This window comes from Barbus barbus (assembly GCF_936440315.1).
Source record: "Barbus barbus genome assembly, chromosome: 6".
Lineage (NCBI taxonomy): Eukaryota > Metazoa > Chordata > Actinopteri > Cypriniformes > Cyprinidae > Barbus > Barbus barbus.
In genome coordinates this window covers 4,169,487-4,290,630 of record NC_136734.1, presented here as the reverse complement: position 1 = coordinate 4,290,630, position 121,144 = coordinate 4,169,487, and the positions used below count along the sequence as shown (strand labels likewise).

Here is a 121,144-nt window from a genome sequence, read left to right as displayed (position 1 = left end):
TTAGTCAGTCCACCAAGTGATTTGGGGGATTGGTTAGTGTGCTTGACTGGAATGCTGTCTCCTTGGGTTCGAATCCTAGGTGAAGTCTTCACAACATTATAATAAACAATTAAAATGTGTGTTTTTATTGTTCTGTTCTTGTAAAGTGTTGAAACATCGGTCTGACATCTGAATAAACTCTTTGTGAATAAATAAGTGTTATTTCGGTAATGAAAAATAGACAATAAAATACATCAAGCCACAATGTCTTACTTTTTTTTTTACATATAAATTTTTTTATTTAAAGATATTTTGTTCTGCTGTTGATGGACTTAGCCTACTTCTTTTTTTACATAGAATTTCTCCAGCCTTTGAAAAAAATCCTCTCACAAAACCCCACGAAGTGAAGATGCGCTAACTCCACTTTTATACTTTGTGGGAGTTAGGTTGAGACAGATGTGCAATTGTGTGATTTGTTCCCGACCCTGTCAATCAAACGCAGAATCGGCAGGTATGCCACGTCTCGAAACACTTGTGACACGCCCTGATGCTTCGAATCGCCTTAGTCACGTGACATGGGTGTTTCGAATCACGCTTCGGAGCAGTGTTTCGAAACAACTGCGCTTCGGGATCTCGACACCGTGTCGAAACGTCAGTTTCACGTCAGCCATCCCTACCTTTCAGCATTCATAGTGCCTTGCAAAACATGCAAGCTGCACCGTATGCACTTATACACCCCCATACCATCAGAGATGCTGGCTTTTGCATGTGAATGCTAATAACACGCTGGAAGGTCTCCCTCCTCTTTATCCCGGAGGAAACGGTGTCCATGATTTCCAACAAGAATGTCAAATTTGGACTCGTCTGACCATAGAACACATATGCCTAAGTTTACATAAGTTTTTACTATACTTTACTGTACTTATATCTCAAATAAATAAGGAAATATACATTTTAACATTTTAATGTTAAATCCATTATTGTTTTTTTCACTATTGTTACTTCAAGGGAATAGTTATTCAATTATATTTAATTATTTTTTAAACATATATTATATATATATACACTCACCTAAAGGATTATTAGGAACACCATACTAATACTGTATTTGACCCCCTTTCGCCTTCAGAACTGCCTTAATTCTACGTGGCATTGATTCAACAAGGTGCTGAAAGCATTCTTTAGAAATGTTGGCCCATATTGATAGGATAGCATCTTGCAGTTGATGGAGATTTGTGGGATGCACATCCAGGGCACGAAGCTCCCGTTCCACCACATCCCAAAGATGCTCTATTGGGTTGAGATCTGGTGACTGTGGGGGCCATTTTAGTACAGTGAACTCATTGTCATGTTCAAGAAACCAATTTGAAATGATTCGAGCTTTGTGACATGGTGCATTATCCTGCTGGAAGTAGCCATCAGAGGATGGGTACATGGTGGTCATAAAGGGATGGATATGGTCAGAAACAATGCTCAGGTAGGCCGTGGCATTTAAACGATGCCCAATTGGCACTAAGGGGCCTAAAGTGTGCCAAGAAAACATCCCCCACACCATTACACCACCACCAGCAGCCTGCACAGTGGTAACAAGGGATGATGGATCCATGTTCTCATTCTGTTTACGCCAAATTCTGACTCTACCATCTGAATGTCTCAACAGAAATCGAGACTCATCAGACCAGGCAACATTTTTCCAGTCTTCAACCGTCCAATTTTGGTGAGCTCGTGCAAATTGTAGCCTCTTTTTCCTATTTGTAGTGGAGATGAGTGGTACCCGGTGGGGTCTTCTGCTGTTGTAGCCCATCCGCCTCAAGGTTGTGCGTGTTGTGGCTTCACAAATGTTTTGCTGCATACCTCGGTTGTAACGAGTGGTTATTTCAGTCAAAGTTGCTCTTCTATCAGCTTGAATCAGTCGGCCCATTCTCCTCTGACCTCTAGCATCAACAAGGCATTTTCGCCCACAGGACTGCCGCATACTGGATGTTTTTCCCTTTTCACACCATTCTTTGTAAACCCTAGAAATGGTTGTGCGTGAAAATCCCAGTAACTGAGCAGATTGTGAAATACTCAGACCGGCCCGTCTGGCACCAACAACCATGCCACGCTCAAAATTGCTTAAATCACCTTTCTTTCCCATTCTGACATTCAGTTTGGAGTTCAGGAGATTGTCTTGACCAGGACCACACCCCTAAATGCATTGAAGCAACTGCCATGTGATTGGTTGATTAGATAATTGCATTAATGAGACATTTAACAGGTGTTCCTAATAATCCTTTAGGTGAGTGTATATATGTATTATATATACAGTATATTGCCATAACACCCTGCTCTAATTCTGCATAGTTACATTCATTTCTTTTTCACTGCACACTTTTCTTATTGTAATTAAAGCACATGCTATGGAGAGGTTAAATAACCTCAGTATGAATGTTGAGACATGCAAAATCTTGACAGCAGCATTTACAGTCATTTCAATTATGTGCTTTGAACTTTCTGGTAAATCAGTGTGGTTCAAAATAGTTACAATGGTGGAAAAGGCCAATGGAGTTGCTGGAGGGGTCAAATTTTCATGTCTCACACAATCTGACAGTACAGCAAAAAGTACAGCAGCACCACAACAGATTTAGAGATTGCAAAGAAGCATCCTGTGTGTCATATGGCAACATAAGAGAAAACTGAAAGGTAACAGGTCATGCGTGAAAGTTTGATCCTGATCTCTAGATTGCGTGCTGCTATTGTGAACAAAGCGTTAATATCTGAGGGAAGGTGGAGTCGAGGGCCAGTACATTCCTCCGTTTTGTGGTTCAGCCCAACACCAGACTAACTTTGTATAGCTGCCAGCAATTTTACTGCAACATGATCTTTCAGGGCTCCAGAACTTTCCACTGCTGCATTATTGTACATTATACAAAAGATTTACTGTATTATTACATTTATTTTAAAAATCAAGTGTTAATGGTTGCAGACTGCAGTGCAGACTGCAACCTGGATAAAAACTTGCAAAATATCCTATTAAATCAGGAACTGAAAACACACTGCACTAAAAAAAAAGAAGAAAGGAAATCGGACTCCTGCTTTTGCAGAGCCGTAGTTTCACCCAGAGTGACGCAAATCACAGGCCTATTAACATCAATTTTACCACCTGTGTGGAAATGATATCAGTTTCCTGGCATACACGTACTGCAGAATGAACTCTATCATTTTACTAAGTCAAGCATCACTATTATTATTGCTTACGGTAAGTGATTTAAACAAACTCTTTGGCATTTGTCCTGCACCATATATGCCACACTCTTAGAAAAAAGGTACAAAAGTTGTCACTGGGGTGATACAAATTTCAAAAGGTACACCTTTTATCCATAAATTTTCATTTGGGGTACTAATATGCACTTTTAGGGATAAATAAGGTAATAATAAAATAATAAGGTAAAAGGCACATTCAAAAGGTACATCTCTGTACCTTATAATTCTCCCTAAAAGGTGCAAATTAGTACCTCAGATGTATATTTTAATGCTAAAATGGTGCAATTTAGTAACTTTTGACATTGACAGCGTTTATACCTTTTTTCTGACAGTGTGCAGACGTGAATGATTTGTGAATAGGATTTGATTTTGATCTGCCACACTACAAAAGGTGAAAAAATACCACATACAAGCACAGAAAGAGGCCCTCAAGCCATGTTTAGGGACCAGAATATCATATAGAGACTAGGGTTGGGCTCTTTTAACTTAGGCCAGGAAGAAACCACCTAGCAACCACCGAGAACCACATAGCAACACACTAAAAAGACTACCTTAGCTATTGTAAAGCAATGTCTTGACGACGACAAACAGCTCCATAACAGTGGGTAAGAACCACTCAGTTGTTAAAGATCTAGTTTATTTTGTGATTGATCACCTTGACACAAACTCATTCTGTTTATATTCAGCAGGCTGTTTATATGACTATAGGCCCTTTCGCACTGCAGGAACCTTTTCATAGTACCCACGTTTTGGCGTGTTCAGCGGGAACTAGGAACTGTTTTAGTTCCCGGAACTCCGTTTGGAGGAACTAAATTAGCTCCTACTTCAGAGGAACTACTAAAATGTAAAATGGTGCACTTTATTTTACAGTCCTATTTCCATATACTTGTGTACATCTACCATCAATTCCTCAATAAGTACCTTGGTCCATGTTTATACCCCCAACTTGAGTACCGCATAACTTATATTTACCATGTACATATCATTAGTATATTCAGTAATGTGTCTTATTAGTTACCATATATGGATACTGTAAGGACATGCTTATTTATACCCACTTGTCTGTACTACATATTTACCATGTATATACTTTAGTAAGTACAGTAAAGTATCTAATTAGTTACCATGTACGGGCACTATCTGTAAGTGACCGTTCTTACCCACACTTGTCTGTATGTACAAACTAATTACCATGCATGTGCAACTGTTAAGTACAGCCGTGTTTCTTATTTGTTACCATGTACATACACTTAAGTACCTTGTGTTACCACTCATTTGCCTGTAGGTACAATATATTTACCATGTATGTACCAGGGAAGTACACGTACTGTAAAATAAAGTGCTATCAAATGTTCTTTACCATATGAAGGATGATTTTATGTAGAAAACAGTAAATCACAAAAAAAAAAAAAGACTTCAGCTGTGTTTTCACAGAGAGGGTCACATATATTGATTTAATATGCTGTGCAGTCATAGGTCTTAGAATCTGATTATGAATTTTATCATCTTTATTTTAGCTATAAAAGCAATATCAAGGGTTGTAACTACACTATTTGGCCTGACATTGGGCAGTTTACTGAGGAGATCCTAAATGTTTTAACAACTTAAGAGTTTGTACATGACCTGCGTGAAAGTTCATTTGTGAGTGATGTAGCAGCTACTATATAAACACGCCTCCACAAACAGCCGGTCACGAAGTGGAAATCATTCACAACGACGGCATCATCTAAAAGGTAACGTGACCCCATCACTCACCCAAAAACTACATCCGGGTAAACACTAATTGCACATTTTGGATGTTTGTGTGGGTGGTGATTATAAGCACTGTTATAAAGTTCAAAGAGTCTGTAATCTCGGACTCTATGCGCATCAGTCATCAGTTCCATCTGCACGATTTTGTGTAGGAGCCTGGCTTTTCTTCTAGCTGTGTTTAATATTAGTAACCATAAGCACTCATAGATTCTTCAGGTGAGTGGATTGTCAGTTTCTTTGGCAACAGAGGAACAAATGAGCATCTATGAGGAGTTCTTTAAGGGCCAGTGCCTATAATAATCCTGTGGAATGTAAAAACTAAACATTCTTCTTCAGGTGTTCCCTGAGATCTCAGAAACGCCCAGGATGTTCTGTCTGCTTTCGTTGTGCCTCAGGCCTCTCACTACCATTTAGAAGCCTGTAACATTATCACTGGAGAATTTAAGTAACATTTTCTGAGAACTGTCTTCAAACTACTCAAAATAGCACCAACAGCAGATGTGGAAACACTTCACTTCATGTATCACTCTTTGACGTCTCCAGAATTGATTAAAATACCATGAGGTAAAAGTCTGTTGAACAGAATTATTGCAAATATGCACTACAGTTTGGGATCAGCAAGATTTTTTTTTTTTTAAGAGGAAATTATTACTATTATTATTTAGGATAAATGAAATGGATCAAAGGTGACAGTAAAGACTTTTACATTGCTACAAAATATTTTTATTTCACATAAATGTTGTGCTTTTGAACTTTCTTTTCATTAAATAATTCTAAAAACACAATTTCCCTAAAAATATTTATAGAATATATATATTAATTAGCACAACTGTTTTCAACATTGATAATAATAAGAAATACTACTTGAGCAGCAAATCAGCATATTATAATGATTTCTGAAGGATCATATTACACTGAAGACTGGCCAATTCATCTGTTTGTTTACTTATAATATATGTCTGTCTATCTATCTATCTATCTATCTATCTATCTATCTATCTATCTATCTATCTATCTATCTATCTATCTATCTTGTTTTTGTTTCTCTCACATTTTGCATCATGTAGCAATTTTGTAGTTAATTATTAAGTGTTTACATATTCTTTGAGCATCACATTACTATTACATAAAATTGTCAACTTTTATAATTTTATATATACATTTTTTATATTTGATATATTTATACACATGCAAACACAGAGATATACAGTATATATGTATGTGTGTGTGTGTATATGTTTTCATACATATTGTTAGTATATATAAATAAAATATATATTATTAGTAGACTATTATTATTATTATTATTGATGAAGTAGGTTATAGCATTGGTCACATTGAAATTTAATTCTTGAAGAAGTTGTCACGTTGTCAAATATTACATAACCCAAACCCATTTGTGAAAACCTAAATGTGATGTTCTGGGCCTGAGACCCTCTGGTCTCGCAGTTGCACTTTAAAAAAAAAAAACAGTACATAAAGTAAGCAATGTGTTTTGCAACGAGATGCCAGCAACGAGAAACACCCAATTTCTTACATTTTGTTTCAACACAGTGCTCAACTTGCATCATGATCGTGCAAAAAGTGGATGCACAGCCTCTAACTTTTACTGAAAGCTTGAGAATTGTTGAGTGTGTATAGACCGTGTTTGCTCCCTCAGGGTAGCAAACCAAGGCGTTCCTGAAAACACACTAATTTGAAAAGCCACAAAAATGTTGCAGTATTGTGATATTAATCAGCATCTGAAGCGACATGCTTAAACAGTTAACAGTTGCAACAAATAAAACAGAAAATTACTAAGCAAATATGTGAGGCATGTCACAGAGCATCAGGGCTTTCCTTCTCAAAGGTGGAGGGGAGGTCGCAAAGGTAAACAGGCATGTGCATCTCTAAAAATAACCCAAGGAACCAATCAACCGCACACAAGGCGGGCTCAGAAACCTCAGGTGTGCAGGTTACACCCATCCCAAGTGCATCTATAAAAAGCTGAAATGAAATAAGCTGAGAAGAAAGAATAGACGGCAAAAATTGAGACTAAGCTGAGACTTTTGGAAAAAAAGAGCCAGAAGCTTTTCAAGAAAATCAAGAACAGAACACCAAAAAAGATGTGCTCTGCATGCTCAAAACATCCTCATTCTGGTCTGGAAAGGTTCGGAGATGGAGAACAGCCACCACTGATGTCGCCTTCCATCTGCCCAAAACCCACCAGACCCCAAAGACCTCGGGCTCGACGGGTCCTTTACCCTCCTGGCCTGAGGAAGATCATGCCAAAAGAGGAGTCAGATCCTGCCAGACGCTGGCTGCTTTTGCTTTCCGCTCTGCTTTTTCTCCAAATCTACATGGAGGAAGGGCTCTGTGACACTCAGGGCATCCCAGACCAACCGCAGACCCAGGACGATCAAAGCTCGCCGCTTGAGGAGAATCCCTTCAGCCAGCCGCCTTCAGAGACAGACGTGGCTCAATGCTGGGGAATCGAACAGTCATGCAACTTGTACTGGGAAATGAGGAGCTGTTTCTGAGACCGGTGCCAATTGCAACAACAGTATGTGAATGCAAACACGCATGCTGAGCTGTACAGGACGCTCGGACGGCGGGCTGCAGGGGTTAGTCTATTCGCTGAGTGAGCTTTTCCAGCCGTACTTGGCCACAAGAGTGTGTGCAGACGCTCACACACACAAGGGGGAAAAAAAGAAGGGGCCCTTCTGCAGAAAGGAGTGGAGCAACTGAATGAACTCGTCTGAGCTGGACTGGATTTGCTGCATTCATTGAAATGCCGCGCTGGGGTCGAAGCTCTGACTGTATCCTGATATGCACGTACGTCACTTCAGCGTAGGGGAAAGTGATGAATCACAGAGTGAAAAACAATCTCACACACTGCGCTAAACGCTCTACAGCATTGAGACTGAGCCGTGTGTGTGTGTGTCTGGGAATGATTCTGTCATTGACTGTAAAATATGTGTAATACTATGTGTGCGATTGAACGTGTTTCCTGGGGATATTCATAATGGGTAAAAAAATGATTGTGTGATGATGTAAAATGTCTGCTCCGTCTGGATGTGTCGAGTCCTCCTTTCTCTGCTTGAAAATCACTGTGTAATCGTTACAAAGACAACATAATCAAATAAATGTGTAATTACATCTTTCTTTGTGAATGTTTTCTTTGTGAGTGCTCAATTAATCTTCAAATTCCATGAAAAGGAGCAAAAGTAAACATGAAAACACAGTATACATACAGTATACAAACACACACATCTATACACACACACAATAAAGTTTATCTAATGAAAAGTATGCATGTATGGAAAATTCTAAAATGTATATAAAACAAATTTAAACTTTTAAAACTTTTTTGTGTCAATTTTAATGGATTTATATATATATATATATATATATACAGTATATCTATCTATTGTGTCAGTTTTGGGGGAATCAATAATGTTAATCTAATGTAATTAATGAATTTGTGTTGAAGCTATTATAACTGCAGAACATTTTTATTTTAAGCATTTTAATTCAGTTTCAATGTAGTCTATAATTGCATGTAACATCTTTCATCTTCCTTTCAGGAAAATGAATCCACTCTATCATAATTTTACAAACCTACAATGCCATCTGTAAATAAATGAAAGTCTAAAAGTAAATCTTAACATCTAATAAAATAACATGTATATAACGACAGGTCAGAATAACACTTTACCAGTATTTTTTGTTGTTTACAGACATTTTTATGCAAATCAACTCACTGAAATCAAGGTGCACATATTTCTTTTTTTTTTAGCTTTAAAAGTAGCTTTGCTACTAATGCAGTGTTATATGCTCTACCGGCTAGCAGGGGAATGTGACGTTGATGGCTGACTGCACTATGACAGATAGTTTAATACATTTGTCTCACATAAACATCAGTCTCATCACGTACACACACAAACTTTATCTTTCTATCTTCTGTAAACACACATTATCTGACCTCCCTGAGGTATCTGTGATGAAAGATATGCTTGTATTCTAACAATACGATTCCCATTAAATCTATCTGCCCCTCCTATATGTGAACTAATGCAATATGACTTCTCTGCTAATTATGACTGTCACTGTCATTATGATGAGACTAGTGTCTGCATGTATGAATCCAGCTGCTAGTCATAAACGTAACTCTAAAACCAAATTGACTGAATTCTACATCAAATCCTGTACTTCTATACGCAATAAGCATAACAATAAAACAAACAAAAAAGTCAAAAATATACGTAAATTAGTAAATTGTTGTGAAAAATATTTAAATATATTTACATTTTATATATATATAGCATTTTTTATGAACTATGAACTCGAAATATTGAACAATTTTGTCAAATGAAGCTGAAATAAAATTTAAATATTAAATATTAAAAAATTAACTAAAAGAAAATGATACATTTTGTCATAGCAACTAACTGAAATAAATTTAAGTTAAAGCACTAGATCTAACTGGAAATAAGTAAAAACTACAATTTTCAAACTTAATCCAAATATTATTGTTTAAAAAAATTGAAAAACTAATAAAGAAAATAACAAAAACACACATTTACTAAAAATCTAACTAAAATTTAAAAGAAACATAATTTTTTTTATTAATTTCTTAAATTATTAAGTTAAATTCTTAAATTGTGAATTCTTAATTACATTAAATTAAGTGTAATTGTGAAATTCATTCAATTCAAATTTAAATGCATTTTAAATTCAATTAAATTCAATTAAATAAGACCTCACTAGTCACTCACATTACACTGCCTGAAACCCACCAGTCATCATTACATCATTGTGAAAACAAAACGAGCCAAACACCCGGCTAAAATTAATGACAAAGTGTAACACCTGCTGAGGCTAACAGAAAACCCCTTTAGCTCTTTCAAATTGTGTACGTGTGTTTTAGCATACGTTACAGCTAAGAGGAAGTCTTGAACAGCAATGACTTCATGCGTTCCCTTGAAGTTTTCTCATCTCTCATACAGAGCGGGTGTGATGCATTACATCCGCTTATGCTATATACCTGCTTCGCATTCATTGATTTCATGATGAGTCTTTCAACAAACTCTCACTGCAGTGATTTCATCGCGATCATTAATCATTTGGTCCATACCTAATTATAGTGATCGCTTCAGAATGCATCAGTCTGGTTCCCGAAAGATTCATTCATTTCCTTACAGAGAATTTTATCTCAATTTAAACCGTATGAAGCTTTCAAGACAGACCAACCGTGACCTCTGAGGTTAAGCAATAGCACTTCTGAAGAAGTCAGTATGACTTAAAGCCAAGTGATTGGTCAGTTGATTTGAAAGTGACCCTGTAACTCAGCTGGTAGAGTACTGCATTATAAACGTCACAGTCACAGGTTTAATTCTCAAACAATACACACAAATAAATTGTTAGTCCCTGTAGATAAAGCTTTCTGCCAAATGCGTAAATGCATGATCCACCCTTGTCTAAAGTTGCAGACTTGCTTATGGTTAATCGGGGGTCAAATATTTTGATGTCTTGAATCCTTCAGATACATGAGATGCCTTAATCCATATGACGCCACGTTTGTCAGACACACAGAGTTCTCAAACATTCTTTGACAACCGAATTGTTTAGATAAGGTCAGACATTGTCATTCCTACACAATGAGGAAGCATTCCAACCTATAAATAGACACACGTCTATAATAAATAGATCTATTTTAAGACTTTAGAAACATTTCATTGTGTGCTCCTCAGTCATCTTCACGCTCCTTAGCACTTTTATGCTAAAATAATATTTTATATTGAATATCATGAAACCTGTTGAGATGTCTGTCATCTTAAAAATGAAAAAAATGTAAAGAAATAAATAAGAAAATAGCATTTGAGGACATTTAAGAAAATTCTATTTGGCAAATTTATATTTATACCATATTATTTTTCTATTTTGCAAATTTAAGCCAATGTAAGACTTAAGGCAGACATTTATTTTAATCATCATGCATCAAAAAATTAATGGTGTTAACTGATTTTAATATACTAGAATAAGCTTAATTTTCTTTTGCAAAACATAATCTTTTCTTTTTTTGGATTTTGGCGTGAAAACGAACATGTTTTTTGTGAGATCCAACTTTAATCGACTCTAATCAAGCTATATGCAACACACTAAAATGAGTTTGAATGAAACTGAATGAAGTAATTAAGGCCCACTGTATGTGAAGGTGAAACAGTCCGCCCCCTGTCTTTAATGAGAGGCATTGCTGATGAATGACATTCAACTGTCATGATAATCAGCACGTAGACACTTGGCATGAAGGACACACTGTAATGAGAATTAAAAGCGAACAATGACCCACATCTCGCTAACAAACCAAGAACTCAGATGCTCACTGTTCTGCCTGTCATGTTGCATCTGTTGCCTTCGGAAAAACACAAGCTCAGTCAAACATGCTCATGAGAACTGTTCCCTTCTGTTACTGAGAATCTACACTACAGTCACACCAGATTAAACTCAGAGCTCCAGATGAGTCTGCATTAGTTCACACTGACTGCCGTAATGCTGTTTAGTATGGAAGCCCATTTCCATGAATGAATGAGTTTCCATCTCACAATTAAGACTTATTTCCCTGAGTTCTGAGCTACCAGCTGACCAAATAACCTATGTTCTAAGTATGTTTTGCTAATGTTCCTATTAGGTTGTGAGAACGTTACTTATGTTACGTATGTTCTCTGACCATTCAAAACGTCCAGTTTTTAAAATGTTTTTGGGTTATGGGAACATTAAAGGAAACGTTCCATTTTAGAACTTTGCCAATCTTACTGGGACGTTCTGAAACATGTAGGCTAGTAGCATTTAAAAAGCATTAGATTAACATCCAACTAAAAGGTTTCGGGTCCAACAATGTATAAATAATGTTTTTGTGCTAATGTTTTGATAACTTTATTAAAGACCAGATAACACTGAACAAATGTTCGACTGGAAGAACATTTTTTTTCTGTCTCGCAGTTATGAGATTATATCTCACGGTTCTTTTGTTCTCAGAATTGCAAGAAGCAAAGTCTGATATAGTTGTGAGAAAAAAGCCAAAATTATAAGATAAAGAGATTTTTTTTCTTCCATGGAGGAAACGCGTGCTTCCATAGTTTAGCAAAATTGTTTAATGCATGATTAAGCTCAGATACTTGAAAGAGCACAATGTTAAAGTCACCGCATGCCGAGCTACATTGCTTCACACCACTGAAACCATAAGTCATACAAGCTCGACACCCACACCCACGAGCATATTCTCTCTCATACCTTTTACCATTAATTTTAGTAAGGTGACGCAAAGCCTGTGAGGCCCTTCCTAAAGTAAACATGCCAGGCCTGAGGTTTCACCCGGAGCAAACATTTCCCACAGACCACAGAGGGTGAGACATGAAGGTGCTGCCGTCTGATTGGACTGAATAGGTACATTAATATCATGAAGCTAATGACAGGTACACAGGGGAATTAGTCCATATGAGGCCACAACGGTTTGCACAAGGAATCCTCATAAAAGTTCACAGCATTTGATGGTGCGGTGCAGTGCATCTCAAATGACCCACATAGGCTACTAACCAACTAGCCGTCTGCTGCAAGTTCTGAAAAATAACTGTGTCTGGACTAGTTACACTATTAGAAAAACCCGTGGGAAACAATGCAAGATATAAACTCAGAATTCTAGATAAAGTTCACAATTCTGACTCACAATTTCAGAATTTATCTAGAATTCTGAGCTTATATCTCGCATTTTTTGAGATATAAACAAAATTTCTGTCAATTCTGGCTTTTTAGAATTCTGTGTTTACATCCCACAATTTTTACTTTTTTCTCTCTCAGTTCTGAGATTACATCCCCGCAATTCTGTTTTCCCCCTCAAACATCACACTCAATATCTCACAGTTCAGACGTTTCTTCTCTGAAGTGTATTGTGTAGTGTGAAGCCTACTAAACTACACTGTGGGTGCTTGACCGAAAACATTTTCTCTCTCTCTCTCTCTCTCTCTCAAGATAAGGCTTGGGAAATCTCATGCTGTTGCGTGTTACGACTGTAATCAGTAGCTATGTGGGAAATGAGAGAGCAAATTAGGTGATGCAAGTTTAATGAAAAAGGCATTTTGCCAAACTCTTAGTTTTATGTTCAGTTTAATTTATTGCCCCATAATCACATTGAAAATGTTACAGTAAAAGTATGCCTCTATTTCAAGTTCTGGTGAAAATTCCTAGGAACACAGCAAATATACTACCTATTCAGGCACATTGAGTATAGCTTGAGTCACTGATTCTACACTGAAGAAAAATGATGTACTTTCAAACAATTTTCACTCAGAAATTGCTAGTAAATTTCATAAATTATTACAAGAAACAACAGGTAACAAATTAAATCATTATACATAACTGTTACTAGACTAATTACTCAATTTAATAATTAAATAAAATTGCATTTAATTTATGTGGAAGTACACACACTAATGCAACATAAAAAATAAAATATTAATCTGTGTGCATTCGGGTCAATGATGTGATGCTCTATTAAGTTATTCAAAAAATACATTTAAAATGCTGTTTCAAAGATGAATTGAATACACCTTTTGAATTGAATAAATTCAAATGAGGCCTAAAAGACAGAAAAGCGTAGGTGTAATTTTCCAAAAATGAAAGAAAAGGAAGTTATCTCCAAAAATATTTTTTTGCCCTTGTACTGTATTGCTAAAGAATTTTCTCTTTTTTTATGCATGTATGTATGTAGCCTATGTATTTATTTATTTGAAATATATTTAGTTTTTGCAAAACTTTTATCCTCCAAAATCAATGGGGGATGACATTATGTCATGTCATATATAATTATACAATTATTCAGACATATGATATATTTAATTATAATTATTATGTAATATACCATTATTGATTAATATATAGTTTTCGACAGGGTTTTAGAATATTTTAATAACCGAAGATTGATTTGATGTTAGAGTGAGATTTTTACTTCTCGAATATGCAAGTTATGCGAGGAAGACATTATAAAACTTTTTCCCCCCAATATTTAAATTTAGATATTAGCCTATTTAAAAAAATGTTCAGCTAGTCTAAGTGTGGTGTCAAATAAGAAATTGCCTATGCAGGTCAATTCTCAAAAAAAAAAAAAAAAAAAAAAAAACAGACAAAAAAGTAGGCCTAACTCTACTTTTGCATACATAATTTAACAGACGTTTATAAAAAAAAAAAAAAAAAAAAAAAAATATATATATATATATATATATATATATATATATAAATAAATAAATAAAGGTAAGCGAACTTAAACTCATTATGTAGGGCCTATATAATGAGTTTAATTTAGATTACCTTTATTTATTTAATTATATAAATTATACTATAAATATATATAGGCTAATTCATGCATGAAAAATAATAAAATAAAAATACATGGGAGATTTTTTTTTTTTAAATCAATCAAACAATAAGTAGCCTAAGTAAGTAAGCCTAAGTAGGCTAAGTATGTAAATACAAAAATAAATAAAAGTACTTAAAATCTAACGCAGTGTGATCCTATGATTTTTGGTTTTAAAATGAATATATCATTTGCCAAATGTATCTTTTTGCTTTTATATAGCCTTTTTTTATTTTCTACTGAACTATCTGAAGTCAAGCATACTTAGCTATTGACGTTTGTTGAGCTCATATATTAATGTAAAGCGTTGGAATTTTTGGCTAAAACCATGTATTTTCCGTCTCTCCCGAAGGTGTGGCTTTTCTTATGGGCGTCTCTTAAAAGCAAAATATATAAACCTCACGCTGAAGTTCGAGAAGTCACTTTTGAGAAGGAGAGACACAGAGCAACTAACGCATAGGCTACTGGAACTGACCTGAACTAACAATGTACACCAGATCAGACAGCCTGGGCTTCTCTCTGCCGACAAACGCGTTCTTCCAGCCGCAGACGCAGTTTGATTTCAGACCGATGATGCCGCGCAACACCGAGCCGGAGATCTTCACCTTCGAGCGGATCCCGGAGCCGCAGCAGCCGGCGTTCCCTCCCCGCGGAGCCGCGCACCGCCCGCGCAAGAGGAACACCCGCGTCATGTACCCCTCCAAAGTGCGCAAATATCTGCCGCCGGCCGAGAAGAGCCCTGCCAAGCGCTGGCTGCTCGTCCTGTGCCTGGTGGTCTTCATGCAGATCTACACGGAGGAGGGATCCGTCGAGACCACGCAGAGTGAAGGACCGACCTTCACCGATGCAACTTCGTGCAGTGTTCTCCCCTTCCAGTCTGCTGAGGAGCAAGCCAGAGAAATGATGGGCAGCTGTTCTGAGGACTTCAGCCTTATGTCTCATCAGCAGCTCCAGTCTAGCAGCGAGGAGAAGGAGAGCTCCTGGTTTCTGAACACTACATGCCCGAGCTTAAGCTGGGAGGAGGACATCAACACGTTCTACCAGCAGAGCAGGAGGAATGGATACGTGGTGGCCCTTCTCTACCCAGTGTACCATAGACTTGGCACAGAGAACTGAATGAACTCAGAATCAAGTTTGTGAACTAATCAAGTTCACTGAACCTTCTTGGAGAAGAAAAACAGCCCTCTGTGGCACCCAAGTCGTGCCTGGAGAACCCAGCTTGACTCCACAGAGCGGGATGAAGTGATGGAAAACACAAGCTGAGGAGACATCCGATGGACTTGAATGACGAAGAAACTTTATAATGGAATGAAACTTGAACGGCTCATTTAGATTTACTTGAAAATGTTTCACTTGAAGTGTAGCCTCACAAGTACACCTTGCCGCTTGCAGCATTACTTGAATCTCACATTGAAGATTTTTATGTATGAAGAAATATTTGTTGTAGCTATTTATTTAATGTTATTTATTTATTGTTATTTGCTTATTTATGTTCTATTGTCTTGTGAAAATAAACTGACATTTGCATCTACAATTCTTATTTACTTTTTCATTGTCTTGTAATATTATTAGAATGAGCTGCGGTCTCACAAACTTGGTTCAAAATACTGTGATTTCTCAGTGCCACGTCTAAAAGTACAATACTCAAACAAGAAATATGAAAAAAATATGATTTATTACATGTGTTGTGCATGCATGAACACTTACAATAATATGACTCTTTAAAAAAACTGTATTTGTGGATTTGATTTAAATATTAGAGCAGAAATACTTTGCTAATTACTTTTACTTTTCTAATTTACTGTTAGAGTTTAAGAGATAATCATCATATTAACACTAGTAATAATTATTATGAGCATTATGAAGGTGAAAATGTGTGAGGTACAATAATGTTCATATAATGAATAAAGCTGCAATGATCATAATAATGTTTTGTGTCATTCTTCAAATGTTTTGCATGAAGGTCACTTTAAAATGTGGCGAACTCTAAAAACACAGTTCTAATTATTATTATTTCATTTGACTGAATCACTCTGGCTTCTTTCGGTTACACTAATGAATGTTAATTTATAAGATCATGCCTAAATAACTCATTGAAGTAACAACTTGATATGTTACTTTTTTAGAACGTATCATTAACCAAACATCACTGACACATTCCTAAAAAAAGACATAATGAGTGGTTTTAAGGGAAAATACAGTGCTTTGTCAATCTAATGCATCATACCTTAATTTGGAGATGGATATTACAGAAAAATAAATTAGGGGAAAGACCAGATCATCAAAAGTAATTGAAAATCAAGTCAACCGATCATAGATGATGCATTGTTTTATTCTCCATAATCAATCTTTACTGCTTAGGAAAAAAATCTGTATTACTACATGGGACAGTAATGTGGTAAACTGTAAAAATCAAAAAGTGGCATTATTGCATTGTTTCAGTCATAACAGGATGTCATGGCTGTGCAAGTTTTTATGTTGAGTCCCAGAGATATTCACCATCATTTTAACACCAGTAATGAATATTATGAGCAATATAAAGATAAAAATGTGTGAGGTACAATAGAGCAGCTGCCTGGAATATTAGATTTTTATATTGTTTTAAAGTTGCTTAAAAAGGTCTTTGTGTGCTTTAAAGACTAAATTATGTTTTTGGTGTGATTGTTTAAAAGGTTTCTTACACATCCTGGGCCTTATACATGACTATTGATGTCAATTCTCTGAAATTTCCTCTAGAATATTATTAGACACAAACACATATCCCAACTCTGTCATATTTGTGTTTACAAGTGTATGACCCTGGCGGAAACTGTGGCCAGCAGCCCACAAGGAAGCCTTGTGGGAGATTCCCCGATGCACTTCCTCAATGGGCATAAAAAAATCCATTTACTTTCACAGATTTAAATAGATGATATGGTTTACATTTGAACTCCCACAAACCAAACACACGCTCTCCCCGTGCACGCAAACCTCTTGGTTTTCCTTGTTTTGTCCTTTCATCCCTGCCGTCTCTGTCTGTTTGTGTCTGTGAGCTGGCATTCCAGAGCCGTGAGTCAAATGGCACCACTTGCTCTGAATGAATCCCGCCTACTGCCTTGAAACCCAAGAGCTACAACATGAAAAAAGATACCGTGCTAAGAAAAGAAGAGAAAAGGAGAATTCCTCCTGTGGCCAAGGTGTGTCCGGCCTGCTGGGGCTTGATCAAAGACCGACAAAAAGTCCAAACCGTACCTTGACACATACCTGTATACTCACAAAGACACACTGCAGAAAGGCCACGGGTGATCTTCTAGAGCTCTAGCTCTAACCTGCACGTGTTTAGCCTCAACTCCATGCCAAATTGTCATTTCCGGTTAGTCCGAATGTGTAGAGATAACTTGGAGCACATAAACAAAATCTGGCAACATCCAATATAAATCATGTTTCTGAATGTGAATGGTTAAGCATTTTTAGCAAAATACAATCTCATAAATCTTGTGTGCAAAAGTTCATCCTTTTTTAATGAAAACGCTGTAATCATATTAAATGTTTGGCACAATCAGTAATATTTTTGCAGACTTTTAAGTCAAAATGGTTTATCATGAGGTTTCTGCAGTTGCACTTATTAGGTTTTTTATTGACATCTATGGTTGCATGAAGAACCTCTTTCCGTTCCACAAAAGGTTATTTTTAGTGTAAAAAGGTTATTTAGATTTTATTCTTCAGGTTCTTTTAAAAATTGTTAACTAAAAGGTTCTTTGGAGAACCAAAAATGTTTCTTCCATGGCATCTCTGTAAAACTTTTTGAACCTTAATTTTTGAAAAGTGTACTGCACTTAATTTTCACTAGATATTTTTCTTAAGAAGCACAGTTTTGAATGAATGAATGATGCATTTATATAGCGCTTTATTGTGTATTGCTGTACACCCAAAGCGCTTTACAATCATGTGGGGGGGGTCTCTCCTCAACCACCACCAGTGTGCAGCATCCACTTGGATGATGCGACGGCAGCCACAGGACAACGGCGCCAGTGCGCTCACCACACACCAGATACAGGTGCAGAGGAGAGAGAGTGATAGAGCCAATCAAGTGTATAGGGATTATTAGGAGGCCATGATAGACAAGGGCCAGTAGAGGGAATTTGGCCAGGACACCGGGGTTACACCCCTACTCTTTACGAGAAGTGCCATGGGATTTTTAATGACCACAGAGAGTCAGGACCTCGGTTTAACGTCTCATCCGAAAGACGGTGCTTTTTGACAGTATAGTGTCCCCATCACTATACCGGGGCGTTAGGACCCACACAGACCGCAGGGTGAGCACCCCCTGCTGGCCTCACTAACACCTCTTCCAACAGCAACCCAGTTTTCACCGGAGGTCTCCCATCCAGGTACTGACCAGGCTCAACCCTGCTTAGCTTCAGTGGGCAACCGGTCTTGGGCTGCAGGGTGATATGGCTGAGTTATTCTCTGACTATGAACAGTGGAATTGGTTAGATAACTTGATCATTCACATTCATAAATCCATTATTTCAGAGTGAACAATTCTCTCAGACAGCCTTAGCTCAGATAAGTCACTGATAGTTCCTATAGAACTGATTTAGACCCTACTCCAGTGGTCTCAAACTCAATTCCTGGAGGGCCACAGCTCTGCAGAGTTTAGCTCCAACCAGCCACAACTCACACCTGCTTGGAAGTTTCTAGTAATCCTGAAAAGCTTGATTAGCTGGATCAGGTGTGTTTGATTAGGGTTGGAGCAAAACTGTACAGAGCTGTGGCCCTCCAGGAACTGAGTTTGAGACCAATGCCCTACTCTGAAGTAGGAGCTAAAAAAGTTCCCCAAAATGGATTTCCTGGAACTAAGCATTCCTTGTTCCTGTGGTGCGAACATGGAAAAAGCAGGTACTTCCACCAGTAGTTGTAGGAAATATGAAAAGGTTAATCTGGTGCGAAAGCCCCCATAAGGCGCTTTCGCTCCGCATAGTTCTAGGAACTTAGTTCTGGAAACTAGCCAGCATTACCCCCTCATGCCGTTTTCCTGGTAACAGGAACTCTGAATTGGCCAGCAACAATGTCATTATTAGCGGCATTTCCAAAATCAGAATGCTGTGATCGGAGCTGTTTTTGTTGCATGTCGTGGGTTTCGTGATGACGGAGATGGAATGTAAACGAATTATTAGAATGAACGAAAGAGCATGAAAATCTGACTGAATCTCCGGTGATAACTTGCAGTGTTACATATGATCGATGCTGAGAAAAGAACACAACGCTGCAGACAACAGGTAGCTAAATGCTGTTATGCAGTATGCAGTATGTAATGATGCTGAAAATTCAGCTTTGTGTCACAGGAATAAATAATATTTAAAAATGTATGAAATTAGTAAACTGTTATTTAAAAAGGAATAATATTTCACAATATTGTGGTTTTTACAGTATTTGTGATATGCATCCTCTGTAAATGCATCCTCTGTGAGCATAAGAGACTTCTTTTAAAAAATCATTCCTGAAGCTTTTGACTATAATTTCTTAGCAATCCTATTACTCAGCATCAGCAATATTCTATTGCTTGTGCTGAAACCACTGCTGTGTGAATTGTGCTGTTAATGCATCATTTGGTGTTGTAATATGTACATGTATGCACTCGTGCTGTTTTCAATGGCATGCATGGCATTATTGAAATTACTCTGAGGTCTGAAGATGGCTAATAGGAGAAGAATGAGAATATTGCTTCATGCTGATGGAATGGTCAAAATGCAGAGTAATGTTAATGTAATTCTGGAGTAACGTGTGTGAACTGATATAACACTCACATCAGGTGTTATGAATGTAACTGTTGTTCTAGACATGTAAAGAATGAGAAAACTTAAGGAAATGATAAGGTTTAAAAAGGAAGGTGATAGGAATCTGAGTAAGCTATAAACTGAATGAGTGAAATCATTCCGGATGAATGCCTATGACAAAGCAAACGTAGAATGGGGTGAGTCCCAAAATTGCATGTGAATAAGTCATTTAAATCAGTTTAGGCAAAGGAGCACACAGGAAGGAAACTGACGTAATCATGATTTTTCAGAGCTGCGCTGTGTTGCGTAAGGTTTCTTAATTCTTTGTGTCATCATTTTTTACAGTTGCATTAAAACCACTGAGACTAAAGATACAACCACAACCTGAGTTTCAGGTGTAGCATAAAGACTGAAATCATCTGTGAAAGGTGTGTGTGAGAATTTCTGTCATGCTTTCATTCACCACTGTCTCTTTCTTCCTCTCCCACACACACACAGAACAAGATTTTCGTGTAATTTTACAGGTTTTTTGGGGGGTGGGGGGGTAGTAATTTTTTAATTTGCAATGAAAAACTGCAAATTGATATTCCGTCTATGACACTTCATATTTGAAGTTTTCTTGTTTTTTTTGTTTTTTTTTTACCAGTTATGTGTATTAGGGTTTTACAGTATGTTGCATCTTACATTGTTAAAGTAATGTTTTATTGCATTTTATTTTAGTGTCATGCATGTTATCATGTTAAACCTGATCCTCTAACACTAACACTCTCTATTCTAGCTACTTGTTTTCTTTTACTTATAATGTATATATATATATATATATATACATACATACATACACACACACACACAAAATCTTGACCCTCTAGCACTAGCAGTCTCCATTCTATATATTCTTTCTACACGGTTTATTTTTTTTATTATAAAAACCTTGACACTCTAACACTAGTGTTCTCAATTCCTCTTCCATTCTATCTACTCATTTTCTTTCATTTGTTATAAAAAAACATGACCCTCTGACACTAGCACTCCCTATTCTATTTCTATTCTATATTGTTTTCTAATTATTTATTTTAAAAAACCTTGACTCTCCAACACAAATCTCTTAGAAGAAAAGGTTCTATCAGACGCTTCATATATGGAACCCCTAAAAGGTACCATATAGAACCCTTTAGGGGTTCCCATCATGGGATCATTCTTTAGATTTCATTTTTGTTTTATTTTAATTAAATTTTAAGACTTAAACTGCTCATATAGCTAATTTATCACTAGAAAAACTGAAATATCCATAAGCATAACAATTTACTGTTGGTATGATGTTCTTTTTCTGAAACGCTGTGTTACTTTTACGCCAGATGTAATGGGACACACACCTTCCAAAAAGTTCAACTTGTGTCTCATCAGTTACATTTTAGTGACGATGCAACAATGACCCGATCAAGCAAGTGACAATTTTGTCAACTGTCCTGAAATGCAAGCGAAAGTCTTGGATTGGTGTGCAGCAGCTCGTTGCAGACGAGATGCGCTGATGTGAAGCTGCTTTGATAGAGTGAAAGAGAGAAGACGCGGTCCAGCTGAATCACTCATGCTGTTTTCAAATGACTGATTTAATCTGCTACTTTGTGTGGATTTATTTACTCATATAACCTACTTGCTATCTTGAATAAGTGTTTGCAGGAATTTCCCTCATTATAAACATGAAAGCTGCGGAGATTAGTAAAACTATGTAATATACACACAATCCCCCACGAAATTCTGGACATGATTCATTAAGACTCTATTACAGAGATTTGTGAAATAAAATTTTTTCCCCCAGGCCTAGAAATTGCTGTTTCAAAATGTAATGGCTATTTCAGGTTTTTCATGTACGAACCCTAATAAAAGCAACTGATGCACTTTGTTAATCACTTCAACTGGCCCATCAATGTGATCAGCTGAATGCTCCCTAACCTCTCCCTCCTCTAACCACGTGCCGGATCCATCACTCCGGAATGTCATTGCCTGTGTGAACAGCGCATTTTTGAATTTACCGTTAAAGTCGTTCCGGAAATTTTACTGAAATTTACTGGTATTACTGTGTGAAAGGGATATTTGTTTCATCTTTTCCTATAACGTTACGTATAGGTCCAATACAATCTACAGGGCAAAACAAAATATTACGTTAAGCTATAACATGAACTCTCGCCAGCATTATTAATCAATTCACAACAGTTTTTATCAATATATTTTAGGGATTCATGTTAAAAATGCAGCCCGATCTCACGGCAGTTCGTACATATTTTACGAGGTGGCTAAGTCGTACAAATTCGTACGACCTCACTCATACAAATTCATACGATTTTTGCTTAATCATACGTATTTTACGAGTTGCCAATTCGTATGAATTTCAATGACCTACACCTAACCCCACCACTAAACGTACCCGTCACTGGGTTTTAGACAAATTGTACTAAATCATACGAGTGAGATCGTATGAATTCGTACGAATTAGCCACCTCGTAAAATACGTATGAATTGCCGTGAGATACACCTTGATTGACAGATGTCTCGTCCAATCAAAAGGGTTCTTTCTCCGTATATAGAACCTTTTTGGCATAAAGGGTTCTTTGGAGTTGAGTAAAGAACCCTAGGGTTCTATATAGAACCCCGTAGAACCTTTTTTTCTAAGAGTATTTTTTTCAAGTGACATACGGCCAAGTATGTTGACCCATACTCGGAATTCTTGCTCTGCATTTAACCCATCCAACGTGCACACACACAGCAGTGAACACACACACACACACAGCAGCGAACACACACACACCGTGAACACACACCCGGAGCAGTGGGCAGCCATTTATGCTGCGGTGCCCAGGGAGCAGTTGGGGGTTCGGTGCCTTGCTCAAGGGCACCTCAGTCGTGGTATTGAGGGTGGAGAGAGCACTGGACATTCACTCCCCCCACCTACAATCCCTGCCGGCCCGAGACTCGAACCCACAACCTTTGGATTACGAGTCCAACTCTCTAACCATTAGGCCACGAGGTTTGGGATCTTTTTAGGAATGTGAGAGAACAAGAAAGACATTTAAACAGAAAAAGAAGCACATGAAAAGAGATACGTTATAAGACAGATCCACAAGCTTAGATTTTCTGAAGAAAATATTGCTTGACTGCAAGCGCAGAATTCACTGCCACGATATACGGTTTCCAGGCTATTCTGGGATAGTTGCTAAGATGCTCTAGGTGGTTCCTAGACTGTTCATGGACGGTTGATAGGTGGCAGCTTATATTTTCTGGGTTCATTCAGAACTTTCATGTCTGCTCTTGTGAAGAATGATTTCTTCTCTAATTATACACTTATAACATCTCACCATCATCTGGAGGTAGGGCAGGAATAAACCGGTTTGGCAGATGTCTATCCTGCTGGGCTGTTTCCCTGGGCTGGTTTGAACCAGCAGGAATTATATAAGGGTGAATGTGTCTGCATGGGCATGCCTGAACCCCTACCAATCTGAGCCTGTGTGCTGAAGAGATAGCTATAGAAAGACAGAATGTCATCTACGAGTGGGTGGCAAAGAGGAAACCTTTCACCCATGTCATCGATTACAGATTGTACACCTGATAATCATGGATCTGTCATGACTGTTGCTATGGGACTCTAACACAACAACACAACAAAGATCATAATATAATTGTGTCACAATAATCACTTTGATGAGTTAAAAAGATTTTTATTCGCCATACTCATCAGATGGAACAAAAAAAAAAAAAAAAGAAAAACAAGGTGAATTACAAAAAACTATAAAAGAGCCACAGAAAAACTATATAGTGATGTTATGTGATGTCATTTCCTGTATGATATAATGGTCTTGTTGTCACAAGATTTCCAATGGGTCTCTTCACGTTACATCACATTGACCATGACAATTTAATATATTATATTTAATATGTCTTGTTTTAATCATAATAATGATTATTGTTATTATTATTCTTGTTGTTGTTTTTATTATCATTGTTATCATTATTATTATAGTCTTCACCAACTAGGCAATTTTGACTTTACGTCCCATATCATAAAATCAAATGATACATTTTAATTTTCAAATAAATATATTAAAGTCATTGTCTGTCTAAATTGCATGAAAACATTAATAGATCCATACAATTAAATATCATCAATCATCAATCCATAAATAATCAGCAGTCCTTTTCACGTTTCAGAATGGGTCCTTTTTTGTGTAAAAATGATATACAGAGTTTTTGACTGTTTAATAATAAAAAAGAAGAAGAACCCAGAACCTGATCTACACAAGTGTTTCTTAACCTTCTGTTTTCAAAACAGTAGAAACGGATCATGTGAGAAAATCACTGAAAACTGTTTTTCAAATAAGACTTTACCTTGAGCTTGTTGAACATTTACACAGTCTCTAAAATCATACCTATCATCTCTCGTCTTGATCCTAAAAAACAAACAGTCTGGTACCTAGAAGAGAGTAAAGACCACACTCCACGAGCTGTAGATCACCGTAACAATGTATTCCAGATGTCTGGTGGCGGAGTGAAAATGTCACGCTAAATATAGGGCGATTGTGATCTTGTTTTATATGTTTCTTCAGAAGAATGAATCATAGCGAGTTTAGTCAAGTCAAGTCAAGTCAAGTTGAGCTTTATTGTCATTACGCTACATGTGAGGACATACAGTGGAACGAAATGTCGTGCCTCGCAGGACCACGGTGCTACATAAATAGAGCTATACAACAATGAAGTAAAAAACACTATAAACCTACACACAACTAACCTACTGACAGATTTTAACTATAAGTATACTATATATTAAATAAGTATTTACCCTATACAAACTAAAAAAAAATAAAAGATAAAAAATACAAACTATACGAATTCTTCACATAAATATTTACCCAATGCAAACTAAAAATGGTCCATGTTTCAGGAGGTAGGGGTGATTTGAGTTCAGGGCTCTCACAGCCTGGGGGAAAAAGCTGTTGAGCATTCTGGCGGAGCGGGCTCTGATGCTCCGGTACCATCTTCCTGATGGTAGGAGCTGGAAGAGACTGTGGAAGGGATGGGTGGAGTCCTTCATGATGCTGTTGGTTTTGCTGGAGCATCGTGTAAGGAAAATGTCCAGGATGATCTTTGCAGCTGTGTTCACTGTCCGCGGGAGGGTCTTGCGGTCAGCAGCACTGCAGTTCCCATACCAGACAGTGATGCAGCTGGTCAGCACACTCTCAATGGTGCCTCTGTAGAATGTGGTGAGGATGGGTGGAGGGAGACTTGCTCTTTTCAGCCGGCGGAGAAAGTGTAGGTGCTGTTGTGCCTTTTTGGAGAGTGGCATGGTGTTGGTAGTCCAGGTGAGATCCTCTGTGATGTGCACCCCCAGGAATTTAGTGCTGCTGACTCTCTCCACAGTCGAGCTGTCGATGGTCAGTGGGGGGTGGTCAATGGAGTTTCTCCTGAAGTCCATCAGAACCTCCTTTGTCTTCTCCACATTGAGGGACAGCTGTGCCACTCAGCCAGCTGTGCCACTTCCTCTCTGTAGTGCGTTTCATCATTGTTGCTGATGAGACCTACCACTGTTGTGTCATCAGCAAACTTAATGATGTGGTTGGAGCTGAACTTGGCAGTGCAGTCGTGGGTCAGCAGTGTGAAGAGCAGCGGGCTGAACACACACCCTGGTGGGGCACCTGTGCTCAGTGCTCGAGGTGTTATGGCCGACACGGACTGACTGTGGTCTTCCGGTTAGAAAGTCCAGGATCCAATTACACAGGGAATCTTTAAGGCCCAGCAGGTTTAGTTTATTTATGAGCTGTTGTGGGATTATTGTGTTGAATGCCGAGCTGAAGTCAATGAACAGCATTCTAACATAGGAGTCTTTATTTTCTAGGTGGGTAAGAGCCAGATGGAGGGTGGAGGAAATTGCATCGTCCGTAGAGCAGTTTGGACGGTATGCAAACTAGTGTGTTGGGGAGGCTGGTTTTGATGTTGTGCATGACTAGCCTCTCAAAGCACTTCATCATGATTGGAGTCAGTGCTATGGGACGGTAGTCATTGAGACAGGACACAGGTGATTCCTTTGGTACCGGTATGATTGTCGTGGATTTGAGACATGTGGGGACGACTGCCTGGCTCAGCGAAGTGTTGAAGATATCTGTTAGGACATCTGTCAGCTGTGCAGCACAGTCTCTCAGAACACGGCCAGATATGTTGTCAGGACCCGCAGCCTTGCGTGGGTTAATCCTAGATAGGGTCTTCCTTACGTCGGCTGGAGACAGACAGAGCGCCCAGTCGTTGGGAGGTGTGGGCAGTTTTTGTGCAGGTGTGTCATTCTGCATTTCAGACTGGGAATAAAAATGGTTGAGTGCATCGGGGAGGGGTGTATCCTCATCACAGGCCTGTGGTGGGGGCTTGTAGTCAGTGTTGGTCTGAATGGCTCCGTGTGTGTCTGCTGTCTGTGAAGTGATTGTTGATTTTTTTCAGCATATGACCGTTTTGCATTTTTGATGCCACAGGACAGATTGGCTCTTGCTGTTTTGAGGGCTGCTTTATCTCCTGATCTGAATGCTTCATCTCTGGTCTTTAGCAGCCCATGAACCTCTGCTGTCATCCATGGCTTCTGGTTTGCACGTGTGGTGATGGTCTTGGTGACTGTCACATCATCAGCGCACTTTTTGATGTAAGCAGTCACAGTTTCAGTGTACTCATGCAGGTCTATGTGGTTGTTGTAGCTGGCTGCATCTTTAAACATGTTTCAGTCTGTGCACTGAAATCAGTCCTGTAGTGCTGAGGTGGCATTGTCTGGCCATACTGTGATCTGCTTTTGAACCGGTTTGGCGAGTTTAAGAAGTGGTCTATATGCTGGGATTAGCATGATGTGGTCCGAGTACCCGAGGTGGGGGCGGGGTACAGCCTTGTACGCGACATGTGAACGGACCCTCTGCTATCACAAAACCGAATGCGATGCATGCGTTTTCTTTCTGTCAACTGTCCCGAGATGCGAGCGAAAGTCTTGGGTCAGCGTGCTGTAGCTCTTGTAGTGCAGACGAGATGCGCCGATATGAAGCCGCTTTGAGACCACAACGAGAGTGAAAGAGAGAAGACGCGGTCCATCTGAATCACTCACGCTGTTTTCAAATGACTGATTTAATCTGATATTTTGTGTGGATTTATTTACTCATCTAACCTACATGCTATATTTAATAAATGTTTGCAAGAATTTCCCTCATTATAAACTCAAAAGCTGCGGGAATGAGTAAAACTATGCGATATAGGCCTACACACAAATGCAGGACCTGATTAAATATAATTCTATTATACAGAGATTTGTCAAATAAAATTCCACTACTTTTACTAAACTTTTCCAGGCCTAGAAATGGCTGGTTCGCTTCTGGCTCGCTCTGTTAGTTTATTAAATGTTTATTAATTATGAACGTGTCGCATGTCCATATTGCACCAAAATGCAACACTGCACTCCCTTGGGTCCGCAGCAACACACCTGCCACGCGTGAATTCATTGGATGAACGTTTCTCGACACAATAAAAATGCAAACAGGCAGACAGATGCACAGAGATTCCTGCCTTTATTAGAGAGAAGAATATGTTCAGCCCCTCCCTCCGAAGCTTCGAATATTCTGTGTTGATTCCTATCGAAGCTTCGAAGCTCAAAAAATGGTATTCGGACCAGCCCTAGTTATTTGTTTGTTGTTCACTGATGGCGCTATACAGTTCACGAAGCGCGTCCTAAGGGTTTACACACAGGGGGATGTAAACCGCGACGATAACAATGACCGCGAACTCCCGCGGCAGATAGAACGGTCGACACTTCACAAACATAAACTCCACCAGCGATGAACAGTGTTTTGATAATAACATTGCATTGTTACACCAGTCTTTGTTGATATACACACACAAGCCACCTCCGTGGGTCTTACCAGATAGTGATGAATCTCTATCCGCTCGGTAGCTGGTTAGCCCGTGCTGCTGAATGGCGGAGTCTGGGATGTTGTCGTTTGAGAGCATGAGTGTTGGAGAGCCGGTCTTGTGGGGTTAGCTCTTAGTCTAGCTCGTATACCTCCGCGCTTACCGCGCTTCCGTCCTCTCTCACATCGCTTGCGACGCTGCCCTGTGCGGGGTAGCGTCAGTAGGCGAGGCTGCGGTATCGAGGTCCGGCTTCAGCAGTAAACAAAGGCCTCGTAGCTTCTCAGTAGCTGCCGGCAAGAGTTGTTGTTTGTATGCGTTGCTGATATCCAAAAGACTTTGGCGATCATAGATGACTTTTGGGGTGATTTCCTTATGAGTTAGCAGTAAACTGACACTATTTGGAGACGAACAGATGACATTAAAAGACATAAAAGCACCGTCTTTGGGACCCGGAGCAGCCGCTACGTCTGATCGCGCCGCAATCTTGGATAGTTATACAGGTTTACAGGTAAATGTTGCAAACTGAACTGTCATGAAACTTTGTTGCTCATACCTGCAAGGAATTTTACCAGCATCTTCTCCCCTTTGTTGAAAAAGTGCTCTTACAAAATCATAACTATCATAGCTTTCTATTATATCTGGGCCATGGCGGTAAATATGATCATATAAACTATTATACTGCCGCGCAGTATCACCAGCATAGCCCTATATGTACTCCCCAATCCAACTAGCCTCTTCTCATGGGGCTTGAAAGACACCCCTGCATGTCTCCTGTGCCAAAAAAGAGGATCCCTGGAGCACATACTAAGCTGCTGCCCTAAGGTGCTGGGAGAGGGATGTTATCGGTGGCGCCATGACCAGGTGCTAAGGGTAATTGCTGGAACTATCAGCACCGGAATCTCTCTCAGCGAGCACCAGCAGCCAGCACAGCATATAATCACATTTGTTAAGGCGGGAGAGCAACCACAAAGGAGCAGGAACTCAGCAGGGGGACTTCTAGCAACAGCACGTGACTGGCAGCTAAAGGTCGACCTGGGAAGGCAGCTCAGATTCCCAGAAACCATCGCCACGACCACACTTAGGCCTGATATGGTCCTATTTTCAGAATCATCAAGGCAGGTGGTTTTAATGGAATTGACTGTGCCCTGGGAAGACCGGATGGAAGAGGCATTTGAATGAAAGAGGACCAAGTATGAGGAGTTGGCAGGTGAATGCCTGGAAGGTGTATGTCAAATTAAAAAAATTATAGAAAGAGTTGTTATGAACAAACTTATTCTATTGTGATCAGTGAAGTGTTAGATTTATTAGATCATTAAAAATAAATCAAGGAGATGCATTTACTGCAGTAAACTGGTCTGTTAACCCTCTGGGTCCTGAGGGTGTTTTGGGGACCTGGAGAACTTTCGACATCCATCTCGATATACAAATTAAAAAAGATGGATAAGATAAAATGTTTTCCATTGACACTTGATCCATCAAATTAAATAAAAAAAGAAAATGTTTAATTAAACAGGATTTTTATATATCATGTCCATAAAATTGTAAACGTTTATTATTATTATTAATTTAGATTAAGAAAGGCACTGCAAGGCAAGTTTATTTTTCTAGCACATATCATACACAGAGATTCAAAGTACTGATACAGATAGATAGATAGATTAAAATGAAAGAAAATAATAGATCAGTTAAAATGAAATAAGGTTATACATTAAAACAAATATGAGGGACATGAAAGGAAAATAAAATAAAAAAGTATTTAAAGAAGAAACCACAGTGCAATCTATGTGTAATTTTTCGTAAAAAAAAACAACTTACAAACAAATAAACAAAGTAAATAAATAAAAGTAAAAACAAAAAAAAATAAAAGTAAGTAAAAAGAAAAAAATAGATGAGTTAAAATGAAATAATCTTATACATCAAAACAAATATGAGGGGTATAAAAGGAAAGTAAAATAAAAAAGAACAAGTATTTAAAAAAGAAACCACAATACAATTTATTTGTAAATTATTGTAAAATAAATAACTAACAAATAAATAAACAAACAAATAAATACTTCAGTTTGGTCATAAATTGTTTTGGGTTCCAAAATTGTTTTACTGTTTAGCTTATAATAACAAGTGCTATTTAATACCAGTTACTATTACAATAATTTAGCCCATTTAATGTGACAACATACCCAACAAGTGGCTTGTTTTCCTGGCCAATATGGTTAAAATATTTACAACTTTTTGTGATCAAATCTCAGGTTATATGTGTCAAGGCAAACGTTTACTTTAAAAAATCACCTATTCAAATGCAAAAGCCCTTCATTTCATAGAAAAACTCACAAATCATTTTATATAGTGATGTTACAGAAAAGTGAAGAATCCCTGCGCAATCCTCAATGTGTTTTCCAAACTCTCCCTCCAAGATCAACACTCTTAGTATTTCCTGTGTTGTCACAGCTCTGCCCGAGTGCTCACTTCCTCTGCCTCTCTCTCCTTCACGCTGGCCAACAGAGGAGAGGAAATCATGTTACATCACTCCAGCGTTGTTTAAGAGAGGCCTTTCCCAAATACTTCGTCACTTTCACATGTCACGGTAATGGTCATTCAGCCAAAACCGGTTTGTTTTGAGGATGAAGAGGTCAGGAGGCCACAGTGACAAAGCACTTCCTGTCAGTTACGATGTTTTTAAGTGTGATAGATTTTGTGTGAAAATATGACAGCTCAATGAATATCTGGGCATTTCTGTTTTGGGGGTGTGAGCACTAATTCGGTCTACAGAATATGCATTCAACAAACTTTTTGTTTTGTATCATTCTGTTATTTTTACCATAATGACTGACTTTATCATATAAATTTGAAACATGCAAAACATATATTCCAGATATTCCCTATTATCTGATTAATTGACTGAACCATTAGAACTGTTATTTAAGTGGAAATTAACTTAAAGAAATTAAACCAGGTTATTCAGACCTAAAGTTTGAATTAAATTGGTGTTTTATAAGCGTGTGAAAACATGACAACTCAATGAATGTCTGGAAATTTATGTTCAGTTTTTTTTTTTGGGGGGGGGGGGGGGGGGGGGGGCTGAGCACTATAATTCAGTTTATAACATATGCATACATACAACATATGTTGTCTTGTATCATACTGTTTTGTTTTTTTGGTTGGTTGTTTTGCTTCTTTTTTTTTTTTTTTTGGCGTAATGACCAGCTGAATTTGTTGTCTTTTAAATATGAAACATGCAACACTTATGTTCCATATATCTCATGTTATCTGACTTAACCATTAGAACTGTTATTTATGTGGAAATTAATAATAATAAAAAAAGATAAATGAGGTTGTTCTAACCTAAATAATACTGCATGGATGAAAAACTAATGTTTTAATAATAATAATAATAAAAATAAATAGTCTTGTTGACATTTGAGTCTTGTTGAGACTTCCCAAGCAATCCTGTGTGCTTCCACAGACTACCAATAAGCCCTGTTAGGTCTTGCATCCCCCCTGACTAAATGCAAAAATTCTGGAGCTGTCTGTTCAGGAATGTGCCGAAACAGCTGCTGCCCCGAAGAGGCATTACAGATGTCAGAGAGACAGAAGCATGAGTCTGTGCTGCCCTCTGATGCACGACATGAGCAACTACAGCGGAGCTGCCTGGAGTAAAAGATTTTTAGTTATTTAAAATAAAATAATAAATATTAATACTATAAACTTACAATAAAAAAACGAAATAAAATAATATACAATTGAAATAAATAAATAAATGTAATGTTTGAGAAATCAGACATTTATGTAATTGGACTCTGCACTCAAAACTTGCTCCAGTCTCCCCTTTATAGCTTGTTTTACTGCAGATTTTTACTACAAGTTACTAGTGGACTAGTTACTGAAGGAGTAGTGTTTGAACAGTTGTTGCATACACTAGAGTCCTTATAAAATTATGATTTGACATTGCTGGCCTGAGGAGGGATACGAGACAATATACATGCACTCATGCAAATCTATGCATGCCATAAAATAATATGGCTATTTGTACTCAGCACTACAGTCTTGTTCACAGTAATGCACACACACACACACACACACACATATATACATATACAACCCAAATTCCCAAAAGGGGGACATTTATTAAATTTGAATAAAATGAAATCTAAAAGACTTTCAAATCACATGAGCCAATATTGTATTCCCAATGGAACATAGAGAACATAACTAATGTTTAGACGGAGAAATTATATAAGCTCAATAAATGAGCTCATTTCAAATTTGGTCTCAAAATAGTTGGCACGGGGGCAACAAAGGGCTGAAAAAAGCAAGATTTTTTTTTTTTAATTTCAGGTGGGAGAACATCTAGCAACTAATTAAGTTAACTGACATCAGGTCTGTAACAAGATTAGCTATAAAAGGGATGTCTTAGACAGGCAGAGTCTCTCAAAAGTAAAGATGGGCAGAGGATCCCCAATCTGTGAAAGAGTGCGTAAAAACAATGTTCCTCAATGTCAAAGGCTTTGCAAATCTCATCATCTACAGTTCATAACATCATCACAAGATTCAGAGAAACTGGAGAAATCTCTGTGCGTAAGGGACAAGGCTGAAGATCTTTGTTGGATGCCCGTGGTCTTCGGCCCCTCAGACGACACTGCATCACTCATCTGCATGATTCTGCCATTGACATTACTAAATGGGCCCAGGAATACTTCCAGAAACCACTGTCAGTAAACACAATCCGCCGTGCCATCAGCAGATGCCCACTAAAGCTCTTTCATGCAAAAAGGAAGCCATATGTGAACATGGTACAGAAGTGTCGTTGTGTCCTGTGGGCCAAGGCTCATTTAAAATGGACTGTTTCAAAGTGGAAAAGTGTTTTATAGTCAGACGAGTCCAAACTTAACATTCTTGTTGGAAGTCATGGACGCCGTATCCTCCGGGCTAAAGAGGAGGGAGACCTTCCAGAGTGTTATCAGCGTTCAGTTCAAAAGCCAGCATCTCTGATGGTATGGGGGTGCATAAGGTATGGGCAGCTTGCATGTTTTGGAAGGCACTATGAATGCTGAAATGTATATAAAGCTTTTAGAGCAACATATGCTCCCCTCCAGACGACGTGTATTTCAGCAGGACAATGCAAAACCACATACTGCAGCTATTACAACAGCATGGCTTCGTAGTAGAAGAGTCCGGGTAGAGAACATTTGGCATATCATTAAAGAAAAATACGTCAAATATGACCACAAACTCTTAAGCAGCTGGAAACCTGTATCAGGCAAGAATGGGACCAAATTCCAACACGAAAACTCCAGAAACTCATAACCTTGATGCACAGACATCTTCAAATTGTTGTGAAAAGAAGAGGAGATGCTACACCATGGTAAACATGCCCCCGTCCCAACTATTTTGAGACCTGTAGCAGGCATCAAATTTGAAATGAGCTCATTTTGGGCATAAAATTGTTAAATTTCTCAGTTTAAACATTTGTTATGTTATCTATGTTCTATTGTGAACAAAATATTGGCTCATGTGATTTGAAATTCTTTTAGTTTTCATTTTATTCAAATTTAAAAAAACATCCCAACATTTCCGGAATTTGGGTTGCATATATATATATATATATATATATATATATATATATATATGTATGTATGTATGTATGTATGTATGTGTGTGTGTGTGTGTGTGTTTGTGTGACCGCGGAGCACAAAACCAGTCATAAGTAGCACATGTATATTTGTAGCAACAGCTAACAATACATTGTATGGGTCAAAATTATAGATTTTTCTTTTATGCCAAAAATAATTACGATATTAAGTAAATATCGTATGTTCCATGAAGATATTTTTTAAATTTCCTACCATAAATATACCAAAACTTATACCCCTAACATTTTTGTAAATATTTTATTATAGCTTTTTATATGACAACACTGAAGAAATGACACTTTGCTACAATGTAAAGTAGTGAGAGTATAGCTTGTATAATGTAGTGTTTGTATACCGGTACAGGGAATTAAAACCCGCGAATCATATCCATGTTTCTCATAATAGGTTCATAATAGACCATTCTATACTCACCTCTCCGTTGAATGGATATTAGATGTAGCTTCAACCCTCTGTTCCCGGTGTCCGTGCTAATTCAGTCAAGTTCTGACCACTTGAAACTTGAAGTAAGGATTTATTTAGGTTATGATAACTAGTTATTTAAGAATTAATTACTCAGAGACTGATTTAAAAGTTTAACAAATCACCAATACAATGGTTTCGTTTTATTCAAAAAATACAGTAACTCATAAGCAAATAACAAAAATAACAAACAAGAAGTCTTCACCACGCAATTAGCTGGCCCAGTCCATCTCTGTCTTCAGCCCTTTATAGTCTTCCATCCACCTGCGTTATTCCTGCACGTGACGTCTGTCTGCCCCCGCTGTCTGGGTTGGTTTCAGTTCCTCAGTTTCAACACCTCATTTCACACATATATATTCATAAATATAGGTGTCAAAACCATACACTTCATATATAGCAAATATGAATAACACCTCATGACTTTGTTTTGATTAGAAGGTCCATTCTGCAAATGTATTTAACAAGTGAAAAATGCATCTCCTTGACATCAACCATTTCTTTGCAATGCAAGCTTCATAAACATATTATTAATAACTTCACAGCAATTCATATTCGTGCTCTCCATATACAGCACATACTGGAAACATAACATCTTAACATTTATATTCCTGTAACAAGAGTTTGAAGTTCCATTACCTCTAAACCATTTGTTAACATTTGCAATTCAGTAGAAAACCCACTCAAATTAATCATCTCTCTCATATTCTTTTGTTTAAAGATTCCTGTTTTCTCATCAACTTCAGAACCTCTTTTAGCTTAACACAGATCTTTTGATTTTCCAGCTCTGCCTTTGGCCCTCTTGCGTCGTTCCTCTTTTTGTCTCTTCTTATCCTCCTTACTCTGGTAACGTCGCAGCCCCTGGTCTAAAAGATCGTGAAAATCAATTTCTATTTTTTCTGATTGTCTTGTTTGATTAGTTGGGGATTGATTAGGAAATGTCATACTATTATAACCAATTGCATTGATAATATGATAATAACAGTGTAAATTTGCTGTCCCCTCAAAATAACTCAACACACAGCCATTAATGTCTAAACCGCTGGCCACAAAAGTGAGTACACCCCTAAGTGAAAATGCCCAAATTGGGCCTAATTAACCATTTTCTCTCCCCGGTGTCATGTGACTTGTTAGTGTTACAAGGTCTCAGATGTGAATGGGGAGCAGGTGTGTTAAATTTGGTGCTATCACTCTCACTCTAATACTGGTCACTGGAAGTTCAACATGGCACCTCATGGCAAACAACTCTTTGAGGATCTGAAAAAAAAGAATTGTTGCTCTTCAGAAAGATGGCATAGGCTATAAGAAGATTACCAAGACCCTGAAACTGAGCTGCAGCACGGTGGCCAAGACCATACAGCGGTTTAACAGGACAGGTTCCACTCAGAACAGGCCTCGCCATGGTCGACCAAAGAAGTTGAGTGCACGTTCTCAGCGTCATATCCAGAGGTTTTGTTTGGGAAATAGATGTATGAGTGCTGCCAGCACTGCTGCAGAGGTTGAAGGGGTGGGGGTGGGGGGGGGGGGGTCAGCCTGTCAGAGCTCAGACCATACGCCGCACACTCCATCAAATTGGTCTGCATGACTGTCGTCCCAAAAGGAAGCCTCTTCTAAAGATGATGCACAAGAAAGCCCGCAAACAGTTTGCTGAAGACAAGCAGACTAAGGACATGGATTACTGGAACCATGTCCTGTGGTCTGATGAGACCAAGATAAACTTATTTGGTTCAGATGGTGTCAAGCGTGTGTGGCGGCAACCAGGTGAGGAGTACAAAGACAAGTGTGTCTTGCCTACAGTCATGCATGGTGGTGGGAGTGTCATGGTCTGGGGCTGCAGTTCATTGAGGGAACCATGAATGCCAAAATGTACTGTGACATACTGAAGCAGAGACTGGGCCGCAGGGCAGTATTCCAACATGATAACGACCCCAAACACACCTCCAAGACGACCATTGCCTTGCTAAAGAAGCTGAAGGTAAAGGTGATGGACTGGCCAAGCATGTCTCCAGACCTAAATCCTATTGAGCATCTGTGGGGCATCCTCAAACGGAAGGTGGAGGAGCATAAGGTCTCTAACATCCAGCAGCTCCGTGATGTCGTCATGGAGGAGTGGAAGAGGACTCCAGTGGCAACCTGTGAAGCTCTGGTGAACTCAATACCCAAGAGGGTTAAGGCAGTGCTGGAAAATAATGGTGGCCATACAAAGTATTGACACTTTGGGCCCAATTTGGACATTTTCACTTAGGGGTGTACTCACTTTTGTGGCCAGTGGTTTAGACATTAATGGCTGTGTGTTGAGTTATTTTGAGGGGACAGCAAATTTACACTGTTATACAAGCTGTACACTCACTACTTTATATTGTAGCAAAGTGTCATTTCTTCAGTGTTGTCACATGAAAAGACATAATAAAATATTTATTAAAATGTGAGGGGTGTACTCACTTCTGTGATATACTGTATATATTTCATAATGCTTAATTCATGCCACAAATTGATGTTACTAGTTTATCTTTAAAGAGAACATCTTTGGCTTGTCAGTTTATTCATAATATAATATAATACATTTATATAAATATATTTATATTTTTAAATGTGTTTAAAATCAATTTTATTTATTTTATTTGTTAAATAAATCTTATTTATTTATAAATAATATAAATGCAATAATATATTTCATATTTTCAAATATATATTTCTATTCTAAGTGTAGCTGTTCCTTGAGTTACATCCATTGCTCTCAAGCGACCGGAAGAGGGATGTGATGTAAAAAATAACACTGGACCGTTTTTTTTCTTCTTCTTCTTCTTCTTTTGCAGCAGATCTTCCGATGCATTGTAACAGTGTTGAACATAGACTCTTGAACACATCTGTAATGGCGCGTTGACTCTCGGATGTGACTTCGGTGGGATAAACGATCGAACAGGTATTTAATCAGTTTGAAGCGAAAGATAGTGAAGTTTCTGAAGACAAACTGAAGTTGTTGAAGTCTTTGTTGCGATTGAGAAACACTCTTGCGTTTCGACAGATCAGATGTGTGCTGCTGTTGAGCTCGAGGTGATTCACAGATGTTTGAAACTTTGTTTTGTCAACTTTGGACGCTTTAGTTAGACATCACAGGTTTATTAACTTATTTACAGGCGATTGTTTGAAAAAGTTTGAATAGGCTACGCTGACAATATAATTTAAATAGTGCTTTTTTTGTTTGATGGGGATATATCGATAGAATGGTGTCTGTAATTTCACTTTATTGTCTTGAGGAGTTTGTTTCTTTCTGTCTGTTAAAGATGCTGCTTTGTGATTTTATTTCTCTCTTGTCATCAGCTTTATAAATCAGGCCGCAGTGCGCATGTCCTACTTTTACCTACAAGAACTGATTAATGTTACCTTTACTACCGCTAAAAAAATGCTAAATGTTTTATATTATGAATTCTGCACGAATGATGTCCGATTCAATGAATCTTTTTCTGAGTCACTAACCGGTCTGAACGATTCGTTCGCGACTCTGAATCAATCTGAGCGTTTATCCAGTCAGCAATTCTCATGGCCTGCATACTATCCATACTATCTGCCCTAAATAGTATTGAAAATGACTACTATCACATATAATTTAGGATAGATAGTATGCACATTGACAATTTAATGACTAAATTGGGAAACCGTCTATTTCGAATCTGTTAATTCGGATCATTGTGAGTCGGATAACTAATTGAACTGAGAATCGAATCTTTCGGACATGATTCATAATTCCTAATTTCTGATAGATTGAGTTTGAGTTTGATTTGAGTGTGCTATTTTACTGATGGGGTGAAGATGAGTTATACAGTTTTACGCCTTGCATACTAAGAATTGGTTTTAATAGATTTTTCTCAAAACATAATGAAAATATGGAAAGTAGAGAAATTAATTTTAGTAGTCAGACCACTTGATGATAGGTCATGTCGCATTCAGGCAAGAGACAACTATTTAAGAATGAAGTTAGATTTCAACTAGAAGGCTGAACTGTGTTCTCAGGACTAAGGCTTTTTTTCTTAAAGGAACACTCCACTTTTTTTGGAAATAGGCTCATTTTACACCTCCCCTAGAGATAAACAGTTGAGTTTTACTGTTTTTGAATCCATTCAGCCGATCTCTGGGTCTGGCGGTAGCACTTTTAGCTTAGCCTAGCATAGATCATTGAATCAGATTAGATCATTAGCATTTGGTCATCAAAAATGACTAAAGAGTTTAGATAATTTTCCTATTTAAAACGTGAATCTTCTGTGGTTACATCGTGCACTAAGACCGACGGAAAATGAAAAGTTGCGATTTTCTAGGCGGATATGGCTAGGAACTATACTCTCATTCCAGCGTAATAATCAAGGAAATGTGCTGCCGTACCGTGGGTGCAACAGGCCCAGTGATATTACGCAGCGCCTGAAAGTAGTCCCCAGCTAGGTAACTAGTTATGATATAGCCGGGGACTACTTTCAGGCACTGCGTAATATCATTGCGCCTGCTGCACCCACGATACGGCAGCAAATTTCCTTTTGAATCAATCAAACGGAATCAAAATTTTAGTATGCTATGGAGCAAAGATTCATAAAAGCCCTTATACTCACTTCTTCTGTAGATAAAGCTGGATCACGAATGATTTGCGTGAACATAGATGCATTTATGTAGATCGGGGATCAGCGCATTCACTTCAGAGCGAAAGTAACGTTAATCCTCTGCATCTTCAGCGGCTCAGATGTCAGGAGTAACTGATGACTGCTATATTCATTATTACATCCAACAACTAAACACTTCAGTTGCTTAATCGGAGACATCTTGTCCTCCCCTGCACCGGAGGCGGACAGCTCTCATTTCACTCAGGGCGGGTCTAAGGTAAGACGGCCTTGTCAATCAACTCTCGTGGGAGCGGTCTGTGCAGAACTACGTCATTCTGACAGGACTCTCAGAACAGCCTGATTTGAGAAAAGGGGATTTTAAAACAGGGATTTAAAAAAAACACTGGGTGGATTTTTATCAATATAGGATGGATGTGTACACACACTTCCAACACACATTTATGTTCAAACAACTTGTAAAGGGAATTTTGCATCCGATGACCCCTTTAAGAATTAAAGAAAGTTCACCCAAAAATGTAAATTTGCTGAAAATGTACTCGCCCTCAAGCCATTCAATATCTAGATGAGCTTGTTTCTTTATTGGAACAGATTTGGAGAAATTTAGCATTACATCACTTTGAACTCTCATTCTGACGGCACCCATTCATTGTAGAGGATCCACTGGTGAGCATGTGATAATGCTAAATGTCTCCAAATCTGTTCTGATGACGAAACAAACGTACCTACATCTTGGATGGCCTGGGGATGAATAAATTTTCAGCAAGTTATATTTAGGGTAAACTTTAAATGGAGTGTATTAGAAGTAATCACCAAAGACTTGCAAAATCTTCTTGAATCATTATTGATTATTAAGAATTGGTGAAAAATGAAAGATCTTTGAAATTCATCAAATTCACCTGTTTCATGTGAGATGACAGGTTAGTGATATTTAATAAATCATAAAGCATTTGTAGATGAGAATCTGAGGCATTTGAGTTTAATCTTCATAAAGCCAGTTATAACAGCGATTTCCTCTGTGCTTTTTATTAAGTGTGCTGTTTTTCTTTCTCCTGTGATGCAAGAAAGTATCGTATGCCAGAGCAGAGGTCAGATGTTGCCTAACAAATGAAAAATGCCTTGAGTGTAAATTCTCATAAATTTTCTCAGCTCTCGTTTCTGTCTGTGTCTGATTATCAGGCTCTCTGTTCAACATTTATCTCTGAAAGTTACTGCAGACCGTAAACGCTTGACAGAATCGGCAACAGTCCGATTGCCGAAGCCATTTTGAGGTCAATGAAGAAATGTTTTCGGGTTAAGTCATAACGGGAATGAAAGAGGTGATGTGTTTGTTATAGAGGCAATATGAATTTAAAGAAAGAGGTTGAGTGATATTTACTGTAAGTATCACAGATGATGAACAAAAAATGTTTCTTGAGCAGCAAATCAGCATATTAAAATGATTTCTGAAGGATCATGTGACACTGACTGGAGTAATGATGCTGCAAATTCAGCTTTGCTATCTCAAGAAGAAATTGCATTTTGACATTCAAATAGAAAACAGTAATTTTAAATTGCAATTAGGGGTGTGCGATATGACGATTTTTGATCGTGGACGATAAAAATGTCTCCACGATCTGCTTTTTAATAAATATCGTAGTATCGCGCACATTGTCAAATACAGTTCTGGCGCCGCCGTCTCTATATACTGTACAACACGACATTCAGCAGTAGAGTTACTCTGACAGGACACTGCACTTATTCGCGATCGCAAAAGTACATTATTTGCATACAAGCATTGCTGGTTAAATGTTTAATTCGCGCGCTGGTCTGACGTGCGCTTGTTCTGAGCGCATACACCTGAAGCACGCGCACTAAAACGCCTGTCTAACAGCGCCTGATTACTCAACTAAGTTATATTTTGCGCTAATACTGTCAAAACACACAAGGTTTACATACAGACTGAGTTGGTTATCTCTAAAATGAAAGTAAATAGTTAAGAGAGAAACGGATGCCTGCCTGTACTGTATATTAGATGCGTGCAGCTCTTAAAGGGACAGGACACTAAACATGCTGTCGACTGTCATTAAAGGGATAGTTCACCCTAAAATTTAATTTCTGTCATTATTTACTCAGTGGAAAACCAAACAGTTGCTGGTCCACATTGACTTTGATAGTAGGAAAGAAAAATCCTATGGAAGTCACTGAGGACCAGCAGCTGTTTGGTTTTCCACCTTCTTCAAAATAGCATTTATGTTCAGCACAAGAAAGAAACTCATTCCGGTTTAAAACAACTTTTGAGTAAATGATGATATAAAAATACAACATTATGACAGAATTGACAGACAGATGACAGAATATTAATTTGTGGGGGAACTATTCATTTAACGTTAACAAAACAACAAAACGCAAAAGAGAAAAATCACTCACTATTCTTGACTGAAAATCTTTAATACAGTTGCTTTAGGAATCAGTCTATGTAGTGTTTTATTTTTATATTTGTTCATTCAATTTCATTGAATGCTCTGCTAAATACACCTTTTGTACCTGGAAATAAAGCACTGTTTGTTTTATTTGTATATTATGTGTATTTGTAATGTGTATCTTTGTTCTTTTTTTTTTAATAAGAAAAATAAAATAATGACAAAGATTTTTTATCTTCGCCCACTTTGGCCTAAATATCTGCCATGCATCTTTGTCTTTCTAGTTTGGCTGTAATGCTCAGACAACTTGTAAAACCAAAATAGTAAAACTAAATTAAAAAAATAGTAAAACTAAATTAAAAAAAACTAAATAACAAAGAATCGTGATAAAAATCGTGAATCGTGATATTTCTATAAAAAATCGTGATATGATATTTTTCCCATATCGCCCACCCCTAATTGCAATAATATTTTACATTATTACTGTATTTATTTTATCAAATAAATGGTGCAATGTTAACTTTTGAGTGGTAGTGTACATAGCACACTAGCTAGTCTAAGTTACTCATTTACAAGCATTAATAGTAGTGATACAATGGAAAAACACTAGTTCTGTATGTAAAAAGTGGGTCACTTCACTCTTTCACATTTAAAGGATTAGTTCACTTTTAAAAAAACTTTTGCTGATAATTTACTCACCCCCATGTCATCCAAGATCTCCATGTCTTTCTTTCTTCAGTCGAAAAGAAATTAAGGTTTTTGATGAAAACATTTCTCCATATAATGGACTTCAATGGGACCCAAACGGTTCAAGGTCAAAATGACAGTTTCAGTGCAGCTTCAAAGGGCTTTAAACGATACCAGACGATGAATAAGGGTCTTATCTAGCGAAACGATCGGTCATTTCAAAAATAAATAAAAAAGTACCGGCGGAAGTACCGAGTCAGTAGGCTTTTTAATATTAAAACACCCAGGATACGCACACGAAATGGACATTTTAAACGATAAACTGACACAAAGACATTTGAATATGTGTATATGGTCCTCCTTTCGCACATTTGTAAACACTGACTCGGTACTTCCGCCTAAGTCAACCGTGACCTTTTCAACGTCATTGCGTATTACGTGACGTCACGAACGTGCATCACAGAACAGAGCAAGGCGAGCATTTGTGCTTATAAAACTTAAACTTTTTTATTTATTTTTGAAATGACCGATCGTTTCGCTAGATAAGACCCTTATTCATCGTCTGGTATCGTTTAAAGCCCTTTGAAGCTGCACTGAAACTGTCATTTGGACCTTGAACCGTTTGGGTCCCATTGAAGTCCATTATATGGAGAAATGTTTTCATCAAAAACCTTAATTTCTTTTCGACTGAAGAAAGAAAGACATGGAGATCTTGGATGACATGGGGGTGAGTAAATTATCAGCAAAAGTTGTTTTAAAAGTGAACTAATAATCCTTTAAATGTGAGAAACTGTGCTGCTGATTCTTTGCTATTGTTGCAAGTTACTTTCATATAACAAAAGAACATAAATGCAAGGCAGCTATTGTATTTTATATTTTATTTAATTTAATTTTTTTAGAAAATTTTATTCAAACAATTTGAGATTTCTGATTTTTAATTGCAGACTTGTATTTACTTTACAGACTGTTTTTTTTTTTTTTTTTTTGTGCATTTGACCGACAGTTTTATCCAAAACAACTTGCATTGCATTCATATTATACATTTATCAGTTCATACATTCAGAAAGAAACACATAAACAGGAAACTATACAGTCTATATATGCTTGTTTTCTTCTTTCCTATGGTTTCTTTCCATGCTCAAAAATAAAGATCTCTGCATGAACCCTTGAATAGATTAAAGGCTTTAAGTTTTCTTCAACTGGAGTTGTGGCCACAGTAAGTTTGTCCTTGAGGCAACAAAGCATTTGGTTTTGGATACATTGAGACTTCTCAGTTTTTACTATCCTGTTTTATTCCCCCTGTGTGATGTGTTTGAAGTACACTTGAGGTCTATCTAACCTGACTAACTGGCTGTTGAATGAGATTATTAACAACATTAATGTCGGTTCTGGCTATGGTCTTGTGCAGTCTCTCGCTCTATCTCTCTGGTGAGCTGCCAGCGACTCGCTCTTAGTTTTGCTCTGCACATTGTTTATTGTGTTGCATAATTTGAGATGTTTGGCAGTAAGACTCGGCAGAGGCCATTGTACTACAGTTAACATCAGGATGTAGGAATGTGAGTGTGATGCATGCGTTTGTGTGCGAAACATGTCGTGCAGATGAGAGTGAACAGAACGGATTCACATTTCTCTCAGTCCTTCAATTCTAGCTCAGTAGGGCAAACACGTTCCTGCATGCTTGCAGAGGTTTGCATGTTTTGTTAGTATGCATGCATGCGTGTACTTGCTGGTTGTAAGAGCCTGGAATTTGGGTAGGTTAAGCGATGTGACTTTCTTTCATGAAACAGATTGTTCATTGTTTGTAGCACAAAGGAACAGCATAAGCGCAACATAATGCACTGTAAAAAAAATATGCTTAAAAGTTGTAAATATAACAAAGATTATTGTTTTTTATTTGTCATTGGTCTTTTTACTTCTAAATTTCATATTTATTTAACTTACACTGCTTTTTTTGTTATCTGTGAAATATATTAGCAATGCGTTCATTTTGTCAGTGTAGTATGATTTACTGTATATACACTGAAATAAAAATTGGTGTAGAATTTACTTTGAAACTATTTTCTCTCAGAAACTGTAAGTAAATTTCACAAATACTTGCAAAGAAATGGCAAGTAACACACTGATTTGAAATTTCGAAGTAGAATGACAATAAAATTTTACTGTAAAATGTACTCTAATAATGCAATCATTTGCAGCTTTGAAAAATTATAGTTTTTTTCAGTCAGCTTTAGCCTAATACCGTGTCCTAACTCCATGCGACGCGTCATGCAATAAAAGGTATCTTTTCCATGTTAAAGGGATAGATCACCCAAAAATAAAAAATTGATGTTTATTTGCTTACCCCAAGGGGCGTGCAAGATGTAGTTGACTTTGTTTCTTCAGTAGAACACAAATAAAGATTTTTAACTGAAGCCGTTGCAGTCTGTCAGTCATATAATGGCAGTCAATGGGACTCATGGCTTTGAGAGAAAAAAAAACATACACAGACAAAACCAAATTAAACCCTGCGGCTCGTGACGATACATTGAGGTCTAAAGACACGAAACGATCGGTCTGTGCAAGAAACTGAACAGTATTTATACCTCTGATTTCCCGCACTCTCCAACTGTCCTGAGCACATTCACACAACAGCCGGTGCATGACGCGTCGTCGTCTTCTTCTTGCTTTATGGCGGATCGCAGACTTGTAAGTGCATTACCGCCACCTATCTCTCAATGTTTGATCTCCGAATCAAAACAGTTAATGCAAATACCGCCACCTATCTCTCAAATGGACCATTGACACTATCTATAATCTCAATTAGGAGTGTCAGTGGTCCATTTGAGCGATAGGTGGCGGTATTTGCATTAACTGTTTTGATTCGGAGATTGTGTACTCTTTCAGAAGATGTGTAATAGCACCTCCTACCGCTTAACAGTGAAATCATGGAAAGGCAGAAAATTTTGTCAATGAAGGGCAAAGAGTTACTATTACACTTCAAATTAATGGTTGTGTTTAGTAGTATATTACTTTTTGATATAGTATTAAAATTGGCTTGGGGAATTGTTTTAGTATAGTAACAACTCAATAATAAATTATGTAAATTGTATGGTATTTATGCATCATGCTTGTTTTGTCATACTTCCTTTAATTTATTCTGAATTTAAAGAAAATGGACTGTATTGCACGTTGTTGTTTTTTTTTAAGATACTCCCTGTTAGCAAAAAGTCTGTTTGCGCTGTTAATGTTTTGTTGCTTTGCTGTGTTTCCCAGTCAGTCACATGAGGCCCCTTAGAAAGATGAGCAAGAAGGCTGGAATCCCGGCACTGGACAGGCCTTTACATGAGCCAAACATTACATAAACCATCTGCAACCTCCATCCTCCTCTTCCTTTAGTACGCACGTTATATCTGCAGCCCCCTTTCATGCAATAGCTGTAAAATATCACACAATACTCTTTGAAAATTTTTAATTTGTCTGTTTGATCGTGTGCATGCATGTGTTTTTGTTCATCGTAACAAGTGTATTATGTAATGGCTCATGGGCTATTCTCATCAACACACCGAGAACACGCTGTATGATAAACATATGAGCCAAGCAAATCATGATTGTGTTTATGATCAAAAACTGTTTCTGATGATACACTACCGTTCAAACGTTTAGAGGCGTTTAAGATTTTTTAAATGTTTTTGAAAAAAGTCTCTTCAAGACATTTGACACATTTATTTGATACAGTAAAATCAAAAAAATTGTGAAATATTATTATAATTTCAAATAAGTGTTTTCCATTTCAATATATTTTAAAATAAAATGTATTCCTGTGATGCAAAGCTGAATTTTTAGCAGCCATTGTACCAGTCTATTCAGTGTCAAATTATCCTTCAAATAATTCTAATATGCTGATTTGTTGCTCAAGAAATATCTCTGATTATTGTCAATGTTTAAAACTGCTAAAAAAATTGGTAGAAACCGTAATAAATTTTAATATAATTTTTTATACTTAGAAGGCCTTTATTTGAAAATTGAAATTGAAACATTTATTACATTATAAATGCCATTACTGTAATTTTTGGTAAATTGAATGCATCCTTGCTGAATAAAAGTATCAAAAACAGTATTTTACTGACACCAATCTTTTGAATGGTAGTGTGTCATATACACATTTTAAACCAGATTTAATACATCCCCCCGGTTTCACAGACAAGACTTAAGCCTATTCCTAGACTAAAATGTAAATCTGAGCTGTTTCAACTGAAATAAACTTACACTGACTGATCTTAAAACATGCCAGTGCCTTTGTTTTGTCTCAAGATGCACACCAGTAATGCTTTTTTCTAAAGCATGTTTATAAAAATGACTTAAATGTCCTAACTGAACTATGGCCTAATCCTGGTTTAGGCTAATCCCTGTCTATGAAACCGGGCCTATATTATTTAAATTACTGCTCTTTTGCAGTCATTTAAAAAATCTTTGAGACATTTTAGGTGATTACTTTTTTATTTTGATATAGTTAAAAAAAAGTCATTTTAGTTTGGGGACCAATTCTCAGTAATAACTAACCATTAGCTGCGACTTTTGCCACAATAAACTCCTAATTTGCTGCTTATTAATAGATAGTAAGATATGTGTTAAATTTAGTTATTGGGTAGGTTTAAGGAATCTAAAATATGGTCATGCAGAATAAGGCAGCCAGTATGCTAATAAGCCACTAGTTAATAGTAAGAATTGGTCCCTAAACTGAAGTGTTACCAAAAAGTTCATCCTCAAGTCTCTGTGATATTCTGATCTCAAGATATAACTCGAAGAGTTTGACCGCTCCAAAAAGTTACAACACAAGCTGAATGATTCATGAAGTATCATTCATGTCTGTAGCACAAATAATCGATATAATCAGCCATGATCACTTGTCTGTAATGTTGTTTCATAACGGCCAAACTCACTGAACTTGTGATGGTTGTAAGTAATGGCTGCTGATGTGGTTTGTGTGTAATTGTCTCTGGGGTAATGGCAGGGGTGTGATGCACTCATGAAATCAGACACATTCCTGCGGTCTGAGGTTTGGGGAGCGAGAGAGACCCTCCACTTAATCGCACTGCACTCAACACACTCTCAAACATGTCTGTCCTAACAACAACACTAACATTTATCTCAGTCTTTCCAGCGCTGATACGCACTGCTATGGAGGAGAGCAGTGAAGTTTGGCTCAGGCTGGAAGACAAAATACATAAATATTGTCCATCACAGAACACCCTAATAGCCACCAGGAACATCCTAGAAATCACCTCGAACACCCAGAGGAATCGTCAGTGCTAGGATGCTTTTTAGGGTGTTGCTGTGGTGTTTAGCATGTTTGTATTCAGTTGGTTTCAAAGTCAATCTACCTTGGGAAAAATAGTTTCGGTCTCACTTTAGAATAAGTAACACTTGTTAACTATTAACTATGACTTTTCCCTCAATAAATTCCTAATTTGCTGCTTATTAATAGTTAGTATGGTAGTTGTTAAGTTTAGGGATTTAGAATATACGGAGACCCTTAGAGCTCATGGTGGTGGAAAGATTTCGGGGTGGGTGAAAAAAATTTGGGGTGGGAGGAAAAAATATTTTTCAAATCTTTTGCGTTCTCTCGCAAAACTTTTGCGTCCCCTCTTTTGCGTTCTCTCGCAAAGATGTTTGCTTTGCGAGAGAACGCAAAAGATTTTAAAAATATTTTTTCCTCCCACCCTGAATTTTTTTCACCCACCCCGAAGTCTTTCCACCACCATGAGCTCTAAGGGGCTCCGTAAGAATAAGGTCATGTAGAATAAGGCATTAATATGTGCTTAATTAGCACTAATACATGGCTAATATTCTAGTAATATGCATGCTAATAAGTAACTAATAGATGTATCCGTAAAATAAAATGTTACCCTAGTTTCTGATAAGCATTGCGATAGTGATTTAGATTATGCGTGTTTTTCAGCGTGTTTGCTGTGCTTTGTTTGTTTGTTTGGGTTGCACAATTTGTTAAAAAAAATTGTGACCATAAATTAAAATGACAACAACATTTATTATTATTATTATTATATTTTTATTTATTTATTTATTTTAAAGTGAAATTGTTAAACAATAGTTTATCGTTTTTGCTTACACTGTAAAAAAATTTTTTTTGAAAATTGTGTAAAAAAAATTATTAAAAATTAATATTTTAACATTTTAAGGCAACCAGCTTCAGCAGATTTTTGAGTTTTCTCTAAGTTGAGAATCTCCTACAAAAATAAGTTTAGAGAACTCAAATCTGCAAAAAGATGGTTGTCTTAAAATTTTAAGTTGGCTCAACTTTTTTTTCTTTTTTTTTTAGAGTTTAGTAGCAGAATAATAATAATACTTTATTATTACTACAACAATAACAACAACTATTGTTTGTAATAATAACAATAATACAACTAAATAAAATTGATAAACTTAAAATTTAAGAAAAACAACTATTAATAATAATTATGATTGTTATTGTTATTATTGTTGTTGTTCAAATAATAGTAATTGGGACAACAGCAACAAATAATTGTTGTTGTAATAGCCTAATACTAATTATTATTGTTATCAATCAGTACTAGTATTATGAATAATACTACTACCAAATAAACATATTAAACTATTATTCTGTTTCATTGTAAAAAAAAAAAAAAAAAAACTGAGCATTTAAGACGAATGAGTCAAACTTTATTTAAAGGTCGAATTTTTGCTATTAACAAACCATTAACTAAGACTTTTGCCTCAATAAACTTCTAATTTGTTGCTTACTAACAGTTAGTAAGGCAGTTGTTAAGTTTTGGTATTGGGTAGGATTAGGGATGTAGAATATGGTCATGTGCAATATGCACTAGAAGTAGCCTACTAATAAACAGCCAATATGGTAACAATAGGCATAATAAGCAACTAGTTAATAGTGAGAATTGGTCCTTATACTAAAGTGTTACTGAAGAATTATATAATAAGGATTTAATTTTACAGTGCAATTTTAAAAATCACAATACTATTCATAAACTAATATTTATAGCTGTATTTGGCAAATATTTGTAATTTGGCAAAAGGGAGGATGGTTGTTGCATGCTATGCTCCCAAATGCATGTTATGCAGTAGGCCATCCGATTTAATAATAGCATTAAATCATTTATAGTGATTTCAGTATTTCATGGATAGCGGTTTATTTTGATGAATCATGCAGCCCTACTTCTGGCCTGAAGTGTCTATGAAATTTTGCTCTGTAGATATGCCTCAAATCACTCACTTCAGCACACATCCACATGTGAATGAATGAATAGAAAAACCCTCTCCTCTCCTGATGTTTGTTCTTTACCATTAATGATGAGGAGCAGGAGATGTGGAAAATGAGTTCTAAAGTTCTGGATGGAAACCTCAGAATAATATGGCTATTTTATAGCTTGTTTGTGAGTAAGAGAGAGAGTCTGGTCTGGTGGTTTAAAAAAAAACACTTTATTAGATGATCGTGTCACAGAGTTTATGTTCAGCAAATCAACTTTTATTTAAAAATCCACAATAATAAGGCATGCATGAGTAATTGCGGGCAATAAAACATTATTCATGTGAAGTTTTATGTGCAGTCCCACATGCAAATAACGGTATGGTACTTTTTACAATTAGAGTTTCAATGATACTGTGTGTTTTATTTGTCGCTGAGTATCCCACCCTGAATGAGGCAGAATTCTCCTTGATTCCCAGCCACATCTGCTCTGGCATAGTTTACATAGTTAGCATAGCAGTGATGCTAATATGACCTGTGGGTTCCCACAGGACTCAGAAACCCCAGAGGATTCTGCAGCTGCGCTGTGCATGAAAGCATCAGGGTGCCGATTTGTCTTGCGTTTACAGTCAGCTCCCTTACAGAGTTTAAAGATGTTTTCTTCAACGGCAGAAATTATGCACCAGATAAAACGCAAGCATGCTTAAAATGCACAGAAAAAAAATTTAATAAAGCAAAAAAAAAAAAAATATATATATATATATATATATATATATATATATATATATATATATATATATATATATATATATATATATACAGGGCCATACAAACATTTGTGCTTGGGAAGATGTTTAAATATTTTTGAAAGAAGACTCTTATTCTCACCAAGGCTCGCATTTATTTGATTTAAAAATACAGTAAAACGGTACAATTGTGAAATATTATTACAATTTAAAATAACCATTTTCCAACTGAATATATTTTAAAATGTAATTTATTCTTGTGATGTAAAGCTGAATTTTCAGCATCATTACTACAGTCTTCAGTGTCACATGATCCTTCAGAAATCAGTCTGATATGCTCAAGAAACATTATTATTATCATTAAAAAAATGTATGTGTGGATTCTTTGATGCATTGTTTTTAAATAGAAATGTTTTGTAACATTATCACCCGGTTTTACAGACAAGGCTTAAGCCTAGCCCCAGACTAAAATGTAATTCTGAGCTCTTTCAACTAAAAGAAACTTGCAATGATTGATCTTAAAATATATCAGTGCCTTTGTTTTGTCTCAAGATGCACACCAGTAATGTTTTTTCCTAAGCGTGTTTATAAAAATGACTTAAATGTCCTAATTGAACTATGGCCTAATCCTGGCTTAGTCTAAACCCTGTCTGTGAAACCAGGCCTATGAGTCTTTTCTGTCACTTTTAACCTATTTAATGCATACATACTGAATAAAATGAGTCATTTCTCAAAAGAAATTCACCAAACTTTTGGATAGTAGTGTATATCCCAAAAATATGAGTCTTGAGGCTTTTGTTTAATGTTTACAGTGTGTTTAATTTTTATTGACAATATAAAAAGAGGACTTGCTTGGGTGTTTTGACATTTAATATGGAAATTAATTCACTATTTACTCTATTTCACTTCTTTAAGATGTGCATCCTAGTTTTAGATTGATCTTGTTCTGAATCTGAACCTATAGTTTTGGTCTACAGTAGGCTCTGATATTGTTCTGTTTCTTTTGGCTGGAAATGAGTAGATGCTACAGTACTGCTATGTTTCTTTCTGTTCCTCAGAGATGTAGTCTGGTCTGTCGGCAGACTCTGAGGTCTCACTATGCTGCTTTATCTGCTGCTGACCATCTCACTAACAAACATCAATGGCCAGATAGACCCAGGTAATGTTTGAGTACATGCAGTCCGACACAAACATATGCATCCATACAGACAGCTCCAAAAACACTTACTTCCTCACCGTGTCCTTCTTCGACATCCTCAGCTCACTGTCGTTATCCTCTCGGTATGGAGGATGGGAGGATCAAAAACGATGACATCACTGCCTCCAGCCAGTGGTACGAAACCACAGGCCCTCAGTATGCAAGGTAACATCACTTAGTAGTTTTGTTTTATTTCATTTTTAATTAGTTTTAGTTATTTTAGTACTTAAACTAAATAAAAATGAGAAATGAGCGTCTGTCTGTTGTGGCATCAGGTTAAACCGTGAGGAGGGCGACGGCGCCTGGTGTCCTGCTGGTCAGCTGCAGCCCTCAGATGTTCAGTATCTTCAGCTTGACCTTCGTCAGCTCATCTTCCTCACTGTGGTCGCTACACAGGGTCGCTACGCACGCAACTCTGGCAATGAGTTTGCACGCAAATACCGTCTGGAGTACAGTCGCGATGGACACCGCTGGATCTCCTGGACAAACCGCTTTGGTAGTGAGGTAGGTAAATGCACAGGAGTGCAAAATTCACATTTACATGTTGTTTGAACTGAAATGCGTGTTGGCAGTGTGTACACAACCACCCTACAATTATAAATATCCACCCAGTGTTTTTAAAAAAAAATCCAGATAAATCATAACCCCTTTTTCAAATCAAGCATTTGCACTAGCGTTTTACTGGTTTGCTGCTTGTCTTATTATCAGTTTTGAAAAGAGTTGTGCATCGTAATTTTTTTTTTTTTTAAACAACAACCATTTTTTTTTAAACTGATGAACTTGATGAGTTCAAAAGAACAGCATTTATTTGAAATAGAAATCCTTTGTAACATAACTTTTGATCAATTTAAAACATCCTTGCAGAAAAGTTTTTTTTGCATGGTTTCTATTTTCATTGTGCAGCATTTTCACTTATACTGTCCATACTGTTTTTATTATGTGGTAACCATTGCATGCTTATCCTGCTGTAACTATGTTCATAATGTAGCATGATCTTGTGCCATTCTGTTTAACTAATGTCTTCTGCAGACTATAATGGGTAATATAAACACCTACGACTCTGTGGTGAGAGACCTCCATCCTCCCATCATCACTCGATTCTTACGTTTGATTCCTGTCACCGATGCCGTACACACTGTGTGTATGAGAGTAGAACTGTTCGGATGCGCCTGGCAGGGTAAGTCATAAGAATTACATAGTTAATATTATGCAAAACAACTAAAGCTAAAACCATAAAACATTTTTTGTTACTTGAAATAAAATAAACTTTAAATGAAAATATAAAAAAGTATTTTATTTTAGCTAGTTGCAAACATTGCTCATTTATTTTCCTTTAGTTTATCTTAATTTGATAAAAATAAGTCAAACTAAAACTGACATAAAAATTATTTAAACTATATAAACACTAAAAATAAAAAAAATACACAAAATTGAACAAATTTGCAAATATATATAAAAAAACTAATTTCAAATAATAATAAAAACTAAAATATTATCTCGATGATACTAAGATAACCCTGTAAACAAACTACAAACACTTCTAGAGGTAGTCGAAAATGCATTTTAATGGATTGCTTTCTTAGTGTAGCTGCTCATATGGTTGAATGCTTTCAAACAGCTACTAAAAATGCCCCTCTCTGCCTTCTGACCTAATTCTTAAACATTACAGGAAGTGCTGTTAAAGCGCACTAGCCAAAGGGATTTAAACATTGCCGGCTGAAATCCTAAATTTGGTTTGAAGGCAAAAGAAATGTGCTCTTACCAGTCCTGATTCTAATACAAACCCACTGTGTTCAGCACAGCTTTGTGGCTATCAGAGCAGAAACTTGCTCTTCTCCGTATGGTTTTATTAGTTGTCTCCTTTTGCGTTCATAATAATTTGCACGAGCTTATTTCACAATATTAGATTGAAAAAAATTGAAAAAGCTCATCATACATACACCCGCTCATACTCGCCTCTAAGAAATGAGGACTGAAGTGATCGAAAGTGGACAGAGGAGACCAATTAAAACAGCAGGTGTAAATGGAAATGTGTCTCCTTGTGATCCGATCGACCAAAACGCATCTTAAAGGGTTAGTTCACCCAAAAAGTTTCTGTATGTGGGAACACTGCAGTTGCATTACTGTCAATGGAGGGACAGAGAGCTCTCAGAATTAATCAAAAATATCTTAATTTGTGTTCCAAGATGAACAAAGGTCTTCCGGGTTTGGAACGACATGAGGGTGAGTAATTAATGACAGAAGTGTCATTTTTGGGTGAGCTACCCCTTTAATATCGGGTGTTAACAGCATCTCAGTTTCACACTTGCATATTGCCAGCAGCCATATCACCCTGTAGCCCAAGACTGGTTGCCCACTGAAGCTAAGCAGGGTTGAGCTGGTCAGTACCTGGATGGGAGACCTCCTGGGAAAACCAGGTGCTGCTGGAAGAGGTGTTAGTGAGGCCAGCAGGGAGTGCTCACCCTGTGGTCTGTGTGGGTCCTTACGCTCACCCTGTGGTCTGTGTGGGTCCTTACGCCCCAGTATAGTGACGGGGACATTATACTGTAAAAAGCACTGTCCTTCAGATGAGATGTTAAACCGTGGTCCTGACTCTCTGTGGTCATTAAAAATCCCAGGATGTCCTTCGAAAAAGTTGGGCCTTTTTCAAAATTTGCATCCTGGCCAAATTTGCCCGTTAGCCTCCTAATCATCCCCATATACTGATTGGCTTCATCACCCTGTCTCCTCTCCACCAGTAAGCTGGTGTGTGGTGGGCGTTCTGGCGCACTATGGCTGCCGTCGCATCATCCAGGTGAATGCTGCACACTGGTGGTGGTTGAGAAGATTCCCCCCTTCTATGTAAAGCGATTTGAGTACCCAGAAAAGCGCTATATAAATGTAACAAATTATTATTATTATATGGGCTACAGACTGAAGCAGATCGTTTTGGCGTCACACATCTGAGCAGCTGTGGCCTGTGTAGATTTGCCCCCTAGTGTCTGATTTGCGGTTTAGTTTCGTTTGACCTCAATTACTCCAGTGCTTTAAACGTGAGCCAAGAAAGTAATTACATTCTAGAGCTAACGCAATATTAAAGTTTGGGACCTCTCTGTTTTCTCGTTCTCCTGCTGTGCAGATGGCCTGACGGCGTACAGCTCTCCAGAGGGCCAGACCATGATGGCTCCTGGCTATCCCATTACACCTCTCAACGACTCCATGTACGACGGGGCCCTGGAACGCAGGTGAGGATCTAATCTAATGCAGAACAAGTCAAAGAATATGCTTTGCTTTTGGGGATGCCCAGATATTCAATTCTATCTGATATTGGTTTTACATACAGCAAAAAAAAAGTGCTAAATATATTGTAAACAGTGAATCTCAGTGAAATATATTAACAATATATTTAATATATTGAAAATATATTTAGTTTCAACCTTTATATACCAAAATTGCCGAATTTGTTCTAAATAAGAAATGCATCCACATAAGTTTAAACGTACAAAATTTGCTCCTGTGAATACCTGCAGTGGCAAAATACTTAAAATAATAATAATTAGGGATGCACGATATTTATCGGACCGATAAATTATCGGCCGATATGAGAGAAAATTACATAATTTTTATTGCTCCGATAAATAAATTAAATCTGATAACTAGATCCAATAAAGTATGCTTGCTGGTAAATCAATCAATCAGTCTGATTCATCTGAGATTCATCTTCTTTCGAGTGCAAGTGATTGCAGCTTTAAACTGCAGTGACTCTCAGCATGTGTTGTGCTCATTACGTCATCATTTGTGAACATGTCTTCGCCGGTCTGGAAGTTTTTCTCGGTGGCAGAGGAGGACAATGCCATTGCTATTTCCAACGCATGTTCAGCAAGGATTCCGAAAGGAGGAAAAAAGGCATCAAGTAGGGTTGTGACAGTGAGGAAATTAAAAAAAAACAATTGTCAACACCTTACCGGTATCACCTTGGTGGACGTCGTTTGAGTCTTCTCTCTTTTCCTCGCTTTCCTTCGGTTTTAAATAGCTTGTAAGCTGTGTGCGCGTTTTATTTTCACTTTCAAATTAGTGGCAATTCGGCGTCAAGCAGTTGTTTGTTTTTAGTTCGCTTGAGTTTTCTCACTTTCCTTTGCTTAAATAGCTTGTAAAAGCACCGTGCGTATTTTATTTTCACTTTTAAATTAACGGCAATTCAGCATCAAACAACAACAACATAGAACATATAGCTAACTTTTATTAACAAAACGAATAAAAATGCATCCTGACAAAAAATGTATCACGATTATATTTCAAAAAAGTATTAAGCTTCACAACTATTGATAATAATAATAATAATAAATGTTTCTTGAGCATCAAATCAGTATGCTAAAATGATTTCTGAAGGATCATGTGACACTGAAGACTGGAGTAATGATGCTGAAAATTCAGCTTTGATCACAGGAATAAATTATATTTTAAAATATTCAAACGTTATTTTGAATTATAATAATATTTCACAATATGACTGTTTTACTGGATTAAATAAATGCAGCCTTGGTAAGTATAAGAGACTTCTTTCAAAAATATATTTAAAATATTATAAATTATATAAGTCTACATTGAAATATCTAGTATTAATCAATACCAATTAAATAATTATAATAAAAAAAAACCTGAATGATTAAAAAAGAAAGTCATACTTGTTTGGAATGATATGAGTAAATGCTGACTGAAGTCTTGGGTAAATATCCCTTTAAACATAGTTTGCTGGTTGTCTTTTTCTTCGCATTGATTCTTTGTCCTCTTTTTTTTTTCCCGACTTGCTGATGTGCGTCAACTTTGGAATTGTGGACTTTTCAGGGTCATTCTGTGGCAGAACAATCAAGATTGTATTTGAGTTCTAGAATGAATGCTAATCACTCCTCGGCCAAAGCTAAGTGCTTCCTGTCTCTCTCTGCTCCCACAGGAAGCTGTCTGGGGGTCTGGGTCAGCTGACGGATGGTGTGATTGGTCAGGATGACTTTGTACAGAGAAGACTGAACCAGTTGTGGCCCGGATATGACTACGTGGGCTGGAGGAACGACAGCTTGGGCCCTGGATATGTGGAGATGGAGTTCCAGTTTGACAGACAACGAAACTTCACCTCTATGAAGGTGAGCGTGAAGCAGTAAAAAAAGTTTGAAAACAATGCAAAACTTGTACTTTTGAAAAGGAGCAGTAATATTGTGAACTATTTTTACAAACCAAAATAACTGTTTTCTATTTGAATATATTTTAAAACAGAATTTATTTCTGTGAACAAAAGCTGAATTTTCAGCATCATTACTCCAGTCTTCAGTGTCACATGATCCTTCACAAATCATTCTAGTATGCTGATTTGCTTCTCAATAAACATTTATTATTATCATTATTAAAAAGGAAACCATGGTTAATTTTTTTTAGGATTTTTTGCAGAATGGAAAGTTCAAAATAGCAGCATTTATGTGACTATATAAAATTTTATAACATTAGAAATGTCTTTACTTTCACTTTACTGTAATTTTCAATTTAATGCATCCTTGCTGAATAAAAATGTTAATTTCTAAAAAAAAAAAAAATATATATATATATATATATATATATATATATATATATATATATATATATATATATATACAGTATATATATATATAAATTACAACTGTGTGCACATTGTAAGTGCCTTATTCTAAATTAATTTTGTAAACTGAGGGACAATGTAATTATTTTATGACCATAATTATTTTCTGTGGTAATTGACATTCAGCCGCTAATGCTGTTAATAGAACTCAACTTGTACTGAACCCAAAGCGTATCTTTACCACAGTATGTGTTCTGGTTTACATCTATAGTGTCTGTAATTTGAACTCGATGTGCTTTGAAGTGTTTGTTGACTGACAGTTTTAATGTAGCACTAATTATATACCATATTTGACACATAATAACACATAATTACATGTTGGAGCAGGACTGCTAGCCATAATTATGGTGCTTATTGTGTCTGTATATAATCATGCCAGGGTCTGTGGATTGGGTGGTTTAGATGCTTAATCTCGAAGTAATGATTTTATATTAGAAAATAACATGTTTATTAAAGCCGAGCCACTTTCTTTTAGTTGCTTTTTATCTACTTAGTTTTATTTATTTATAAGGCAGCGTGAAATCAGAGTTGATATTATTTTTTTACAATTTAATTGTATGCACTCGTTTAAAATTGTTTTAATTTGGGGGGACTAAAATATTTGACTTTTTTATTTTTTATAAATATTTTACCTATTTTGTTTTTATTTAGAAATTTCTGTATGTTTTAGGTTTTTTTCAGGATTCCTTAATGAACAGAAAGTTCTAAAAAAAAATAGAGCATTATAAATGTCTTTACTGTGACTTTTAATCAATTTAATGCATCCTTGCTGTATATAATTTCCACTTTTCACAATTCAATCCAATCAATACAATTCTTCCTTGTTTTGTTTTTCTAATTGAACATCCTGCTTCACTTGGAAATACATTGCTTTATAAAAGAAAAATGAGTTATAAATGTCATCCATGTTGACTTGTTGTAGTATGACGAAGTTTGATTTATATTGAACAAACAAAAAGCTTCAAATGTGAGCCTTCAAGTGTTGTTGATGCTTATTAATTCTCTTTTTAGGTTCACAGTAATAACATGTTCTCTCGGGGTGTGAAGATCTTCGCGTCCGTGTCCTGTGTCTTTAAGCTGCACCTCATTTCGGAGTGGGAAGCAGAACCGGTGGAGTTTCACACCGTCCTAGACGACCGGAACCCAAGCGCTCGTTATGTGACGGTCCCGTTAAAGCACAGATCGGCTACAGCGCTGCGCTGCCGCTTTTACTTTGCTGACACTTGGATGATGTTCAGCGAAATCTCGTTTCAGTCTGGTATGACATAAGAACAACTCACCTCTATCTCCCACTTGTATTCTCAGTGTTTCCTCATTAAAATACAGCCAGAATTGTGAAATGCTTTTCATATTATCATTCCCAATATCTTAACTTCAATTTACAGTATTGTTCGAATGTTTGGGGTCAGTACAATTTGTTTTTAAAGTCTTATTCTCACCAAAGCTGGATTATTTGTTCAAAAATAACAGTAATATTATTACAATTTAAAATAAGTGTTTTGTATTTGAATGTGTTTTAAATGTAATTAATTCCTGTGATGCAAAGCTGAATTTTACTCCAGTCTTCAGTGTCACATGATCCTTCAGAAATCATTCTAACATGCTAATTTGCTGCTCAAGAAACATTTCTTATCATCATCTGTTTAAAACAGTTGTGCTGTAATTCTTTGAAGAATAGAAAGATTTATATGAAATAGATTTTTTTTGCAACAATAAAAATGTCTTTTCTGACACTTTTGATCAGTTTAATGCTGAATAAAAGTATCAATTTCTTTATACATTTGGAAATGCATATGTGCCTTGTAATCTTTAAGTAAAACTAGACCCTAAATCATTACTTAGAATTATAAATGCATTTTAAGTGGGTGTAATTTAAGGTGTAGTAATTTCCTGTTTTAATTATTTTCCATTGCAGCAACTAATGTGCTTCCTACCCAGAGGCCCCCATTGTTGACCCCTCCTTCATATGAGGTTAACAGCAAAGTACCACAAACTACACAAAAAACAGGTAAAGAGTCACTGTGCTGAGAAAAGCCAGCATTTTTACAATCAACATGAAATCATTTGATACTGTACACTTTCTTAATACATGCTATTCCAAAGAAAATTAAATGGTTGTCTAACCAAAATCCTGTAGAGACTGCTTTTCCTGATCCAGTCATTTTCCGATAAATACAAATGAAGGAAATGAGTCACATTATGGAAGTAAAATGGGTGTGAACACCATTTCCTGCTGGCTTTAAATGAAAATGCCTGACTAGTGTACTAACATGTTACACACTTTGACTGAACTTTAATAACCCATCTGTGTTTGACAGAGGATCAGACGACAGCAAAACCATCAAAACCAGGCCCTTCTGAAGAGGGCAGTACATCGATTCTGATTGGCTGTCTGGTGACTATTATTCTTCTACTAGTGGTGATCATCTTCCTGATTCTGTGGTGCCAATATGTGTGCAAAGTCCTGGAGAAGGTGAGTGTGTCTGTGCTGTAATGTTTGTATTAATGAAACAGATATATTATGCATGAAATGCTTGAGTAGCATATAGTATAAAAGTTTCATTAGCTGCTATAGGTAAATAACTAGAAGAATAACAAAGTGCAGTAAACATTAAAGCTGCATTGCAAATCAGTGTTTATAATTATGGCAATTTAATATGAGAAGACATACCAATTTGCAGCATTGTACAACAAACTGTTTTGTACGAATCGGTAACACTTTATTTATACTTATATAATGCAGTTATTGTTAAGCATGCAAAACGTATAAATAAACCAAAGTTTATTTGTTATGCTTTAAATAAATTTGTTTATGCTTGGAGTTTATAATAAATGTTTATTATAATGAATGCAACTATAAAGTATATTGTTTAATTTAAAGAAATTGCTGTGGAGAGATAGATCTAAAACATTCGTAGCAAACTAGTGTTTTGTTTTATTTACAAGTATTTAACATTATTTCTCAATGTGATTATAAAATGTGGTTTATACATAGATGGTGGGTGGGTTTGTTCTCTGCAACGCAGTGCGACTTATTTTCTGGAAAGCACAGTGATATAAATAGTCTCTCTCTCTCTGTCTCAGGCTCCAAGGCGTATTTTGGAGGAGGAGGTAACAGTGCGATTGTCCTCTTGTAGTGACACTATAATTCTGCAGACTCCCCCGGTGCCCCCGCGCGTCTCCCTCGACCCGCCCTATGAGAGGATCTTCCTTCTGGACCCCCAGTATCAGGATCCCGCTGCGCTCAGGAACAAACTTCCTGAGCTGTCGCAAAGTGCAGAAGCTTCTGGTATCATTCATTATAAACACAAACACACACTAGCTCTGTCTCAAAGCCTGGTGGGCTGCCTCACTATTTTTTAAGAATCATTACAAATTATGTAGCCAGAATAAAAAATTCCACAATTTAAAACAATTTATAAAACTTTTTGTATGTTCATCAAGTCTGCATTTATTTGATCAAAAATACAGCAAAAAAATGTATACCTCATTCTGCCATCTTTTTGATGAATAGGAAGTCGGAACAGTATTTATTTATTTATTTATCATAAATGTATTTGCTGTCTCTTTTGATCAATTTAATGCCTCCTTGCAGAATAAGAGTATTCATTTCTCTAAAATAAAATCTTTCCTACTCCAAACTGAACTTTAGTGAAAGCACATGTACCTGAAACTTTTCCATCAGTCTATGATTTTAAGATAAATTTCTAAGCTGCCTTAGAATGTGGACAAAAATGTATCTTATAAGACAACATCATTTTACTGCCAAATAAGCCGTCTTCACGTCAACCATGATTCCTAACAATGTTCCCTAGGTAGCCTACTAGGGTCTGGACCAGAGCTACTGTGAAGGCTTTCAGTACGTTACTGAATATCTGAACGTGATGTCCTTTCTGAAACTAACCTCTTGTACTATCTTTTAAGAAATATTCTATTTCTATTTTTCAGTTCTATTTTTCATCCTGTTGAACTTGATTTCATTGCCTTTTGTTTCCTCAACAGTTTGCATGCTGTCTGCCAGTGCACTTTTTCCTTTCTTCCTCCTCTAGTCTTGCGTTCTTTATCTTTTGCTTGCAGTCTATGAACTCCACCTGACCTTGTTACCAGACTGAAGGACTTTGCAAGGGTAAGAGCTGATGGTAGATTTTCTTTTGGTAATTTTTGACACTCTGCGGTTTCATGCACCCAGACACTTCAGGGTTTTGGTTGAAATAAAATGAAGTTGGCCTGTTCCTCTGTTGTCATCTTCTGCTTTTTCTATCTCTCTTTCTTCCCTTTTCTCTCAATCTTCATCAACAAAGCTTTAGTGACATGATTGTCAACATTTCAAATTTTGCAAAAGCATATATATTACACATATAGCAGGGGTGCCCAACCCTGTTCCTGGAGATCTACCTTTCTGCAGAGTTCAGCTTCAACCCTGATCAAACACAACTGAACCAACTAGGATCTGAAGGAGCACTTGATAATTACAGATAAGTGTGTTTGATCAGGGTTGGAACTCAACTCTGCAGAAAGGTAGATCTCCAGGAACAGGCTTGGGAACCCCTGACTTAAAGGGATAATCCACTCGGTCAACATTTACTCACCCTCATGTCGTTTCAAACTGGTATGTTTCTCTTTTTCCTTTGAAACACAAAAGAAGATTTTTTTTAAGATTGTTTATAACCAAATGATTTTGTGTCCAATTGACCTTTCCCAAAAACCCACCCCTCCCCCCTTTGTTACTGTTGCTATGTCCGACAAGCCATGCCGCTCTCACACTACACTTTCTCACGCAGTGAAAAATACATTGCTTAGCAAAGAGGAAACTGACAACACGCCGACAGACAAGACAGAGCAGGTTGCTTTTGGTATGAAACAAAGTCTCAGCTTTAAAAAAAAATTTTTTTTTTAAGAAATTCAAACAATAAATGTGGTTTTGTGGCTTTTTAATGTGTTGTGACACATCGCTGTAGCGCCTCAGATTCAAGCGGCATGTGAACTGATCATCTCTTCTTCTTTACTAGTTATAGCACGTAATAAACACCATTTTTCAAGTTCAGGTCCACCGACATTAATCTACTCTACTGTCTGGTTTGTTTGTTGGACAAAATGGCAGATTTGGCATTATGATTGGTCAGATCACCTGTCCATCAAACTTCCAGCAAAGGGTTAATTAATTTCCATAGTATTTCAGGATTGAACAAATATTTTCAGGATTGTTGTTAACCTATCCCTTTTGGAGTCCTTTTGACTTCATAATATTTTTGTGGAACACAAAAGATGATGTAACCTAACAATTTTGGCTCCTATTGATTTTCATTGAATATGGAAATGGAAACGCTATCAAAGTCAGTGGGACCCCAAACAGTTTGTTTAACAACAGTCTTCAAAATGCCTTTTTTTTTGAGGGGGGGGGGTCCACAGGAAAAACAAAACTCATACAGGTTTGGAACAACACGAGGGTGAATACATGATTGTGAATAAATAGTTTGACAAATAAAGAAATGCATGAGATGAATGGGAAAATAAAGCATGCATGGGTGAAGAATTTACACAAAGTAACATGTAATGTAAATTACAATCCGAATTCCGGAAATATTGGGATGTTTTTTAAATTTGAATAAAATAAAACTAAAAGACTTTCAAATCACATGAGCCAATATTTTATTCACAATAGAACATAGATAACATAAATGTTTGATAACATAACAGCTGGGAGAACATCTACTAATTATCAACTAATTAAGTTAATTGATATCATAAAAGGGATGTCTTAGAGAGGTAGAGTCTCTCAGAAGTAAAGATGGGCAGAGACTCTCCAATCTGTGAAAGACTGCGTAAAATCAACGCTCCTCGACGTCAAATTGCAAAGGCTTTGCAAATCTCATCTACAGTGCGTAACATCATCAAAAGATTCAGAGAAACTGGAGAAATTTCTGTGCGTAAGGGACAAGGCCGAAGACCTTTGTTGGATGCCCATGGTCTTTGGGCCCTCAGACGACACCACATCACTCATCGGCATGATTCTGTCATTGACATTACTAAATGGGCCCAGGAATACTTCCAGAAACCACTGTCGGTAAACACAATCCGCCGTGCCATCAGCAGATGCCAACTAAAGCTCTATCATGCAAAAAGGAAGCCATATGTGAGCATGATCCAGAAGCGCCATCATGTCCTGTGGGCCAAGGCTCATTTAAAATGGACTCAAAGTGGAAAAGTGTTCAATGGTCAGACGAGTCTAAATTTGACATTCTTGTTGGAAATCACGGACGCCGTGTCCTCCGGGCTAAAGAGGAGGGAGACCTTCCAGCGTGTCATCAGCGTTCAGTTCAAAAGCCAGCATCTCTGATGGTATGGGGGTGCATAAGTGCATATGGTATGGGCAGCTTGCATGTTTTGGAAGGCACTATGAATGCTGAAAGGTACACTCCAACTCTTCAGCAGCTGGAAACCTATATCAGGCAAGAATGGAACCAAATTCCAAAACAAAAACTCCAGGAACTCGTAACCTCGATGCCCAGACGTCTTCAAACTGTTTTGATAAGAAGAGGAGATGCAACACTATGGTAAACATGCCCCCGTCCCAACTATTTTGAGATCTGTTGCAGGCATCAAATTTGAAATTAGCACATTTTTTGCATAAACTTGTACAATTTCTCAGTTTAAACCTTGGTTATGTTATCTATGTTCTATTGTGAATAAAATATTGGCTCATATGATTTGAAATTCTTTTAGTTTTCATTTTATTCAAATTTAAAAACGTCCCAACATTTCCGGAATTCGGGTTGTACAATTGGTCATGCCTACTGACTCTCTTTGTCTCTGTAGCCTGTAGCGGAGGATACGCCGAACCTGATGTGACCCTGTGCACCCCACACCAGTGTTTTCAGAGCAGCGTGCCGCACTATGCTGAAACCGACATCATCAGCCTGCAGGGCGTCACCGGCAGCAACATGTACGCCGTTCCGGCCCTCACCGTAGATTCCCTGACACGGAAGGACATCTCTGTGGCCGAGTTCCCACGAGAGAGACTGCTGTTCAGAGAGAAACTGGGAGAAGGCCAGTTTGGTGAGGTGAGTCTCGATGAAGCACAAAAGGAGGTTTTATTACAGCTGCTGTTGTTCTGTTGGCTCGTTTCTGGACGCACTTGAATCGTCTTTTATTCAGAGTTAGTTTGGAGGTTTTCGTACACTGTTTACATTGTTTTATACAAACAGTGCTGCAATGCCTGATATTTGTTCTGTGAAATTACAGTGTTTCCCAGAAAACCCTGTTATTAGTGACCACACATGGCTTTATTAAGGAAAACACTGGAAATCTAGAGTGAGAGCCAAGGATTTTATGCAATAGTGTTACTAATACTTTTTTATCTCAGTTGACCCTGATTATTATGTTATTATGGTGGCAACATGGTGCCAGATAGTAATACCATAGTACTGTGACATACAGCACTATATGATATACAAAAGTTTTGGTTTGGTAAGAGTTTCTTATGCTCACCCAGGCTGAATTTATTTAATAAAAAATACCAAAAACCAGTAATTTTGTGAAATATTATTACAATTTAAAATAACTGTTTTCTATTTTAATTTTTTTTTTAAATATAGCTAAAATGAGCTGAATTTTAAGCATCATTACTCCAGTCTTCAGTGTCACGCGATTCTTCAGAAATCATTCTAATATACTGATTTGCTGCTCAAGAAACATCTTATTATTATCAGAGTTGAATATTTTTGTGGAAATCATGATCATATTTTCAGTATTCTTTGATTAATAGAACGTTTGGTTTAAAAACATAGAAATATAAATATTTTGCAACATTATAAATGCATTTACTGTCACTTTCGATCAAATTAATGCATCAATGTTAAATAAAAGTATTAATTTCTTTCTTGCATACCCCAGACTAGTGTATACGCTGGTACAGGGATTAAAATATTTACATAGTAAGGATTTCATATTGTATGCCAAATAAAAAAAAAATAACATGGTAATACCATAGTACGTTGTGGTATTCTGTTTGTTAGTGAAGCTCATGCGAGTGTGTTTCCGTTCTCACTCTGTTTAAGTATGTTTGCCCTTCCATGGTCATACTGTTGTTGCGGTTTCCAGGTGCATTTGTGTGAAGCTGAGGGTTTGGCTGAGTTCCTGGGAGAGGGTGCACCGTTACAGGAGCAGGACGGCAGGCCGGTGCTAGTAGCCGTTAAACAACTCAGAGCGGATGCCACCAACAATGCCAGGTTTGAGGGGAAAGAAACACAAAAAAACAGTTGATTGGAAAGTTGCATCATAGAGTGAGGCTTCTGGGAAGCTCTTGCTAAAACATTCAGAAATGGTTATGTAATTGTAATTTGTTTTATTTGGTCAGAATAAAATGGATTGGCTCATGGATTAAGACAAACAATAGGCAAATGAAATGCAGTGTTTAAAATGTTTGGTTTATAAAGCAAAAATAATATATGTATGTGTGTGTGTGTGTGTGTGTGTGTGTATATATATATATATATATATATATATATATATATATATATATATATATATTTTGTGGGGGTATTTTTTAACATTTTTAATTTTTTCATATATTTATATAATATATTTTTGTTATATATTGACTCATAATAGACTCATAATCCTTCATAAAATATGTAAAAGTGTTTATAAATTAGAGCTGTCAATCGATTAAAAAATGTAATCGCGTTAATCACAGTCCTGCGACTGTCGCTCTCTCTCTCTCTCTCTCTCTCTCTCTCTCTCTCTCTCTCTCTCTCTCTCTCTCTCTGACACACTCGCTCTCTCTCTCTCTCTCGGACACACTCGCTCTCTCTCTCCGCGTTCACTTCAGTTTTTTCGAGCCCGGCACCTAATAATCACACAATCCCTGCGTCCCAATGTACTATACTATACACCCTATCTGCCATAAATAGTATTGAAAATTACTAATATCACAGAATTTAGGATGGATAGTGTGCACATTGGGACGCAGGCAATGATTTCCTTCCACTCTGCGATGACGGCAGAAGGCTGGGGTCAAACCTTATCAAACGATTAATTTGCATTAAAATATTAACACGTTAAAATTCTTAGATTAATCACATGCGTTAATGTTGACAGCCCTATTATAAATACACAGTTATCATTGGAATTTTTCTGTCACAAAGTGTTAATCTGTTTACAGCTGGAATTTATTTCTCATTTATTGTTGTCAAACAAAATTTATTGATGGATGTTGACCTGTAACCTTTCTCATGATCCCATGATAACCTTTCTAACTTTTGTGTCTGTGTAGAAATGACTTCCTGAAGGAGATAAAGATCATGTCGCGTCTGAATAACCCAAACATCATTCAGCTGCTGTGCGTATGCGTGAGCTCCGACCCGCTCTGCATGGTGACAGAGTACATGGAAAACGGAGACCTCAACATGTTCCTGTCCCAGAGAGAGATAGAGAGCACACTCACGCATGCCAACAACATTCCGTCTGTCAGGTGTGTCCATCATTATGAAGAAGCCTGACATGTACAGTCTTTCATCTCCAGACAGGGGTCAATATCGCTATTCTACAAGTCAGAGTCGAGATTAACTTTCTTAACCTTCCAATTAACCTTAACCTTTCATTTTAGTTGTTTTATATTTCTATTTAGCTTCAATTCATTTTTATTTAGCAATTTTATCACATTTTTACTTTTTTACATTTAATGCAAAGACAACATTTCTAATTTTCTTTTTTTTTTTCTTTTTTTTTACAACTTAATGTTTTCATCAGGGTTTTTTTTTTATGTTTTCATGTAATATTTATTTATTTTTATTTTTGTATTTTTAATTATATATTTCAGCTTTATTTCATTTAACGAAAACCATCTTTAATAGTTTTGGTAATAAAAACACTTATTTTACACAGAAGACTTTTAACTGAATATCTCTGCTGTTCTTTTGCATACTATGAAATCGAATGTTCAAAAGACAAAACGTATCGTAAACGTTGTTCATATGACTTTTGCGCTGTATTCAAAACTTTGAAATTTGTTGGCAAAATTTTGTTTTATATGAGAAAAAGATCAAACTTAAATTGTTATTTGCTGAAAATTTCGGTAACCCTTTACTTAAAGCCTTTATGTATAATGCATTGTAAAGATATTCATAATGTACATTGTAATGCATGAATTTTAAATGCATTATCAAATTTAAAATGCATTATAATATTTGTAGGTTTGTTTTTCATGTGTTTTAATGCATTATACGGGTGGAACAACGAATATTTAAGTATTATAATGTATTATAACTGTGGTTGCAATTATTCATAAGATCGCACAATGCATTATAATGTGCATTTCAAGGCATAATTGATGCATTAAAACTACTTTTATAATGCATTATAAATAATGCCTTTAAGTAAAGTGTTATCAAAATTTCCATCTGCGTTATAGCAAGTCTCATTTGTGCTTTCATGCATTCATACTGGTTTAATTTGATACTGGCCAGGTCATGTTTTGTGTGCCTTTGCTGTTTTATTCTCATGAACTCAGACTCTTTTATTTCTGTCTCTGCAGCATTGCTGACCTGTTGCACATGTCGGTGCAGATCTCTTGTGGGATGAAGTACTTGGCTTCTCTCAATTTTGTGCACCGTGATCTGGCCACACGGAACTGCCTCCTGGACCGTCATCTCACCATAAAGATCTCTGATTTCGGCATGAGCAGAAACCTATACAGTAGTGATTACTATCGTATACAGGGGCGTGCTGTACTGCCTATACGCTGGATGGCCTGGGAGAGCATCTTACTGGTGAGGGGAAAAAGAAAACCTTCTTTTCATCAGATTCATGTATAAGAAATGTATCTCTGTTGCCACAAAAATAATAAGCAGCACAACTGTTTTCAACACTGATTAATAATAAGAAATGCTTCATGAGCAGCAAATCAGCATATTATAATGATGTGAAACTGAAAATTCAGCTTTGCATCACAGGAATAAATTACATACTCGAATAGAAAACATTTATTTTAAATTGCAATAATATTTCACAATATTACTGTATTTTTAATCAGTTAAATGGAGCCTGGTGAGCAAAAGAGACTTCTTTCAAAAATTACATTTAACTTTTAGGTGGAGACAGGTGGCTTTCTTCCTTTGTATCAGTGAATTATGCGTTACGTGTGTGTGTTTTTAGGGGAAGTTCACAACATCTAGTGACGTGTGGGCATTCGGAGTAACTCTGTGGGAGATCTTCACTTTGTGTAAGGAGCAGCCCTACAGCTTGCTGTCTGATGAACAGGTCATCGAGAACACCGGCGAATTCTTCAGAAACCAGGGGAGACAGGTACAACTTTACTTTGGTTTTGGTTTTGATTTGAAGTGAGTGAATTATACTTTTTTACAAATGATACAAATTCCGAGTATGGCTAACCATACTTTCCATTCGTCACTTTTCATCTGCTGAAGTTAATCCTTTGATAAAGTAAATGAATCTGAAGTTAAGGTGAATCGTTCTGAGGTAAAGCAACTCGCCTGAACTGCATTGAACTGCATTGGAGTGAATCCGTTTGCAGCATCATTCTAAAGTGAAATTAGTGGGGTTCCTGTGGGTCTTAAAAGCTTTAAATTCAGTTTGAGCAAATTTAAGGTCGTAAAAAGTATTGAATATCTTAAATGGTATAATAAAAGTCTTAATTATCATTTTAAAAGGTCTTTATTTTGTGGACAGAAAAACTAGAATTGCAGTATCCCTTAACTTCGAAAGGCTGATTTAAATAAATAAATGTGATGAGCAACTGAAAGCAAAGACATTTCAAAATAAGAGTCCCAGTGCATTTTGCTACATTTTACAATTAAAAGTCCCACATTTTCATAAAATCCAATTTTCACTAACTAGTTGCTTATTAGCATGCCTGTTATTAACACATTGGTTGTTTATTAGTGCTTATAAAGCACATATTCTAACCCTATATTCTACCTTTCTACTCCTACCCAATACCTAAACTTAATAACTACTTTATAACTATTAATAAGCAGCAAATTAGGAGTTTATTTTACACAATACAGAATAAAGTATTGGCCAGTTTTACTAACAGCTTGCGCCAGCGCAAACCGTCTTTTGGCGTTAAAATAGTACTGTCAGGTTTTACTAAAGGCGCGCAGTGAAAAATTTGTGTTGAGAAGGCGTGGACACTGTTAATTTTGTGCCTGGCCTTATTGAATATGCATTTCTAGGAGTTTTCCTTTCAGACGCAAAAGTTATGGGAGGAGAGTATTCAAATTAATCACGCAACATGTTTTACTAACGTTTGTGCTCAACAAATTACTGGCATTTACTGGCACCACATCCAAAAAAAGCATGTCTTAAACTATTTTGCTCTTGAAGTGGCTGCAGTGTGTTGCTAGTAGGAGGCACCACAGAGAATAGAGAGCGCATGGTAGAAGGGAGAGGATTTTTTCCATAAGTGTTAATTTATTTTGAATGCCAGAAGAACACATTATCCGAACATATCGTTTGCCAAGCCATATTATTTTTAATTTGCTTCAGGAAATAAAAGATGACTTTGAACCCTCAACTAGGAGTCACACAATACCAGCTCTATCAAGACTTCATTTTTTGGCCTCCGGTTCTTTTCAACGGCCGCTTAATTTTTATTATAATTAAGTAAAAATAAATGATTTATTTTGGAGTTAAATGGGTTTGTTCTATATGGACATATGGTATTAATTATATTTGGTCTTAAAAAAGGAAAAGTGAATTAATCTAAATGAATGTGAATTGAACTGAAGTGAGGTCCAAAGTAAAGTGGTTCATTTATTTCTGGTAAACTATGATGAGACCGAATGAATGCACAGTCACAGGATGCAAACCTTTACATCAATTTTATGTAAAAGACTTCTACATATTTTTCTCTCTCTTTCTCCCTAGATCTTTCTCTCCGCCCCACCACTCTGTCCATCCTCTCTGTTCGAGCTGATGATGCGTTGCTGGAGTCGTGACATCGTGGACCGGCCCACTTTTCACGGATTGTATCAGGCTCTGCGAACTTTTGCGCCCTACTCATGACCGACACCTGCTCTACTGAAATAACCTGGAGGAAAACTGTTATACAAGTCTTCTGACGGCTCGCCAGTCGCTGAAGTAGAGCAGGAACATTATAGCCACAATGTAGCGTCATTAGAGCGGTAGAAATCCAATGGAGGAGAGATCTAGAGATTAGATTTCACAAAAGGCATTCATTCATTTATCCACTCACATATTCATCTCCATTGAGACCTTGTTTTCCAATCCATAGACACTTGAGATTTTTTTAGACTTTGCGTTGTTGTTCTTTCCCTTTTTTCTTTATCATACATGTTATTTCTGGTTGTCATTTTCCAACAGTGACTCTTGAGCCTACTGTATATTCTAGGCAGAAAGAACCAACTGGACGAATGTTGTGTTTGTCAAAACTGTGGTTGTGTATCGTTAAGCACTGCTGTCTTTGGTTTTTATTTTTGTTCCTTATTTACCCCCACACTGGAGTTACTGTGTCTTATATTAAGTGTTGTTTTGCTCTCTAAATATGAATGTTTTTACAGGTTCTTTGGATATAGCCGGGTCAGAGACTTGCTTTGCCTGGATCTAGCAGAACTACTGTTATAGTTAGATTAAAAAAAAGCCCATTCGGAAGAGAAGGGAAAGGGTTATAGAGCCAACAATGGACTGACGTGCAATTGAATGCACTGTTTCTTCCCCCAACTTCTAACAGGCCACTTTAAAATCAACATGAAATCAGAACAGACCAATGGACTATGATTCATCCGTGGATGTTTCCAAAAAAGACAATGTTCATTATTGTAGTGCGTCATCAAAATGTAATAACTTGGTTCTTTGTTAAAGTTAAAAAAACAAGAAGAATTTCCATTGGGATACGTCAAGATGTTCTTGGGGTGAATTTGACCTTCAGCGTCCACATGCAGATGTCCAATTATACAGTAGAAGTAAAATGTCTTGTTAATGCCATTTCATGTTGGCTTTAAAGGAATAGTTCAAGCAATATTATGAATAGAGGACTCATATTTTAGCCTGAAGCATCAATAAAAAAAAAAAACACTTTAATGATGGATTTGTTTTTTTACAAAAACGCAGCTTTTTGCTTCAGAACGTTATTTGATGGACTGGAGTGGTGTGGATTATTGTGATGTTTTTGTGAGCCGTTTGGACTGTCATTCTGACGGCACCCATTCACTGCATTGGTGAGCAAGTGAATGCGAAATTGACCTAAATCTGTTTTTATGAAGAAACAAACTCATCTGCATCTTGGATGGTCTGAAAGTGAGTACATTTTCAGCAAATCTTCATTTTGGGTGAACTATTCCTTTAAAATCCAGCAAAAACCAGCAATATTTCACCACCACAGGCAAACAAACTGAATTTCAAAACACTATACTTCCTTGTTATTGGCATACAGTTCTACAATTGCATTGTTGTTGTATCTAAATGAACTAAGTCTGGCTGAGGACATACAGGACCAAAAAATATTAATATTGTAGAGATTCATTTAATCTTTGATCTCTGTAGAAGGCACATGATTATGGGGGAATATGTATGTAAGTTTCAAATTATTCAAAGCACATTTTTCTTTCTTTTAATCCACTTTAATGTTTTATTAATGTCATTTAATGTTTTTAGCAAAAGTTTGTGAATGAGTGTTGCTCCAAAAAAACATTTGGTGCACTACGATATAACCAAGATCTTATATTTCCATCTTTTTTCATCAGTGTGTACTAGTTTCTACATTCCTTTTCTGTAGTTTGTGTTTACTGTATTTCAGAAATTGTCTTCAAATGTACAGGAGAAGTTATATTGTTTGGCTGCTGAAAGGTTTGGCTATGCAGGACGTTTTGAAGAGTCCTCCAATAGCACTGGGATTTCGATTGAATGTTGGTGGTAGGAAAGCTTAGGAGAAGGGCAACCACTAAAACTCAATCTCCCAGAAGCCTTTGCTGAAGTGAGCCTGAGGCAATTTCTGTTATTACTGATCAGAGTTTGCTTTCACTATTTAGAGACCAAGAGTGCATGTCCGTGCGAATGTGTGATACTGTGAGTGTGGTTTTGTTTCAAGTGAAATAAATGTACCTTCTTTTATCATTTTGTATTCAATAAGTCTTTCATTCAAACATTTTTACTCTCTGTATGTGTCCTTCATGTACATTACATAAGCAGAGTAGATACTGTATGTATAGTAATATATTGGGGACTAAGGAAGACTTGTTTTCTTTCATCTTCTTTCTTATTTTCCATAATAAATACCGATTTTGCTGTATTTCCGGTGTTATTGTGTTGTACTCATTCTGAATATTATTTTATTTTTCTACATGAGTAGTGTATATATTATAGTATCTACCTATCTATCTATCACTTATGACCGATTAATAATTATATATAATATTATGGCGTTATTTTACTGCCAAATGTCGAGAGCGCATTAAGTAGAAAGTAGATTAATATAATGCGCGAGAGCAGCGTATTTTATATATTAAAATATCGCCATATTTATTTTAACATATAATTTCACCTGGGGTGAAAACTTTTTGAATTTGAAGATCAAGATAAATTGTACTTAATTTATCTTCCAGGAAACATGCAAGTATCTTCTGTTGCTTCCGAAGGGCAGTACTAAATGGAAAAAAAAAATTATATTTATACAAAATAAGAAAAATTTGGATATCTTCATCCTGTTCAAAAGTTTTCATATACACATACATACCTATATATATATATATACAGTGCCCTCCATAAGTATTACAACAGTAAAGACAAAATTGCTCTGTTGGCTACAATAATTTAGCAAATATGATTAAAAGATGAATATGAGACAAAACTACAGAATGTCACATTTTATTATCAGCCGTTTCAACACATATATGTTTTAGCAAATAAAAAGAACAGCACTTTTAGAGTTCATCCCACTCATTGATGTGAGCATAAGTATTGGGACAGTTGATCATAAGGCAGATATAAAAGATTAAAATCTATTATTTAGTTGCAGATCTCTTGCGCACAATCACAGCAGTGAGTCTGTGACCCATAGACATCACCAGACTCTTGCTCTCATCCTTTTAAATAGCTTCAAGTACCTCGGTGTAAACATCTCCGAGAACCTGGCTTGGACTACACACATCCAAACACAGGTTAAGAAAGCCAGGCAAAGACTGTACCATCTGCAACAGCTGAGGAAATTCAGGGTCTCACCAGCAATCCTGAAAACTTTCTATTCAGGGACCATAGAAAGTGTATTGACTCAGTGCATCTCAGTGTGGTATGGAAACAGCTCCAATCAGGACTGCAAAGCACTACAGAGAGTTGTGCGCTTAGCTGAGCGCATCTCAGGGTCTGCTCTCCCCTCTCTGCAGGACATCTACCTCAAACGCTGCAAAAGTAGAGCTGTTAAAATCATCAAGGACTCAAATCACCCTGGTAACTCTATTCACTTTGCTTCCATCTGGTAAGCGCTTCTGTAGCCTGATGGCAAAAACTGAGAGACTTAGGAGGAGCTTCTTCCCCCAGGCCATCAGGCTCCTAAACTCTAACTCTGTGTCATAACATCCCTTGACTCCATGTAAATATCACCATATGAACAAGCTATTCATAATTTTTCTCTACCTCATATTGCTGCTATTATATACCCTGTACAACTTTTTTGCACATTTTTTTTTTTTGCACATTCCTCTTTATTACTATTTAAGTCAACAACATACTGACCTGCACATTTATATTTTTTATCTTTTATTTTATTTTATTCTTTAATTTTTTTCTACTTTTTTTTCCTTAATATTTGTATTCTATATAATTGCACTGTCCTTGGAGCGGACCTGACCTACATTTCACTGCTGGTTATACTCTGTATAATTGTGTATGCGACAAATAAAAATCTTGAATCTTGAATCTTGAATCTTGACACCACCTCCACCATGCTTTACAGATGAGGCTGTATGCTTGGGATCATTTGTAGTTCCCTTTTTTTCTCCACATTTTTGCTTTCCCATCACTTAGATAAAGGTTCATCTTTGTCTCATCGGTCCATAAACACAGCTCCAAAACTCTTCTGGCTCACCTTTGTGCTTTTTGCAAACTCTAATCTTGCCTTTCTATTTTTGGTGCCGGTCAGAGGTTTGCATCTTGCTGTGTAGCATCTGTAATTCTGTGTCAAAGTCTCCTGAGGACAGTAGATTGTCAGAGCATCACCCCAGCTTTCTGGAAGTTGTTGGTGATTTTACAGACACGTCTTTTGGGTTCATTTTTACAGCTTTTATGATTTGTCTGTCATCAGCTACTGTTGTTTTCTCAGCCGATCAGGTCGTTGTTGGTTGCTGGTGTCGCTGGTGGTTTCCAAACTCTTGATTTCTCCATGCCCTTTGTTTTTGCTAGAGCTCTAACTGACTCCCTCTTTTCTTTTAGCATCCAAATTGCTTACTTTTCTCTCAAAGTCAGCTCCCTCGTCTTCATCCTGGTTTGTGTGTCATCATCGAATGCAAGATTCAGAATGCAGAAGTAATGGATATAACTGATACGACACATTCCCTGCTTTTAATATCTGAAGAATTAATGCAACAGGACACAGCTGATCACTTAGAAAGACCTGTGAGGAAACTGTTCAAATACTTATGCTCACATCAGATAGAGGGATGAAACACTAAAAGTGCTGATCTTCTTAGAACATCTATGTGTTGAATCACCCAATGATAAAACGTGGCATTCTGTTAATCATATTTGTAAATGTCTTGACTCCAGAGCCAACAGAGCAATTTTGTCTTTACTGTTACAATACTCTTGGAGGGCACTGTATGTATATATATATATATATATATATGTTTTGTATTTAATTTTTTTTTTTTTTTGCTACCACCAATCTTGAATGTTTGACTTTGGTTTAGTTATGGACTCTTGGTTTAGTCACTGAAGTCCAAAGGAATAGATGATGTATTAATATGTGTTTGTGTTGGGCTCTAAAAGTATTGTAAAACTACTCTCATGGTCTTAAAACCATGGTCATGGTTCTTTATACATACAATGGTGCAGACATGGTATTGTGCAATATCGTATTGTTGTAAATGGCAGGCTGTAATTCAAAGCACAGTAGCCGGTTATAAAACTACTGATAAAAAACTTTCATATCCTGGTTATACACCATGGTATCCTTGAAGTACCATAAAATATATTTAGGCATACGTGCATAGTATTACCATGTGATTCCATCACTGTACCTTAATTAGTAGCCTACTACTGCAGTTATGACCAAACGTAATTCATATAATCTAAATGCACATATATAATCACGTATCCACTCTTAAATTTACGTTTCAATATGTGAGAAGAGACTTCATAATAACCCATTGTGTGAGTAAATGCACACGTGAACGCGCGCGCAGCTACTGGAGAGATTCCTCCAGCGTCACGTGATCGTCAGTCAGTCAGTCAGGAAAGGAAGAAAGAAAGAAGGGAGGAAAACTGTGCTGGCGTCCAATACCACACTCAAAAGGCAGGTTAAACATCGATATAATCTCGAAACGACGTACTAGGTCTCTTAAACCTTTCTCTATTTTTGTAACACGGCTTTAGCAGTTATACGCTAGAAACAAGGCTGCATTTGATGTTTTAGTACCAAGCAAACTGCTCGAGCTGCGAGTCGAGAATGACAAAGACTGTATTATTAAGACACGTTGACTTTTCTCTATTATGCACGATTGTCTTACTTTACGGGTATAAGTGCGTTTGGTAATGTTTAATTAGCTTTTAACACCTTCTTGTACGTTGTTAAACCATATTTGTGTGCTACAGATCTGACTGCATATATCTGATGCTCACCTGAAATGTAGTGTGTAGATGTTTTTAACTTTATTTTTGAACGCATGGTGGTATAAAACTGCTGTCTGGATCATTAAAACTGTAGCAGTAGACTCTGTTGGACGGTTGGGTCACTAACACTGTGTTTTTACCGTGACAGTACCATGGGACAGTATCAGATGGTAATACCATGGTATTTTGACCGATTAAGTATCATGGTGTTTACAAAAAACTTGAAACTGTTTCCAAGAACACAATTTTTAATACCACAAAACATATATGAAACATGATGCTACCATGGTGCTTATTGGTTCCTTTTTTAAGCATGCAAATAAAAGATAAAAAAAAATGGTGTGGTCAGATATCAAAGTCTGTGGTTCTTTGATATTCTGCTGTATCATAACAAGGATATTCCTTCCTGGAGTACTGTGGTGGTACTACCACAAAATACCATGGTAAAGTGATAGCATCAGATGGCAGTACCATAGTATCTTTTCATGCTTTTCACAGCCATGGAAAGCATTGGGAATTTTAGTTTTAGTTACTTTTAGGCTTGAAAAAGTATATTTTATATGAATATTATGATTTATTAGAATCAGAAAGGGTGTTACTGCTAAGTGTGTTTAAACACACACAAGGAATATGTCTTGGTGACGGTAGCTTCCAGTGCAAAGAAAACGTACAGACATACATAGCTATTATTTGACATGCATATAATGAAATATAACATTGATAATAAAGATTTGTTTTATTTTTGCTTTTTTATTAAATATCTGTCACATGGTTTTGACGCTATGTCTGATTCATATATAGTTTAGTCACTTTTATTTATGCCACTTGTTTTAAGAAAGAGGAATTTGTGTGGTTTAAACCAGGTCAGATGTGAAGTAGGATGTTTCCGATATATATGACACCTCAGTCATTGACTGTGGCGCTCTTTTTTTAGATCAGAAATGGGATGGAGATGTTTGGCAAGTGCTGGTGTTTTGATTGACTGTTGGAAGCAGGCCACACGTGAAGCGTTCACAGAAGAGCTTTGAAAGAAAGGTGAATTTACATCTACGGTTTGAAAGTTTGGGGTTTGGTGAGATTTTTATTTATTAAGAAATTAATACTTTTATTTAGAAATTATGTGTTCAATTGATCAAAAGTAACAGTAACATACTTATAATGTTACTTATTTGATTTCTGTTTCAAATAAATGCTTTCTATTCTTCAAAATATCCTAAAATAATCCTCTGAAATGATTTGATAACAATAAAAAGTGTTCTTGATTTGTTTCTTGAGGGGCAAGATGTTATGAAAACATGTTTGTAATATTCTCATATTCACAAGTTGAGGAAGGATTGCAAAATTTAATCTAATGACACAGCCTTTAAGAAACTGCAATCGTTTAATTACAACATTGAATAAGATCATGCATTGTCTGATTACTGATAGTAATAAAAAAAAATCAATAATTATTATGATTATATATATAGAGGAGCTTTTCCTTTAGATTTATTTGTAGACCCAATAGGACAAGTAGAAAAATGTGAATTTGGGTTAAATCAACATTATTAAACTTTCTTGAGATAAATATTATCAGTATATCTCTAATATTTGCTCTAAGTTTCAGAGACCATTATGAAGTTAAACGAGAGGAGCGTGGCGCATTATGCCACATGCAACTCTCCTCCAGACAAGACAGGCTTCCTCTTTAAGAAACGGGAACGGAACACGGCGTACCACCGCCGCTGGTTTATTCTGAAGGGCAACATGCTGTTCTACTTCGAGGAAAGAGAAAGCCGAGAGCCGATTGGCGTCATCGTCCTGGAAGGCTGTACGGTGGAGCTCTGCGAGTCTGAATCCGAAGAGTTCGCCTTCGCCATTAAATTCGACTGTGTCAAAGCGAGGGTCTATAACATGGCCGCGGAGAACCAGGCTGCTATGGAATCGTGGGTCAAGGCTCTGTCACGGGCGAGTTTTGACTACATGCGGCTGGTTGTGAAGGAACTGGAGAGGCAGCTGGAGGAGGTACAAGAAGAAGCCAGATCTTCACAAGCCAAAAGTAAGCCAAAGAAGCCCCAGCAGCAAGTGCAAGGAGCAACAAGCTTCCAACCCGTAACCTTTTCGCTACAGAACGCCGCCATTACGGGGCCTTCGCAGGAAGGGGTGTCTAGCAGAGAAAATGGGGTGTCTTGGAGTAAACCCACCAGCGTGCCAAACGGTGTCAGCGAGGGCTGCGTCTGGGAAGGGGACTGTAGCGGGAGGGGGAATGGAGTCAAACCACCTCCGATACCTCCGCGGAGGAAGACCAACGGCGGGTCACTCGAGAGCCCCGTTTCACCCGGCACAGGCTGCTTCTCTAAACTACACGACTGGTACGGCAAAGAAGTGGCTGAACTGAGAATAGAATGGCTGCAGAGCCAGTGAATGAAATCCACAAGAGACTCGAAATATGCATCCGCACACAAGACATGCTTAGTGCAATCTTGGTTAAAGACATAACCGGTCAAATTCATCTAAAAACAAAGAGAGCATTAGAATGATAATCACTTGTCCACTGTTACTGATTTTTTTTTTATTTTGTTAAACAAGACCAAGCCAGTTTTTAAAGGAACATTCTGTCATTTACTCACCCTCACGTCTTTCCAAACCTCTCTGGAAAATCTAGTTTAAAAAGTTTTAAAAAGTACAGTAAATCTTATGATAAAGTAAACAGCAGTATTTACCTACATATATTTTTACTAAAGCATTTTAAACGAATAGTGCAATATTTTTAAAGCAAGTGCAGTGTTTCTCATTGTAAAAAAAAAAAAATGAAAGTATGCTGAAAATGTACCCCCCCCCCCCCAGTCTAACTAAGATGAAGATGAGTTTGTTTCTTCATCAGAACAGATGTGGAGAAATGTAGCATTACATCACTTGCTCACCAGTGGATCCTCTGCAGTGAATGGGTGCCGTCAGAACGAGGGTCCAAACAGCTAATAAAAACATCACAATAATCCACACTAACATCTGAAGCGGAAAGTTTGTAAAAAAGTGTGTTTGTGAGAAAAAATCCATTATAATGCTACCCTGTTGTCCTCTCACGTCAAAAGCCACCAATGCATTGTGCTTAATCTGTGCATATTTCTCTCCTGATTCAGACTAGATGAATTTTACTTGTGGATTATTGTGATGTTTTATCAGCTGTTTAGACTCTCATTCTGACGGCACCCATTCACTGCAGAGCTTCCATTTGTGAACAAGTCATGGAATGCTAAATTTTTCCAAATCTGTTTGCACGAACAAACATTTACATCTTGGATGGCCTTAGGGTGAGTAATTTTTAAGCAAGATTTCATTTTTAGATTAACCATTCCTTTAATACAATGAAAAACATTGCATTTCCTTGAACTTTGTTGTAGGTTAACCTAAATGAGTCATTAAATCAGTTTCGAATTGATTCATTAGGACACACAGTTTAAACTAATGCACAAAAAGGAATTTTAAAATCTTTATGCAATGTTTGCTACTTAATTGAATTAAGAGAGGCTGTTAAAATAATCTTAATATTTTTGTACTTAGCAGTTTATGAGACAAGGAAGGTTTGAAAAACAAATCTAATTACACAGTCTTTATGAAACTTATTAGCAAAATAACAATTGCATTAAATCTTTAATAATTATAGTGTTGCATTGTTGAATTAAATGTATATAGCAACGTCTACAGTGCTCTGTTCCATTTTGAAAAAATGGAACACTGAGTCTGTCCAGGTTTTAAAAAAATGACAAAAAGCACCATGAAAGTCTTACAAACCGATACAATAGCTTTAGGAAGAAAAACAATGTTCTCATTGGTTCTCACATCTCGTTGACATTAAAACTTGCATGATGGGTCTTGATGCAGGATTTTAGAGATTGTAAGTGAAAAATAAAAATGTAAAATTTGGCACACAAAGATTTATGACTTCGAAGTACTTAGATTTTGTGCATAGGTTGTGCTTTAAGTTATTTTTGGAGCTTGTTGTAAAAAAAGAGCATTCTGGAAATTCAGCCAAACTTCCTCTTTTGTGTTCGTGTAAGCAATACGGGTTTGGAACGACATGAGAATGAGTAAACGATGATGCTGATCTCTTTTTTTAGATAAACTATTCCTATAAAATCTCGCATTTAGATTCATTTCATGTTGAAGTGACTTGACATTTCCTTCTCATTTGTATTTTTTACACATCTTGCATAACAACATGAATTTCCTTTTTCACAATTTTTTGTCTCGATAAAAAGAAAAGCGGTACCAAGTCCGTGTTTTTAGAGTCACAGACACTTGAATGTTAAGTATTACAGTGCCAAAGCTGGTCTATGGCAATTTGTAATCAATTTACAATATAAAGTAGCAACAAAAAAAATAGCTTAACAGCACAAAACGTTAGATGTATCCCAAGATTTTTGGCGGTGAATTTTATGCTGTATTTTAGAAGATCTACAATCCAATTGCCAAAATGATTTCTAACTTTAAAGTATGTAATAGTGTCTGAGACAATGGACTTGTCTAACTAGCCAGCTAACATGTAATCTTCCCTTTTCTAAGCATATTTAATACACAGTTATTCAGTTTTAGTTTAAGCTTTGCTATGCTTAATCCCATATTATCATTCTTCCTAATAAGCGTGTTTATGCTTTGCCTTGCCTTTTAAAACTGACCAATTATAATCATCATACTGTGACCAACATTTAATACGTAAAAGAATATATACAGACAGCTTATTAATGGATTTTGTAAATGCACTTTAATGGTACAAATTGTGTGCAATCATATAATCATATTTGGGGAGATTTAACCTATAGTGACACTAAATGGGATACGTGGCTGGCCAACCGCAGTGCCTTCAGATTTAATCTCAAACACTGTGTTAGATTCCACAATGCAAATAGGTGAATGTGGATAAACAACTTGTGTATTTAACCAGGTACTGATAGTAAAATGACTACAACTTCAATAAAGTTAAGGTTGTATTGCAATAACCAGATCTGAATGTTTGGACAAAACAGGCCTTGAAAATTACATGGGATAGAATATTAAATTTGAAGGAAACAAGAATGTACGTGTAATGTTTGCAAATGAGTCAAATAAAGATGAGCATCCTTATAAAATATGTATAACGGGTTTTTTTTTTTATTATTATATGTGAAGTCCCACAATCTCACCACAAGATGGCTCAGCATTGCTGTGTTGAAGGTTTCATTGCTTTAGTTGCACGGAGATACTCACTTTAGTCAAATTTCCTGTACATTTCTTTAATATGTTGTGATGTGGATAATACAAATTATGACGTACACTTTCACATTATGCTCTTCGTGACCTTTTTCAAGGACATGAAAGTAAACAAGTTTTGAGTGGATTATACTACTGTTCAGAGTTTTTTCTACGACTTTTTCTCTTTTGTTTTCATATAATTTCATACTATCTCAGCTCATTTAACGACGGAAACTACAAAATCTATCACGTGAAGCCAAAAAGTACTGAACTTGAAGCTGTTTTTAAAATAAAAGTCTCAGCGCTACATTAAATTGAGATATGTGAAATAGTTAAAGTAGCGTCTGTTGATGTTAAATGCTATGCTTCCAACTATTGTTAACATTTATTGTTTATAATTTACAATTAGTATGCGTGCATGACCTTACTGACTTTTCACATTTTAGTGAACGACCAAAAAAAAAAAATACATATATATAAAATATAAATATATATATAAAAAAAAAAAAAAAAAAAAAAAAAATATATATATATATATATATATATATATATATATATGTGATTTACACTATTTATATAGAGAGATATATAATAATTAAGGAGGTTACGAACACCACACGGCTAGCTTCTCACACGAAATGGGGCTTTTATTTTGCCGGAAGCTCAGATGTCTCGCCACATCAAGGATTTGTCGTCGCTTGTTGTCGCTGTGTCCATGGGAAGTTTTTGTTCCTTCCTGAAAGTTTACGCAGGGCTGTTGTTGCGCGCATCCAACATGACAGAGAAAGTAACGGACATCACGGCTGGCAGGCAAGTCATGTTTAATAATTATCACGGCTCTCTCTGGCAGCATGTAAGTGTGTTTAACAGGATTCACTGAGTGATATATAATCCCGACTCTTTCTTGGTCAGCGCAGATAGTTTGAGTCGAGAGGGGGGTCTCCTGTCTCTGACACCGCAGTAATTATGATGAAAGTTGGGCTTGTGCATTCATAGTTTCGTGCAACTCATATATTGAGTGTCGGAAAGTTTAGTGCAAAGTAATAATGAACTTGACTCTGGCACGCGAGGGGCAGGAGAAAGTTTAAAGGGATCACGCAGTTTCACAGCGCGCGCCTGGCTCGGTCCGAAAGATACGTGAATTACGTACGGTTTCTTAGAATTTGCGTCATTTCGATTGGGCGATTAAAGAAAGCATGGCAAAATTATTTTAAGAATAAAAATAAATAAATAAACTGCACGTGCTCATGCGTTCGCTCCCGCTTAAAAGTTTCTTAATGGGATCGGTGATTACGTAATTTGTTTGTTGCACACCATATACATTATAATTGTTATTATTATTTATAATAATGTAAAGCGAGCTCATTTGCATACTCATGCGAAATAGACTCGTGAACGTGTATGCATGCCTTTATGCAGATGTGCTTTTTACGCCACTGGAAACGCTGCTTTTACTCAAGTTTATGATATTTTTAAATAACAAGTTTATTTACATACACATTAAATGGGCTCGTTCACGTTTATGCAAATACGTTTGTCAAATGTGCTTTTCATTGTCTGTATCAGGCTACTGCTTTTATTTCAGTTTATGGTGTATTTTATTATTATTATTAATTTGAGATACACTCAATAGCATGCACATGTGAAATGGGCTCGTGAACATGTTTATGCAAATGAGTTCACACCAGATATGATTTCATCATCTGGGCCTCTGGATCAGTTTGTGATGTTTATGTCAGGCAGATGTTATGGCTTCACAGCTGGAATACAAATCGTAAATTGAGAAGTACTTAGGTAGCATCTACTGTGTAAACTCTTCTTAGTTTGTCGTTTGACCTGAGAGTGTAAGTTTGACTTCTTCTTGTAAACAGACCTTAGGAGACATGAATGTTCTTGCAGTCGTGAAATGTTATGTAATAAATTAGAAAATAATTTGTTTGTATGTATGTGTATATATATATATGTATGTGTATATATATATGTATGTATGTGTATATATATATGTATGTATGTGTATATATATATATATATATATATATATATATATATATATATATATATATATTATTATTATTATTATTATTGATTTTTTGTGTGTTTAATGTTCATTTTATATTAGCAAGGTCAGTTTGAAGTATCACTTCTATTAACTATACAGTTAAGAAAACAATGCAAATGCTTTCATATGAATAGTATTTATCGCTCATGACCAGTTAATCCATGTCTAAATAAAAATCACATAACCAAACCTTTACCTTTGACTAAACAGCATAAGTCTGGTCCATATCGCAGCTTATTCTGCAAACGCCTACTTAGACAGGAAGTGCATATAAAGTGGCCCACCACATTTTGTTTAGAGACTGGTTCATCTTCTGAGATATTAATAGGATAGATTATACCACAATAATCAAAACAAAACAAACTTTCAAGTTTATTTGTATAGCGCTTTTTTACGATACAAATCGTTGCTAAGCAGCTCTACAGGAAATTAAGTTTCCACAATATATTTATATATTGCAGAACCTTAATATATTTAACTTATGGCAAAATTTGGTAATTCTGTATGTTGTCTGAGCGTTGGCATCCTCTGAGGTCCTCTGAGGGGTTGACATCATCGTTTCTCAGGTGTTCGGTCATCTCAGATCATTTAAGGGTTGGATCCAGACTGAAGCTTCTGTAATTCCTAGCAGAAACAGAGAAACAAATAGAGACATAATTATCGTAGCTGCTGTTCCATATAAGCAAAAATGATAATAATGTACATTTGATCAGATATAACTGCAGTACAAGATTATAAAATGCATTATGTGAATGCTTGGCTAAAGAGATGTGTCTTTAATCTAGATTTAAACATAGAGAGTGTGTCTGAATACCGAACGTTATCAGGAAGGCTATTCCAGAGTTTGGGAGCCAAATGTGAAAAAGCTCTACCTCCTTTAGTGGACTTTGCTATCCTAGGTACTACTAAAAGTCCAGGGTTTTGTGACCTTAGGGAGCGGGTTGGATTGTAGCGTGGTAGAAGATGAGTTCGGTACGCAGGAGCTAAACCATTTAGGGCCTTATAGGCAAGTAATAATATTTTGTAAATGATATGGAACTTAATTGGTAGCCAGTGCAGAGACTGTAAAATTGGGGTAATATGATCATATTTTCTTGACCTGGTAAGAACTCTAGTCGCTGCATTTTGGACTATCTGTAGCTTGTTTATTGAAGATGCAGGACAACCACCTAGCAGTGCATTACAATAGTCCAGTCTAGAGGTCATGAATGCATGAACTAGCTTTTCTGCATCAGAAACAGGTAGCATGTTTCGAAGCTTGGCAATGTTTCTAAGATGGAAGAATGCTGTTTTTGTAACATGGGAAATATGATTTTCAAAGGACAAGTTGCTGTCTAATATAACACCCAGATTTTTGACTGTAGAGGACGTAACAGTGCATCCGTCTAGTTGAAAATTGAAATCCAAGAGATTCTGTGTACTGTTTTTTGGTCCAATAAGTAATATCTCTGTCTTATCTGAATTTAATAGGAGGAAATTATTGGTCATCCAATCTTTTACATTTTTTACACAATCTATTAGCTTAGTTGAAAAGTTTAATCTGGTCTTGAGATATATAGTTGAGTATCATCAGCATAACAATGAAAACTAATCCCGTATTTTCTAATAATATTACCAAGGGGCAACATGTATATTGAAAATAGCAGAGGACCTAGGACAGATCCTTGTGGTACTCCATACTTTACTGGTGATAATTGAGATGACTCCCCATTTAAATGAACAAAGTGGTAGCGATTGGACAGGTAGGATCTAAACCATCTTAAAGCCTGCCCTTGAATACCAGTATAGTTTTATAGAGTGTGTCATGGTCTATAGTGTTGAACGCAGCACTAAGATCAAGTAATACTAGCAATGAGAAGCAGCCTTGGTCTGAAGCAAGAAGCAAGTCATTTGTAATTTTATCAATGCAATTTTCTGTGCTATGGTGAGGCCTGAAATTCTTCATAGAGATCATTTTTTGCAAGTATAAACAATTGAGCAGACACAACTTTTTCGCAAATTTTAGATATAAACGGAAGATTTGAAATGGGTCTGTAATTTGCCAGGTCATTAGAATCTAGTTGTGGTTTGGCTAATCCATTGATTGGTTGTACCTTTTAAACCTGAAAACAATTCCAGTGTGTTGTTACAACTACCGGAAGTTATGTAAAATAGGCCAAGAAAGTGCAACTGAGGTCTTTCAGACTAATTCTGATGCAAAATTTAAATATGTGTTTAATTAGCTAATTATTTGGTACTTTTTTAACAATATTTTTTTCTTTTTTTAGTTCATTCTATTGGCGTGATCAGTTAACATTTTACCACACCTGGCCTGTAAACTGAAAAAAGTAACTCACGGAAAATATTTGTAACAAATGTTTCCACAAAACTGTATTTTGCATATATTACTGTCCTTTTAACAATAGAGCCATTTAGCTTCCTTAAAAAGACCTTTTTTGTGTCAAGCAGCATATAAATAAAAAAAACATGCACTGTTGTATTTTCTAATGGTTGTTATTTAAAATGATACACTCATTTGGACTTTGGCCAGTGTTAGGTTTGGACCCTGTGTGATATTTATAACACGCATTAGTACAGTTTCAGTTTTTTGTGTCTCTATACGGTTGGGTGTAAACGACCTTAACCTTCTTAGATCTTTCGAATGTACAGCCGAGTACAGAGAAGTGCTGATGCCACATGTTCACATATAGAACAGGGGATTCCGTAGCATCATGTGTTCATCTCAGGCTGTAAGAGTCCCCTCGTTCCCACACTCTCTGGCCCCTCAACTTCCACCCATAGGGGAACAGTGTGTCACAATGTGACTGTGTGTTATGGTCGAAGGAGCCTTAAATGCTCAGAGTAGCACATTTCTTTTGTGTGTGTGTGTGTGTGTGCACGCATGTGTGTACATGCACTTCCTTTTGATCAGCCTCCTCAGGCTGTGCTGCCTCATAAACTTAGTTTATGCACGTTTTCTGCCCTCTTATTGTTTTTTTTTTGTGCATGCTGGTGTCAGGGAGGGAAAGAACCGCTATTGAATGGGCTTGTGCCAGCAGGAGAGAATGTTTGCTTTCGAGTCAAGAATGCTGTCATTGTGTGTTTGGAGATGCTGAAAGTTTGTCTAGCAGATGCACAGACATCGTTGAGTGCCACTGAGGTGTTGTAATGTGTTATTGCTCATTTGAAGGCACACTTTGGAATGCCTCCCACTAAGTGTGTGTAATAAGTGCTCTGTGCTAAAGCAAGCATCACTAGTGTTGCTCACATTTAGAATTAGGGGTGTGTTCAAAGTTTTCAAAATGGTAGTTTGTGCTACAGACCTCAAATCAATTCTAAAAATTATAACTTTTTGCAGAGTTGAAGTAGTTATAGCAAAGTCAGTCATTTTTATTCCAATCCCCCTGGGTCAAATGACCAGAGATTAACGTATTTCTTGAAATAAATGCGAGACAAGTTGGAAGCTATCTTAATGGGATAATGTATGGGGATTTTTAAGAACATTGTTTTTTGGGTTTTTTTCAGGAATTAAAATTCTTCAAGTATTTTTTTTCCATTCTTAAGGATGTTTTGTGAATCTGGCCCCAGATTATCATAGAGATTTTTGGACTGTTTTGATTTGGGCCAGACAGCAACCACCCAGAAAACCACCTACAAACACCCTAGCACTGTGACTGTGATTTTTGCACGGGCAAAAGTCACTTGTATTTTATTAAAAATTGTAAAATGTTTGTTTATATTTTTTAACTACCTGACAAAAATGCAAAAATAATAATAATCTTTTCTGTGTTTGTAAGCATATTGTGTGTGAGAATGCATGCTGGTGAAATGGTGGGTATTAACAATGTCTGGACAGTTTGGCCAGCAGGGTCACTGGAAATGTGACGTGAACACACACATACGCAATGGAGGCAAAGGGGAAATAATCCCAAGAGCCCCTTCTTTTTCGTATCCTGCTGCTCTGGCTGTTTGCCAACCGTTCCTCCCACGTTGACTTCTTTAATTTAAAAAAAAATTTAATTGCTTGCATGGTATGCTGATGAATTAATCAAATTGCATATATCAATATTGTGATGTGAAAAATCCCCGTTTTTTTTTTTTAATCCCAGACTTTATTATGGCAAAGAAAAGTAAATTGTAGAAGGCATATTAAAAAGTGTGTCTTTTAATTTAATGTATTGTTTATTTTATTTAAAATCATTGAACATTAAAGCTACAGTATGTAACATTGACAGCCAGTGGTTGAAATGAGTACTGCAGTCCAGATTCAACATATTGGAGAAAGTTTTTCTTCCACTCCCATCCTCCTCAGACTTGATGCTTATGCGGGTTGCCAGATTGAGGACGTGCAACAGGAATGATCATAACTGACAATGGAAGTTGACAAGTTTTACACTGTAAGTTGATGATTTGATTTTTCTGCGTTTTAATATGTCTCTGGCCATAGTGCTTTTTAGGTTGGGTAAAATCTGTAATCTCTGACCCAGTCCATTTGTTGGTTTTCCCGGCTGTAATATGATGTGTTTTCTGCCAACTGGCCAAATCACACAGACCAAAACAAAAACAGACATTCCGACACAGAATACACATTTCAAAGTAGAATAATTGACTGTAGCATTATGTATTACGATATTTTTGTTTATATTTTTAGTTTTTTGTATGTATTAAGATATTTTTATTTACTACAGTCAAAAAATTACATACAGCTTCTTTAACACTGGCTTTCAGTCCCGAGTGATCCATTTTACAGTCAGGTTTGTTAAGTGTAGAAAAACGTCTCGCTCTGTTTCATTCGTCTGGTTTCATTTACAGTAATGTGGCTGCGCTTGATAAATTTGGCAAGGTTAGTTGCACGTGCACTTCCAAAAAAAATGGTGGAACTTCAAACATGAATTGCCCTGATGGTGAGATTAGGAAGGCATATACTTCATAATGTCATTACCTACAAATCAGGGGGCATTATTAGTTGTGTAAAAGATTTATTGGGTTTTTGTAATAGGCTGATTAATTGCACAAAATTACTGGAAGCCCAATTGTCTTGTCCTTCAGTGATTTCGTCCTGTGATATCGACCCCACCTCAATGACTTATTTAAGTTTTGCTTTAACTACCAGACCTGTCACACCTAAAACCTTGAAGTCAAAGTTCATATCTGCGTGTGAATAGTATGTGTGTGTGTATAAGAAAGTGGTCACTAAGGCAGGGCAGGGTTTCCTGTCTCTGTGAATAAGCCCACTGCCTGTCTGCTTCCCGCACTCTTTATTTTTGTGTCTAGTTATAAAGTTCTCATGCTTGTTCGAAGTGTTCGTTCCGTATTGTTTGCACGCTCTCGTCGAGTCATAAGGAGGAAACCGACATTAGGTTTGCATTTTCTCTGATTCAGCAAAATTACGTGTATGAAATCAGTTTCTGAGACTCTGTATCATCTGGGCACTGCTTTTATTATCACGACCCTACAGTACAGGAAACTCGCTGTGTGCGTCGAGCTTCCAAAGACCCCAGCCGGGGAATTAGAGGTTGCAAATTGAAATACAAAGTCGAATTGGAATACAAAGCACGGAAATTACACCAGTGCACTAAGCTGAAGAAGTGTTTAGCTTGAATGATGATTCTAAATGGTGTGTTTGAGATGGTTAATGTTAATAGAGCAGTGGATATGTAGCGGTTCCTTTTGTCTGTAATATCTGTTAAACATACAGACATATTAGCTCAGATTTACGTTTGATATTATTGATTTGAATCTTTTTTTTTTTTTTTTTTTTAATGACTGAAGAAAAAAATAGTGTGACCATTTTCATTTAGTGATTCAATTTATTTTCATCAGAAATTTCAAAACAAGCGCAGTTTTTATTTTCACATTATAAGTTTAAAGTTACAAATCTTTGTTTAATTCATCATTTTTCATAAACTCAAACTACTTTAATAATCCCTATGTTTACCTTTGTGCTGAAAAGATGTATTTGTTTATATAACATTTACTTTTAGGTGATATAAAACGTGATAGTTATTGCATTATTAGATTTATCAACCTATCAACACCCTACAACTACATACTGTAGCAATGACTAAAAACAATCAGGACACCTTATCAACAATGGCGTGGCAAACAAGTAAAGCAGCCAATCACAGTGATACCTCACAATCAAGTGTTAGAGAATTGTATATAGCCTATTATTTATTTGAAATGTATTTAATGCTGTTTTTAAATCATATTTTGTATAACATGAAAATGCATTTGTATTGATGCCAGACTTAGTGATCGTTCATACAGAACACATTTTTACATTCCACTGCACTGCTTTTCCATTGTTTTTTATGTAAACATATGCTACAAGGACGTCTTTGACCATTGCACCCACTTCTTGCACCGTTTGTAGTGTCTTTCAGATGATACAGCAATCTAAAAAGATGTTGCTCAAATTAAAACTTCAGCTTTAAAAAAAAAAAAACATGCATTTTCTTTTTTTTTTTTAATTGCCGAAATGAACTTTAATTTGAATTTAAAAAATGCAAAGAATATTGGTGTTACCACATGATTATTTAATATATAAAACAATTTAGTGTTAATTTATGTAAAAATGACTATATTATAGATTACGCTGTTGTAAAATAATTTAAATCATATATTTTAGACTTATATTTAAGCCCAGAATGAGTATTACCAGGATAGTAAAAGCTACAAAAGTGAAAAGTATATGGAGAGAGGACAAGATTAGTGAGTGAAAATAATAAGCTAATGTCGTGAAACAGGAAATGGGTTTAAAGTATGAGAACAATGAAGTGGCTGTATCAGTGGACGTTTAAAGATTGGTGCAGTAGTGCAGTGAGGATGAAAAGAAAGCAGAATGATGGGCTATTGCAAGAATGGGAATTTAACATGCATGCACGTGAGGGATGAGGAAGGGAAAAAGAGATGGCCAGAGAGGAAGTGATGTTAGTTTGTTTGGGGGTTGCTGAGTCATTACTGGGCCGGATGATCACTGATAGAACGAACACCCGGGGGCCAGCGCAGGGGGGCGGTACCGCGTCACACGGCATGTGCGCTGAACAACAGCACGAGTGCGTGAGGCGAGAGCATGCGCTCCGCGGGACGGCCCGTGCTGTAAACACTACGCATGTCATGCATTCTGCTGAAAACATCAACTTATGACTGTCCAGGATGGTTAGGTGCCAGTCTGATGCTGACTGACCAAGAAAGTCTTGCTGGTTGATGAAATAGAACATAATTGCATGACTTGTGGAGCACAAAAGTTGAATTTCTATTTGGTGAAAGAACACCAGGTTTGCAATGACAAGAGGGAATAGAAACTATGGCGAAATCTTCCTAAGAAAACTGTTTTTTCCACAAAAAAAATACATTTCATTTTGATTTCATGCCTCAAACAGAAATGAGATGAACAAGAATGGCTTTGCATTAACAATAGGGTATATAAATGATGCCAAAATCTTCCATTACACTGTCCTGCATCTTGCATTTTAAATGCAAAAATTAAATTTTGTGTGAATTGCTCTGAGTAATCTTGTCTTTTGGTTTGTGTACTTAAAGTAAAAAAAATTAAAGCAGAAAATAACTTGTAATATTAATTTATTAAAAAATTGACCCCAAAATTGGCTATATGACATGTTAATTCAATATATAAAAGCATTTAGGTTTGATTTCCATCAAAAATGATTGTTGTGATATATGCTGTTGTAAAATGAATCATACTGTGATTTAAGACCTTGGTCTTGATGCCAGAATTTGCATTTTTGAGCAACCATTCCTTTAAGCAAGGAAGCCATGTGCACAAGCCACTGCACCAGCAACACATCTTAAAGATGTTTGCGAACAGTTTTGGTCGCCTTGTCAAAAAGAGCTTAGCTTTGCACACCAAAGAAAACAGCTATATGTGTGATGGGTGTTCCTCTCCCTGTGTAGGTTAATGCTTCCTGTCACCCAATACGATAGCAAAGAGAACGTGGTGCCGTCTATAGAATGGTCCCCTCCTCTTTTTTTCTCTTTGACTACGCGAGTGTTGTGGTTTTTCTTATCTATTGCTTTCTTCATGTTCTAAACCTTCATTTTGTCATGCTTCAGGGCTTCCAACGGAACTTTAATAACGCATTTACTTCTCACGCAAAGTTAAACGTTCACAGGCATCCGAGAGGGCCGCACGCTGGTAAATGAGGATGTGGGGAACGAGAATAGTGAGATTGGTTCCAGTTGTGTCGCAACGTGTCTGGTACAGCACGGCACCCATGTGTGGATTTTTTAAACCTCAGACGAAAATTTCCCCTGGCTGCAAATGGCGACTGTGATCTGATTCTGAAGGTGGTTTGCACCACGTGTGGAGGGAGTGCGCGCGTTCACGAGCTGATTCCGCATCGAGAACCACGGGCCCGTCGGTGACTCGTATCAGATGCTTTTTACATTTTCAACTTCCTCAGTCTTCCTCTTCACATCAAAGATGTCCTCACAGATATTTCTGCCTCTGACCTGTGGTGTTATAAAGCAGCCTGAGCGATATTAGTCACTCTCTTCCTGTACTGGAGATCTGAATGTGTGAGTGAGTAAAAGTGAAGAATCTGTATCGTACCAGCTGAGTTCAAGAGATGCCGTCAGCGATGTGGTGATGAGCTAAACTGATACGCTTTGTTAGCGTTCATAGAAAGTTGGATTCATTGAACAGTTTCGGTACACAGATTCCTACGTCAGTAGATGTGCAGTGTAAACAAAGGGATGAATTGTTCACGAACGCTGGAATATTAAAACTTTGCATGATGTATGAAAACCAATCTCTTTGCAATATAGAGAATTTATTCTGACTAAAAAGAGGATAGGATGCTGATTGGTCAGCTCAGTAGTAACGACAGATCTTTTCTTTTGTTTTTGTGACATATATGAGAAAGGATTATTGAATAAATTGTAGGGTGGGACTTTCGTTTATTGGTTGGAGTTGTTCCACATATGTCACGAGAAGTCTGTAGTTTCTCCAGAAGATAGTTGTCATTTTGATTAAAAATCTCCATTCTGAAAAACATTTCAGCACAGTGCCCAGTTCCAACATTCAGAAGTCAGTGTGAGAGAACTTCACCAGAGCTACTGTAAACATTAATAAATATGCACACATTAGTAAGATGCGCATGAACATGCATCATGACACACACATGCACACAACGTTTTCAAAGCCAATTGGGAAAGTGCTCGGATTCAAAGATTTATAAGGCTAAAATTTTCCAGTTAGACAGATTAAGGGCCGGATTTACTCAAAAGGGCAAATTAGCAATCCCATAAAAGCGCAGATGGGATCAGAAAGTTCTGCAAGTGATTTACTGACAATGTACAAAATAAAGAAAAGCACAGCCGATGATAATAAGGTACATTCAGTCTACTAATAACACAGGCTCAAATCGCTAAGACATGGGGGGGGTGATAAATCATGGTGCAAATTCCAGTAAATTTGACTACTGCAAATTTAAGTAAATTATATTGCGTGATTCATTTAAATGCTCTCCTCCCATAATTTTATTAGATTTTTTTCTGGAAGGGAAACTCCTACAAAAGCATATGCAATAAAGGCAGCCATAAAAATGACTGTGTACATGCTTTTAAGCTTTTACAGTAGTTTTTTAATGTTAAAAGAGGGTCTGTGTTAGTAAATCTGGCCCCAAATTCTTCGACGCCCCTCAACTTGTTTGTAATTTCATTTGAATCAAGCTCAGTTGAATTGATTGTGGTGTTTACATGAAGAGCCGTCAATCCAATTATAAACGCATTATTAGTTTGCATGTAAGCTTAGCTTATGAAAATGAATAATGTGTGGTTTTGTTACTCCAAATTACTTTCTATATTAATACGTAGCACCCATAGAGTCCACATGTTAACCTTTGCTTGAACATACTGCATTAGCTTCAAAATAAGGCTTAAATGAAGTGTGAACTTCATAATTTTGTCATTAAGCAACTTGAGGCAGTGCTATATTGTGAACGCAGCCATACACAATATACTTTAGTTGATGCAGTTAGGGTTGCAACAGGGCAGAAAATTATATCTAAATTTCCGGAAAGTTTCCAAACTTTCTGAAAAGTTTCCAGAAATGTACTGAAAATATTCTGCCCCTTTACAACCCTACCCGCAATATAGCGCCATCTCATAATTTAATGCTTATTGATGCAGTTTTTGATGTTGTTCATCTGTTGTTCGCAGTGATTCCCTGCTGTGCTGGTTACTGCAATGAATGGTAACACTGTCCAGCAGACCACGAGCACTGCACCGTCCGTAGCACCTCCTTGTGGATGGAGGGAGTTCTGCGAGTTGCATGCCAGCACTACGGCCCGAGAACTTGCCCAGCACTACCGGCGCTTCGTCAGAGAGCGGCCGGTGCAGGATGTGGTCCCGCCGGAAAGTTTCTCGAAGCAGTTCAGCGCCCTCTTCCAGCACCACTTCAGCTGCGAGGTGGCTAAAGATGCAGAACCTGCCCTGCGGCCACCACCGCCTCCTCCCTTGCTGCCCATGACTGCCCGCTTACGCATCACTTCCTTCTCAGGGGTGCTGGATTACCGGGAGACTATGCGGCCGGGAGTGACTCCGCTAGTTGCTGTGTTGGCGCCCAAACCAGATACCGCCAGCGTCCCTAGGGAACAGGAGCAGTTGCTGCGATGCTCTCCTGCAGACACTACACGCAGAACACATCATAGCCAGGAAGACGAACACCTGGAGCAGAGGACCGGGTCTGAACGATACTCGCCCCCTTTGTTTTCCTTCCCCTCCCGTAGTGACGTAACCAACTTTTCCGTCAGGGGATTTCGAGAAAGCGTTTGCCGATTCTTTAAGAAATCCCCCCAAACTGATGAACCTTCAGGTGGTTGCCCAAGGGATGATTCGATCAAAGGGGGCGTACCCTCAGCGACTGTTGAATGCACCTCTCAAACCCCACCTCAGACTGTGCAGGTAGCCGCCCATCGCACCTCGCAGAAGGGTGCGCGGTGGGAACGATGGCATCTGTTGCGAACTGTGAAACAGAGGCAAGAGGCAGGAAGTGTTTGTAAAGAGGGGCAGCTGCGGTACCTGGAGGTGGATGACACTATCTCAGACATGCCCCCGCAATGGCTGCGCTGCCGCCTGCAGGTCAGGAGGATCAACGAGCACACTGCTAGTGAGAGGTACCAGCTGGAGCTCTATGACCCACCCAAGGTAAGGCGCACTTTCGAGATCTTCATGCATCTGTCAAGAGTGACCACTACTGTTGTTTTGGCCCGATTTGATAATTGTATTCGTAGTTCTTGTTGGCTTCTATATTGGTCGGTTCTTTTATTTTAGATAATTTTTTTGAAGGAGGTCAACTATTTAAAACTCGGCCAAAAAAAATCTAATGGAAATCTGGAAAATTCTGTCGTCATTTACATAAATATATGGCACATCAGAATGTGTTGCACGAAGTTTGATGTCGATGACAAATCATCCAATTGCCTTTGTATATGGAATCTGTCTTGTCTTGAAGTCTTATATTTAGCCTATATGCAAACATAAAATGAAATTCAAGACCTACATTAAAATATGTGGCCCTGGACCACAAAACCAGTCATAAGTGTAAAATTTTTCGAAATTGGGATTTCTACATCATGTGAAAGCTGAATAAATAAGCTTTCCATTGATGTATGGTTTGTTAGGATAGGACAATATTTGGCTGAGATTGAACTATTTGAAAATCTGGAATCTGAGGGTGCCAAAAAATCTAAATATCGAGAAAATTGCCTTTAAAGCTTTAAATGAAGTTCTTAGAAATGCATATCACTAATCAAAAATAAAGTTTTTATATATTTATGGTAGGAAATTTACAAAACGGTCTTTACTTAAAAAATATATATTTTTTAATTTTGATCTTTGTATTTTTGGCTATTGCTACTAATATACCCCAGCGACTTAAGACTGGTTTTGTGGTCCAGGGTCACATATGGCTTGTCAGTGTGTTGCAAGAAGTTTGTTGTCAATTACAAGTCATGCAAGAACCAGTTGCATTTGTAATTTGCCGTGATTTGTTTTGAAGCATTAGGCTATATTTTTCAATGTGAATGCAAATTAAGAGCTATGCTGTGTAAAGTTCTTTCACATTTTTTAAAATATGGAAAGATGTGTTGCACGAAGTTTAATGTTAATGAAAAATCACAAAGGAGCCAATGGCACTTTAAAATTTTGGTATGAAATCTGGTGTAACTTGTCTTGAAGCATTATGCTATATTTAAATATGCAAATATGAATAAGATTGAAGAGCTACATCATGATTAAGTTAATAAAAAAAGTAAGTTTCATTCACAAATATGTTATGACTGGAGTTTCATGTCATTGACAAAAGTCATGCAAGAACCAGTTGCATTTGAAATTGTTGACGTCATATCTGAAGTGACTTGTCTTGAAGCATTATATTTAAACATATGAAAACGTAAACTGTTGTAGCAGAAAAAATGTAAATTTCATTAATGTATTTTCAAATATGGCATGTCAGTTTATTGCATTATGTTTGCTATCGATGACCAGTCATGCAAGAACCAGTTGCCTTTTTTTGTGACTTGTTTTGGAGCGTTATAGCTAAATATATGCAAATATGAATGACTTCATTCGCATATTTTCAAATATGTCACTTCAATATGTGTTGCACAAAGTTTGTTTGCAATGACAAATCACACAAGAGCCAATTGCCTTTGTAAAAAATTCACATATGCAAATAAGGCACTTAAAGATGTGTTGCACCAGGTTTCATGTCACTGGCATGTGAGAACCCATTGGATTTAATAGCAAAAATGGTGAAAAGGGTCATGAAGCCTTACATTTGAATATACGTGAATACAAATGTGAGCTATGGCAGAGGGCAGTATTTTCAGCAAATAACAACTTTTAATACAACAGATTTTGCATTCTGCTACATTTATCCTTTTGTGCTACATGGGTTTAAAACAAGGGTGAGTAAATGATGAAAATGGCATGATTCATCTAGTATGTGATATTTTCACATTAAGACTCATTTAGCCTAATTAATCCGCCTACATTTAAGACAAACAGCCAATTTGAAACAGAATCTGATTGATACTATTATGTGTAATGAAACTAATAAGGACACAATTATGGTTTTGTTTGCCTTTTCTCTGCCTTGCTCCATTTCTCCTGGTTACACAGCATGATAGCCTAATTGCTAGTTTTGCTAGTTCATTCAGGCAGAAAATGACGTCTGCTCACTTTAGGGGTCACGGCACGGCCGTATCAAGGCTCTGATTGGCTGCTGAGGAATCTTGGCAGAGATGCAAGGACTTGCTCTGAATGTCTATATAAGGAAAAGGCAACGTAGGCCAAGAAAGTTCAAACACTTAAAGTGTGTACACTCCAATAAAAGCTTGCACACATGTTTTAGTTTCAAATTAGCGATGCATTCATCGGTTCTTTTTTTGGACATTTTATTAGTTTAATCATCTTAAAGAAAGTAACATGTAGGCGTTTGCTGTGCATGCATCATTATTTCTCTGCGTGCATCTTATGTGTGTGTGTGTGTGTGTTTTAATGTGAGCACTGGTGTGTGTGTGTGTGGATGCTGCATTATAGAGTGCACACTAGTCCATGCCTTGATTCTGTAACTCTGCACTCTATGTTTGGTGTGTTCACTACAATAGCAACAGTGAGGGCAGCTATGCTAAGAGAGGAAGCTGCAGGCTGGCTGATAATTTCTTTGCGTGAGAAACTTTGTTTCAGGGAAGTCCTAACTTTAAAACCAGCCTGTGCACAGCAGATAAATTAGTATGATTATCTGCTGTCAGATTTCACAGAAGTGTTGTATTATTATCAAGTTAAAAATGACTAGACTAGAGACAAAGTGCTAACATATATATGTATGTATAGCAATATACAGTTTAGTGTCATTATGCAAATATATATGACTATATGATCAGAACCAAGCACTAGAAACTGTGCGGTTTCTTGCGTTCTTACATGTATGTGATGTTTTTTGGAAGGCTTGAGAAACATCTGGTATTGGCCTCAAATGATGTTCATTAGACAGGGCTTCTAGGGGTGGAGACCACAGACCTTTAATTGCCGATGTAGTCTGAACAAGTTTGGTCGAGTGCTTACAAAGTTTGATGAGTGCTTAAAAACCTTAAAATGAAAAGAAATGAAGACGGACACCAGGAAATCCAGCGGTGCGCAATGCATTTGAGCTCATGAAGTGTGGATTTGTGGATTGGATGAAACTTTAGAGACTTGTGTTTGTGTTGTATGTCGACGTCTTCTGATGTGGCTTGTTGGTGTGTGATCAAGCGAGAAAGAAAACATGCTGTATCAAAGTTAGATTTCAGATTTTGCAATTAGTTTTGTGTCTTGTTTTTCTAGTATTATTCGCTGCCAGTGCTGTGGAAAAATATTTCTAATTCTAGAAAACCGCATCCTCCCATCTGGAGCGTGTTAGAGCTTCACGGTGACCTTATGCACATGCAGATGCTCACACAACTACATCCAGAGTCGTTTCAACTCTTTAACAAGCCAACAACCGAATCAGATCAGCAACACAGTATTTGGTATAAAAACAGGCTGCATGGATTTAAACTGAAACCAATGTCCAATTGTATAAGATATATGGTAGTTGTATATTGTGTTTTTGCTTGAGTTTTAATAAAGTGAAATATTGATAGCACCTTGGATGTGGCAGTATTTTTCTTATTTATTTTCTTCATAGAGATTTAAAAAATATTGACGCAAACTAACTTGCTAACTTATATGAAGAAAAAAAATTGCGTTAAAGTTAAAAAAATAAAAATAAAACTATTCTCTATGGAGAAAATGAATGGGATTTTTACTTGCAGAACCTGACTGTTAGGCTCTGTTTACATGCCCTCGTTTGTTTTCCATTTGACTTTTGAAGAAACCGTTTGAAACTTGCCTGAAACCCAAACTGAGACTCAAAGTTTCATTTCTTAACATGATCAAGAGCTGCTCTGACCTCGTACCCGTCTTTATCAATATGAAAATCTGCAGATTGATAAGTAGGCCACAGTCATCAGTCATAGCGAAATCAGAAATGTCCCTTTTTCCCCGAAAGCATAACACTTGACAATTTAAAACCAAGAATTATATCACACATAGAGATGCAGAGAGCAGCAAACGCTCTGATGCAGTTTCAAAGATGTAAAGGCACGCACACATAGTTGCAGACCGTGCACTGGTTCACATGATGATGATGATGACAGCATTTTTGATTTAGCTCAAAGCTGCAAAGTACACATTTTCCTGTGTATCAACTTTTTATAATTTGCATGATTGAATTTTATTGCATGCATCGTTTTCAGTGCATCACTCTTTTCTCATTTGTCATTTTGAAAATGCATTATTTGAAATTGTACTTTCATGCCACATGTGGTCTGTTTGGGTCGCAACCCAAAACTGACTGATTCTGAGGATCATTTTGCATATTTTTGGACCTGCATAGTTCATGATAATATTAATACATTTTATGTATGACATTTGTTACTTGCATGAATCAATGCTCTATACAGTTACAAAAACAATTACTGATAAAATCAGTGTAGAATAATCAATACAAGTTCCAAAAAGTCGTTATTTTGGGATATAATAATTTGAATAACCTGAAATAATGTTAAATCAAACAACATTTAATTTATTAAGATCAGGCATGTGCTATACATCCCACTTTATTTATAAGTATGTATGTGGTGTGTGTATGTGTGTGTGTGTGTGTGTGTATATGTATATGTATATATTTTTTATTAATATTATTATCTGTGCACATTGTTTGGCCTATTTAATAATTTAGTGTTTTTACACCTCATGGTTTCCATTAACTGACTGGTTTGTTTTGTCTGTGGTCTGCTGCTTTATTTATTTACTGATATAGCTCAATCATTAGTAGTGAAGCACATCATTGCATATGAGAGTTCCTCATCTTTGGGTGGTTGTGTGTTTTTGTGTAAAACACATTCAGCCAATACCTTTGAGAGCTGTGCACTCAGAGGACAAACATGGCCATGTGGGTGTTGGGTGTGAAACAGCCCCTGCTCAAAATATTGACTGTGTAACATTGCAGTGTCGCCTGTAATTCAACAGTACAGCCCCATGACGCCTCTGCTATGCATCACTGAATGCTTATTTTTTTGGACTCAGCCACTGTTGAGGGGCCCCAGTGTGAATATTCACAACAGCTGTGCGGTTTGTGAAATATTGTATACAATAGGTTTTGGGTGAATTTTTATAGGCATGTTAAGGATAATTAATACTAGTGGTAGCACTTTAGTATAGGTACCAATTCACCCAAAAAGGAAAATTTGATGTTTATATGCTTACAGTTGCAGTCTGTCAGTCATATAATGGCAGTCAATGGGACTCGCGGCTTTGAGAGAAAAAAAAAACATACACAGACAAAACCAAATGAAACCCTGCGGCTCATACGATACATTGAGGTCTTAAGACACGAAACTATCGGTCTGTGCAAGAAACTGAACAGTATTTAAATAAAAAATTTTTTACCTCTGATCCCCCACATTTTAACTCTCAAAGCCGTGGGTCCCATTGACTGCCATTATATGACTGACAGACTGCAACCGTTTGAGTTAATCTTTGTTTGTGTTCTACTGAAGAAACAAAGTCACCTACATCTTGGATGACCTTGGGTATCTTCTGGCCTTCAGATGGAGATTTACTACTGATCACAGAACCGTGCTTCACTGAATGATACGCATGACAATCGCAGTTTCTGTCTAATCGCAATTTTGATTTTAAGAATGGCCCACATGAATCATTTGGTCTTAAATTGCACAACATTGGCCATGCTGTGTTTGCTTTTGCTTATAGCCAGTGAAGATTCAGTAAGGGATTCAATGCACTGATTCAGACCGATAACTTGAGTTTGAGTGTGCTTTTTACTGATTCATTCAGGGAACTGGCTAACATACATGAGTCTTTTGATCTCAAATTGGGCTACATTGACAATGCTATGTTTGTTGCTGCATGCAGCCAGCGAAGAGTCACCAAGTGATTCTTTACACTGATTCAGACCTATAACTTGTGAATTTGAGAATGATTTTGACTGATTCATTCAAAGAACGTGATGATCTGAGTCATTTGTTCCTGAGTTGGACTACATTGGAGGTTCTATGTTTGTTGTTTGCTTGCAGCCACTGAAAACTCAGCAAGCAGCAAGTGATTCATTACACTTGTTCAGACTGTTAACTTGGGAGTACGAGAATGCTTTTGACTGATTCATTCAAAAAACTGGCTCACAAATATTTTTTTCCTGAATTGTACTATATTGGCCATGCTATATGTTTGTTGTTATGTGCAGTCAGTGACGATTCAGCGAATGATTTGTTACACTGATTCATTCAATGATCTGTCAGTTTGAGTGCTTTTACTGATTCATTCAAATAACTGGCTCAGACTCACATGAGTCATTTGGACCCAAATTGGACTTCAATGGCCATGCTATAGGTTTGTCGTTGCATGCAGTCGGCAACAATTCAGACCAATAAGTTTTGAGTTTGCTTTTGACTGATTCATTCAAAGAACCAGTTCACAGGAACATTTTTTCCTAAATTGGACTACATTGGATGTGCTGTATGCTTGTTGCTGCATGCTGCATTGTTGCTGACAACAGTATAGAATTTGAGCGACCTAATATTGGTAAACTTACTGAAATGTAGTTTGAAAGCACTTTTGAACCAATTTATTAAAATAAGTAGAATAAAAAACACTGTAGTAGTCATACTTTTAGCAGTGTCAGACCCATTCAGACACTGTAATTGCATCATGCTGGTTTGAATTTTACCATCTTATTTCTCATCCACGAGTGTGTAATTTACACCTGGCATTTTCTGTCTGACCACACCAGAGATGCATTGGACTCGTGGTATAAATGCAATCCAGCTAAAAAAAAATATAGGAAATGCATGTTAATGCCAGGTGTAAAGAGGCCTTATTTGTTATTTCTGCATCGCATGAATCCAGCGGTCTTCTGCATGTTAGGATGAGCAGAGGCCATCTCAGATGCAGAGACCTGCTTTTGTTCAGTTTTGGTCCCCTGACTTGAGCACATGGTGTTTAGGTTTCTCAGCGTGGTTTTCAGTGTGTGTTCATGTGTAAAGCATGCCCGGGCTCTTTAATTTGTATATCAAAGGTGTTTGCTCGCAGCGTGTTTGTGTAAATGCAGTGAAGTGTTGTGCAGTGTGTTTTTCTCTCAGCTAACAGCTGTTTCAAGATGGGTCTGCACTGCAGGTGGCGACGTGACGCTCCAGTTTTGATGTGTCATACCAAGACCGTTTCGATGCAGTATAGATGCTGTCAGTCATTGCAGTAGGTGTATTTTTGATTTGTTGCATTGTGTTTGTGATGTATACTGCAACACAAATTGAATATATACTGCGGTTGCATTCTAGACTTTGTCATGTTACAGATGATGTATATTCAAATGATAAATCTGAAGAATAAATGACAAACCGATTTGCTTCTGCATCAAAGTTTAAAATAAAATTTTTAAGATTTTTTGGTTGGACTAAATATGCTAGGCACATAAAATAGTTACATTTTATACATTTTTAATAAAAAAAGTTATTTCATTTTTTTATTAATTAAACTTTGTTCATCTTCGGAACATTAATTAAGATGAAATCTGAGAGCTTGCTGAACCTCCATAGACAGCAACACAACTGAAATGCGCATGCTGTCCTGTGTTCAACATAAGCAGCAGCGCCATGCGTAATGTGTTGTTTACATGCAGAGGAAGACATGTGGACGCGTTATGATGCTCTCCACAATGGCGGCACGCCGCAGCAGACGGGATGAGGAGAAATACTTATTTTTGTTTTCTTTGTGCAAAAAAAGTATTCTCGTAGCTTTGTAAAATTGCGGTTGAACCACTGATGTCACATGGTCTATTTTACCGATGTCCTTGCTACGTTTCTGGATCTGGGAACATTTCAGTTGCGTTGCTGTCTATGGAGGGTCAGCGAGCTCTCAGATTTCATCAAAAATATATTTTTGTGATCCGAAGATGAACGAAGGTCTTACGAGTTTGGAATGACACACGGGTGAAGAATTAATCACAGAATTTAGATTTTTGGGTGAACTATCCCTTTAATAAATACATATTTATTTATTCATTCAATGCAGTGCAATGCAACAGAATAGCCTTAGATGATTACATGTCATCATAAACTAAACACACACACACACATATATACATATATATATGTATATATGTATATATATAGTTTTATGACTATATATGTGTGTGTGTGTGTGTGTATATATATACACACACACACACACACACACACACACACACACACACACACACACACACACACACATATATATAGTCATAAAACCTTTTATTTAACTTAACTTATTTTACTTAAATTTATAATGTTTAATTATTTGATAGTTACATTTTTAAATACAACATTTTAAAATTATTTACTATACTATTATATACTGTAAGAATATTCTCATTATTATTAATAATAAATACTGAATGAATACAATTCTACCATAAATGCCATAATAATCAATATGAAAAATCTTTATGAAACAGAATAGCCTAAGATGATTGCATGTCATAAAAATAAAGAAAAATCAAATATAATATGCCTTTACTTTGGACATTGTTTTAAAATGACAATACATTATTTGTCAGCAGTTTTTGAATCACTTTCACTTACAAAATGTTTATTTTTTTCCATTTAAATGTAGTGTTTTTCCATTAAAAAAAAATGTGTGTGGGAATTATATTTTTATCTAATTTTTTAGAATATGGAAAATTCAAAGAAAATTATGATGGAGGTTTCTTTAGCCCTCATCTACCCCAAATGAGAGAATATTAGTTTCTGGCATGCAGCGAATCACTAGCAGTGCAGTCTGGCTGTGAGTGGATTATTGATTCTATATTGCGAGCATGTGTGGGCATTGTTGCAACTCTTTATGTTAAAACCTGCAACCGCTGAGCTGGTATACCTGACCTCACTGAGTTACCCATGGAAAGCACCGCTCGCTCCCCCTCAGTCTCTCTCTTTCTCTCTCTCTCTGTTCATCTCTGTGTCTCGTTGTGAGCGTGTAGGTGCTGTGGTTCAGCTCCTCTAGTCCGTAAACAGGATGCTTGCTCGACCTGTGTGAATATGAAGATGAATATGAGTAGTGTGTGTGTTTTAACATTTTGCCATGTTGTGTCATTGTACTCACACTTTCCAAAGTGCATGTGCATTTATTGTGAATAAGCCAATAAATAATTTTATGAATATAAAAACATTTAAGCATTTTCTCAACATGTTATTGTTACAGGCGAACAAGTGTTTTTGAATCTGCAGCTACAGATAAACTACTCAAGCTGGGAGAAAGATTGCATTCAAAAAATGAGAAAAAATAAACTCTTTAGCTAAATGCATTAATGCACTTTTTTAGTTTTTTCTTCCTTGCAGTGCATTTAATGCAGAAACCACTTTATGCATTAACACAGGTAGCGGTGGATGACGAGTGGTTTTGCTAGCTGTTTCAGATTGCAGAAAACATCCTTTTTTTAAAGAAAAGTAAGATATTTGTCCATCATCGGGAGGTTTTGACTGACACAGGAAACTTGCTCTCTTTTTTTCTTCTGCGCTTCTCCCTCTCTCTTTCTCTGTTTCTTTCTTTCATGTCTATTTTCTAAATAGTACTAAAGCTGTGGTGGGGCTTTCGAGAGCAGCAGTAAAGGTCAGAGTGATTGACACTCTTTTTTAGCAGCGCACAGGGAGAGAGAGAGGGAGGTAAATAAATGCAGGAGTGTAAAAATAAAGCCTGTGAAAACCATGTGTAAACCATTCTGACCTAGGAAGGGATCGGTCTTTAGCACAGCATGTACGTTTGTACAAATGTGCGAGTGTGTGTTTAAAAAAGTAATGTAAAAGAAAATGTTATAGGCTGAAAAACATGCTAACTGTCAACACTACTGAAGAGCATTAATATAAAATACTGAATATATGTATATATATTTATATATATATATGTATGAATGTATGTAATATTATATACTCTAAAATGCATGATTTTAAATTAAGTATATATGGAATTTTCAAAAATTTTGGAAAAAACATTAAATTGAATTAAGGCAAATATTAATAAAGTATTAAAATGTATATTTGTGTAAGGATTTCATTAACAGTTATTTCAATGAAAAAGCATCAAATGTAATGTGTCACAGAAATTGTGGGAATGTCCGTCCAGTAGAGAAAAGTTTTGCTCAGCAAGAAAAACAATTAGAGGGAACATTGCTCCCACGGGTCCTTAAATTTGAAAACTAAATTGAAGAGTTTTTAAGGCCTTATACCATTTAACGTGTTTAAAACTGTCTAAGAAATCATTTTTCAAATTGCCTTAAATAGATTTTTAAGAATATATTTGTGTATTGAAAATGTTTTTGATTGACATTTATGGTCTTTATTTTATTTGGGCTAGTTAAATAAATTTTCGGGCTACCAAAATCTGAAGAGTACCTGCCCGAAGGGCTACCAGGGATTTCGAAATTTTGCGAGCCGTGTGTGTGTGTATATATATAGGTATATACATATATGTAATTACACTACATATATATATATTCAAACGGTCATATCTGTATTTTTATTAAGCGGACCAGGACCATAGACTTCAAATCTGTACTTCATAAGCTTACATTCTCACAAAAGATCATCACTGAAACATCTCTTCCTAGTGTCGTTTCTAGATTCATTTCTGATTGTTATTTCTAATTTCATTGCGTGACTCATTTTGAAAGGCTGTTCTGAGAATGTGAGCAAAAGCAAAAGTAACTATTAGGAAGTGGAGGTATTCAGATGAATGGCGTGGCTGTTTGTTGTGGCATTTTAAACGGCACTCGTACACAACACATGCATAATTAAACCATGTAAAATGCGGTAACACCAGAGAACGTCTGTGAGTTGACATGAAACTTTTTAATGTGAGGATGAGCCATGAAATCCTTGTGCAATCAAAAAAAACATTTTAAAAGTTAAATCAAGTTAACACATAGACTGTGAGGTTGGCCTTACAGGCATCTCATGCATTTCCACATGGACAGCTGTTATTGCATTAAAACTCAATTAAAACTCAAATTTTGCAGGAAATGCACTTCAAACTTGTGTCAGAAAATAGGTAAACAACATTCTACACAGCTTCGCAAAATGTTTGTGTTGTGTAGAGTGAGAGGAAATATTCCAGTCTCGGAAACAGGGGCCAAATATGGTCCTAGAAATCAAGCTAATGTGTATTTCTTCGTTTAAGAGCGGTCATGAACACTGACCTTAACTGAGGCAAGTGAGGCCTGCAGTTCTTTAGATGTTGTTGTTAGGTCTTTTGCGACCTCTTGGATGAGTGTAAACTTGTAATTTTGGTCGGCCGGCCACTCCTGGGAAGGTTCACCACTGTTCCATGTTTTCTCCATTTGTGGATAATGGCTCTCACTGTGGTTCGCTGGAGTCCCAAAGCTTTAGAAATGGCTTTATAACCTTTTCCAGACTGATAGATCTCAATTACTTTTTCTCATTTGTTCCTGAATTTCTTTGGATCTCAACATGATGTGTAGCTATTTCACTTTTTCACACAGGGCCATGTGGGTTTGGATTTTGTTTTCCCTTCATAAAAAAAACCCCTTCATTTAAAAACTGCATGTTGTGTTTACCTGTGTTATCTTTGATTAATATTTAAATTAGTGTGATGATCTGAAACATTAAAGTGTGACAAACATGCAAAAAAATAAACAATCAGGAAGGGGGCCAACACTTTTTCACACCGCTATATATATATATAATATAGTTTTAATAATCGTTTGTTTGTAATGGTATGCATTCTAGCAGGACTTTTGCTGGCCAAATGGGTGCCCTAAACCAAATTGTATATTATGGAAGTAAAAAAAAACACCTACTATCGGGGTCAAAACAGAACTTTAATAAAATAAAGTAAATAAATTGTACTTAAATTGTATTATTTACAAATTACAATTGTAGCTCTAGTTAGGCTTACCTATGGCTATAATTTTATTAATACAGTTGTCTGATTGATTTTATATTCTCAAGCATTCAGAGATAATGCAAAATAAGTTTTAATACAATAAAACCATGGTTAATTTTGGTAAGGGTTGTGATGTCCACATGTTTTTTTGTTGAAGAAATTATAGAGGCTGTCATCTCTCACAAAAGGTGTCCAAAAATGTGTGGTTAACATGGCTACAAGAACCATGATTTTTGGTTTTATTCATAGGAAAACCATGGCTAATTTTCATAAGGGAACATGAAAACTCAGAGGGAATATTAGATGCGTTGGTGGTAGTGAAATTTTTACCGACATTAAAACACGTTATTCACGTCAACAGCCAAAAAAGTTTCAAAGGATTATGAATGTTCCTGAAAGTAATGCATGGGCTTCATCCTCATCTTTTTTTTTTTTTCTTGGCGTCAGATTGTTGATGTCTTTTCACAGGCACAGTTGTCCATTAATTATGATCATTTACATTCAACCGCAAACGTAGGGGAAGTTGTGGCTTAAATGTTAGAGAGTCGGACTTGTAATCCAAAGGTTGTGGGTTCGAGTCTCGGGCCGGCAGGGATTGTAGGTGGGGGGAGTGAATGTCCAGTGCTCTCTCCACCCTCAATACCACGACTGAGGTGCCCTTGAGCAAGGCACCGAACCCCCAACTGCTCCCCGGGCGCTGCAGCATAAATGGCTGCCCACTGCTCCGGGTGTGTGTTCACGGTGTGTGGGTGTTCACTGCTGTGTGTGTGTGTGTGTGTGTGGGTGTTCACTGCTGTGTGTGTGTGTGTGTGTGTGTTCACTGCTGTGTGTGCACGTTGGATGGGTTGAATGCAGAGCACGAATTCCGAGTATGGGTCACCATACTTGACAGTATGTCACAAAAAAAAACAAAAAAACATGAGGTGCCAACAGTCTCATTTTATTTATTAAGGGAAAAAGCTGTCCAAACCTACCTGGCCCTACATGAAAATTGAATTGCCCCCTCCTGTTAAATCATGAAAGAACTGTGATTAACCACATTATTTTAGAAATCTGAGTTAAATTTCACTAGCCACACCCAGGCCTGATTACTACCAGACCTGTTGAATCAAGAAATCACGTAAATAGAACCTGTCTGACAAAGTGAAGCATGCTTAAAGAGCAAAACATGCCGCGATCTAAAGAAATTCAAGAATAGATGAGAAACAAAATAGTTGACATGTATCAGTCTGGAAATGGTTATAAAGCCATTTCTAAGGCTTTGGGACTCCAGCGAACCATGGTCAGAGCCATTATCCACAAATAGAGAAAACTTGGAACAGTGGTGAACCTTCCCAGGAGTGGCCAGCCTACCAAAATTACACCAAGAGCGCAACAACGACTCATCCGAGGTCATAAAAGAACCCAGAACAACATCTAAAGAACTGCAGGCCTGTGTTCATGATTCAACAATAAGAAAGAGACTGGCCAAAAACGGCTTCCATGGGAGAGTTCCAAGGCGACCAAAAAGAACACAAAGGCTCGTCTCACATTTGCCAAAAAATATCTTGATTATCCCCAAGACTTTTGGGCAAATATTCTGTGGACTGATGAGACAAAAGTTTAATTTTTTGGAAGGTGTGTGTCCCGTTACATCTGGCGCAAAACCAACACAGCATTTAATTAAAAGAACATCATACCAACAGTCAAACTTGGTGGTGGTAGTGTGATGATCTGGGGCTGCTTTGTAGCTTCAGGAAATGGATCACTTGCCATAATTGATGGAATCATGAATTCTGCACTCTTTCAGAAAATCTTGAAGAAGAATGTCCGGCCATCAGTTTGTGACCTCAAGCGCACTTGGGTTATGGAGCAGTACAGTGATCCCAAAACACCAGCAAGTCCACCTCTGAATAGCTCAAGAAAAACTAAATTAAGGTTTTGGAGTGGCCAAATCAAAGTCCTGACTTAAATCCGATTGAGATGCTGTGGCATGACCTTAAACAGTCCATTCGTGCTTAAAGACCCTCCAGTGTGGCTGAATTAAAACATTTCTGCAAAGAAGAGTGGGCCTAAATTCGTCCACAGCGATGTGAATGGCTCACTGCCAGTTATCGCAAATGCTTGATTGCAGTTGTTGCTGCAAAGGGTGGCACAACCAGTTATTAGATTTAGGGGGCAATTACTTTTTCACATAGGCCCAGGCAGGTTTGGACAGCTTTTTTCCCTTAATAAATGAAATCATTATTTCATAACTGAATTTTGTATTTACCCAGGTAATCTTTGTGTAATATTAAAATTTGTTTAATGATCTGAATCATTAAAGTGTGACAAATATGCAAAAAATAAAAACAGGAAGGGGGCAAAAACATTTCACACCAAGGTGTATATATATATATGGTATGCAAACTGTGTACTCTGCGTTTAGGGAGCGGCGGTACTGCATACTACTTTTAATAGTATTTTGTTTGTAATGTATGCATGCTATAGTTTTAATAGATGTTTGTAGCTATGCTACTATTTATATACAACTTCAAATGATCTTTTGTTCATCTGTATGTTCACCAGTTTAAATGTTGCACCAATCATCTTTTATTAGCAACTGTATGTATGCTAGTTTAAATCATTGTTTATATGTAACCATATTCATGCTAGCTGTATAAAATGTTTTGTCTGTAAACATATTTATATGCAGCTAGAACTGTAATTATCGTAGAATATGTGATAGGAATTGCAAACTGAACAAGAAACATGGGTGTCAAAAGTTATCAAATATCCAGCTATTTTATAGTAATGTCTTGGTAATATCTTTGACGCTGATTCTCAGACTCAAACTAAGTCTTCTTTAGTATTAGTTCCTAGAAATCTTAACATCAGAGTTGCTTGTATGGAAATCTGCTCCAAGTTTAATAGCAAGTTTCTTGCATGTGTGAAGAGAAATGGAGAAGAGAAACCAATCATCTGTTTTACCGTATATGTGTGTGGTGTTTAATACTTCCATCACTTCTTGTTTTTCTGGAATTACTGCAGAAGTGTGTGTGTATGTGTGGATGTGAATGAGTCAGTGGTGTTTTCTGCTCTCCTCTATGTGAGAGTTGACTGCAGTTCAAAGAGGAAAGACCGTAATATTACAGTACCGTTGATTTGGAATGAGCCTGTGCGTGTGAAGCTATTTTAAGCCATGATTCAATCTGACTCACTCTAAATGACAGATTTCTTTGAGAGAGAAAGAGCTTCTTCATTTCCAAATGTTTGATGTGTCAGAACTCAGGACACACTCTGGAAATTCCTGCAGCTCTGAGCGTCCGGATTCATTTGCAGCTCTCACAACTTCCCGGAATCCGCTCTCATTTTTTCCCAAGGAGATTGTGTGTGTGTGTGTGTGTGTGTGTGTGTGTGTGTGTGTGTGTGTGTGTGTGTGTGTGTGTGTGTGTGTGTATGTGTGTGTGTGTGTGCGTGTAGGCGTAGGTCGAAGGTTTCAGATCACGGGTCATAGCTCTATTCTCTCTTAATTTCCAGATGAACATTCTTAGCTAATCCCAGTAGAACAAGGAAGTCATCCCCCTCAAGGAAATCAAGCCCACACTGGAGTGTGTCATGCACTAGAAATCTATGTTTTATCATCAATGACATTGTCCTTGTTTGTCAGATTGTATGTCTGAGTGGTGCAATATTATGTTTTATTGATTTAGAAAGAAACTTGTTTGGTTTTGTGTCAGTATGGTAGTCCAAATCTATGGAAGCTTGTCAATTGCAACTTTTTATCTCTGACTTTTTTCTTGGTAATATGAAATTATAGCTCACAATTCAGACTTTTTTCTCAGAATTGTAAGTTTATGTAGAAGTTCTGAGAAACAAAAAGTCAGAATTGTGAAATAAAAGTCACAATTACCTAAATGTATTCTTTTATCCTGTGGCGGAAACAAGCTTATTCAATAGGAGAGAGAAAAAACGAACTGAGAGATGTAAACTCAGAATTCTAAGAAAAGAAACACAGAATTGCATGAGGTAAAAGAATTCTGAGAGTTCTGACCTCTTTGCAAGGAAAAAAGTGAGATACAAACCCCTAATTGCAAGGGATACATTTTCGCAATTCTGTCTCTTTTAGTTGATTCTGTGGCAGAAACGAGCTTCTTGTGAGTTTTTTCTTAATATAAAATTAAACCGAATAAAACTTTTATCTCACAAATGAGAATAATATAAGCTGTAGTGTTCAGTTCCTGAGTAAGAATTCTTTTAATGCAGTGTCAAAGTTGCTGGTGTGGAAATCTGCTCTAAGTTTAGTAGCATTTACAAAGATATATACAGAGAAGAGCAACTTTTTCAAGAGAAAAGGTTTGCTACCGTACAACATTTAGGCTAATGCATTTACAAAAGTAGTAAAAATACAACATACAAGCTCAATATAAATGCTAAAGGAGGTTTTCGAGTTTATATATGGAAGCAAATGTTTCTAAAGACATAATGCAACTATTATATGATTATATTAAAAAGATGTGTTGCTTTCTTTGTGTTTTAGGACTACAAAACACCAAAGCTCACCGTACCCTGTTCGGACATCCAAGAGATTCGACGCTGTAATCGCCTGGAGATGCCAGACAACATGAACACATTTGTCTTAAAGGTGAACGAAGACACACACAGTCATGAATTATTACACACTGGTTCATTTTATTGATAAACTAATATATTCAAGAGGCCGATTCTTTTGGATGATATTAGACCATTTTAAGAATATGTGTATAGGCACATCCTGTCTTCAAAATGATTGGTGCAGGTAACTATGTAATATATATAATGACCACATTGATTTATTTATGTAGTTTACATTTATACGTGGAAATCAGCAAGGTTTTATGACCTTTGTAAACTTTTTTTTTTTTTTTTTCTGCTGAAGTCGTCATGCTTAGTAGTGGGTTTTCCTTTGGTCTCTGCTGATATCTAGAGAGCAGAGGCTGATGGCCAATCTAAAGCAGTCGCTGATGCCAGCGCCTTGTGGTGCGACAAGCTTTTTTCTATCTAAAACTATACAGTTTTAATGCTTAATAGAATTTGGAATAGTAATTTTAAATGTATATATTTAAATAAAAGGCTTCTATATTTAAATAATAGCTTTTATGATTTAATAATAATTGAGAGACTATATGGAATAGTTTTTTCGAATGTATATATTTAAAGCTGAAGTATGTAACTTTTGGCGCTCTGGCGGTTAATAAACAGAACTGCATGCGTCTTGAGGAAGAACGTGTGTGTGTGTATTTTTATTTTATTTTGTTAAATATTTTAAGCAAATTCTTTGTGAATCTAGCTTCAAATTTACTCAAAAATATTGTAAAACATGATGCATATAATAATCCAAAATCAGCCAATTAATCAGCCTGAGGAATAACTTAGTCAGACACTGTGTTTGGTATGAAAAACCAAAGAATTTTCATACCAGAACATGTTTTTTATGAATCCCTTACAAAAAAATAATTTCTAAATCTTTTGTGTTCTGTTCTGTTGGTTGATGTGTTTCTTTTTTTCTCCATTCTCCGCTCAGGTTACTGGTCATCCGGGTAGTTTTATATTTGAGGCCGATAATGAGCAGCAGGTGAGCTCTTGGACCACAGAGCTCAGAGAATGCATCACCAGCAGGTGAGAGCGGCGCTTTCTGCGTTTGAACTACCTCTGAAGATCCCAGACATCTGCAGAAGTTCCTGACATTCCCCTACTGAGAAAACCCACTCACTTCCTCTTTTACACACACACACACACACACACACACATGCAGACACTCTCACACGCATAGAATAAAACCAAATTTAGTGCTAAAGAAATCCACGTCGTTTGGGTTCTCACATATTTTAGTATTTTTAAAAGTCTTAATTTGGATGTGCTTGGTTTGCCCACACACACACACACACCATCTGTGTGTTCTACACAAGCTGTGTCTTTTACAAAAGGTGTATTTGTGTGTGCAAATGCATGTGTTTCATTTCCTTTTATTGGTGTGAGGGTACTGAGAACTCAAGCCTGTGTGAATATATCAATGTGAGTTTTAGGAAGAGAGAGAGAGAGAACGAGAGTGAGGTTTTCCTGTTATTCTGATTACTAAGAATCTCAAGAACTCGACTCAGCACATCTCATGGCCTCCTTTCTATCCATGCCCCCTTCTCTCTCCTTTTTCTCTCTCTCTCATCTTATCATTTTATTTTTTTAACACTTTTTTTCAGCCCACCCTTCATGCATGCATTCGTCTTGACATAAGAGCATTGTATACAATAGTGTTTTCATTTGTCCAAGAATTACACGACACATTTCCTGACACGAACCAAAAGCTTTTGGTGCTTCTTTCTCCCGCAACTTCCCCAGACGCCCCTCCCCGAGTCTTGCTTCTGCTCTCTTTCTCTGTCCTTTCCTTCATTTCGTCCCTATAGGTTTCAAAGCCACGTCTGTTTTTCTGTCTAATTCTCATCCTATAAGATCTGCTCTCCTCTTGACCCAGTTTCTTGCTGTGTTCATTGCATTCATATTTATTTATTTCCTTTTTTTAATTAGTCACAATTTTCTCCCAGTTTTTCATGAGTTTTTACTCATTTTTATTTTTCACTCTTATCTTGTTCTTCCATTTCTAAAGTGACAAATAAACCAGAACTATTTTTGAAATCTCTCTTTTAATAATTTGAAGAATAGCAATGAATAACAATAATTAATACAACATGTATTTTACTAAAACAATATAATAAACAGTAGTTGCTATAAAATGTAATATGTAATGGAAAATCGAACTAGAAATAATGTAAAATGATTTTAAAATAATTAAAAATCATTGTTTTAAAGTTTATTAATTAAAATGTATTTAAAAAAAGACCAACATTCTTTGAAATAAATGCCAGCTGGTTTTATGCTTTGTAATGTAATGCAGTGACATTCACACATTTATAAGTGTTAAACACGTGTATGCATGGCAAAAAATAACTGTTATCTCTCATGATCGTCATTGAAAGCTTTGCTTTGTAGTGTGGATATATACCTTAGAATATGTGATGGAATGTTATTGACCGCATTACATCCTGTGACCTCTTCATTATGCAATTAAAGGAGTTCATAGATGTTTATGAGCCGTTTATGTATGTGTGATTCCAGGTCAGATAGTGTGGATGGAGAACCGTTTCCTGTTAGCGATTCGCTCAACGCAGCTCGCAGAGGGAGCACAGAGCCCGGCGGCCAGGGTGAGTCACGTACACACACACACACACACTCTCTTACTTAAATATCAACACTTATATTACTGCAAATAATCTAAAATAACTGAGAACTGAAGACATTTGTGGTTGAATCGACCAAAACATGGTGTAAACAGGGCTAAAAACGGTCAATTTTGATGTAATGGCATCTTTTTGTTATACAGTTACATTTTCTGCATAGTAATAGATTTCCACTATAGCATATGTCTTTTGGTTTTATAAACTTAACAGATTATTTTGCATGGTAATGGTCTGCTCTGATGTCTGTAAACTTTCTGTCTCGTGTGTGTGTGTGTCTCCGCAGGCTCTCTGGGTTTTGGACTCACGGAGCACGCCTACAATAAAACGGATCACTTCCTGTCCTCTTACCCATGGTTTCATGGGCCCATATCACGTGTGCGGGCTGCCTACCTTGTCCAGCATGCCGGGTTCAGTGGTCATGGGAACTTCCTCGTGAGACAGAGCGAGACGCGGAGAGGAGACTACGTCCTCACTTTTAACTACCAGGGCAGAGCAAAGGTAATGAGGTGTAATCATCATCATCCTCCTCATCCTCATTATCATGAATGACAAAAACGTATATATTATATTGATTTAATCATATTTTATAAAAAAAAAACCACAAGGGACAGAACCATGTAAATGTATGAGATTGGCCATTATAGCAGTAGTGACCAAATATGGATTTTTCATTATATTTATTTGTATTTTTTTTATTTATTTGTATTTGATGACTTATTGACTTGTTAATTTTCTATAATAGTTCATTTTTATGTATGCTTCTTTTATTCGTATCAGGTTTTGGCATCTAAACAGGGCTTATTGCCTATTCAGTTTTTTTCTGATTGTTTTAAATGATTATCGTTTTTTTTACTGTGCTTTATATTATTTGAATGCTACTGTAATAAAAAAAACAACAACAACACAAAACATAAAAAAACAGCAGAACCATTTAAATGTGTAAGATTGTCCATTATATCATTATTAGTTTTAGTCATTACAAAAAAAATAATTATTTGTTAAAATTGTAGCAGTATCAAGTATATCAGATCTCTATATTGGTGTATTCCATATTGCTTAGTAAGGCAAACCTCTCTATGAATGTTGCACATCTTTCTGTTCACGTCTGTATTTATATTGCATTTTCCACTGTTTTTCTTCCTTTGCAGCATTTGCGTCTATCTTTAACTGAATGGGGTCAGTGTCGTGTACAGCACCTGCGTTTCCCATCAGTCATGGACATGCTGAGTCACTTCCGCAACTGTCCGATCCCGCTGGAGTGCGGCGCTGCATGCGAAGTTATGTTGGCCAATTATGTGCGAGTAAACCCCACTCACACAGGTAAGACTGTATTTTTCATAATTTTTATTAACAATGCATTTTGACCCTATTATATTAAAATTTTTGCATATTTGTGACAACAGCACATACATCATTTGCAGCAATAGCACAGACAAGCTGAACAAGTCATTCGCGTGAAACTTCAAAAACATAAGGGCTCGTTGGGATTTTGCTCTTTGTACTTTTGTTCAGATGGCTTAATGTGAGCAATATAACACATAAATGCCACAATGTGACGGATTGGAGGGAAAAAAAGTCTTTTAAACAATATTACTTAAGTCACCACAGATGTTTTCTTAGAAGACGACTTGATTTAAATCACTTCTGAGTCATTTTCACAGTCCGATGTAAACCATGTGATCTTGCAGGTCGTAATGGTTATTGGCCAGCTGGCGAGTAACTGTTTGATTTAGTCACCAAAGCCAATTTTTTTCACACATTTTGCACTTGGCAAGAATTAATTTTGGATTTTTGTTTGTAAACCATATTAAAAAGCATAATAAATATGTAATAAATCTAGTTTATGTGATCATGCACTGTTTAGCACTGCACTGTTAAACTTACATAATGTAGAATAGTATATAATACAATAATTTATTACATAGCAGTTATTTATCTGGAAATGTTCAAGCAGCTAACATGCATACAATTTCTTTCTTGTCTCTCTGTCTCACACACACACACACACACATATACACACAGCTTGACAGGATCCGTTTTCCTCTTATGCTGTGTGGTTTAGATGGGTTTTAGTAGTTCAGAGAGACCTGACACAACGAAACATGCACTCTCTCTCTCTCACACACACACACACACAATCGTCCATACACTCATACCTATATCATCAGAACTGCAGACTCTTTACAGACTAACCTGCCATCAAGTTTCTGCAGTAAAGCTGTAAAATACACATATACACAGAGCCTAATGTTTTATCACACACATACATATACACATTTTAATAACATGCTCTACTTTGCGCTCATACTTCTATTTACTTCAAACACACTCCTAGATACTTGTAGAGGATGTAGAGTTTGAGAGTGTGAAGACGATGCCCTCTATGGGATACAGGGAGTATAATATGGTTATTGAGGTTTATTGTCAGATTTAAAATTGTTGATTTCCATCCATAATAATTTCTATTGATGGGCATCATTGTAAGGATACAGAACACTACCTTTCAAATGTTTGGGGTTATTGTTTTTAAATGAATTGTTTTTAAATGGGGGGGGAAGTCGTGGCCTAATGGTTAGAGAGTCGGACTCGTAATCCAAAGGTTGCGAGTTCGAGTCTCGGGCCGGCAGGGATTGTAGGTGGGGGGAGTAAATGTGCAGCGCTCTCTCCACCCTCAATATCACGACTGAGGTGCCCTTGAGCAAGGCACCGAACCCCCAACTGCTCCCCGGGCGCCGCAGCATAAATGGCTGTCCTCTGCTCCGGGTGTGTGTTCCCAGTTTGTGTGTGTTCACTGCTGTGTGTGTGTGTGTGTTCACTGCTGTGTGTGTGTGTGTGTGTTCACTGCTGTGTGTGTGCACGTTGGATGGGTTAAATGCAGAGCACGAATTCCGAGTATGGGTCACCATACTTGGCCGTATGTCACTTCACTTCACTTAAAAGATATCTCTTATGCTCACCAAGGCTGGAATTATTTGATAAAGATTCAGTAAAAACAGTAACATTGTGAAATATTTTTACGGTTTCAAATAACAGTTTTCTATTTAAATATATTGTAAAATCTAATTTATTCCTGTGATGCGAAGCTGAATTTTCAGCATCATTACTCCAGGGTTCCTTCAGAAATCATTCTAATATGCTGACTTGCTGCTCAGGAAACATTTCTTATTATTATCAATATTGAAAACAGTTTGCTGCATTACCTTTTTGTGGAAACGTGATGCATTAAATGACACTCTGATGAATAGAAATTTCAAAAGAACAGCATCAGCATTATAAATGTCTTTACTGTAACTTGATCAGTTTAATGCATCCTTGTTGAATAAGAGTATTAGTTTTTATCTTACTGACCCCAAACTTTTTAGCAATAATGTACTTGGTAATAAACAGTAATATTAATCAGAGTATTTAAGTAATATAAAAATGCATTATTTAATAATAATTACATCAACTGAAATTACTCTTTTTGAATGTCACTTTTTAAATTTATATATATATATATATATATATATATATATATATATATATATATATAAAAATCTCTGACCCTCCCATAGACAGCAATGTAATTAACATGATCAACGTCCAGAAACGTAGCAAGGAGATCGGTAAAATAATCCATGGGACATCAGGTAATTTTACGAAGCTACAAGAATACAAGTCATCGTAGCGCCATTTTGGATAGTACAGGTATGCCGATCTCGTTCAAATGAAAGTGTAAATAAACGTAGAAAACGTATCCGTGTGGCGCAGCTGACACAAAACAGCATACGCTGTTTGCGTTCAGTGGATACTCTCCAAAATGGCCATACGGTGACACGGAGACGAATTGTTGAATAAAGTGGTTATTTTTGTTTTCTTTGCGTACAAAAAGTATTCTGCCATGAATTTACAGTTTTCACGTTAGATCCATGTATACGAGAAGTTGAGAGTTCCAATGATTCTACATTTATAAGGGAAGAAACTAAAACGACATTGAACCTGAATCAAAACTTTATGTACCTTTTAATACTAACTACAACTAAAAACCAAAATGAAAACTTGACATTTTTGTGGCGGTTATGTGTTCTCTCACTGTTGTGTTAATGAAGTGTTTTCTCTGTTGCTTCTCTCTAGGCCAGTGTTCGGCTGTCGGCTCTCCAGTATTGGTGCCCTTCTCTCGCTGGAGCTCAGAGCCGAGTCTGGCTCACTGTAGTCCGGATTCATACCTTCACTCCAGCCCCTCCACGGCCCAGTCGTCAGCATTATCCGCTCTCCCGCATCGCATGCCCTCTTCTTTTCCAGACCGCCCCGTTCCTGTCCCACTGCGCCGGAGCGAGTCAGTGGGCCGCAGAAACCTGCTCCGCCACCCCAACCCGCTGCCGCCCCTACTGGCCAACCGGGACTCTGACTACGAACTGGAGCCGCCCGACAGGGGGCGCAAAAGAGCCATCGACAACCAGTATATGTTCTTCTGACAGAGACGGAGAACGAAAAAGAACAAAAGAAGTCGCAGATGAAATGTGCTCCAGAATTCCCGGCCGGATGGAGAGCATCCAGCAGCCAAATGGAGAAAGGAGTTGGAGTCGTGCGATATTGCGCATGAGACTCGACGTGGAGGCACCTGCGCGTGAACAATACTGCTGGACACCTGACACCCAGGCCTGCCAGCTGTCTACCTTGTGAATGTACTATACAGATGTTTCGCTATCAAATCGGTGTGTATTGTAGAATAGCTCGGAGGAATTGTTGGATGGGAACGTTTTGCGATGGCTGTTCAGTAAGTCGAACACAAACCAAGGGTTGATTCAAACACGTCCGTGTCTACACTGGAAGCGGATATCGCAACAACCTGAGGCCGTCTACACTGGATACAGTCACAATCAGCTATAGGCTCGAGGCTAGATTTTAGTAATCAACGATTACTAAAATGACAATAAAATTAGTTTGTCGATCAGACAAAAAAAATCTTTATTTTCGACAGAAATACATTATAAAATTGATTTTTCATGTGATTAATTTGATTACTATTTTTATGATTGGATATCTACAACTGCATATGCTTATACTAGAAATAACAAAATGATTCAAATTAGCACATCAGACTAGAAGGCGATTATTAAAATCATATCAAAATCATTCGAAAGAAATATTTTTTTCCACAGAAATCCATTATAAAAATTGATTTTGCATGTGATTAACTTTATCATTAATTTTACATATGTTCATATTCCTACAACTGCATATGCATATTGTTAGGGGGAAAAAATCTGTAAAATTAGTAAGGTTAAACTTCAGAAATTAGACAAAATGACAATAAAATCAGTTGGAAAAATCCTCATTTTCATCAGAAATCCATTACAAAATTGATTTTGCATGTGATAATTTTGTAATTATTTTTAAGTATGTTAGTAATCCTACAACTGCATATGCATATGGCTTAAAACCAAAACTGTTTAAAGTATATCAGACTAGAAGGCTAAGCTTCAGTCGAATATAATCAGTCGAACAAAATTATTATTACAAAATTTATTTTCCATGTGAATAATTGTATATAGATAAAAATTAAAAAAATTATGTCAGACCAGAAATATCATGAGCTGGATTTGATATAACGGTCAGAAGTTATTTAAACCTGTAAAGAATACAATTTATCACAAAGAAATTGAGCAAATTATATTTTTAATAAAAGCACTTCATTATAGATGTGGCTGGGGTCAGAAATGGAGAAATGGGGCGTCCACATCAGGTGCTCACAGTGTAGACAGCTCCGGAGTAATTTAGATTTGTTGCAGGTGTCTGGTGTAAATACGGTGGTAAACATCTAAAAGATTCTAGTCATTTTCAGTCTGGCTGCATACACACACACACACACACACACACACTTTCAGATTGTTTATTTCTTGTTCAGTTGTAGTAATACACAGGTTTCTTTGTTGTTTTGCATATTTAAAAAACAAATAATATGGATCGTAGAACCACAGTTTTACGTCAACACAGCGAGTCGTGTCATCTTGGATTCTAGAGGTTTACAATTTCATCTGACCAAAGAGTAAAATTAACCAAACCAGACCAGAAATACGTTGCGTTATGCCTCAATTATCATATTTTATAATGAATTTGTTTTACCCTGTGAACTCATTCTTTCTATCAGTTTTAACACATTTTAACCTGTTTCACAGCTTCATTAGCTGTGGAAATACTACTTTTAAACTAAAATCTGACACCATAAACAGTTGATTTTAAGCTAATTGTCCAAAAAAAAAAAAAACATTGCTTGATGTTTTCGGAGCTTGTTCTCCTTTGTGTCTCTTTTTGAATCATTGTGAATGTCTATATTTGTGGCTTAACACTACCACAATAATCAAATCTGTATCAAGCACAGATACCCAACTTTATATCTCATTCATACATAATTTGGCGAATCTCACATTTCACACTCAAGTCAAAAGAAAAAATATAGAATTAAAATAATTCGTAATTATAATTCAAATAAGTGTATATATATATATATATATATATATATATATATATATATATATATATATATATATATATATATATACAATTTTTTTTTTTTTAGGACCGTAAATATTTGTTTTAATATTTCATGATTATTTCCACGTTTCACTATTACTGTAATACAGTAATTTTGTACAATAATATTTTTCTTTTAAAAATTGCTGTAATACAATAATTTTATATACAAATCTGGATAAATTTAATGCAATACAGCAGATACTTTACAATTTAAATATATTATGCCATTTTTTTCCGTTATAGTTGGAGAGAATTACGGGGAGGATTCTAATGCTAAATAAATAATAATGGTCCTAAAATAGGCTTCATGCAATATAATTAAATTATTTTTCTTCTGGTCATGGGGTGACAGGTTTTGTGAGTTTCAATTAATGATCCAAAGCAAGAAAGCTTTCTATACTTTCTCCTTCTCTTCTGCTTTGCTGCAGAATCCGGTCTGCGCTACAGTACGTTCTGTTCTTGCTCTTCAGATCTTTATCAGACATTTCTTCTTCGTGTTTCTAACAAGCCTCTATACCACAAAGAACCGTTTCATAATCCTCTCTGTGGCAAGCAGTAGGCAACCACATTCTACACTCTATACATATATCTATATTTTTTTAACATAATATGAAAGTGTGAACTGTACCTGTGTATCACTACCTCGCATTGCATTGTGGACTGTGTGTTCCAGGTGGACTGTTTTTTTAATGATTGGATGGTGTGGGAGCAGAATTGAACGAATGGAGATAGACTATTCAATTTCTTAATTATTTGTGTCATTGACGTGCACGTCCACTAATAAGTGATGTGCTCAATTCAATCAGCAAAGTATTGTTTAAATGAATATGCTGCTTTGCAAATGAATGTTTTTTTTTGTAATTATAAAACACTTGTTTTGTGCAAATACGTTGTTTCTAACATGATTTGTAATATGTACAGATTAAATTTCATATAGCTGACTCGATCAGAAAAAAAAAAAACATAAAACAGCTGCGTTGTCTGGTAATGAATTGCTTACTCCAAACGGGCCATGTTGACAAAGTGCATCTCAAAGTCATTTGTGTTGTATTATATAGTGAAGGAAATGGAAAGATCTGATCCTGGAGCAGTGTTGAGCAGGTTGAGATGCTTTGTACATATACAGGCCCCGAACTGCACCACTTTGCTTTAGAGTCGCATCTGAGGTCCCTCAAAGTTCAACTGATGAATGTATGTCTTCTCTCTCTATACTGTTGTTGTTATGAGATGTATAAGAGCACTGTAAACCCCTGGGCTTCACCCTCAGCTTAACCATTCCATCACAGCTTTCTGATCAAACTTTCTAGTTACTTTCCATGTAGCGATATGGATATTAAATTATATCAACTGTATATTTGATCTTTTTTTTTAGAAGAAAAAAAATAAAGTTAATGTTTTAATCCACTAAGTAGTTTTGCTTCTTTATGATGAGTTTGTTCTGTGATGAGAACTAAAAAGAAGAAATATTGTTTTATTGAAAACTAAAAGACTTTCAAATCACATGAGCCAATATTTTATTCACAATAGAACATAGATAACATAACAAATGTTTAAACTGAGAAATTGTACAATTTTCTGCACAAAATGAGCTCATTTCAAATTTGATGCCTGCTACGGGTCTCAAAATAGTTGGGACGGGGGCATGTTTACCATGGTGTAGAATCTCCTCCTCTTTTCAAAACAGTTTGAAGACGTCTGGGCATCGAGGTTATGAGTTTCTGGAGTTTTGGTGT

At 36.8% G+C, this 121,144-nt stretch overlaps 4 protein-coding genes across 7 annotated transcripts; all 4 read left to right on the top strand.

Moving 5' to 3' along the window:
- The first annotated feature begins 14,783 nt into the window (after nt 1–14,783).
- Nucleotides 14,784–16,279, top strand: LOC306871312 (uncharacterized protein). Its single transcript, XM_079419130.1, has one exon. The coding sequence runs from the start codon at nt 14,849–14,851 to the stop codon at nt 15,476–15,478; it is 630 nt and encodes a 209-aa protein (XP_079275256.1). The 5' UTR covers nt 14,784–14,848; the 3' UTR covers nt 15,479–16,279.
- A 20,651-nt stretch (nt 16,280–36,930) lies between these two features.
- Nucleotides 36,931–70,957, top strand: LOC306871983 (discoidin domain-containing receptor 2-like). Of its 2 annotated transcripts, XM_079420289.1 has the most exons (18): nt 36,942–37,062; nt 38,858–39,002; nt 50,856–50,956; nt 51,058–51,160; nt 51,271–51,499; nt 52,025–52,172; nt 54,114–54,219; nt 55,926–56,112; nt 57,630–57,876; nt 58,534–58,626; nt 58,937–59,091; nt 59,703–59,907; nt 63,435–63,679; nt 64,719–64,846; nt 65,893–66,090; nt 67,153–67,387; nt 67,773–67,922; nt 69,507–70,957. In XM_079420289.1, exons 3-18 carry the CDS (start codon nt 50,896–50,898, stop codon nt 69,642–69,644), a joined length of 2,628 nt encoding a protein of 875 aa, XP_079276415.1. In that variant the 5' UTR covers nt 36,942–37,062; nt 38,858–39,002; nt 50,856–50,895; the 3' UTR covers nt 69,645–70,957. The 2 variants fall into 2 exon arrangements, with proteins under 2 accessions (XP_079276414.1, XP_079276415.1); XM_079420288.1 differs by lacking the exon at nt 38,858–39,002 and having other exon boundaries at nt 36,931–37,062.
- A 4,064-nt stretch (nt 70,958–75,021) lies between these two features.
- LOC306871978 (sesquipedalian-1-like) lies at nt 75,022–80,771 on the top strand. Of its 2 annotated transcripts, none has more exons than XM_079420279.1 (3): nt 75,022–75,102; nt 76,354–76,454; nt 77,020–80,771. In XM_079420279.1, the coding sequence occupies exon 3, from the start codon at nt 77,034–77,036 to the stop codon at nt 77,820–77,822; it is 789 nt and encodes a 262-aa protein (XP_079276405.1). In that variant the 5' UTR covers nt 75,022–75,102; nt 76,354–76,454; nt 77,020–77,033; the 3' UTR covers nt 77,823–80,771. The 2 variants fall into 2 exon arrangements, with proteins under 2 accessions (XP_079276405.1, XP_079276406.1); XM_079420280.1 differs by having other exon boundaries at nt 75,029–75,102; nt 77,026–80,528.
- Nucleotides 80,772–81,338: 567 nt separating this feature from the next.
- LOC306871976 (SH2B adapter protein 3-like) lies at nt 81,339–119,318 on the top strand. 2 transcript variants are annotated; one of them, XM_079420276.1, is made up of 8 exons: nt 81,339–81,437; nt 92,851–93,837; nt 110,165–110,269; nt 111,188–111,282; nt 112,774–112,859; nt 113,179–113,393; nt 114,044–114,215; nt 117,009–119,318. In XM_079420276.1, the coding sequence occupies exons 2-8, from the start codon at nt 92,878–92,880 to the stop codon at nt 117,347–117,349; spliced, it is 1,974 nt and encodes a 657-aa protein (XP_079276402.1). In that variant the 5' UTR covers nt 81,339–81,437; nt 92,851–92,877; the 3' UTR covers nt 117,350–119,318. The 2 variants fall into 2 exon arrangements, with proteins under 2 accessions (XP_079276402.1, XP_079276403.1); XM_079420277.1 differs by lacking the exon at nt 81,339–81,437 and adding an exon at nt 87,012–87,062 and having other exon boundaries at nt 117,009–119,128.
- Nucleotides 119,319–121,144: the final 1,826 nt, after the last annotated feature.

Excerpts from the sequence above, each read along its gene's own strand:
- LOC306871312 (XM_079419130.1), top strand. The coding sequence starts at position 14,849 with ATGTACACCAGATCAGACAGCCTGGGCTTCTCTCTGCCGACAAACGCG.
- LOC306871983 (XM_079420288.1), top strand. The coding sequence starts at position 50,896 with ATGCTGCTTTATCTGCTGCTGACCATCTCACTAACAAACATCAATGGC. Across the intron at positions 64,847-65,892 it reads GATGCCACCAACAATGCCAG|AAATGACTTCCTGAAGGAGA; the intron begins GTTTGAGGGGAA and ends GTGTCTGTGTAG. Across the intron at positions 67,923-69,506 it reads TCAGAAACCAGGGGAGACAG|ATCTTTCTCTCCGCCCCACC; the intron begins GTACAACTTTAC and ends CTTTCTCCCTAG.
- LOC306871978 (XM_079420279.1), top strand. The coding sequence starts at position 77,034 with ATGAAGTTAAACGAGAGGAGCGTGGCGCATTATGCCACATGCAACTCT.
- LOC306871976 (XM_079420276.1), top strand. The coding sequence starts at position 92,878 with ATGAATGGTAACACTGTCCAGCAGACCACGAGCACTGCACCGTCCGTA. Across the intron at positions 93,838-110,164 it reads AGCTCTATGACCCACCCAAG|GACTACAAAACACCAAAGCT; the intron begins GTAAGGCGCACT and ends TTTGTGTTTTAG. Across the intron at positions 111,283-112,773 it reads AGAGAATGCATCACCAGCAG|GTCAGATAGTGTGGATGGAG; the intron begins GTGAGAGCGGCG and ends GTGTGATTCCAG.